General features: G+C 39.6%; 4 protein-coding genes and 1 pseudogene across 9 annotated transcripts; 4 read left to right on the top strand and 1 right to left on the bottom strand.

Moving 5' to 3' along the window:
- Positions 1-11,929: 11,929 nt before the first annotated feature.
- LOC145121055 (F-box/FBD/LRR-repeat protein At1g13570-like) lies at positions 11,930-95,485 on the top strand. 6 transcript variants are annotated; one of them, XM_079056834.1, is made up of 6 exons: positions 92,507-92,732; positions 92,835-92,894; positions 93,388-93,460; positions 93,566-94,411; positions 94,761-94,916; positions 95,050-95,485. In XM_079056834.1, the coding sequence occupies exons 3-6, from the start codon at positions 93,449-93,451 to the stop codon at positions 95,332-95,334; spliced, it is 1,299 nt and encodes a 432-aa protein (XP_078912960.1). In that variant the 5' UTR covers positions 92,507-92,732; positions 92,835-92,894; positions 93,388-93,448; the 3' UTR covers positions 95,335-95,485. The 6 variants fall into 6 exon arrangements, with proteins under 6 accessions (XP_078912964.1, XP_078912962.1, XP_078912963.1 ...); XM_079056838.1 differs by lacking the exons at positions 92,507-92,732; positions 92,835-92,894 and adding an exon at positions 11,930-12,014 and having other exon boundaries at positions 93,569-94,411; XM_079056836.1 differs by lacking the exons at positions 92,507-92,732; positions 92,835-92,894 and adding an exon at positions 11,960-12,014.
- On the top strand, positions 90,440-91,467 carry LOC145122508 (secreted RxLR effector protein 161-like). The gene is made up of 3 exons (XM_079058103.1): positions 90,440-90,847; positions 91,302-91,364; positions 91,441-91,467. Exons 1-3 carry the CDS (start codon positions 90,440-90,442, stop codon positions 91,465-91,467), a joined length of 498 nt encoding a protein of 165 aa, XP_078914229.1.
- A 957-nt stretch (positions 95,486-96,442) lies between the features above and the next one.
- On the top strand, positions 96,443-97,990 carry RPS9 (ribosomal protein S9). Its single transcript, XM_079056475.1, has 2 exons — positions 96,443-96,913; positions 97,444-97,990. The coding sequence occupies exons 1-2, from the start codon at positions 96,563-96,565 to the stop codon at positions 97,729-97,731; spliced, it is 639 nt and encodes a 212-aa protein (XP_078912601.1). The 5' UTR covers positions 96,443-96,562; the 3' UTR covers positions 97,732-97,990.
- A 5,310-nt stretch (positions 97,991-103,300) lies between these two features.
- LOC145120966 (putative E3 ubiquitin-protein ligase ARI2) lies at positions 103,301-106,754 on the top strand. Its single transcript, XM_079056751.1, has 6 exons — positions 103,301-103,772; positions 104,318-104,350; positions 104,438-104,717; positions 104,796-105,276; positions 105,364-105,912; positions 106,427-106,754. The coding sequence occupies exons 1-6, from the start codon at positions 103,635-103,637 to the stop codon at positions 106,530-106,532; spliced, it is 1,587 nt and encodes a 528-aa protein (XP_078912877.1). The 5' UTR covers positions 103,301-103,634; the 3' UTR covers positions 106,533-106,754.
- A 13,955-nt stretch (positions 106,755-120,709) lies between these two features.
- Positions 120,710-122,439, bottom strand: LOC145120547 (protein JINGUBANG pseudogene; annotated as a pseudogene).
- Positions 122,440-144,179: the final 21,740 nt, after the last annotated feature.

Consider the following 144,179-nt stretch of genomic DNA (forward strand, 5'->3'; position numbering starts at 1 on the left):
CCACTGTGAGTGACTTATCACTTCCCAATCAATCAGTTATTCCATTCGTACTTGAGGCATAAAACCCTAATACTAATACTGCCAAAACACTGAAACTGCCCAAAACACTGAACTGCCTGAAATAGCATGCTGCTACATGGCTGCTTTCCAAAATCTACTGAGACCTCCTAGGTCTCCAACCGATCGGGTCCATGCGTTGAATCCTGACGTCACCAAATCCAAGGCTAAAAGTGATTTCTACCTGACCAATGGTAGCCTTATATCACAAACGACCTTAAGCAGTCCATTGCTTCCTTGATCGCATAACTGTAGTGGCGCTCCTACGGTCTTATCACTGGCTCAACCCGATCTAATCCATATGGGTAATTCCAAAATCCAATCTGTGGATTTCCATATCCTCACCGCTACACCCGAACTGGTGGGTATTACTGTTCCTTCTGTGTCCTAACAACGCGCTCATGCTATCTATCAACCTAGTGAATGTTGCGGCTACACCCACAGACTTAGATCACTCTAACAATATCTGCTAACCTTGTGAATGCTACGGCTACCCCCGTAGTCTTACAACACTTTCCATGCTATCTGACTGCTAGTGAATGCTACGGCTACCCCCGTAGTCTTACAATACTTTACATACCGGGTCTAACACGCACTCGACCTAACACTCAACTGAACTTGAATTCTAATTGTACATCTAACCTGGTTCCCTAAACCTGTTATCCGATGCCAAGGAAAAGCGTGAACCCAAAAGTTGGAACGTTTTCTAAACTCCAGACTCACCCAATCCTCAACCTAGACGGCCACCCGACCGCCTTCCATCCTGACAAGGATGCGAAACTCATCCTAGTTTCACACCTATTACTGCTCCTAAGTACCTGCTCAATTCTCCCCCACTTAGATTCGACTAAGTCTTCATGGCACGTAAGAATTTAAGGATTCCCAATCCTTCTTGCTTTCTAGTAATCCACTGATAACAACCTGTGCTTACCAATGCTAGCGATCACTTACCGGTTAAACCCTAAGATCGCCCATCCTCTGAAATCTAGAAGAGTACTCTTGAAATCTGGTCCAGCCTGACACCTCAATCCATCTCTCATGCTAACAACTGGAGACCTTAATCTTCACCCTGGCTGACGAATCCTCGTTCCCACTTCAAATCTCGTAGCTCCACTAAACTCTAACCAAACACAGCCCATGTGTAAGTACAATTCTCTTGAACATCCACTAACCAACCGCTTGTGCATCTAACACTCGTAACTAAAACTACCATCTTCATGCCACCAGTCCTTTCCTAGCATCGGTAGTGCCTTGAACTCCAAAGTTCTTTCATAGACAATTGCGACCATACCTCAACAATGATAGAACCACTGAAATATGAATTCACTGGAGAACTATCGCTCTAACCCTAACCTAATATCCTCTAATTAACACTCCTGCGCAGGTCTCGACAAAGATCCGGAATGATAACGGTACATGCGGAACCCACTTTGCAAGATACGTCCCTCTGTAGGTTCATCAAGGACTTTCCGGCATGCAGAATGGCATATATCATCCTTGATAACCCAGAAAATAGCAGAGAACCGACCCGATATCTGACTGATCCAAACTCACTTATAATTCCAAAGCGATACAGATTCCCGACATCCACCTAGTAGCAGTAGAAGATGATATACCTGCAACAACTGGAGGGATCTTGATCACCTTCTCCAAAGATACTTCGATCAACCTGAGATCATGGTGCAAAACTCCCTTTCGATCCCGATGACAGGAACTAACAATAGGATCCTCCTTCCTGAAGGACTCTAAGGATTCACAAGCTTTGGGCTTCCGATGAGCGCCTAACTGATCCGCGACAATTCTATACTATGAACCGAGAGAACACTGAACACCCCGAACCAGCAAAAGGGAAACGATCTTACACTAGCCACTAGTAATTCACACTATGCAATTGGCATATGATGATATTTGATGATCTAACCTAACAGGAGCAAAGAAATAAACCAGGGATAAACTTACTCATCCTGCTACAGTATCCCAAACCACGGCACAATTCCCACAACAATGTGCAGATAAGACTGAAAATAAGCAAGGTTACATACCTGCCACATCGCCTGCTAGAGTTCTGACTTCTACTGTCTGACACTGCAGGACCTGACTCCTTCTGCTGACATGACCAATACCGCTACACTTGTAGCAGCCTAAACCCCTGGAATGTCAAACTCCCTTGTGTACTTTCCCGCACGTGTTGCACTGACTCCGGCCCTGCTGGCCTTTCACCCGATGATCAGAAGTCATGGGTCTCTCCCCGGGACCCTCTACTGTATGCACCTGACACGACCCTTTCTTCTCAAAGTGCTCCAAATCGATATCGCATCCTCGGACTTTGTGTGACATCCCCATTTTCACGGCCTGAAAAGACCAATTCTGTTTATGCTTTATAAAAATCAGAGTACCCTTTTTAATAAAAACGTTGTGGAATTTGTTCCCAGAAAAACATGATAAATACGTTATCAAAGCATTTCCGAAGAAATGTATTTTATTCATTTTAAAACATTGGGATGTCATCTTCAATACAGAAACATAAGCATAAACAAAACTTACATTCATTATCACTAGTGATCTACACCTCTTTAATCTCTCAGTGTAATGTAGCTTCATATCGACACCTGTGATACAAATAAACTGAGTGGGTCAGGTTGGGAAACCTGGTGAGTACATAGGGTTTTCAACCCACAATAATATAATTATTATGTTTAATCATCAAACAATCAACCCAATTACCCATCCCCATTATCTTCTTTACTCTTAAGGATCTACCCTAAGAATCAAATATTTCTCGTTCATTCATTCCTAAGGATCATCCTAAGGAATCGGCATGAAGTCCATCATCACCGGGGTTTAGGCACTAAGTCTGCATAGTCGCCAGGATTTATACAACAGGCACTAAGTCCGCATAGTCGCCAGGGTTTTAGGCACTAAGTCTGCATAGTCGCCAGGGTTTATACAACAGACACTAAGTCCACATAGTCGCCAGGGTTTTGGCACCAACTCTGCATGATCGCCAAGGTTTAGGCACCAAGTCTGCATGATCGCCAGGGTTTAGAGTACACCGGGTGAACACATCGTTCACAACACCTACAGGTTGTGAGCCTGCTAGTGTTCCACTGGACTGTCTAGAATAGTCTGTGGTTGTCATCCATACTCTGCTAGATGACGTGGACATCATTTGGGAAAAAGGCTTCTCACATCGTCCACCTCTCACCCTTACCTCATGGTCTATATCACCTCTCAACTCATCATCCAACTCATATTTCATCTACCCATGTTTTACCCAACATATTATGTAGATATAAATACATATACAGTTTAAATCATATAAAACTTGTATAAAATCATTCATCCAGCATAGATAGCAAGTATACAGATAAAATGCACACATAGCACGTAATTTATATAAAATACTTCATATCTATGTGTAAGATGAAAGTAACTATGCACTCACTTGATTAGGTGGTGACTCGGTACTCAGACAGCACTTCGTTATCTCAAAACAATTTTCTCTTGACAAAACCTAGTATCAATACCACTAGGGTTTAGTCTAACGTTAACCGCGACTAATTAATAGTCTAGCTATTATTACTATTATATAAGCGTTAAGCAACACTATTATATAACTCATAATAATAGCCCAAATAATTATTTTAAGGTCCTAATAATGTTACTATAATTAATTAGAAGCTATATTAAAAATAGCGTAGGCGTAGCTCACTTACAGCGGGTTTTCTCGAAAACCGAGCTCCACCGGAGCAGAGTTTCTGAGCTGAAAGGCTCTTTTCTCGGGACTTCGGGAGCCTTGGGGCTTCCTTCGGGTTCTAGGGGGTTTACCTAGACTTTAGGGAGGGTTTGGGCCTTTAAAAAGAGAAAGTAGAGAGAGAAGAGTTTGGATGGTGTGAAGAATGAGGGAACCCGGCACCTCTATTTATAGGCTGAAATCCTACTCTACTCGTCGAGTAGGTCCTCCTACTCATCGAGTCCATGCCACATGTCACCTTCTGGTGGCTTGCCTTGGGGAGAAAGCCTTGGCCCATATTCAGCCACGTCACCCCTTTTGCAGCAGCACCCTGCCTACTTCTAAACCCCGTAACTTTTGGATACGAGCTCTGTTTTCGATGTTCTTTTTTTCCACGCGTAGGTAAAAACAATAACTACAACTTTCATTTAGACTCCATCGGCTAATTCTTGACCGATCTTAAATTTAATAGTAGGAGGAGATTAGACCGTTAAATGACCACGAAAACTTCGTAACTCCTTCATACGGACTCTGTTTTTGTCTGTCTTTTTACCATTGAGTTCCTATTAATGAGATATTCAACTCTCATTTAGGTCACGTAAGCCAAAAACCGCTCGAACTGAAATTCGAGTTTCGGGTCGTGCACTGCTATGCCAAATCTTAGAAAATTCATAACTTCCTCATACGGAGTCAGATTTGGGCGTTCTTTTATATGGATGTTCTCGGTTTAACATATTCTACGACTTTAATTTAGATTACTAAGGCCAAAAAGTCTACTATCGTAAATTCACTATTTCCGCTTCCCGGTGCCGTGCCGGTTCCGTCGCGAAACTTCGACGGGTCATAACTTCTTCGTTATAACTCGGATTTCGGCGTTCTTTATATGTACGGAACCCTTGAGACATATTCTAAAACTTGGTTAAGATTATTTGTTCTAAATAATCTTTTGTCGAAAAGTCGTTTTCGACCCCCTATTATCTCTAAATTGACTATCCCAGATCTATGGGCGTTACAATTTGGGAGTCGTATCCTCCAGGGTCTGACACCCTGTCACACTCACGAGCTCACTTTCCAATGGCTGAGCTGCAACAGATGGAACATACTCTGCCCCCAAACCGGGTCACAAACTCCTCCCTGAAGCTTCTCAGATTCTCCAAGACTCTCACCAATTCGAGTATGGATCCTATACTTTCAGTAGTACGGGCCCGATACTACCTCTCACACCTATCCACACTTTCCTCAACAATCCTCCCGAATCCTCCAAGTCACTTCCTCAAACTGATGCACCCAAGTCTCACTAAACCTCCCTACTAACCCACTGAAACATATCCTAGGCTTTCCTAGGTTCCCAAACCAACCCAATCCTCAGCTTACTGAAAGATTCCCAGTAATGTCAACTAGCTACCTCATTAATATAGCCACATGCAACAGAGATTAGATAATCCTTCGAGTAAAAGACCCATCCCTAGAACGGTTGGACTCAAACAAGAGTTGCGCAATAGGGTCAAGTCCATCACCCTGAGATTATCCGACCTGTGTCCCATGTGACTTAGTATATTCACTTAGTAGCTAACTCACATCACTAAGAGTCCTACAAATCACAAAGCAAACAACATTCAGACAATGGAGAATCTAACCATCATACTCCAATCAAACCATTTTATCCTCTAATCAGGAATTTGTACTAGCATGTAATTTGAAGGCTCATACAATCAAGCATAACCTAAACAGGCTATCCTATCACCGACTGATCAGTACTAGCATTCAGATCAACAAGCACATATAGTAGGCATATAAGGCATTCTTCCTAGATCCTTAGCCCTAATCTAGCACGCAGTTCTCATAATCATATCATATCATAACATAACATGTATGGGTATCTTGGGGAAAACTTATTTGAGCTCGGCTGATTGCACGCATCACACTCCTTGTTCTTTATCAAAACTCTTTATTTTAATTTTTAGAAAATTAATTTTCTTGTAAAAATATTTCAAACCCCAGATTTGAGTCCAGACACACCCTAGAGTGTGTCCGAATCCCTCAAACAAGGGCTCTGATACCAACTTGTAACATCCCAAAATTCAAGACCAAAAATTTCATTTTTAATTAAGTTATTATAAAACCAACAATATAAAAACTTCCATAATAACGTCACATGACAAGACCAAAGTGTCAATAATCAAAACATGTTATCATAAAATAATATCAGAGTGTAATCCCAAATATCTCATGTGCGGAAAACATAGTGTGATGCGCTACGATCGAGCCGGCTCCTTTCCTTTGAAAACGAAGTACCTGAAACCAAAACTGTAAACCATAAGCACAAAGCTTAGTGAGTTCCCCATCATACCACATACCATACATAACACATACTGTATAACATATTCGGGTACTAGCTACCCCTTCGGTCTCTTTCAACCGGTAACTTGCCTAGCATATCAGGGTGCTGGCCTACCCCTTCGGTCCTATCGACTGGTAACTTGCCTAGCATACCAGGTTGCTGGCCTACCCCTTCGGCCCTATCGACCGGTACCTCTCCTAGCATATCAGGGTGCTGGCCTACTCCTTTGGTCCTTTCGACCGGTGTCGGGGACTATTTCACCCCCTACTCTACCACATAGCATCCTATTGCATAAACATATAAATCATATACTGCCTAGCTTGTCTGGGTGTTGGCATACCCCTTCGGCCCTATCGACCGGTACTGGGGTCTATCCTACCCCTCCTATCACATATCACATAACATCATAGCATACTATCACATAAAACATAACATACCAAATAATTATCACAAAGACAATTATCTAACAACCATCTCCTACTAGTAGGTCGGCATTGTGGTCGTAGACCCACTTCTACCGGAAGGTAACTCACCTCGCACTGCTGAAGTCCAGCTGACGAAAACCCGGACTGCTGGATGACAGATTCCCGAACTGTCAACATCAATACAATACCCAATTAATAATTGGGTTCCAACATATTTCCATGAGTCCATACTTAGGGTAAAAGACTGCTCTACCCCTAACTTAGCTTGATTCAAGCTCAAGGCCCAATCCAAAGGCCCAAAGGTCAAACTATGAATCAAAGCCCAACATATGGCCTAATTTTCCAAATTGGGCCCAAACCTTTACATGGTCTTATTCTAAGGCCCGACTATTTATTCCAGTCCAAAAATTTTCCATTTCTAATGGCCCAATATCTCATAATCATAAAGGCCCATCTATGGCCCAATTTTCCAAATTGGGCCCAAACCCTCACATGTGCCTTACCCTAAAGCCCATCCATAAATTGTTAGTCCATATGATTGTTCTTGGATGGCCCATTAATAGTCGAATCACCAAATCCCAACAGAAAGGCCCAACTTAAGGCCCAAGTGAAATTAGGGTTTTCACATAAAATGAAGATTAGGGTTAAGTGTTTCTCACTTAACCCATTAAGGACTTAATCCATTAAGTCCATCAATCTATTGGGTCAATCATGTAGTATGGCCGGGCTTAATACATAATCCTAATCCAGTCATCCAAAATGCGAGTCCCGATAGTCCAAAACCCATATATCCAATATTAGGGTTTTCTAAACCCTAATTTGGGTTTCCAACCCAATCATAGCCCAATAGGCCCAAAACTAAGTCCTTAGATCAATTAGGGCTTCATTAGGCCCACTAGGGTCTCATAAGGCCCATTAGGGTTTCATAAGTCGGGCACCACCCACTACCACCTCGGGTAGTGGTGGTCAACGGCGGCTCACGGTGGTGGTTACGAGTTTCTTTTATTATTCTAGCATCGGTTACAATATTACAAAGCAAAAACCCAAATAACTCACACACACACACACACACACACTGTAATGCCCCGACTCTCAGGTATTAGTTTTACAACTTTATTTTTCATATTGAAAGGTCTACTCGATGAGTTGGATGCCCTGACTCGTCGAGTAGGAACGTTTTGGCCACGTGTTTAAGTGACCAACTCGACGAGTCGGAGGACACGACTCGACGAGTAGGAGCTGAAGGATGAAACCCTAATTTCTGGGGTTCTGCACCCTATTTAAAGGATCCTTTGCCCCCTTAGCCTCCCCTTACAGCCCCTTGTGAGTCCAAAAACCCTAATTCGTGTGTGTACTCCATTCTTGTGTGATTTTCAAGCTTGGAAGGTGATTTGCAAGAAGAAGACTTGAAGTATAAGAGGAGTGGTGCAAGAGGAGCTAGTGGATCTGACCCTTCTGCTTATTGGCATCAGTTTGAAGGTAACAAGTCGTTACCTTGACCTTCCCTCTTTCTAGATCTCTTTATGTTTAAGATTAGGGCTTTCCTAGCATGTATATTAGCCATTTTTTAGTATGGGCTAGGATCTGAAGTTGCAACTTCAGATCTGAGCTTATCTTGGTCTCTATAGCTATAAAGTCTCCAGCTTTGGCAAGTATGAACCTCCCTTTTTGAGTTTAACCCCATTATAAGCTTGGATTTGATATTCTAAGCCTTTAGAGCCTTGCATGCACGTAAAGTTTGCAACTTTACGTGATTAACATGCCTTGGGGAGCTTAATCTACACTATGGAGCTTTGGGGTGGCTTAAAAGAATCTGAATGAAGAAAGGACCGAAGGGACTCGACGAGTTGCAGGGCCAACTCGGCAAGTCCAATGAAGTTTGTCGTGCAAGGATTTATGCATGGACTCGGCGAGTCAGCTAGGGTTTTCCCGACATTTGGACATGCATGAACTCGACGAGTTGCAGAAAAACTCAACGAGTCAAGTGGGGATTTCACGACTTCTCGAGTTCTGGAAGGACTCGACGAGCCAATGAACTGCACTCGACGTGTCGGGTCAGCATGGACTGTTGACCTTGACCTTTGACCTTGACTTTGACCAAGGATTGACTAGTTAACTTCTGGGATATTTTGGTAATTTGGAAATTTATGGAAATGGTCTTATGGTAAATATAGGTGGTGGAGTTCGTGTCGGTGGTTCGAGAGTTTGAGCTTATCACTTCAGCGTGACAGTTATGAGGTGAGTTATCCTCACTAAATCAACAGGGTCTAAGGCACCAATGTTGGCCCTTATCGGATTTGTATCTGGGTTATTGCATGATATGCTTATTGATTTACATCCTGGTAGTTAGGATGGTGATATGCTTAGTGACCTGGTTAGGTCGGTATCCTGGTATATAGGATGATGTTATGTTAGTGACTGGTTAGGTCTGTATCCTGGTTATAGGATGTTGCTATGATTGATGATTTTTTAGATCAGTTGACTCTTATATATGCTAGCATATGATATTATGTGCACATGTTTGTTTGATTGGGGGTTGGGTTGAGGCGGTCCTGCTTTGTGCTGAAGGCCAACATACCCAAGGCGGTCCGGATAGACTACAGACCCAGGAGGGTATGTAAGTCAGACCGAAGGCCCGGCGAGCGGTCCGGATAGGCTGTAGGCCCTGCGAGGCGGTCCAGACATGCCGAAGGCTCGGAGAGCGGTCTAGATAGGCTGAAGGCATGCAAGGCGGTCCAGTCAGGCTGAAGGCTCATTATGCATGCTATTTGCTTATATGTTTATATGATATGGTTATATCTATATGGTGTTGGTATTTTTGGGGTAACTCACTAAGCCTTCGAGCTTACATTTATCGATTATTGTTTCAGGTACTTTGGATGATCGCGGGAAGGCGAAGGCGTGACCGTACACTTCCTCGATTTATGATTATGATTTCTGGGAACTCTGATATGATACTACTTTGAAAACGAATTGTAATAACTTAATGATTTTAAATGTTTTAAACAGTTCAAATTTAGCATGATTTTTATGGATGTTACACACACTAATACAAACACACACACAACCACCCTAGTGGTGGCCGACGGTGGTACATGGCGGCAGCCACCACCTCACGGTGGTGGTCGTGGCTGTTCTTCGAGAATTCCGGCCAAACAACACCCCCAACACGACTTTACTGCAATAGACACACACATACGGTTTCTGTTGCAAAACGAGCCCAACCACCCACCTGGTGGCGCACGGCGGCGATGGTGACACGAGGAGGCGGGCATCAGCGTCATCGGTGGCACAGCCGCATGGCGGCGACGGAAATGAGCGGAACAGTCACTGGAGTGCACGATGAGCGAGCAACGACATCACGAAGGGAAACGAAAAGGGGAGATGGTGGTGCGAAACCCACCGAGTACAGCAGCAACAGCCACGCCTCACAGTTTTCCGACGACCCACGCAAAGATCTTGCTGTTCACGACGTCACTGGCGGCAGGGGATCGTGGCGTTCCGATGGCAAAAATTGAATCCTGTCATCCTTCATGGCGGTTGGCGGCGGTCCCGGAGATAGGCAATGGCTCACAGCGAAAGGTGGTCGAAGTAGCTCCGACGACCGTCGTGAAGCTTCTATGGACGGCAGCAGAAGGCAGAATAATAAGAAGAAGACACTGAGGGACGATGGCAGCAGCATATAATGACGGTAAGGTTGCGTTTTACGACCGGCGGCGGTCCTGCGGTCGCTGGCGGCCTTTCACTGATCGGAAAAATAGGGTGGTGGCGGTGTCGGTGAGGGAGGCATAAGGGTGGAGGGTGACGGTTGTACATCTATTTAGGGTTAGGGTTTGTATGGGTTTTATACCCGAGCCCTACAAACTTATTGCCATAATGGAAAAAATGGCCCCTCCCTCCAGAAATCATTTCGAAATAAATCCCATATTTACCCTTTAAACCCCACCTTCTAAAATCCTTTACAAATTAAGTTCAGAATTTACTCTTTAGTCCTCAGCATTCTAATTTCATTTCAATTTAGGTCCAAAGATCGAACTTCAGCCATGTTAACATTTTTAGTCCCTCCTCATCTCATTCTTTTCAACATAAGCTCCAATAATTACCACGGAGCCCCTGTCTTCATAAATATTTACAACCTGAATCCGGATTTTACACTTTTAACCCCCAATCTCTAAAATTGTGACAATTAGCTCCTTGAGACCAACACATTGCTATATAATTATTGATTTTAGGGCTACTATTCGTTCATAATTTATTTATTTATTTATTTAAGAAATGAGGTGTTACATTACAATTGAAGTTGGTGAAGACAACCTAGAAGTGGTCGTGAAGTTGCATTTAAGTCTCTTTCGGCTAGTTTGGCTACTATGAGGCTGTCTTCTGTTGTTGATTTGTGGAGGTGGAAAGTGGAGGCTTCGGGTATTTTTTTTCAATGAATTCTTTCAGGTGTCTTTTGGCTGATAAGATGTTGGTGGGTTCGAGCTTGAATGCTTTCAAATGGATTAGTTAGATCCGTTTAAAGTCTAATTGTTTTGTTTGGAGAATGTTCTTAAATCGGGTTCATGTGGCGAGTAATCTTTCTTATAAAGGAATAGCTTTACCTTCCTCTCTTTGCCCTTTTTGTAATATGCATGAAGAAAAGGTTGATCACGTCTTTTTTAAATGTCATTTTTCTGGTTGCATTTGGAGTTGGTTTGGTGGTTGGACAAGTTTTCTTTTGGTGCCCCCAAAAAATAGAGATGAACTTTTCTAAGTCTTTAGTTGGTTCGGATGTTGGAAAGGAGAGGAGTAAACTTCACATTGCCTTGGTTTACTCGGCTATTTAGAAAGCTCAAAACGTTTTAGTTTTCAACAAGAGAAAGTGTTCTTTTTTGAAGACGGCGGATGATATCCAACTTGCGACTTTTAATTGGATTAAGTTTCGTTCTAAATTTATTTCTCTATGTTGGTTTAAGTGGTATATTTCCCTTTTGCATGCTTGTAATTTGTAACTTTTGCAAGCGTCTTGTTGGTCGCCGTTCAAAAAAAATGTTGTCAAACTTAAAAGGGGTGTTATGTAAATTTTCATTTCTAAAAGCAAACTTCTATTTATTTATTATTTTTTTATTTTGATTCAGTTTGATTTTTGTGTACAATCCTAAAATTGACGTCAAAGTTATACCACTTACCACCACACCAGCCCAATGCCCAACTGATACGTCGTAGTCATGCTTAACATTAAGACATCTGGCCAAGTAAGTAGCGTAGGCTCCAAAGTATGTAGTCATGCTTAACATTAAGACACCGGGCCAAGTAAGTAGCGTAGGCTCCAAAGTATAAAGGTTACAGGTTGCAGGCCAATCTTCCAAATTCAATCCCAAATACCATTTCCTTTCTCACTGTTATCTCTAGAATCCACCTTTCTGCAACAAGTTATCACACCGATCACCGACGAAGAAGATTCTGAACTTTTACACATGTAATCTCCATGACTCTCCTTTCCTCTGCTTCATTTAATTATCTGAATTGTCAAAATTTGCTAAATGTTAGCCGCTAAAATTATGGTGTATGTGTTTGTTACCATTTAGTATCACCATCGGATTTAGTATTTAGAAATGTATGTCTGAATTGATAGGGTTTCTTTGAAATTTGATGGAAAGCTCCAAACTACAGTCAATAATTTGAACGCTGATAGCGTGAAATTAGGGACAAAATGTATCGACTTTTTATTTGAATGGTGTTAGGTTTTTTGACATAAAAATATAGGCGCGTATTATAGGGTAATTGTTAAATTACTGATTACTCTAGGTCATAAGGTTTTTGTACAAAACCCTTAAAATTGGTTTTTTTATCGTAATTTGAATGCTTGATGTTAGGTTTTCCTTTGTTGTTGCATGATAACGAATTTGTCACAAAACCAAAGAAATAATAATGAATTGTTCAAATAATGCAAAGGGAAATGTGTTTATTAATTTTAAGATACCTAGAAAGATCCTACAAAATCGTTTTATATAGAGGGAGCTACATTTGATAGATCACCAAAGTTCTGAAAATTAAAATTAACATCAAATTCATCTAATTAACATCCTAAATGAAGAGAAGAAAAACATAAATCAAAGAAACGAACGTTCTGCCATTAAAACGAAGAAATAAAATAAAGAAGTAAGCCAAAATTACAGAAATGATCGTTGCATGTAAGACAAAATTAAAGATATGATCCATATGTAACAAAATTACAGAATGATCCATCTCGCCACAAAGCACAGACTTAAAACCCTCTCATTGATTTGATAGAAAATCAGCAAGTTTGATCAATAACTCTAGCCATGGTTTAAATTGATAGGAAGTAACATTTTATAACAAAACTACCCTACAAAGTACAAACCAGTAGTTGACAAGAACCAAAATGCCTGAATGCAACAAAAGATTTTACATCAAATAAATGTCGAAAATGCCCCTCAACGTTTGGAGAATTGTAGGGCTTTTCGTGCTTTATGGAGACCAACTTTCTTCATTTCAACTCTTCTTGCATCTCTGGTAAGCAGACCTTCCTTCCTCAGAGGCTTTCTGTGGTCCTCACTCACTTTCAGGAGTGCCCGGGCAATGCCCACAGAGATTGCTTGTGCCTGCCCGAATAGACCACCTCCATGTGCCTTCACAAACACATCATAACTTGTCTCGTATCCCAATGTTGTTAAACGCACTTTGATGTATTGAAGCCATAGAGGATTCCCTTGAAGATATTCATGTATAATGTTGGAAGAAGGGTAAAATGGTCAGTTATTGTATGTACTTTACAATCTTTGTGATGCAAAAAGAACGACTGGCCTAATACAGAAAGTAAGAGATTTTTACGTCCTAACTTTATACAAATTTGTCCTCTGTAGTTATTTTCTCAATTGTCTTTTAAACATCATTTATCCAAAAAAAAATTACTAGGAAAGGGAAAAGAAATAACTATGTCAAAAGTTTTCTGGTGAGAAAACATGCAATAATTTATGAGTTCATTATGATTATTACAATCTTAAGCAATTATTTATTGGTGATTTTAGTGTCACCATGTCATTTTATGTAACTGGATAAGCATGTGAGCTAAGGGGCTTCTTAATTTGTTTTCTAATATGTGTACGGGTTGGTGCGGAGTGCACGCATGTATAAGATCAAATTAGTAGCCGGTTCGACAACTAGTCGGGGGTTCGGGGGCAGCGCCCCTGGGTCCGGGGTTTCCAAAGGGTCAGCGCCCCTTTGGCGGGGTCTAGGGGCAGCGCCCCTAGCAGGGTCCAAGGGGCAGAGACCCTGGTTGGGGTCCCGCTGCCAGGTCAGCGAGCGGGGTCGAGGGGCAGCGCCCCCGTGGGGTTTGGGGCAGCGCCAATGGAATATGAGTTTCTTGCGTTAGCAGCTGCTGGTAAAGAAGCAGAGTGGCTAAGGAATTTAGTCTATGAGATTCCTTTGTGGTCTAAACCGATAGCACCTATTTCTATCCTTTGTGATAGTGCAGCCGCTTTGGCTAAGGCATATAGCCAGGTTTATAATGGAAAGTCTAGACACCTAGGTGTTAGACATAGTATGGTTAGAGAACTAATCATGAATGGTGTTATTTCGGTTGAGTTTGTGAAATCGCAACAAAATTTGGCAGATCACTTGACTAAAGGTCTGACAGGAGACTTAGTGCACAAGTCTGTAATCGGGATGAGATTAAAGTCCATTTAATTTTGTAATGATGAGACACCCAATTCCCTCCTAATATATTGTTAGGTGTTAAATTCAATGTGGAAAGCTCATACTTATAGATTGGAACACATGAAGTATTCATCCCAGGTATGTGTTCGGTTCTGCATGTTAGCCAGGTTGAAGTTTAACTTCTTAATAATTCCTTTTATAAATGTATGTGGAGATACATGGAAAGGAGTTACCTACGTGATTGTGAAGTGTAGCCGCATTTCAAGAGGTCGTGGACACCTCTCCGAATTTTACATATGGGTACATAGTGGGATATTCCTATTCTTGAGGGTGATTATGGTAAAACTAACGAAACTCGTTAGTTTTGGTAACCCTAAATCCTCATTAAAATCCGGATTACCCTGAATTTCTTCCAAAGGAATCCATAGAGGCCCAACCCTAATGAAACCCTAATATCGTTTATTATATAAAGGACTCTTCTTTTCAGAAGATAGGGACGACCTCAAGCTCTCGTTTTTCATCATACTTTCACAGAATCCTCTAGCATATTGGCTTACGATTTATGTGCCTAGAATCGTAAGTGTCCACTTGGATTATCCTAGGCTGAATTTCTTGTAACCCAGGAATAGGGTAGAAATATCAGTTCGGGAAGTGATATCACGATCCAAGTTGGTATCCAGATCTCCACCACAAACCCTAAATTTCCCTACAATCGAACTGATATTTACTGTTCCTGGAGATGGGTGACTCAATCCGTGAGATGACCACTAAGTTTGCAAGGTTGGAGAAGTTCGAAGGTGTCAACTTCAGACGCTGGAAGAAGAAGATGCACTTCATGTTGACTACTCTGAAAGCAGCATACATGATGACTACTCCAAGACCAGCGGGAGCCAGAGGAAGGTACTGTTGAGACTATTGAAGAGATAAAAAGGAGACAAAGGTGGGACAACGATGACTACATCTGCAAAGGTCACATTCTGAACGGTATGTCTGATGCTTTATTTGATATCCATAGTGAAGCCTTGTGTGCCAAGGATTTGTGGGACACCCTTGAGTTGAAGTATATCACTGAGGATGCTTCTAGTAAGAAGTTTCTGGTCAGTGACTTTAACAATTATAAGATGGACGACTCAAGGTCTGTTACTGAATAATTCAATGAACTCCTTGGCATATACGGTCATTTTAAGCTGCACCGTATGAATATGGATGAGTCTATTGCTGTGTCAACCATCATTGACAAACTGCCTCCATCCTGGAAAGACTTCAAACACAACTTGAAACATCAAAAGGAGGAACTGTCTTTGTTTCAACTTGCTAGTCACATTCGTATTGAAGAATCTCTTCGTGCGAAGGAAAGAGACAAATCTGAAAAACCCAAAGGAAAAGTTGAACTTGGACAACCCTCGGTTCATATGGTTGAAAACAAACCAAGGAACCAGAACCAAAAAGGACATAGCAAAGGTAAGCAGGAACATGTCCCAAGCAACTCCAACAAAAAGAGAAAGGATCTGGTTTGTTGGAGGTGCAATCAGGTTGGGCATTGCAAGCGTGATTGTCGTGTGAATTTGGGCAACAATGGTGTTGGAAACAGTGGAGCCAATAGGAAAGTGAACGGGTCTTCGGCCCAAGTTAAAGGAGGTCAGTTTTTGACTAACTTTGACAATTCTAATCAGAATTATGTTTATTATGTTTCATTTATCCCTGAATCATTCTATGTGCAGGATGATGATGTTGCTTGGTGGATCGACTCCGGAGCAACGAACCATGTATGTAAGGATAAACGGATGTTTGAATCATTAACTCCGCTTGAAGATGGGTCGGTGCTGAAAATGGGAGATGATTCTTTTATTCCTATTTGTGGTTTAGGTTTCGTGTGTCTTGAATTTACTTCTGGAAAGACAATTAAGTTATTTGATGTTTTGTTTGTTCCCAAGATTCGCAAGAATCTTGTTAGTTCTAGTTGTTTGAATTCTGCTGGTTTTAAACAAGTTATTGAGCCGGATAAGTTTGTTTTGTCTAAGGGTGGAATGTTTATTGGCTTTGGATATTTAAATAATAGAATGTTTCGTTTAAATCTTGTTGACAAATCATTACTTGTTCAAAATTCTGAATTTGTATCTTCTGCTTCTAATGTTGATAAATCTATGCTTTGGCATGTAAGATTACGTCATGTCAACTTTAGAAGGATGCATGAGATGTCAAAAGATGGATTAATTCCAGCCTTTGATATGACATCTGATAAATGTAAAACATGCATGCTTACAAAAGTGACAAAACAACCCTTTCCTAGTGTCACTAGAAATTCAGCTGTTTTGGAACTTGTACACAGTGACCTGTGTGATTTTCACTCCACTCCTTCTTTGGGAAATAAAAAGTATGTAGTCACTTTTATTGATGACTGCACTCAGTTTTGCTATGTGTATTTGTTACATTCCAAGGATGAAGCCTTAGATAAATTCAAAATATACAAAACCGAGGTGGAATTGCAATTGGGCATTCTGGTTAAATGTCTCAGCACTGATAGGGGAGGTGAATATATGGATCCCATATACTTCCAATCAGTGGGTATCATTCATGAGACCACGGAACCTTACACGCCCCAACAGAATGGTATTGCTGAACGCAAAAATCGAGTTTTAAAGGAAATGGTAAACTCGATGTTGTCTTACACGGGATTGAGTGAAGGATTCTGGGGAGAGGCCATGTTAACGGCCTGCTATTTATTAAATAGGGTTCCAAATAAAAGGAACAAAACAGTCCCATATGAACTTTGGTTCAAGAAAAAGCCGAATCTAAGTTATTTTCGGGTTTCGGGATGTCGGGCAGTTGTAAAACTCACCGAGCCCAAAAAGAAGAATTTGGTAGAACGTGGAATTGATTGTATATTCATTGAATATGTTGAACATTCCAAGGCATATAGGTTTTATGTAATAGAACCTAATGATTCGGTTTCGGTTAACACTGTTATCGAATCACGAGATGCAATTTTTGATGAGATGCGGTTTTCATCGATTCAAAGGCCTAAGGATCTGACTTTTGGTGCTCATAAAGAGCAAAATTCAGAAAGTCAAGATGGTGGTAATGTGTAAGAACCACAAGAGCTTCGTAGAACAAAAGAGGCCATATTGCGAAAAATTTTGGATCCGACTTCCACCTGTATTTGGTGGAAGGTTCAAGGGATGAAATTAATCTTGAATATTCTTATGGCTATAGTATTGAAGATGATCCTAAGACTTATTAAGAGGCCATGGAGTCTCGTGATAGTGCCTTTTGGAAGGAAGCAATTGACGATGAAATGTCATCAATTCTTAAGAACAACACATGGGTGTTGTCTGATTTGCCTCCAGGTTCTAAACCACTTGGTTGCAAATGGATTTTCAAAAATAAAATGAATGTTAATGGGACTATTGACAAGTTCAAAGACCGGTTAGTCATTCAAGGTTTTAGACAAAAACCCAGTATTGACTATTTTGATACGTATGCTCCGGTTGCACTTATTGCTACTATTAGATTGTTGATTGCTTTGGCAAGTATCCATGTCACACCCCCAAACCAGAATGGCGGAAACGTTCGGGGGCGGAGGATGTGACATCCCAATTTTCAAGTCCAAAAATTTCTTTTTAATTAACTGACTCATAAAATCATTCATAAGAAAATACGGTGAAAACACATCATCTCATGAAACAATGTATCATGTCTGAAACCCAAGTCATAAAATAATAACATATCAGAGTACAATCCCAGAAAACTCCATGCGGAAATCATGTGTGTGTGATGCGATGCTACGCCGCCGGCTCCTTCCCCTTAGTAGAAGAGGTACCTGAAACCAAAACTGAAACCGTAAGCATGAAGCTTACTGAGTTCCCCCATCATACCACATACCATACAATATCATCGGTATCTTTCAACCGGTAATCATCGTCGGTATCTTTCAACCGGTAATCATCGTCGGTATCTTTCAACCGGTAATCATCATGCCATACAATATCATCGGTATCTTTCAACCGGTAATCATCGTCGGTATCTTTCAACCGGTAATCATCATCGGTATCTTTCAACCGGTAGCTGTCATCGGTATCTTTCAACCGGTAACTGGGGACTATTCCACCCCTACCACTAGCATACAACAACAAGATATAAGCATACGGTCAGGCATATCCGGGTACTGGCCTACCCTTCGGTCCTAAGGACCGCTGTCAGGGAAACTAATCCCTATTATACACGTAACATATCATACAGATAAAACTCATGACCAAAGCACGTAACCAGACCAAGATAATTATCACAAAGACAATCATCTTCTAAATACTCCTCTTTGGTGGGCCGGCATTGTGGCCTTAGACCCACCCCTACTGGAAGGTAACTCACCTCGTACGAGAAACTACTGATAAGCTGTGCGGGAAACCTCCGTCCGCTGCTGCTCCGGAAATCCTCCGGCTACAATCCCCACAAACACTCAGTTAGAAACTGATATCTACTCTTAGGGTAAAATGACCGTTTTACCCCCAACCAAGTCCAAGTCAAAGTCAACTTCCAATTGACCCGACTCGCCGAGTTGGGCCGTCAACTCGTCGAGTCCCTTCCTTTTACTCGTCCTTATCCACGACTCGACTCGTCGAGTTTGGCAACGACTCGACGAGTTCCCCTTCCTTACGAACATCAATGAACCTTCATCCGACTCGCCGAGTCGGATGAACACTCGTCGAGTTCACCTTCAACTGATGAACAAGTCCTGACCTTGACTCGCCGAGTCATATGAACAACTCGTCAAGTTCATCTTCAAACTTAAGAAGATTGCCTTGGACTCGCCGAGTCTGTTCTAGCACTCGTCGAGTCCCATGAACTCCAGGTCTAAAATTAAGTCCAGTGCGTTAGGTTACTCTTTCTGTCCTGTTACAACCCTTCTAACGCCCAACAGAGTCCTTTTTACCCTTAACAGAAATGGGACTTAAAGCCTTGGACTCGTTGAGTCCCAAGAACGGACTCGCCGAGTCGATAGCGTCCACACCCAAAATCCTCGATTTCTGATGTACAACACTTGACCAAAAGATAGATCTAAGCTCCTTTAATCGTTCTAGCACGTAAAGTTACAAACTTTACGTGCATGCATGGGTCTTTGAGCTCAAAAAGACATAAAATAAGCTCTAGTGTTGCATGGGGCCTTCCTTGGGTGCAAAAGCAACCCAAATCTTCCTTGTGACCCCTCCCAAGACTTAGATCCGAAGTCTTGACCCCCCAACCATGTTTGCAATCATGGTTGGTTTCCAAAATGGCTTATAAAAGCCTTAAATCTCCCCAAAAGGGATCTATCAAATGAAAGAGCAAGGTACAGACTTTATACCTCTCAAAGGCTACAAATGATGAACCAAACTCGGATCCTTCAGCCTCCTCTTGATCCTTCTATGCTCTTCCTTCTTCCTTGAGGTCAAAACCCACAAAAATCACTCAAAAGCCTTAGATCTTGCACCAAAACACTTAGGGTTTGCTATGGAGGGTTTCTGGGAGCATAAAGGGGCGATGGAGGCTGTATAAGGTTGTTTAAATAGGGTGCAAACCCTCAGATTAGGGTTTTGTCCATACAAAGCCTACTCGTCGAGTCCGGTACCCGACTCGACGAGTCCATCACTTAAATCCCGCGTCTCATCCCACTTCTACTCGGCGAGTTGGTCCTTCAACTCGCCGAGTCCAAGGTCAAAAATGCAAAATACTTAAATAAGATACATACCAGGAACCAGGTGCTACAAATCTCCCCCACTTATTTTAGACTTCGTCCTCGAAGTCTGATGCTCGATCCTGGAATAGCTCTGGGTAATGCTTCATCATCTCATCCACCGGCTCCCAGGTCCATTCCGAGCCCTTCCGGTGCTGCCACTGCACCTTTACGAGCTCCACCCTCTTGTTTCTCAGATCCATCCACTTCCGGTCGAGAATCGCTACAGGCCGCTCAATGTAATTCAGGCTGTCATCGACCTGAATGTCCTCTAATGGTACCACTGCCAAGTCGTCCACCAAACATTTCCGTAGCTGGGAGACGTGAAAAGTGCTATGAATCTGACTGAGTTCGGCTGGCAGATCCAACCTATATGCCACCTTGCCCACCCGGGCTATAACCCTGAAGGGTCCAATATACCTGGGACCCAACTTGCCCCGTTTCCTAAATCGGATGACGCCCTTCCATGGCGACACCTTTAGGAGAACCATATCCCCGACCTGAAACTCAAGGTCCGATCGGCGCTTGTCGGCATAACTTTTCTGCCGACTCTGAGCAGTCTGAAGTCTGCTCCGAACATGCTGAATCCTCTCTGTCGTCTTGAGCACCACTTCGGTGCTCCCCATGACCCTTTGGCCAACCTCACCCCAACATATCGGGGTTCTGCACTTTCTCCTGTATAACATCTCGAAGGGAGGACGGTCAATACTCGCATGATAGCTATTATTATACGAGAACTCTGCCAACGGGAGGTAGGTATCCCAGCTACCTCCGAAGTGTAAAACACATGCCCGCAGCATATCCTCTAATGTCTGGATGGTCCGCTCGCTCTGACCATCCGTCTGCGGGTGAAAGGCGGTGCTAAAATGCAGACGAGTACCCAGCTCGTCATGAAACTTCTTCCAAAACCTGGAAGTGAACCGCACATCCCTGTCCGGAATCACCGATACTGGCACCCCGTGCCGCGCCACTACTTCCCTGATATAGATATCAGCCGACCTTTCGGCCGAAATACTTTCCTGAATCGGGATAAAATGGGCGTTCTTGGTCAATCGATCGACGATGACCCAAATCGAATCCACTCCCCGCGCGGTCCTGGGAAGTTTTGTGATAAAATCCATCGTAATGTCTTCCCATTTCCACAGCGGGATATCCAACGGCTGCATCTTGCCGTGTGGCCTCTGGTGCTCGGCCTTGACCTTCCTACAGGTCAAGCACCGCTCCACATACCATGCTACGTCCCGCTTCATGCAGGGCCACCAATAATCGGGACGAACATCTCTATACATCTTCGTCGCTCCGGGATGGATAGAAAATCTAGATTTGTGTGCCTCCTCCATCAGGATCTGGCGCACACCTCCATGATAAGGGACGCACACCCTATGGTGAAGAGTCAATAACCCTCGGCTATCATAGTCGAAGGAGGAAACCTGCCCCACAATCCGCTCGCTCTTCCGATGTTCCTCCTTCATGGCCTCCTGTTGGGCCTCCCGAATCTGCTCCAATATCGGAGTCACCACTGTCATCCTCAGACAGATATCCCTGATCGGCGCTGCCTTGCGGCTAAGCGTTTCGGCCACCACATTGGCCTTCCCCGGGTGGTAAAGGATCTCGCAATCGTAATCCTTCACCACGTCCAACCACCGACGCTGCCTCATGTTTAGATTCGGCTGATCCATGAGGTACCTCAAACTCTTATGGTCCATGTAGATGGTACAACGAACACCATAGAGGTAATGACGCCAAATCTTGAGGGTGAACACCACAGCCCCCCAGCTCCAAATCATGTGTCGGGTAGTTCGCCTCATGAGGCTTCAGCTGCCTCGAAGCGTAAGCAATGACATGCCCCATTTGCATCAATACTGCGCCCAAACCTGAGATAGACGCATCACAGTATACAACAAAATCCTCCATGCCCTCTAGCAGGGCTAAGATTGGCGCCTCGCACAATCTCTGTCTCAGTGTCTCGAATGCAGCCTGCTGCTCAGGCCCCCAGCGAAAGACCACGGCTTTCCTCGTCAGCCTGGTCAGGGGCACGGCTATCTTGGAGAAGTCCTGAATGAATCTCCGATAGTAGCCTGCCAATCCCAGAAAGCTCCGAATCTCAGATGGGGACCTCGGAACCTCCCAACTCATCACGTCCTCCACCTTGGCCGGATCTACCGAAATCTCGTTCTGGTTGACAAGGTGCCCAAGAAACTGCACCTCGCGCAACCAGAACTCACACTTGGAGAACTTAGCATACAAGCTCTCCCTCCTCAAAGTCTCCAAAACCTCTCGCAGATGCTCCTCATGCTGCTCTCGCGTCTTGGAGTAAACCAAGATGTCATCGATAAACACTATCACAGACCGGTCTAACATCAGTCTACACACGCGGTTCATCAGGTCCATGAACGCGGCAGGAGCATTGGTGAGCCTGAAAGGCATCACCACAAACTCATAGTGGCCATAGCGCGTCTGGAACGCAGTCTTCCGTACATCCTCCTCTCTGACCCTCATCTGATGATACCCTGATTGCAAATCAATCTTGGAGAACCAAGATGCTCCCTGTAGCTGGTCAAAGAGGTCATCAATCCTCGGGAGTGGGTAACGGTTCTTCACCGTTACCTTATTCAGCTCCTGATAATCTATACACATCCGATGCGACCCGTCCTTCTTCTTCACAAACAGAATCGGGGCTCCCCAGGTAGAACTACTCGGTCTAATGAATCCCTTGTCTAACAGCTCCTGCAGCTGTGTTGACAACTCCTGCATCTCAGGATGATCCAACCGATATGGTGCCTTGGCTATCGGAGCCGCACCAGGGACTAGGTCGATCCTGAACTCCACCTGTCGCTCCGGAGGTATCCCAGGCAACTCCTCGGGGAATACGTCCGCAAACTCTCGTACCACAGGCACATCGCCCACCGTCGCCCTACCTGCCTGCCGGGTATCCATAACATAGGCGACATAACTTGCGCAACCCTGCTGGAGGTAGCGCCTAGCTCTCGCTGCCGAACATAAAGTTGGTCCTTGTTGTGGCCTCTCGCCCTGAATCACTAGCTCTCCCCCACTTGGGGTCCTGATCCGCACCAACTGTTGCGCACAGTCAATCACTGCGCCATTGGAGCTTAGCCAATCCATACCGATAATAACCTTGTTCCCCCGCAAAGGTATGGGAACCAGATCTACCAGATAACGTTCCTCGAACAGCCTCAAAACACAATCCCGGTAGACCTCTGACGCTGGTACCGACCGGTCGTCCGCAATCTCGACCTCTAGAGGGCAATCCAACATGCCTGAAGACTCCGGAAACTTCTTGCTAAGCGTAAGAGAGACAAACGATCGGGTAGCACCCGCATCAAACAATACCTGAACTGGAATACCGTTCACATGGAACGATCCTAACCAGAGCGCATACATAACATATCAACATCACAGTAGCATATCATAAAAGCATAAACAAGAAGTCATACCCGTCACCACATTGGGTGCAGTGCGTGCCTCCTCGGCTGTCAGCTGAAACGCTCGGCTCCGAACCACTGGAGCCTCCAACTTGGCCTTCCGGCCATCCACAACTCGTGCTGTCGCTGGAGTCGACGCCACTGCCGCTGTCAATCTAGGGCAATTGGCCTTTTTATGGCCCTTCTGATTGCAATGAAAGAAAATCAGGTCTGATATCTGAATCGCAGGAGCAGGGGCAGTACAATCTCTGCCAAAATGCTCAACCTTGCCGCACTTAGAGCAGCCTGAACCCGGCCCAGTGCGACAAGCTCCCTCGTGTGACCGACCGCATTTCCCACAGCGGTCCCGCCCTGACTGGCCTTTCGGCCTACCATCGGATCCCTTGGGCTTCTTCCCCGAAGCCCCCGTCGTCAGCCCCTCCGCTGCCTTCCTCTTCCGGATATGCTCCAGATCAATCTCCCTCTCCCTAGCCCTGGCAATCATGGAATCCAGGGTAGGGCAAGCTGAGAAACTGACATGCTCTCGGATGTCAGCTCGTAACATATCATGATAGCGGGTCCTCCTCATGTCCTTATCACCCGCATACTGTGGCACCAGCAATGCCCTCTCCCAAAACTTGGCGGTGATCTCCGCCACAGTCTCCGTAGTCTGTCTCATGTCCAAGAAATCCCTGGCCAGCTGCTGAAGCTCCACAGCTGGCGCAAACTCCGCCCTGAATCTGGTCACAAAGTCTGACCAGGTCATAGCCTCAACAGCCGAGGCTCCCAATGAGTCACCAACAGACTCCCACCAATCTCTAGCTTTGTCTCTCAAACACACTGCTTCATATCTCACCTTCGACCCCTCGGGGCAGAAGCTGGTCAGCTGCGCAGACTCGATGTTTGTGATCCATCTCCTGGCAGCGATGGGGTCTTTCACCCCGTGATAATCCGGCGCACCACTCCCACGGAAGTCCTTAAAGGACAATGTACGTGTACTCGTCTGGCTAGACGCCATATCACTCCTGAATGCCCGGAGGCGATCATCCATCAGCTCAACAATCCCTTCCTTGATCGACCAGAAAATGACCGGGGTCGACTCAAGAATGCCTCTCGTGATCTCAGACGCGATGAACTCGCGCAGCCCGTCATCAACCTGCTCGGATCCTGCACCCGAGCCTGATCCTGATCCTGATCCGGAACCTCCTGCTCCATGTCGCGTGGTCACCATGTTGGAAATACACGCATAAATGTTAGGATCATACATACTCTCGAGAGGTCTAACACACTCTCCAAGGTTCCCGGTTCTGTCTCAACCTTCCTTGATTCGAGTACGGATCCTCTGCTTCCAGTAGTACGGGCCCATAATACCTTCCACATCTATCCGTGCTTTCCTCAAGGATTGCTTCGACTTCACCAAGTCCCTTTCACCGATACCCTTTCCACTGACCTCATCCTAGGTTTTCATAGGGCACTCTCCGACCTACCCTCCGCCATCAGCTGCACTAGGAGTCCCCACCACTTCCCCCTAACTAACTTGCGGATATTGTTACATATCCGTTCCTTAGCTAGTTGAAGATGGCCAGAACCCCCATATCACAAAGCAAGCAGCATTCGTGCATTGGGTAACCAAATCAGGCATAACCTACACAGGCCATCCTACTACTGACTAAACAGTCCTAACATACAGCTCATACAACAGGCATATAAGGCATCCTCCTAGATCCTTAGCCCTAACTAGCATGCAATTCTCAGAATCATATATCAGGCACACAAGGCATCCTCCTAGATCTTTAGTCCTATTCTAGCATGCAGTTTTCTGAATCAAAACCATATAGTATAACATATCAAGTATGGGTATCTTGGGGAAAACTTACTTGAGCACGGCCGGTCGCATGCATCACACACTTCGTCTTTCTTAAAATCCTTCCATTTAGATTTTAGAAAACCATTTTTCCTTGTAAAAACCTTTTAGCCCCTCAGTTTGAGTCCAGACACCCCCAAGGGTGTGTCCGAATCCCTCAAACCAGGGCTCTGATACCAACTTGTAACATCCCAATTTTCAAGTCCAAAAATTTCTTTTTAATTAACTGACTCATAAAATCATTCATAAGAAAATACTGTGAAAACACATCATCTCATGAAACAATGTATCATGTCTGAAGCCCAAGTCATAAAATAATAACATATCAGAGTACAATCCTAGAAAACTCCATGCGGAAATCATGTGTGTGTGATGCGATGCTACGCCGCCGGCTCCTTCCCCTTAGACGAAGAGGTACCTGAAACCAAAACAGAAACCGTAAGCACGAAGCTTAGTGAGTTCCCCCATCATACCACATACCATACAATATCATCAGTATCTTTCAACCGGTAATCATCGTCGGTATCTTTCAACCGGTAATCATTGTCGGTATCTTTCAACCGGTAATCATCATGCCATACAATATCATCGGTATCTTTCAACCGGTAATCATCGTCGGTATCTTTCAACCGGTAATCATCATCGGTATCTTTCAACTGGTAGCTGTCATCGGTATCTTTCAACCGGTAACTGGGGACTATTCCACCCTCTACCACTAGCATACAACAACAAGATATAAGCATACAGTCAGGCATATCTGGGTACTGACCTACCCTTCGGTCCTAAGGACCGCTGTCAGGGAAACTAATCCCTATTATACACGTAACATATCATACAGATAAAACTCATGACCAAAGCACGTAACCAGACCAAGATAATTATCACAAAGACAATCATCTTCTAAATACTCCTCTTTGGTGGGCCGGCATTGTGGCCTTAGACCCACCCCTACTGGAAGGTAACTCACCTCGTACGAGAAACTGCTGATAAGCTGTGCAGGAAACCTCCGTCCGCTGTTGCTCCGTAAATCCTCCGGCTACAATCCCCACAAACACTCAGTTAGAAACTGATATCTACTCTTAGGGTAAAATGACCGTTTTACCCCCAACCAAGTCCAAGTCAAAGTCAACTTCCAGTTGACCCAACTCGCCGAGTTGGGCCGTCAACTCGTCGAGTCCCTTCCTTTTACTCGTCCTTATCCACGACTCGACTCGTCGAGTTTGACAACGACTCGACGAGTTCCCCTTCCTTACGAACATCAATGAACCTTCATCCGACTCGCCGAGTCGGATGAACACTCGTCGAGTTCACCTTCAACTGATGAACAAGTCCTGACCTTGACTCGCCGAGTCATATGAACAACTCGTCGAGTTCATCTTCAAACTTAAGAAGATTGCCTTGGACTCGCCGAGTCTGTTCTAGCACTCGTCGAGTCCCATGAAATCCAGGTCTAAAATTAAGTCCAGTGCATTAGGTTACTCTTTATGTCCTGTTACAACCCTTCTAACGCCCAACTGAGTCCTTTTTACCCTTAACAGAAATGGGACTTAAAGCCTTGGACTCATCGAGTCCCAAGAACGGACTCGCCGAGTCGATAGCGTCCACACCCAAAATCCTCGATTTCTGATGTACAACACTTGACCAAAAGATAGATCTAAGCTCCTTTAATCGTTCTAGCACGTAAAGTTACAAACTTTACGTGCATGCATGGGTCTTTGAGCTCAAAAAGACATAAAATAAGCTCTAGTGTTGCATGGGGCCTTCCTTGGGTGCAAAAGCAACCCAAATCTGCCTTGTGACCCCTCCCAAGACTTAGATCCGAAGTCTTGACTTGGGAACGTGAGGACCAAATGAAGCAAAAATACCCAGATCTATTCCACGACCTTTGAAGTCCCACTCAAAATGCAAAATTTCGGGACGAAATTCCTTCTAACGGGGGGATAATGTGACAACCGTCAAAGTCAAGTCAAAGTCAAACAAGTCAAACCGGTCGAATTTAATTAGTGCTTGTATGTTAAAAGTTATTCTATGTATAAAAATGTGCATTTGTATGTCAAAAATTCAAGTGTCTCGAAGAATCTATGTGTTAACAATGTAAAAACCCTAAAAAAGAGTTAAACGCATCAAAACACGACTAAGGACCCTTTCGGGGACTTAAAACAATCATAAACGAAGCATAACGAGGTTTACGAACCTTGCATTACGAGATTATACGATAATAATGGCTAAGATTAAATCTCTCCCAAATCTCTCCAAGTATGTGAAATCTCTCCCAAATCTCTCCAAGTATGTGAAATCTCACCCAAATCTCTCCAAGTATGTGAAATCTCTCCCAAATCTCTCTATGTATGTGAAATCTCTCCAAGCATGTGAAATCTCTCCCAAATCTCTCCAAGTATGTGAAATCTCTCCCAAATCTCTCCAAGTATGTGAAATCTCTCCCAAATCTCTCCAAGTATGTGAAATCTCTCCCAAATCTCTCTAAGTATGTGAAATCTCTCCAAGCATGTGGAATCTCTCCCAAATCTCTCTAGGTATGTGAAATCTCTCCAAGTATGTGAAATATCTCCCAAATCTCTCCAAGTATGTGAAATCTCTCCCAAATCTCTCTAAGTATGTGAAATCTCTCCAAGTATGTGAAATCTCTCCTAAATCTCTCCAAGTATGTGAAATCTCTCCCAAATCTCTCCAAGTATGTCAAATCTCTCCAAGTATGTGAAATCTCTCCCAAATCTCTCCAAGTATGTGAAATCTCTCACAAATCTCTCTCAAAATCTTTTTATAGTCATCTCGGCCCGTAACTTGACCAAAAACCGCTCGAATCGGTGAGTTATATCGAAAAACAGCTAATTAGGGCCGAAACCCCTCTTAGGAGCCGAACCTCTTAGGAGCCGAAAGTGTCAGAACCGAAAGTGTCAGAACCGAAATTGTCAGAAGGCCTTCTCGGACCGAAGCCAGCAGCGAGGACCGAACCTCGGCCCCCATCCGAGAAGCCTCGCACCTTCGGCTTCCCCCCTTCGGACCTTCGGTCTCCTCTCGGTTCCTTCTTTCCCTTCTCTCGGTTCTTACCTCCTTAGAGCCGAACCTCGCAGGTTCGGTCCCTAATGCCGGTTTTTGACTACTTTCGCCTCCTAAGCCCGTTTTTGACGTTTTTGACGGGATTTTTTCACCAAATTCATATTTTTACCATTTTTAACCCCCAAAACTTATATTTTATTTATATTTCAAGGATTTTTAATTAAAAATCATTATTTTATTATAAGAGGAGTATTCTACCCCACAAGTGGGTCAAGTGTGCCCACTTGCCTCCATGTGTCATCCTCTCATTTGCCACCTTATCCACATCACACAAACCAAGGCACACATGACTTCAAACTCTCAAGTTGCTCCAGCAACCTTCTATATAAAGAAATCCCTCGAGGATTTCTTGATTTACTTGCTCATTTCAAACATACACACACTTCTCATACCACCTCAAGAAAGCTTATTTTTCTCTACTTCCCACCACCTTGTGCAAATGTTCTTGAGTTGCTACTGCACTTTTTGGTAAGTATTCCATCTAAACTCAAGTGTTATTCCATAATTTCATAACACTCTTGGATCATTGACTCATATCTTAACATGAAAAAATTGTTCTTAGGATCATCCAAGTCTTCCCGTGTTCATCAAGTGCTCTTGACTTGATATTCCTTAACTTCAACCTTCCACTCTTCAAGTCATCACTCAAGGTGAGTTCATACCCCTACATTTTCTAGTTTTCTTCAGTTTTCAGGGGGGGGGGGGGATACAAGTTAAAACACCAAAACATATTCAAAACTTAACTCGACAGCTTACAACAGAAAAGTTGTGACCTGTTCACGGACTGTTTTACCCAACTTAAACTTAATATTTTTTAAAACTGTATAATATGCAAGTAGTTCAGGTTTATACCTTTAAAATGACTACTTGCACATCTCCATAAGATTTTTCTACAATTTATGGTGATTTTTACAAAAATGCATATCACTGCAGCAGCAAAATCAGACCAGGTTGTGAAAATGAACATTTTCACACTAGTTTGAGACCACCAAAAATTATGGGAAAATTTATGAACACAGTAGACACTTTTTCCAAATACTCAGAGTTTGCGTATTCAGTTTCCGACTTACGATGATTTTTCTATAATTACTCAAAAACAGTGACAGTTTTCGACTTACGAGTTTGGCAACGACTCGACGAGTTCCCCTTCCTTACGAACATCAATGAACCTTCATCCGACTCGCCGAGTCGGATGAACACTCGTCGAGTTCACCTTCAACTGATGAACAAGTCCTGACCTTGACTCGCCGAGTCATATGAACAACTCGTCGAGTTCATCTTCAAACTTAAGAAGATTGCCTTGGACTCGCCGAGTCTGTTCTAGCACTCGTCGAGTCCCATGAAATCCAGGTCTAAAATTAAGTCCAGTGCATTAGGTTACTCTTTCTGTCCTGTTACAACCCTTCTAACGCCCAACTGAGTCCTTTTTACCCTTAACAGAAATGGGACTTAAAGCCTTGGACTCATCGAGTCCCAAGAACGGACTCGCCGAGTCGATAGCGTCCACACCCAAAATCCTCGATTTCTGATGTACAACACTTGACCAAAAGATAGATCTAAGCTCCTTTAATCGTTCTAGCACGTAAAGTTACAAACTTTACGTGCATGCATGGGTCTTTGAGCTCAAAAAGACATAAAATAAGCTCTAGTGTTGCATGGGGCCTTCCTTGGGTGCAAAAGCAACCCAAATCTGCCTTGTGACCCCTCCCAAGACTTAGATCCGAAGTCTTGACCCCCCAACCATGTTTGCAATCATGGTTGGTTACCAAAATGGCTTATAAAAGCCCTAAATCTCCCCAAAAGGGATCTATCAAATGAAAGAGCAAGGTACAAACTTTATACCTCTCAAAGGCTGCAAATGATGAACCAAACTCGGATCCTTCAGCCTCCTCTTGATCCTTCTATGCTCTTCCTTCTTCCTTGAGGTCAAAACCCACAAAAATCACTCAAAAGCCTTAGATCTTGCACCAAAACACTTAGGGTTTGCTATGGAGGGTTTCTGGGAGCATAAAGGGGCGATGGAGGCTGTATAAGGTTGTTTAAATAGCGTGCAAACCCTCAGATTAGGGTTTTGTCCATACAGAGCCTACTAGTCGAGTCCGGTACCCGACTCGATGAGTCCATCACTTAAATCCTGCGTCTCATCCCGCTTCTACTCGGCGAGTTAGTCCTTCAACTCGCCGAGTCCAAGGTCAAAAATGCAAAATACTTAAATAAGATACATACCAGGAACCAGGTGCTACAGAGGACGTAATGTATAGTATCATAACAATGCACAATAGTAAACAAGCAACAACATCATCCATTGTATTAATAGTATAATTTAATACAAGTGTGTTCTTAATATATTTATAAGACACCAAAAGTATATATATCAAAATAAAAGACGAGTCTTGAATATGCTCCGTCTTCTCAAAACCTGGTCATCGGTACCTGTCTACTGGTGACCTGAGAATACAAGTTATTTTGAAAGCGTAGATCAGCATTTAAGCTGGTGAGTTCATAAGTATTTTAGTGTCAAATGTTTGTATAATTTTGATGAAAGTGTTTGTAAATGTTTAATGTAAATGTTTGTAAATGTTTGTATACTTCCTAGAGAATCCTATATTTTCTACTAAAGTAGTCTTCTACCGAGACCCGACTGTTCTGTATGTTTGTTCTTTTGTAAAAGTGAGTGTTTTTCCCAAGAATGACTATTATTACCAGAAAATAGTTTACATTACCGTTTATGTGAGAAGATCACAATATGAATGTAAAGGGGAAAATGACGATGTACAGTAGTATTGTATATAGTAACTACAAATGTACTAACTACCTTAAACCAATTGTTTAATTAAGTTAAAATGTGATGAGATTGTAACCATACTTGATTGACTAGTAAAACACGACGATCAAAGACGTCGAAATGGTATGACATTCGTCACCCGTAGACCTGCAGGTCCCACTGTAGCTAGCAGCAAGGTGTAGGATGGTCAATCCCGTATAGATCTATACACAAATTCACGCTCTCCCTCCAGGAGACTCTGGTTATAAAACGTGACACAGCAGTACATTGTCGTGCCATGAAGTAGTGGCTCACATTAATGTTATAGTGTTCTTGTATTTGTATAGTATGTTCTCTCTGTTCTAGTGTATAGTATGTTCTTTTTGTTTCTCGTTATAGTATCTTCTTTCTGTTTCTCGTTATAGTATGTTTGAACTGACTCATGTATGAACTGAATCTTGTAAGTTTCACTGTTCTAGAAATAATAAGTAGTAATCCTCTAAACTATACCTATTATAGTTTACTAGTATTGTTGTTTGAATGACTAATCATGTTTGTACACCTTTGCTACCCAAAGGTATTGAACTGAATGAATAACTTTTATATCTATACACATATACATAATATATAACTAAGATTTAAACGACACCGGGGCAAACAACCGATACCCTGTGACAACCGTCAAAGTCAAGTCAAAGTCAAACAAGTCAAACCGGTCGAATTTAATTAGTGCTTGTATGTTAAAAGTTATTCTATGTATAAAAATGTGCATTTGTATGTCAAAAATTCAAGTGTCTCGAAGAATCTATATGTTAACAATGTAAAAACCCTAAAAAGAGAGTTAAACGCATCAAAACACGACTAAGGACCCTTTCGGGGACTTAAAACAATCATAAACGAAGCATAACGAGGTTCACGAACCTTGCATTACGAGATTATACAATAATAATGGCTAAGATTAAATCTCTCCCAAATCTCTCCAAGTATGTGAAATCTCTCCCAAATCTCTCCAAGTATGTGAAATCTCTCCCAAATCTCTCCAAGTATGTGAAATCTCTCCCAAATCTCTCTAAGTATGTGAAATCTCTCCAAGCATGTGAAATATTTCCCAAATCTCTCCAAGTATGTGAAATCTCTCCCAAATCTCTCCAAGTATGTGAAATCTCTCCCAAATCTCTCTAAGTATGTGAAATCTCTCCAAGCATGTGGAATCTCTTCCAAATCTCTCTAAGTATGTGAAATCTCTCCAAGTATGTGAAATCTCTCCTAAATCTCTCCAAGTATATGAAATCTCTCCCAAATCTCACTAAGTATGTGAAATCTCTCCAAGTCTGTGAAATCTCTCCCAAATCTCTCCAAGTATGTGAAATCTCTCCAAGTATGTGAAATCTCTCCCAACTCTCTCCAAGTATGTCAAATCTCTCCAAGTATGTGAAATCTCTCCCAAATCTCTCCAAGTATGTGAAATCTCTCCCAAATCTCTCTCAAAATCTTTTTATAGTCATTCCGACCCGTAACTTGACCAAAAACCGCTCGAATCGGTGAGTTATATCGAAAAACAGCTAATTAGGGCCGAAACCCCTCTTAGGAGCCGAACCTCTTAGGAGCCGAAAGTGTCAGAACCGAAAGTGTCAGAACCGAAATTGTCAGAAGGCCTTCTCGGACCGAAGCCAGCAGCGAGGACCGAACCTCGGCCCCCATCCGAGAAGCCTCGCACCTTCGGCTTCCCCCCTTCGGACCTTCGGTCTCCTCTCGGTTCCTTCTTTCCCTTCTCTCGGTTCTTACCTCCTTAGAGCCGAACCTCGCAGGTTCGGTCCCTAATGCCGGTTTTTGACTACTTTCGCCTCCTAAGCCCGTTTTTGACGTTTTTGACGGGATTTTTTCACCAAATTCATATTTTTACCATTTTTAACCCCCAAAACTCATATTTTATTTATATTTCAAGGATTTTTAATTAAAAATCATTATTTTATTATAAGAGGAGTATTCTACCCCACAAGTGGGTCAAGTGTGCCCACTTGCCTCCATGTGTTATCCTCTCATTTGCCACCTTATCCACATCACACAAACCAAGGCACACATGACTTCAAACTCTCAAGTTGCTCCAGTAACCTTCTATATAAAGAAATCCCTGGAGGATTTCTTGATTTACTTGCTCATTTCAAACATACACACACTTCTCATACCACCTCAAGAAAGCTTATTTTTCTCTACTTCCCACCACCTTGTCCAATGTTCTTGAGTTGCTACTGCACTTTTTGGTAAGTATTCCATCTAAACTCAAGTGTTATTCCATAATTTCATAACACTCCTGGATCATTGACTCATATCTTAACACAAAAAAATCGTTCTTAGGATCATCCAAGTCTTCCCGTGTTCATCAAGTGCTCTTGACTTGATATTCCTTAACTTCAACCTTCCACTCTTCAAGTCATCACTCAAGGTGAGTTCATACCCCTACATTTTCTAGTTTTCTTCAGTTTTCAGGGGGGGATACAAGTTAAAACACCAAAACATATTCAAAACTTAACTCGACAGCTTACAACAGAAAAGTTGTGACCTGTTCACGGACTGTTTTACCCAACTTAAACTTAATATTTTTCAAAACTGTATAATATGCAAGTAGTTCAGGTTTATACCTTTAAAATGACTACTTGCACATCTCCATACGATTTTTCTACAATTTATGGTGATTTTTACAAAACTTCCTATCACTGCAGCAGCAAAATCAGACCAGGTTGTGAAAATGAACATTTTCACACTAGTTTGAGACCACCAAAAATTATGGGAAAATTTATGAACACAGTAGACACTTTTTCCAAATACTCAGAGTTTGCGTATTCAGTTTTTGACTTACGATGATTTTTCTATAATTACTCAAAAACAGTGACAGTTAAGGGTAAAACTGTCAGATACATATTTAAGAGTTATTCACACCTTGTAACATGTTGAGCAAGGTGTGTAAGATTTACACTTAGTATTTCCAATGTCCTTTATTTGAAATACATATACATGCGTAACAAGGTTTCATACCATCACACGACACTTTTGATAAACTATAATAGGTATAGTTTTGAACACTTCATTTAACAAAGAAAACAATAACATTATCGATTTACAAAACAAACTTTCACTGCACACTACGTGAACTCGTTAATGAATATTTGTGAGACATTCTCCTTCGGGGTACTCCAAGTACCACAGAAAATTCCTTTAGTTATAATCGGAATCTCTTGGAGTGAGAACGTGATAGTTGTGTATAGATCTATACTGGGTCCGACAAACCCGCACCTGAGCTGCTTGCAACAGCTAGACCGGCAGGTCTGTGGTGACAAGTGTCATAACTTTCCGACGCCTGAAGAACGTCGCATTCAAGGCCATCTAGTCTTTAGTATGATTATAACATCTCGCATGGAATATTAACACAGTATACAGTTCACGGAAATTCTAAGGCTTTATACCAAGGGGTTTTATTTAAATATAAAACACACACATAAGTATGACGATTTACTTACACATACTAAGCCTTGTTTCATTTCAGTTTACAACAAATCTTTTAGAAAATATTGGATTTTCTGGAAACAACCTCGTAAGAAACGTTAAGGAAACAACATTCATTTTTATAAAATACTTATGAACTCACCAGCTTTGTGCTGATACTCTCTTTTCAAAACAACTTGTATTCTCAGGTAATCAGTAATACATGCAATCGCAAGATTTCTGAAGTCAAGACGCTAAGGCGTAGATTCTTTTGCTACATTTTATCATCATATGTAATTTAAATTGGGAACATGTATTTTTGGAACATGTATTTTGGAAGCAATGTAATTTTTTAAATTATATCTATGATGGTTGTATTTTACTTTCTTCACTATGGTTATGATACTGAGCATGACGTCATCCGCCCCCGAACGTTTCCGCCGTTCTGGTTTTGGGGTGTGACAGATTGGTATCAGAGCTTTGTTTATAGTGAACTAAGTATATCAAACCGCATAAGATATATAAACTATAAACACAACGGGACAAATTCTCTGACATAGCTTTTCAAAGGTACTTTTAAAAATAAAATTTTTTATTTTTATAAAAAGTACACATACAACCGCACTCATCAATTCAGTATCATAAAAGTATCAAGACAAGTTGGACACCATGGTCCAGCTTCGGGGTATGTAGTCAGATCTTGGATGAATATAGCCTGATCAACTATATTTAGCCAAGGTAGGACCAATGTATGCCGAAGAAGGATCATGGTGAGCAACAAGTCTGCAACTTACCAAAGATTTCAAGAATCAAACTTAAAAATACTATAAGAGTATTTTAACACAAAAAGCTGTAATCACAACTTCGACAACTAACTTCTTGTTCCCAAAGTTTCTCGCGACATTCCTCCTTATCCCTATTCTCGCACAGGTACGATGGCAGGATTTCATTTGTCGGGTGATCCCTACTTTCCCAACCAAGGGAATGCCGGTTGGATTGAGGAAGACCCAGAGGAAGAACCCGAAGAAGAACCCATGGAGGATGAGGAACCCGTGGAAGAGGAAGAATCTGTAGACAGTGAAGAGGAAGAAGACTCAGATGGAACCGACTCCGAACCCGAAGTTTACAATCCACACCCTGCCCCTATTCCTCCGCAACACTTCCAGGGCCCGACGCCCCAATGGGCTAAAACTATACATCGATGGAGCCGAGAGCAAGGTCCACGACCTCCCTATGGCATGCAACGAGGTTTCTACGATCTCAGCAGAGGAGGGTCAGCCGACCGAGCCCTCCCTGTCATAGTTCACCGTGTCACACGCCACGAAGAGCAAACAAGAGTTAACACCCGACACCTCATGGAAGTTGGTGCCACCAGCCAAGTCAACTCCATTCGCATTCGCCGTTTGGACGATGAAAACGATCGAACTCGGGACCGCACCGAGCTTCTTCGACGGGAAATGGCCGCGACCCGAGCCGAAGTGCAAGAACTCCGAGAACACCGAGCCACTTTTGACGGACGCCTGGCAGAAGCAGAGCGTCAAGCGGTGGAATCCAGGGCTGAAATGAGGAACTTCATGTCTACACTTCGTGATCCTCAGAGCTTCAACCACCGCAAGTAGTGTTTGCACTGCTCGCTTTAGTTTAACCTAGTTTGCGGATAAATATTGCTATCATTTTCTAGTATTTTATGTCCGATCTCGCGATTTAAGTGTTTTCACTTCCGGGATCAGTAGGCGGTCAAAATTTTCCGTACATTGATGTAGCATAGACCCCTGGTAGGATCAAATTTTCCCAAGTATTGTATACTAAGTTATATCAATGATATTGACACGCTAATTGTTTTATTGGGAACACTACATCAAATTCATAACATGAACTATTTTCAGATAAAAATTTATTGGTGACCAACCTATGATCGCCCGAGGTATAAATCAAAGTTATATGTAATTGAGACCATGTCGACCTAGAAATGGTGGTTCCGCCTTGGATCCTGTTCCTTGTTTGGTTGTGGGCCCATGGCAGAACCATTAGATTCGAAAGTTTATTTAATCTTAATTACATGTAAATATTATACATCAAGTGATTGTTGGTTGGACCCGGTATGGATACTATCACAGACATTTCATGAGAATCAATACTATCGAAATTCATAAAGTCTATATTTCATTGTTTATAGACTTCTAGTATGAATGAATTCTTACAACATTTTTACAAGTCGGAATCATGATGCATATAAAGAATTACTAATGTTTAGTTTAACACTCGACTTGTATCAAAGACTTATTGTCTTTTCATTCTTGATTATGGCAGAAAATGCCACCTCATAGAAATCCTAGACGCGGCGAAGCAGCTGGGACTGCACCACCCCCACCACCACCTCCTCAGTTCGACCCAGCCATGTTCCAGGCTGCGGTAGCGGCCGCAGTGGCAGCCGTGATAGCCCAAATCAACCCCAGTAATTCAGGAGGTGCAGGCAGTGGTGCCTCGAATTCTAATAACGGGGACGGCCAGGGATGCTCGAGAGAGTGTACCTACAAAGACTTTACTAACGACAAGCCCAAAACCTTCAACGGAAGTGGAGGTGTCATAGCGTTGCTACAATGGTTCGAGAAAACCGAGACCATTTTCGAAATATGTGCATGACCTGAAGCAAGCAAGGTCAAATTTGCTTCATGCACATTCTCCGAAAGAGCCCTCACCTGGTGGAAGGGTCACGTCAAGGTACTAACGCTCCCGGTGGCTAATGCGATAACATGGGAAGATCTGAAAACCATGTTAATGAAGGAGTACTACCCCAGGGGTGAGATACAGAAGCTGGAAGAAGAATTTTGGGGTCTTAAAATGACAGGCTCTGACATCCTGTCGTACACCTCAAGGTTCAGCGATCTAGCCATGCTGTGTCCCGGGATGGTTCCTACTGAAAGCAAGAAGGTGGAAAGATATGTATGGGGATTATCTCAACAACTCCAAGGACATGTATTGGCCTCAAAGCCAACTACCTTCGACAGTGCCAAGGAACTGGCACAGCAACTCATCGACCATAACGCCAACCATGGCACTGTAACGACCACCTCCGAGCAAGCAAAAGGTGGAAACAACAAAAGAAAATTTTGGAATAAGAAAAAGGGCCAGCCTACTCAAGACCCTGCCAAGAAACAACAAGTGGTTGCAGTGCACGCCGCCACAACCACTGCCAACCCCACTCCGATAAGGCAATACGCCGGGAACCTGCCCAAGTACAACAAATGCAGCTACTACCACAACGGTGCATGTCGTGAAATGGATTGCACCAACTGTAACAAAAAGGGGCACACCGCCCGATTTTGTAGAACTCCAGCCCAACCGAACGCACAAGCTGCCAACGTCGGAGCAAGCCGAACCTGCTATGGATGTGGAGAAGCAGGACACCTCAAACGTAACTGCCCGAAGGCAAGAAACCCCAACCCCGGCGAAGTGGGCAGAGTTCTGGCGATAGGTCATGAGGAAGCCGTCGCAGACCCAACTGTGGTTACCGGTACGTTTCCCCTCAACAATACCTATGCATGCATTCTTTTTGATAGTGGCGCGGAGAAAAGCTTCGTGAGCCACCAATTTAAACGCTTGCTTAATCAAACACCACAAACACTAAAAGACACATTCACCGTAGAAATGGCTAATGGAAAAACAGAGAACACTAACGATACTTACACCGGGTGTACCCTCACCTTAAACAATCACTCTTTCCAAATCGACCTTATGCCGGTCACCATAAAAAGTTTTGACATTATCATTGGCATGGATTGGTTATGCCCTCACCATGCGAAAATCCTATGTCACGAAAAGGCCGTTCGCCTTAACCTGCCAAGTGGCGAAGCTCTCGTCGTTTATGGCAACAAACCTAGCTCAAACTTTCAGATCATCTCTTGTATCAAGGCTTAAAAGTATCTCCGCAAGGAGTACCACGCCTTCCTAGCCCACGTCGTAGATAAGGGTCAAGGAATGAAAGACATCAAGGACATTCCGGAGGTCTGCAATTTCCCCGATGTATTCCCGGAAGACCTTCCAGGAGTGCCCCCTCCTCGACAAGTCGAATTCCGAATCGACTTAATTCCCGGAGCTACCCCGTAGCCAAATCGCCATACCGTCTAGCTCCAGCCGAGATGCAGGAACTGTCCAGTCAACTGAACGAACTACTGAGCAAAGGCTTCATTAGACCAAGCTTCTCGCCTTGGGGAGCACCGGTTTTGTTCGTTAAGAAGAAGGACGGATCGTTCCGTATGTGCATTGACTACCGCGAATTAAACAAACTCACCATCAAAAACTGATACCCTTTGCCTCGAATCGATGACCTCTTCGACCAACTACAAGGAGCGAGTTTCTTCTCGAAGATTGACCTTAGATTTGGATACCATCAACTACGAGTTCAAGAGGAGGATATTCCCAAGACAGCGTTCAGAACGCGCTATGGTCACTACGAATTTATAGTGATGCATTTCGGCTTAACAAATGCACCCGCAGCGTTTATGGACCTGATGAATCGGGTGTGTCGACCTTACTTAGACAAGTTCGTAATTGTTTTCATCGATGATATACTAGTCTACTCCGGAAGTAAGGAAGAACACAGCCAGCATTTACGTCGAGTCCTGGAGACGCTGAGGGCAGAGAAATTGTACGCTAAGTTTTCAAACTGTGAGTTATGGATCCGAGAGGTGAATTTCCTCGGGCATGTAGTTAGAAAGGAAGGAATCCATGTGGACCCTTCAAAGATCAAGGCGATTGAAAGTTGGGCAGCACCAAGAACACCCACGGAGATCCGACAATTTTTAGGGCTCGCCGGTTACTATCGGAGATTCATTCAAAACTTCTCCAAAATCGCAAAACCACTCACCACCCTGACACAAAAAGGGGTGACATTCGTCTGGGGAGATAAGCAAGAGGCTGCATTCCAAACACTAAAACGAACTCTATGTAGTGCTCCGATCTTGTCCCTACCAGATGGAACTGAAGACTTTATGGTTTACTGCGATGCATCAAACCAAGGTCTAGGGTGTGTGTTAATGCAACGAGGAAAAGTCATTGCCTACGCCTCAAGACAACTGAAGACGCATGAGGTAAACTACACGACGCACGACCTTGAATTAGGAGCAGTGGTTTTCGCCCTAAAAATCTGGAGGCATTACCTTTACGGCACCAAGTGCACCATCTTCACCGATCACAAAAGTCTCCAGCATATCCTCAATCAGAAGGAACTCAACATGATACAAAGGCGATGGGTGGAATTACTAAACGATTACGAAATCGAAATTCGTTATCACCCCGGAAAGGCCATTGTGGTTGCAGACGCTTTAAGCAGAAAGGAGTACTCGGGCCGCCGAGTAAAGGCATTAACCATGACCATCCACTCACACCTGTCCGCACAAATCAAGGAAGCTCAGGAGGAAGCCTTGAAGCCAGAGAATGTGACAAGTGAAGCATTGAGAGGAATGGATAAAAATCTTGAAGTCAGGGATGACGGAGTTCGTTGTCTCATGAACCGGATCTGGACACCAAAATTTGGTGGATTCAGGGACGTTGTCATGAACGAAGCTCATAAAACTCGCTACTCCGTGCATCCCGGCTCAGGCAAGATGTACTTAGACCTCAAGAAGATGTATTGATGGCCGAACATGAAAGCTGAAATAGCTACCTTTGTGGGCAAGTGCCTGACTTGCGCCAAAGTTAAGGTAGAATATCAAAAGCCCTCGGGACTACTCCAACAACCAGAGATACCCGAGTGGAAGTGGGAGCGGATTACGATGGATTTCATTACCAAGTTACCTAAGACCGCGGGTGGACTTGACACCATTTGGGTAATCGTCGACAGATTGACCAAATCCGCACACTTCCTACCAATAAGGGAAACAGACAAAATGGAGAAGCTGACAAGGATCTACATTAGAGAAATAGTGCGCCTTCATGGAGTACCAATATCCATTATCTCCGACAGAGATAGTAGGTTCACTTCACGATTCTGGCAATCACTACAGAAAGCTATGGGAACTAGGCTGGACATGAGTACAGCCTACCACCCACAGACTGACGGTCAGAGTGAAAGAACCATTCAGACGTTAGAGGACATGCTAAGGGCTTGTGTGATAGACTTTGGTAAAGCTTGGGATACTCATTTACCTCTTATTGAGTTTTCCTACAATAATAGTTATCACACTAGCATCAAAGTTGCTCCGTTCGAAGCCCTCTACGGCCGTAAGTGCAGATCACCCTTGTGTTGGGCCGAGGTGGGCGATACGCAACTAGCAAAAGGGCAAGTCCCTAACAGCGCACTCACTGGCCCGGAGATCATAAGGGAAACAACCGAGAAGATCGTCCAAATTCGAGAACGAATGAAGGCTTCCCAAGACCGACAAAAGAGCTACGCGGATAAGAGACGAAAACCTTTGGAGTTCCAAGTTGGAGATCGAGTACTTCTGAAGGTATCACCTTGGAAGGGATTAATACGTTTTGGGAAACGTGGTAAATTAAATCCAAGGTATATCGGGCCATTCGAAATCCTCGCCAGGATTGGCCCCGTGGCATACAAGCTACGATTACCACAGGAACTCAAGCACGTTCATCCTACATTCCAAGTGTCAAACCTGAAGAAATATTTGTCTGATGAGACCCTTGTTATTCCTTTGGAAGAAATTGAGATCAATGAGAACCTCCACTTCGTAGAGGAACCTGTTGAAATCATTGACCGAGAGGTCAAATCGACAAAACAGAGCCGCATTCCCATCGTAAAGGTCCGGTGGAACGCCAAGCGAGGACCTGAGTTTACTTGGGAACGTGAGGACCAAATGAAGCAAAAATACCCAGATCTATTCCCCGACCCTTGAAGTCCCACTCAAAATGCAAAATTTCGGGACGAAATTCCTTCTAACGGGGGGATAATGTGACAACCGTCAAAGTCAAGTCAAAGTCAAACAAGTCAAACCGGTCGAATTTAATTAGTGCTTGTATGTTAAAAGTTATTCTATGTATAAAAATGTGCATTTGTATGTCAAAAATTCAAGTGTCTCGAAGAATCTCTGTGTTAACAATGTAAAAACCCTAAAAAAAGAGTTAAACGCATCAAAACACGACTAAGGACCCTTTCGGGGACTTAAAACAATCATAAACGAAGCATAACGAGGTTTACGAACCTTGCATTACGAGATTATACGATAATAATGGCTAAGATTAAATTTCTCCCAAATCTCTCCAAGTATGTGAAATCTCTCCCAAATCTCTCCAAGTATGTGAAATCTCACCCAAATCTCTCCAAGTATGTGAAATCTCTCCCAAATCTCTCTATGTATGTGAAATCTCTCCAAGCATGTGAAATCTCTCCCAAATCTCTCCAAGTATGTGAAATCTCTCCCAAATCTCTCCAAGTATGTGAAATCTCTCCCAAATCTCTCCAAGTATGTGAAATCTCTCCCAAATCTCTCTAAGTATGTGAAATCTCTCCAAGCATGTGGAATCTCTCCCAAATCTCTCTAGGTATGTGAAATCTCTCCAAGTATGTGAAATATCTCCCAAATCTCTCCAAGTATGTGAAATCTCTCCCAAATCTCTCTAAGTATGTGAAATCTCTCCAAGTATGTGAAATCTCCTAAATCTCTCCAAGTATGTGAAATCTCTCCCAAATCTCTCCAAGTATGTCAAATCTCTCCAAGTATGTGAAATCTCTCCCAAATCTCTCCAAGTATGTGAAATCTCTCACAAATCTCTCTCAAAATCTTTTTATAGTCATCCCGGCCCGTAACTTGACCAAAAACCGCTCGAATCGGTGAGTTATATCGAAAAACAGCTAATTAGGGCCGAAACCCCTCTTAGGAGCCGAACCTCTTAGGAGCCGAAAGTGTCAGAACCGAAAGTGTCAGAACCGAAATTGTCAGAAGGCCTTCTCGGACCGAAGCCAGCAGCGAGGACCGAACCTCGGCCCCCATCCGAGAAGCCTCGCACCTTCGGCTTCCCCCCTTCGGACCTTCGGTCTCCTCTCGGTTCCTTCTTTCCCTTCTCTCGGTTCTTACCTCCTTAGAGCCGAACCTCGCAGGTTCGGTCCCTAATGCCGGTTTTTGACTACTTTCGCCTCCTAAGCCCGTTTTTGACGTTTTTGACGGGATTTTTTCACCAAATTCATATTTTTACCATTTTTAACCCCCAAAACTCATATTTTATTTATATTTCAAGGATTTTTAATTAAAAATCATTATTTTATTATAAGAGGAGTATTCTACCCCACAAGTGGGTCAAGTGTGCCCACTTGCCTCCATGTGTCATCCTCTCATTTGCCACCTTATCCACATCACACAAACCAAGGCACACATGACTTCAAACTCTCAAGTTGCTCCAGCAACCTTCTATATAAAGAAATCCCTGGAGGATTTCTTGATTTACTTGCTCATTTCAAACATACACACACTTCTCATACCACCTCAAGAAAGCTTATTTTTCTCTACTTCCCACCACCTTGTGCAAATGTTCTTGAGTTGCTACTGCACTTTTTGGTAAGTATTCCATCTAAACTCAAGTGTTATTCCATAATTTCATAACACTCTTGGATCATTGACTCATATCTTAACACGAAAAAATTGTTCTTAGGATCATCCAAGTCTTCCCATGTTCATCAAGTGCTCTTGACTTGATATTCCTTAACTTCAACCTTCCACTCTTCAAGTCATCACTCAAGGTGAGTTCATACCCCTACATTTTCTAGTTTTCTTCAGTTTTCAGGGGGGGGGGGGGGGGGGATACAAGTTAAAACACCAAAACATATTCAAAACTTAACTCGACAGCTTACAACAGAAAAGTTGTGACCTGTTCACGGACTGTTTTACCCAACTTAAACTTAATATTTTTTAAAACTGTATAATATGCAAGTAGTTCAGGTTTATACCTTTAAAATGACTACTTGCACATCTCCATAAGATTTTTCTACAATTTATGGTGATTTTTACAAAAATGTCTATCACTGCAGCAGCAAAATCAGACCAGGTTGTGAAAATGAACATTTTCACACTAGTTTGAGACCACCAAAAATTATGGGAAAATTTATGAACACAGTAGACACTTTTTCCAAATACTCAGAGTTTGCGTATTCAGTTTTCGACTTACGATGATTTTTCTATAATTACTCAAAAACAGTGACAGTTTTCGACTTACGAGTTTGGCAACGACGCGACGAGTTCCCCTTCCTTACGAACATCAATGAACCTTCATCCGACTCGCCGAGTCGGATGAACACTCGTCGAGTTCACCTTCAACTGATGAACAAGTCCTGACCTTGACTCGCCGAGTCATATGAACAACTCGTCGAGTTCATCTTCAAACTTAAGAAGATTGCCTTGGACTCGCCGAGTCTGTTCTAGCACTCGTCGAGTCCCATGAAATCCAGGTCTAAAATTAAGTCCAGTGCATTAGGTTACTCTTTCTGTCCTGTTACAACCCTTCTAACGCCCAACTGAGTCCTTTTTACCCTTAACAGAAATGGGACTTAAAGCCTTGGACTCATCGAGTCCCAAGAACGGACTCGCCGAGTCGATAGCGTCCACACCCAAAATCCTCGATTTCTGATGTACAACACTTGACCAAAAGATAGATCTAAGCTCCTTTAATCGTTCTAGCACGTAAAGTTACAAACTTTACGTGCATGCATGGGTCTTTGAGCTCAAAAAGACATAAAATAAGCTCTAGTGTTGCATGGGGCCTTCCTTGGGTGCAAAAGCAACCCAAATCTGCCTTGTGACCCCTCCCAAGACTTAGATCCGAAGTCTTGACCCCCCAACCATGTTTGCAATCATGGTTGGTTACCAAAATGGCTTATAAAAGCCCTAAATCTCCCCAAAAGGGATCTATCAAATGAAAGAGCAAGGTACAAACTTTATACCTCTCAAAGGCTGCAAATGATGAACCAAACTCGGATCCTTCAGCCTCCTCTTGATCCTTCTATGCTCTTCCTTCTTCCTTGAGGTCAAAACCCACAAAAATCACTCAAAAGCCTTAGATCTTGCACCAAAACACTTAGGGTTTGCTATGGAGGGTTTCTGGGAGCATAAAGGGGCGATGGAAGCTGTATAAGGTTGTTTAAATAGGGTGCAAACCCTCAGATTAGGGTTTTGTCCATACAGAGCCTACTAGTCGAGTCCGGTACCCGACTCGATGAGTCCATCACTTAAATCCCGCGTCTCATCCCGCTTCTACTCGGCGAGTTAGTCCTTCAACTCACCGAGTCCAAGGTCAAAAATGCAAAATACTTAAATAAGATACATACCAGGAACCAGGTGCTACAGAGGACGTAATGTATAGTATCATAACAATGCACAATAGTAAACAAGCAACAACATCATCCATTGTATTAATAGTATAATTTAATACAAGTGTGTTCTTAATATATTTATAAGACACCAAAAGTATATATATCAAAATAAAAGACGAGTCTTGAATATGCTCCGTCTTCTCAAAACCTGGTCATCGGTACCTGTCTACTGGTGACCTGAGAATACAAGTTATTTTGAAAGCGTAGATCAGCATTTAAGCTGGTGAGTTCATAAGTATTTTAGTGTCAAATGTTTGTATAATTTTGATGAAAGTGTTTGTAAATGTTTAATGTAAATGTTTGTAAATGTTTGTATACTTCCTAGAGAATCCTATATTTTCTACTAAAGTAGTCTTCTACCGAGACCCGACTGTTCTGTATGTTTGTTCTTTTGTAAAAGTGAGTGTTTTTCCCAAGAATGACTATTATTACCAGAAAATAGTTTACATTACCGTTTATGTGAGAAGATCACAATATGAATGTAAAGGGGAAAATGACGATGTACAGTAGTATTGTATATAGTAACTACAAATGTACTAACTACCTTAAACCAATTGTTTAATTAAGTTAAAATGTGATGAGATTGTAACCATACTTGATTGACTAGTAAAACACGACGATCAAAGACGTCGAAATGGTATGACATTCGTCACCCGTAGACCTGCAGGTCCCACTGTAGCTAGCAGCAAGGTGTAGGATGGTCAATCCCGTATAGATCTATACACAAATTCACGCTCTCCCTCCAGGAGACTCTGGTTATAAAACGTGACACAGCAGTACATTGTCGTGCCATGAAGTAGTGGCTCACATTAATGTTATAGTGTTCTTGTATTTGTATAGTATGTTCTCTCTGTTCTAGTGTATAGTATGTTCTTTTTGTTTCTCGTTATAGTATCTTCTTTCTGTTTCTCGTTATAGTATGTTTGAACTGACTCATGTATGAACTGAATCTTGTAAGTTTCACTGTTCTAGAAATAATAAGTAGTAATCCTCTAAACTATACCTATTATAGTTTACTAGTATTGTTGTTTGAATGACTGATCATGTTTGTACACCTTTGCTACCCAAAGGTATTGAACTGAATGAATAACTTTTATATCTATACACATATACATAATATATAACTAAGATTTAAACGACACCGGGGCAAACAACCGATACCCTGTGACAACCGTCAAAGTCAAGTCAAAGTCAAACAAGTCAAACCGGTCGAATTTAATTAGTGCTTGTATGTTAAAAGTTATTCTATGTATAAAAATGTGCATTTGTATGTCAAAAATTCAAGTGTCTCGAAGAATCTATGTGTTAACAATGTAAAAACCCTAAAAAGAGAGTTAAACGCATCAAAACACGACTAAGGACCCTTTCGGGGACTTAAAACAATCATAAACGAAGCATAACGAGGTTCACGAACCTTGCATTACGAGATTATACAATAATAATGGCTAAGATTAAATCTCTCCCAAATCTCTCCAAGTATGTGAAATCTCTCCCAAATCTCTCCAAGTATGTGAAATCTCTCCCAAATCTCTCCAAGTATGTGAAATCTCTCCCAAATCTCTCTAAGTATGTGAAATCTCTCCAAGCATGTGAAATCTTTCCCAAATCTCTCCAAGTATGTGAAATCTCTCCCAAATCTCTCCAAGTATGTGAAATCTCTCCCAAATCTCTCTAAGTATGTGAAATCTCTCCAAGCATGTGGAATCTCTCCCAAATCTCTCTAAGTATGTGAAATCTCTCCAAGTATGTGAAATCTCTCCTAAATCTCTCCAAGTATATGAAATCTCTCCCAAATCTCACTAAGTATGTGAAATCTCTCCAAGTCTGTGAAATCTCTCCCAAATCTCTCCAAGTATGTGAAATCTCTCCAAGTATGTGAAATCTCTCCCAACTCTCTCCAAGTATGTCAAATCTCTCCAAGTATGTGAAATCTCTCCCAAATCTCTCCAAGTATGTGAAATCTCTCCCAAATCTCTCTCAAAATCTTTTTATAGTCATTCCGACCCGTAACTTGACCAAAAACCGCTCGAATCGGTGAGTTATATCGAAAAACAGCTAATTAGGGCCGAAACCCCTCTTAGGAGCCGAACCTCTTAGGAGCCGAAAGTGTCAGAACCGAAAGTGTCAGAACCGAAATTGTCAGAAGGCCTTCTCGGACCGAAGCCAGCAGCGAGGACCGAACCTCGGCCCCCATCCGAGAAGCCTCGCACCTTCGGCTTCCCCCCTTCGGACCTTCGGTCTCCTCTCGGTTCCTTCTTTCCCTTCTCTCGGTTCTTACCTCCTTAGAGCCGAACCTCGCAGGTTCGGTCCCTAATGCCGGTTTTTGACTACTTTCGCCTCCTAAGCCCGTTTTTGACGTTTTTGACGGGATTTTTTCACCAAATTCATATTTTTACCATTTTTAACCCCCAAAACTCATATTTTATTTATATTTCAAGGATTTTTAATTAAAAATCATTATTTTATTATAAGAGGAGTATTCTACCCCACAAGTGGGTCAAGTGTGCCCACTTGCCTCCATGTGTCATCCTCTCATTTGCCACCTTATCCACATCACACAAACCAAGGCACACATGACTTCAAACTCTCAAGTTGCTCCAGCAACCTTCTATATAAAGAAATCCCTGGAGGATTTCTTGATTTACTTGCTCATTTCAAACATACACACACTTCTCATACCACCTCAAGAAAGCTTATTTTTCTCTACTTCCCACCACCTTGTCCAATGTTCTTGAGTTGCTACTGCACTTTTTGGTAAGTATTCCATCTAAACTCAAGTGTTATTCCATAATTTCATAACACTCCTGGATCATTGACTCATATCTTAACACAAAAAAATCGTTCTTAGGATCATCCAAGTCTTCCCGTGTTCATCAAGTGCTCTTGACTTGATATTCCTTAACTTCAACCTTCCACTCTTCAAGTCATCACTCAAGGTGAGTTTATACCCCTACATTTTCTAGTTTTCTTCAGTTTTCAGGGGGGGATACAAGTTAAAACACCAAAACATATTCAAAACTTAACTCGACAGCTTACAACAGAAAAGTTGTGACCTGTTCACAGACTGTTTTACCCAACTTAAACTTAATATTTTTCAAAACTGTATAATATGCAAGTAGTTCAGGTTTATACCTTTAAAATGACTACTTGCACATCTCCATACGATTTTTCTACAATTTATGGTGATTTTTACAAAACTTCCTATCACTGCAGCAGCAAAATCAGACCAGGTTGTGAAAATGAACATTTTCACACTAGTTTAAGACCACCAAAAATTATGGGAAAATTTATGAACACAGTAGACACTTTTTCCAAATACTCAGAGTTTGCGTATTCAGTTTTCGACTTACGATGATTTTTCTATAATTACTCAAAAACAGTGACAGTTAAGGGTAAAACTGTCAGATACATATTTAAGAGTTATTCACACCTTGTAACATGTTGAGCAAGGTGTGTAAGATTTACACTTAGTATTTCCAATGTCCTTTATTTGAAATACATATACATGCGTAACAAGGTTTCATACCATCACACGACACTTTTGATAAACTATAATAGGTATAGTTTTGAACACTTCATTTAACAAAGAAAACAATAACATTATCGATTTACAAAACAAACTTTCACTGCACACTACGTGAACTCGTTAATGAATATTTGTGAGACATTCTCCTTCGGGGTACTCCAAGTACCACAGAAAATTCCTTTAGTTATAATCGGAATCTCTTGGAGTGAGAACGTGATAGTTGTGTATAGATCTATACTGGGTCCGACAAACCCGCACCTGAGCTGCTTGCAACAGCTAGACCGGCAGGTCTGTGGTGACAAGTGTCATAACTTTCCGACGCCTGAAGAACGTCGCATTCAAGGCCATCTAGTCTTTAGTATGATTATAACATCTCGCATGGAATATTAACACAGTATACAGTTCACGGAAATTCTAAGGCTTTATACCAAGGGGTTTTATTTAAATATAAAACACACACATAAGTATGACGATTTACTTACACATACTAAGCCTTGTTTCATTTCAGTTTACAACAAATCTTTTAGAAAATATTGGATTTTCTGGAAACAACCTCGTAAGAAACGTTAAGGAAACAACATTCATTTTTATAAAATACTTATGAACTCACCAGCTTTGTGCTGATACTCTCTTTTCAAAACAACTTGTATTCTCAGGTAATCAGTAATACATGTAATCGCAAGATTTCTGAAGTCAAGACGCTAAGGCGTAGATTCTTTTGCTACATTTTATCATCATATGTAATTTAAATTGGGAACATGTATTTTTGGAACATGTATTTTGGAAGCAATGTAATTTTTTAAATTATATCTATGATGGTTGTATTTTACTTTCTTCACTATGGTTATGATACTGAGCATGACGTCATCCGCCCCCGAACGTTTCCGCCGTTCTGGTTTTGGGGTGTGACAGATTGGTATCAGAGCTTTGTTTATAGTGAACTAAGTATATCAAACCGCATAAGATATATAAACTATAAACACAACGAGACAAATTCTCTGACATAGCTTTTCAAAGGTACTTTTAAAAATAAAATTTTTTATTTTTATAAAAAGTACACATACAACCGCACTCATCAATTCAGTATCATAAAAGTATCAAGACAAGTTGGACACCATGGTCCAGCTTCGGGGTATGTAGTCAGATCTTGGATGAATATAGCCTGATCAACTATATTTAGCCAAGGTAGGACCAATGTATGCCGAAGAAGGATCATGGTGAGCAACAAGTCTGCAACTTACCAAAGATTTCAAGAATCAAACTTAAAAATACTATAAGAGTATTTTAACACAAAAAGCTGTAATCACAACTTCGACAACTAACTTCTTGTTCCCAAAGTTTCTCGCGACATTCCTCCTTATCCCTATTCTCGCACAGGTACGATGGCAGGATTTCATTTGTCGGGTGATCCCTACTTTCCCAACCAAGGGAATGCCGGTTGGATTGAGGAAGACCCAGAGGAAGAACCCGAAGAAGAACCCATGGAGGATGAGGAACCCGTGGAAGAGGAAGAATCTGTAGACAGTGAAGAGGAAGAAGACTCAGATGGAACCGACTCCGAACCCGAAGTTTGCAATCCACACCCTGCCCCTATTCCTCCGCAACACTTCCAGGGCCCGACGCCCCAATGGGCTAAAACTATACATCGATGGAGCCGAGAGCAAGGTCCACGACCTCCCTATGGCATGCAACGAGGTTTCTACGATCTCAGCAGAGGAGGGTCAGCCGACCGAGCCCTCCCTGTCATAGTTCACCGTGTCACACGCCACGAAGAGCAAACAAGATTTAACACCCGACACCTCATGGAAGTTGGTGCCACCAGCCAAGTCAACTCCGTTCGTATTCGCCGTTTGGACGATGAAAACGATCGAACTCGGGACCGCACCGAGCTTCTTCGACGGGAAATGGCCGCGACCCGAGCCGAAGTGCAAGAACTCCGAGAACACCGAGCCACTTTTGACGGACGCCTGGCAGAAGCAGAGCATCAAGCGGTGGAATCCAGGGCTGAAATGAGGAACTTCATGTCTACACTTCGTGATCCTCAGAGCTTCAACCACCGCAAGTAGTGTTTGCACTGCTCGCTTTAGTTTAACCTAGTTTGCGGATAAATATTGCTATCATTTTCTAGTATTTTATGTCCGATCTCGCGATTTAAGTGTTTTCACTTCCGGGATCAGTAGGCGGTCAAAATTTTCCGTACATTGATGTAGCATAGACCCCTGGTAGGATCAAATTTTCCCAAGTATTGTATACTAAGTTATATCAATGATATTGACACGCTAATTGTTTTATTGGGAACACTACATCAAATTCATAACATGAACTATTTTCAGATAAAAATTTATTGGTGACCAACCTATGATCGCCCGAGGTATAAATCAAAGTTATATGTAATTGAGACCATGTCGACCTAGAAATGGTGGTTCCGCCTTGGATCCTGTTCCTTGTTTGGTTGTGGGCCCAGGGCAGAACCATTAGATTCGAAAGTTTATTTAATCTTAATTACATGTAAATATTATACATCAAGTGATTGTTGGTTGGACCCGGTATGGATACTATCACAGACATTTCATGAGAATCAATACTATCGAAATTCATAAAGTCTATATTTCATTGTTTATAGACTTCTAGTATGAATGAATTCTTACAACATTTTTACAAGTCGGAATCATGATGCATATAAAGAACTACTAATGTTTAGTTTAACACTCGACTTGTATCAAAGACTTATTGTCTTTTCATTCTTGATTATGGCAGAAAATGCCACCTCATAGAAATCCTAGACGCGGCGAAGCAGCTGGGACTGCACCACCCCCACCACCACCTCCTCAGTTCGACCCAGCCATGTTCCAGGCTGCGGTAGCGGCCGCAGTGGCAGCCGTGATAGCCCAAATCAACCCCAGTAATTCAGGAGGTGCAGGCAGTGGTGCCTCGAATTCTAATAACGGGGACGGCCAGGGATGCTCGAGAGAGTGTACCTACAAAGACTTTACTAACGACAAGCCCAAAACCTTCAACGGAAGTGGAGGTGTCATAGCGTTGCTACAATGGTTCGAGAAAACCGAGACCATTTTCGAAATATGTGCATGACCTGAAGCAAGCAAGGTCAAATTTGCTTCATGCACATTCTCCGAAAGAGCCCTCACCTGGTGGAAGGGTCACGTCAAGGCACTAACGCTCCCGGTGGCTAATGCGATAACATGGGAAGATCTGAAAACCATGTTAATGAAGGAGTACTACCCCAGGGGTGAGATACAGAAGCTGGAAGAAGAATTTTGGGGTCTTAAAATGACAGGCTCTGACATCCTGTCGTACACCTCAAGGTTCAGCGATCTAGCCATGCTGTGTCCCAGGATGGTTCCTACTGAAAGCAAGAAGGTGGAAAGATATGTATGGGGATTATCTCAACAACTCCAAGGACATGTATTGGCCTCAAAGCCAACTACCTTCGACAGTGCCAAGGAACTGGCACAGCAACTCATCGACCATAACGCCAACCATGGCACTGTAACGACCACCTCCGAGCAAGCAAAAGGTGGAAACAACAAAAGAAAATTTTGGAATAAGAAAAAGGGCCAGCCTACTCAAGACCCTGCCAAGAAACAACAAGTGGTTGCAGTGCACGCCGCCACAACCACTGCCAACCCCACTCCGATAAGGCAATACGCCGGGAACCTGCCCAAGTACAACAAATGCAGCTACTACCACAACGGTGCATGTCGTGAAATGGATTGCACCAACTGTAACAAAAAGGGGCACACCGCCCGATTTTGTAGAACTCCAGCCCAACCGAACGCACAAGCTGCCAACGTCGGAGCAAGCCGAACCTGCTATGGATGTGGAGAAGCAGGACACCTCAAACGTAACTGCCCGAAGGCAAGAAACCCCAACCCCGGCGAAGTGGGCAGAGTTCTGGCGATAGGTCATGAGGAAGCCGTCGCAGACCCAACTGTGGTTACCTGTACGTTTCCCCTCAACAATACCTATGCATGCATTCTTTTTGATAGTGGCGCGGAGAAAAGCTTCGTGAGCCACCAATTTAAACGCTTGCTTAATCAAACACCACAAACACTAAAAGACACATTCACCGTAGAAATGGCTAATGGAAAAACAGAGAACACTAACGATACTTACACCGGGTGTACCCTCACCTTAAACAATCACTCTTTCCAAATCGACCTTATGTCGGTCACCATAAAAAGTTTTGACATTATCATTGGCATGGATTGGTTATGCCCTCACCATGCGAAAATCCCATGTCACGAAAAGGCCGTTCGCCTTAACCTGCCAAGTGGCGAAGCTCTCGTCGTTTATGGCAACAAACCTAGCTCAAACTTTCAGATCATCTCTTGTATCAAGGCTTAAAAGTATCTCCGCAAGGAGTACCACGCCTTCCTAGCCCACGTCGTAGATAAGGGTCAAGGAATGAAAGACATCAAGGACATTCCGGAGGTCTGCAATTTCCCCGATGTATTCCCGGAAGACCTTCCAGGAGTGCCCCCTCCTCGACAAGTCGAATTCCGAATCGACTTAATTCCCGGAGCTACCCCGTAGCCAAATCGCCATACCGTCTAGCTCCAGCCGAGATGCAGGAACTGTCCAGTCAACTGAACGAACTACTGAGCAAAGGCTTCATTAGACCAAGCTTCTCGCCTTGGGGAGCACCGGTTTTGTTCGTTAAGAAGAAGGACGGATCGTTCCGTATGTGCATTGACTACCGCGAATTAAACAAACTCACCATCAAAAACTGATACCCTTTGCCTCGAATCGATGACCTCTTCGACCAACTACAAGGAGCGAGTTTCTTCTCGAAGATTGACCTTAGATTTGGATACCATCAACTACGAGTTCAAGAGGAGGATATTCCCAAGACAGCGTTCAGAACGCGCTATGGTCACTACGAATTTATAGTGATGCATTTCGGCTTAACAAATGCACCCGCAGCGTTTATGGACCTGATGAATCGGGTGTGTCGACCTTACTTAGACAAGTTCGTAATTGTTTTCATCGATGATATACTAGTCTACTCCGGAAGTAAGGAAGAACACAGCCAGCATTTACGTCGAGTCCTGGAGACGCTGAGGGCAGAGAAATTGTACGCTAAGTTTTCAAACTGTGAGTTATGGATCCGAGAGGTGAATTTCCTCGGGCATGTAGTTAGAAAGGAAGGAATCCATGTGGACCCTTCAAAGATCAAGGCGATTGAAAGTTGGGCAGCACCAAGAACACCCACGGAGATCTGACAATTTTTAGGGCTCGCCGGTTACTATCGGAGATTCATTCAAAACTTCTCCAAAATCGCAAAACCACTCACCACCCTGACACAAAAAGGGGTGACATTCGTCTGGGGAGATAAGCAAGAGGCTGCATTCCAAACACTAAAACGAACTCTATGTAGTGCTCCGATCTTGTCCCTACCAGATGGAACCGAAGACTTTATGGTTTACTGCGATGCATCAAACCAAGGTCTAGGGTGTGTGTTAATGCAACGAGGAAAAGTCATTGCCTACGCCTCAAGACAACTGAAGATGCATGAGGTAAACTACACGACGCACGACCTTGAATTAGGAGCAGTGGTTTTCGCCCTAAAAATCTGGAGGCATTACCTTTACGGCACCAAGTGCACCATCTTCACCGATCACAAAAGTCTCCAGCATATCCTCAATCAGAAGGAACTCAACATGATACAAAGGCGATGGGTGGAATTACTAAACGATTACGAATTCGAAATTCGTTATCACCCCGGAAAGGCCATTGTGGTTGCAGACGCTTTAAGCAGAAAGAAGTACTCGGGCCGCCGAGTAAAGGCATTAACCATGACCATCCACTCACACCTGTCCGCACAAATCAAGGAAGCTCAGGAGGAAGCCTTGAAGCCAGAGAACGTGACAAGTGAAGCATTGAGAGGAATGGATAAAAATCTTGAAGTCAGGGATGACGGAGTTCGTTGTCTCATGAACCGGATCTGGACACCAAAATTTGGTGGATTCAGGGACGTTGTCATGAACGAAGCTCATAAAACTCGCTACTCCGTGCATCCCGGCTCAGACAAGATGTACTTAGACCTCAAGAAGATGTATTGATGGCCGAACATGAAAGCTGAAATAGCTACCTTTGTGGGCAAGTGCCTGACTTGCGCCAAAGTTAAGGTAGAATATCAAAAGCCCTCGGGACTACTCCAACAACCAGAGATACCCGAGTGGAAGTGGGAGCGGATTACGATGGATTTCATTACCAAGTTACCTAAGACCGCGGGTGGACTTGACACCATTTGGGTAATCGTCGACAGATTGACCAAATCCGCACACTTCCTACCAATAAGGGAAACAGACAAAATGGAGAAGCTGACAAGGATCTACATTAGAGAAATAGTGCGCCTTCATGGAGTACCAATATCCATTATCTCCGACAGAGATAGTAGGTTCACTTCACGATTCTGGCAATCACTACAGAAAGCTATGGGAACTAGGCTGGACATGAGTACAGCCTACCACCCACAGACTGACGGTCAGAGTGAAAGAACCATTCAGACGTTAGAGGACATGCTAAGGGCTTGTGTGATAGACTTTGGTAAAGCTTGGGATACTCATTTACCTCTTATTGAGTTTTCCTACAATAATAGTTATCACACTAGCATCAAAGTTGCTCCGTTCGAAGCCCTCTACGGCCGTAAGTGCAGATCACCCTTGTGTTGGGCCGAGGTGGGCGATACGCAACTAGCAAAAGGGCAAGTCCCTAACAGCGCACTCACTGGCCCGGAGATCATAAGGGAAACAACCGAGAAGATCGTCCAAATTCGAGAACGAATGAAGGCTTCCCAAGACCGACAAAAGAGCTACGCGGATAAGAGACGAAAACCTTTGGAGTTCCAAGTTGGAGATCGAGTACTTCTGAAGGTATCACCTTGGAAGGGATTAATACGTTTTGGGAAACGTGGTAAATTAAATCCAAGGTATATCGGGCCATTCGAAATCCTCGCCAGGATTGGCCCCGTGGCATACAAGCTACGATTACCACAGGAACTCAAGCACGTTCATCCTACATTCCAAGTGTCAAACCTGAAGAAATATTTGTCTGATGAGACCCTTGTTATTCCTTTGGAAGAAATTGAGATCAATGAGAACCTCCACTTCGTAGAGGAACCTGTTGAAATCATTGACCGAGAGGTCAAATCGACAAAACAGAGCCGCATTCCCATCGTAAAGGTCCGGTGGAACGCCAAGCGAGGACCTGAGTTTACTTGGGAACGTGAGGACCAAATGAAGCAAAAATACCCAGATCTATTCCCCGACCCTTGAAGTCCCACTCAAAATGCAAAATTTCGGGACGAAATTCCTTCTAACGGGGGGATAATGTGACAACCGTCAAAGTCAAGTCAAAGTCAAACAAGTCAAACCGGTCGAATTTAATTAGTGCTTGTATGTTAAAAGTTATTCTATGTATAAAAATGTGCATTTGTATGTCAAAAATTCAAGTGTCTCGAAGAATCTATGTGTTAACAATGTAAAAACCCTAAAAAAAGAGTTAAACGCATCAAAACACGACTAAGGACCCTTTCGGGGACTTAAAACAATCATAAACGAAGCATAACGAGGTTTACGAACCTTGCATTACGAGATTATACGATAATAATGGCTAAGATTAAATTTCTCCCAAATCTCTCCAAGTATGTGAAATCTCTCCCAAATCTCTCCAAGTATGTGAAATCTCACCCAAATCTCTCCAAGTATGTGAAATCTCTCCCAAATCTCTCTATGTATGTGAAATCTCTCCAAGCATGTGAAATCTCTCCCAAATCTCTCCAAGTATGTGAAATCTCTCCCAAATCTCTCCAAGTATGTGAAATCTCTCCCAAATCTCTCCAAGTATGTGAAATCTCTCCCAAATCTCTCTAAGTATGTGAAATCTCTCCAAGCATGTGGAATCTCTCCCAAATCTCTCTAGGTATGTGAAATCTCTCCAAGTATGTGAAATATCTCCCAAATCTCTCCAAGTATGTGAAATCTCTCCCAAATCTCTCTAAGTATGTGAAATCTCTCCAAGTATGTGAAATCTCTCCTAAATCTCTCCAAGTATGTGAAATCTCTCCCAAATCTCTCCAAGTATGTCAAATCTCTCCAAGTATGTGAAATCTCTCCCAAATCTCTCCAAGTATGTGAAATCTCTCACAAATCTCTCTCAAAATCTTTTTATAGTCATCCCGGCCCGTAACTTGACCAAAAACCGCTCGAATCGGTGAGTTATATCGAAAAACAGCTAATTAGGGCCGAAACCCCTCTTAGGAGTCGAACCTCTTAGGAGCCGAAAGTGTCAGAACCGAAAGTGTCAGAACCGAAATTGTCAGAAGGCCTTCTCGGACCGAAGCCAGCAGCGAGGACCGAACCTCGGCCCCCATCCGAGAAGCCTCGCACCTTCGGCTTCCCCCCTTCGGACCTTCGGTCTCCTCTCGGTTCCTTCTTTCCCTTCTCTCGGTTCTTACCTCCTTAGAGCCGAACCTCGCAGGTTCGGTCCCTAATGCCGGTTTTTGACTACTTTCGCCTCCTAAGCCCGTTTTTGACGTTTTTGACGGGATTTTTTCACCAAATTCATATTTTTACCATTTTTAACCCCCAAAACTCATATTTTATTTATATTTCAAGGATTTTTAATTAAAAATCATTATTTTATTATAAGAGGAGTATTCTACCCCACAAGTGGGTCAAGTGTGCCCACTTGCCTCCATGTGTCATCCTCTCATTTGCCACCTTATCCACATCACACAAACCAAGGCACACATGACTTCAAACTCTCAAGTTGCTCCAGCAACCTTCTATATAAAGAAATCCCTGGAGGATTTCTTGATTTACTTGCTCATTTCAAACATACACACACTTCTCATACCACCTCAAGAAAGCTTATTTTTCTCTACTTCCCACCACCTTGTGCAAATGTTCTTGAGTTGCTACTGCACTTTTTGGTAAGTATTCCATCTAAACTCAAGTGTTATTCCATAATTTCATAACACTCTTGGATCATTGACTCATATCTTAACACGAAAAAATTGTTCTTAGGATCATCCAAGTCTTCCCGTGTTCATCAAGTGCTCTTGACTTGATATTCCTTAACTTCAACCTTCCACTCTTCAAGTCATCACTCAAGGTGAGTTCATACCCCTACATTTTCTAGTTTTCTTCAGTTTTCAGGGGGGGGGATACAAGTTAAAACACCAAAACATATTCAAAACTTAACTCGACAGCTTACAACAGAAAAGTTGTGACCTGTTCACGGACTGTTTTACCCAACTTAAACTTAATATTTTTTAAAACTGTATAATATGCAAGTAGTTCAGGTTTATACCTTTAAAATGACTACTTGCACATCTCCATAAGATTTTTCTACAATTTATGGTGATTTTTACAAAAATGCCTATCACTGCAGCAGCAAAATCAGACCAGGTTGTGAAAATGAACATTTTCACACTAGTTTGAGACCACCAAAAATTATGGGAAAATTTATGAACACAGTAGACACTTTTTCCAAATACTCAGAGTTTGCGTATTCAGTTTTCGACTTACGATGATTTTTCTATAATTACTCAAAAACAGTGACAGTTAAGGGTAAAACTGTCAGATACATATTTAAGAGTTATTCACACCTTGTAACATGTTGAGCAAGGTGTGTAAGATTTACACTTAGTATTTCCAATGTCCTTTATATGAAATACATATACATGCGTATCAAGGTTTCATACCATCACACGACGCTTTTGATAAACTATAACGGGTATAGTTTTGAACACTTCATTTAATAAAGAAAACAATAACATTATCGATTTACAAAACAAACTTTCACTGCACACTACGTGAACTCGTTAATGAATATTTGTGAGACATTCTCCTTCGGGGTACTCCAAGTACCACAGAAAAGTCCTTTAGTTATAATCAGAATCTCCTCGAGTGAGAACGTGATAGTTGTGTATAGATCTATACTGGGTCCAACAAACCCGCACCTGAGCTGCTTGCAACAGCTAGACCGGCAGGTCTGTGGTGACAAGTGTCATAACTTTCCGACGCCTGAAGAACGTCGCATTCAAGGCCATCTAGTCTTTAGTATGATTATAACATCTCGCATGGAATATTAACACATCATACAGTTCACGGAAATTCTAAGGCTTTATACCAAGGGGTTTTATTTAAATATAAAACACACACATAAGTATAACGATTTACTTACACATACTAAGCCTTGTTTCATTTCAGTTTACAACAAATCTTTTAGAAAATATTGGATTTTCTGGAAACAACCTCGTAACAAACGTTAAGGAAACAACATTCATTTTTATAAAATACTTATGAACTCACCAGCTTTGTGCTGATACTCTCTTTTCAAAACAACTTGTATTCTTAGGTAATCAGTAATACATGTAATCGCAAGATTTCTGAAGTCAAGACGCTAAGGCGTAGATTCTTTTGCTACATTTTATCATCATATGTAATTTAAATTGGGAACATGTATTTTGGAAGCAATGTAATCTTTTTAAATTATATCTATGATGGTTGTATTTTACGTTCTTCACTATGGTTATGATACTGAGCATGACGTCATCCGCCCCCGAACGTTTCCGCCGTTCTGGTTTGAGGGTGTGACATACCCTAAGTCCACAACCAAACAAGGAACAAGAAATAAAGCGAGTTATCAGTCCTAAGCCCTTTAAACCTTATTTATATAACTATATCTATGTAGACATGAGTTTGACAATATATAAGTTTAAAAGAGTTTGATAAAGAATTTAGCATATAAAAGAGTTTTAACCATTTGAACGGTTATAGATGACTTGATGTCAGTTTATAAAATGTTTTGAAATAGTTTTTTTGATAACACAGTTTTGAAGAATAAGAAATCCACTTGTTTGATAGTTATTAATCACATGTGATTGATACAATAACTATAATGTTTTCTACTTGTATTCCCCCCCCCCCCCCTCCATAAAAGCATTTAAAATCATTTAAAAGATAAGTTAGGGGTATGAACTCACCTGTAGTGAGTGATTCGAATGTAAGATCGATATAGGATGGTAAGTGTCAAGTGAAGTCCCGAGCACAAACAGATCCTAATAAGCATATAATGACACATATATGTATATAATTAGTGTATATAACAACTAATCATGTATTGGAAACATCCCTAGGAACTAGGAATCACTCACAATGGAGTGTATCAATCACATATGATTGGCTTAAGGGAGTTCACGGCCACACTTTAAGTGTTTACGGCCAAAGGTGTTTACGGCCCATGATGTTCACGGCCAATGATGTTCACGGCCAAGGGAGATCATGAGAAGGGTTTATGGCTATGCAAGGGTTTACGTCCGTAAACTCTTGATGTTCTTGCTAAAATGGTTGTTTCTTGTATGCTAAACATGAGCTTCTAATGAATATCAAGTATATGGACAGGATACTTACGATTTGGAAGCTAAAAGGGGTGTTCACGGCCCAAAGAACTAGTGTGTGTTCTTGGTGTTCTTGGTGTTCTTGATGATTTGAAGATCTAACCCAAAAGAGATGAATTCACGGATGAAATAATAGGGTTTTACTAGATTAAGAAGGATATCAACTTATAAATGGAAGAATCACTTACAAATATGACGAGAAATGGAAGTGTTCTTGATGATACTTGAGAGAGAAATGAGTGTTCTTGAGTTGAAGATGTGAGAAGTGAAGAAAAATGAAGGAAAATCATACTTAAGGAGTAGAGTTCACGGCTAGACAAGAGTTTACGGCCGTAAGCTCTAGTTTACGGCCGTAGACTCCAAGTGATGGAGTTTTCTGGCTTGAATGTTGCACAATGAACTCTAGTAGATACTTCCTAACACTTAAACCTTGAATGTACTTGTAACACCCATAAATTTTAAGCCAATTTTAAAACTTTTCAAAGACATTTAAAACCAATAGTTACTACAAATTTGTTTCCAAAATAGTCTATATCAAAGTTTTCCCATAAACCATAACAAAATATGAGGAGCTGTACGATCACGCCTTTGCCTTGTCGCGATCCCCTGATGTACCTGAAACAATAAACTGAAATTGTAAGCCCGAAAGCTTAGTGAGTTTCCCTAAAATACCCATACTCACAGCAATACACATAGAGTCTTAAACAACATACTATGGGTCCAGTCAACCATCGGGTTGGAATACCCCAGGCCCACAACCAACAGGTTGGAATGCCAACATACTATGAGTCCAATCATCCTCGGGGTGGAATACTGTTAGGCGTGTCAAACCCAACAAATAAAGGGGTACGATATACTCCAAAAGAATCCCACTATATTGCACTAAAAGCTAGTACAAGGCAAGCAGGGTCGATCCACAGAGACACGGGATAATTAGTCTATACCTCTTTGCGCAAGGTACTATGGTCACCAACAACAAAGAGGGGGGTTTAGAATGAAATAATTAAAACAAACAATTAAAAACACAAGTAATCAACTAAAAGAGTGAATTAAATTCAGAAATGGTAAGGACTCCAACCTCATGTATGACAACTTAGCAATGTGATTCGAAGATAACATGATATTTGCTCAATTCTATCTAAGTTGGTACTTGAAAGTGTTAACAAGCTCTAACACTTCCCATTCACCACATTAATTAACCAAAACAAGCTCTTTGATTAACCCTAACCTTACTAACCTAATCTAAACACGCTCTTAGAATTAGATTGAAAGATTGCATTAAACTTTATGTGAATGCTCCCAACAACACCCAATACTCCTCACAAGCTCGGGAGCGTAAGAGTGTGTGAATAAGATTTACACTAAATTCATTCAATGGAAATCAGTTTAGTGCTTGTTACTTGTTCAATTTCACAAAACAATTACGGATTTTGTAAAAGAGATAACTTGAATGACCTAACCCTAATTCAAATGGCCAATAAGAATCACAATTAGAATCAAACATTCGATTAAAGCTAAATCAAATTCACTAGATAGAAATTAAGAACAAACATCAGGTCATATGATTGAAGTCACTAAACTAGGGTTCTAGCCACACATGGCTAGAACAAGATTAACAAGTTTAAAAGATGAAATTAAGTGCTAAAGTGCTTACAAAGAAGAAATTAAAATGTTTTCCAATGATTAACGGACAAACCCTTGCTAAAACCCTTGAATTCTCCTCTCCAAAAGTGCTCTGGTATGTTCTGTGTGTGTAAAAAATGACCCAATTCCCGTGATATGAAAAATAGGAAAAACTGTCAAAAGGCAGTTTTTGGGTCGAACACGGTGTTGGGTTTTGAGCATTCTAACACTTCCTAAGTGTACATGCAACCCTATTAAACATTGGATCTATGTTTGTCTAAGATACATGCAAAATATTATTTCCCAAGGTTTATAACCTATCTAGCATGGCATGGGGTACTTTTAACCATAAAAGAACTAGATGAATTACATACCTTTTGTTGATTGTTGATTCCTTGGAGTTTGAGAGCCAAGCACTAATAATGTGAATGCCTCAAATGGAAATCACAAATCACCACAAACTTGGAAAATGTATGAGAGAGTATACTAACTCTTGATTTTGGCCACCACTATTACACACACACTAGGGGAGTATTTCATGCAACATGAGCTTGTTTATATAGTGTGCATGGTTAGGGTGAAACCCTAATAACCCATGTCTTTTCCTTTCCAAGGATCCATGGGTTAAAAGCTCCATGGATCATCCATGGACTTCCACATAAGCTTATCCCATTAACAAATGAGTATTAGCCCACACCATATAAATATAATAGCCCATGATTTAATTAGTCTTCCTTTTAATCACTAAATTAATTCATAATTAATTCAAGATTAAAACTAATTAAATAACATGACTTTATATTAATATATTATAACTTATAATATATTAATAAATCGTAAGTATACAATTCTCATAAAATAATCCATAAACAGTTTGGGTGAAGTGCAACCCAAATGGACCATGTCGGGTCGGGTCAAGTATATACCAAATAAGTTATGGACTTAGACACCTTATCCAACAGTCTCCCACTTGGATAAGTCTAATAACTGTATTTGCGTATGTTACTTCAGGAACCAACCAGCAATCGTAGCTCTCGAAAACTCTGTTGAACTATGAAGCGCCATTTTAGATAAGTGATCATATAATCCTCTGTTCTCATGATATCAGCCGGACAAATACATGGAACAACGTCGTACTTATTGTCCAGCAGTTTGTTTCCCGATTTCCGATTTGTTTGACAAAGAACTAAATTGAACACATCAATTAGGTTCTGACCGGGCCCGGTACATAGGTCAAAACAAAATCATCGAGGGGCCCAGATATCGCTTCTAATCCTCCAAGGACTAGAAGGAACAGATAAACTTCGACTCATATACTTGTTTCTACTACTTGTTGAATTATACACAAAGGCACGTTTTATAACATCAAGTTACTGATGCGTTTACGTGCAATCAATGCACAACCAACTCATAGGTAACAACTCATATCTCTATGTTTGAAGACTTATATGATATTACCGTCTCACGATCACTCGAGATAAATTCCATGAAGTGATACAAGTGAGCGTGGGTTAATTCCAATACTCATAACTTATGAGTACTCATGAATGTTGTAGCAACCATTGCTATGTCTAAACACGTTTAGCCATCTACAAACTCGATTCATGACAGTCTTAATTCATACCTACTTCCAACATATGAACGACTGTGGAGTGTTTAAATAACTTAGTCATTCGGAAAGAATAACCTAGCTATCCTGGAAGTCAAAACATGCAAAGTGAAACACAATAATAATCGAATCCAATATGGTCTCAGAACCTTTTTGAATATAAATAAAACCACCTTTTATTTATCACCATATTGATTACACATTATTCATTGTATAATGTTTCAAATAATCAACTTAATACTTGAACAAAAACAACAGTCGTCCCATGCTCCTAGCATGTACACTTTGTTTTTCTAAACAATAGTTATGCCATACTCCAAGTATGCACACTATGTTTGTCTATGATCTTTACTTTGTGAAATAGATCAATTGAACATGATTCCAATGATGCTCATTTCACAATCCCAAATCCTTATTGTAAATGTAAGAATTCCTAATTCCTACCATTTACCAAAAAACAAACTGTTAGATTTTAAACTTATATGCACTGATCCTCTCGTAATGATTATGCACAAGGTCACCAAAACCTTGTCATCAGTCATTACAGAGGATTCCAAAGGAGATCAACTCTATGGAAACGAACTCTCATATTCAAAGTACATTGCTTTGAACATCCTTCTTGCATAAAAGTTTCTAACTTTCTCATAGATTCTTAATATCCAACTCCCAATATGGAAAATTTCCATATTCCTATTTTGATTATCATATCTGAACAAGAGCTACCTCTTTTCAGAATATATCCATATGGTCCTTCCAAAATTTAACACCATACTTCCAACTGTCCCTGAGCAACCAATCTTTGGTGAGCCTTAGATAGTCCTCGACAATTGCTTAATCATTTTAGTCTTATCCAATTCTAGACTTTTCCCTTCTTAATGCTCTGAGCATTTGGAAAATTTAGAAAGGATGAATATTATAGCACATGTGACCGATCCTATACCCGAAGCATATGGGACACGATTCACGATGTCTCACATAAAGACCTGATACTGGATCAGTCTTTTGCTACAATATTTTTTTATTTTCCATGTTTTCAAAAATCGACTATGAAGAGGGATGTTGTAATCATAATCGAATTTGAGAACGCAATATATATAGAATTTCCTTATGTTGAACCATTCCAACATAAAATTCATATATATATCCTTGACTAAAGATGATTAAAACTCAATCTAAGCTTTTAGAATTGAAATGAAGTATAATTTCATCTCCCTTAATTATAGCAAAACAACTTTTTCAACCCTTACAACTTTACGAATTGAACCTTTTGTTTTTCTATAATTAACATTGCTAACTTGCAACACTAAACATAATAATCATGCTCCCACTAACATGATGATTATCAGCATAACACTTATGCTCCCACTAGCTCTGACATATTTCCAGAAATCAGCTGGACTTCTGAAATTTAGATTCGTACACCCTTTCTTAGATAGCTCACATGTGTGTCTAAACAATTTCCAGAACTATGAAAAGGGATGCCGTAATCATAGTCTTAATTGTTTAGACCTTTTCCATTTCTCACAAGTCCATGTTAGTGTGCCGGTTAACCACACACGCTCCACTAACGACTTTGAGAATGCAAACATCACAATTGCTATCTACTTAAAATCTTCTTAGTGAAAGCATTTCCTCACCATCATTTTCATGAATCGGAGAGAAACCTTATGACACTTAGATTTTATGGTGTATGAGTTCCTATCCATGTGAATTTGTCAAAACCATAATCACAAGACAAGGTTAGTAACAAATTCAGCCTTACATGGATTGAACTTGTTCAATCTTAATTTCTTGTCATCTGGTAGCACAAGGCCCACCAATGCTTCCAAGCTGTTATGCACACAGTTTAGAACTAACAGAACTCATATGCATAGTCAACTTAATAGGAACAGACACAGAAACAAGAATTATGTCAACTTAATAGGTTTCAAACCTTAAGTCGTGTGCTAGTGATAAAACTCAGGTTTTACTCCTGATTAAATCTTGAAATCCTTTCAGGATCTTTAAGACTCCTACTGTCCTCTTGACATATAAGTTTCCCTAGTCAAGAACCATTCCTTGACAAAACAAATATTCAAGGGATAGTGCAGATTCTTATTAAGATAAACACTTCACACAATTGGTCTTAGTTGGTCTTTGTCTTATCCAAGACATCACAACTTACCAATTTCAAATGTACAGGAGTAGAAAACATTTTACACTACATTTGATAAGTGTTTTAAACCTTACTTTATGTCACTCAATGTTACAATCTTGGAGTATGACTCTAAGAGTTGTTTTGGAACGAAGTATGATCCATTTTCTTGATTTTAACCATTCCAACAATTCATGACCCCTCATCTTAGTCATAACAATGCACTAAGATGTCCTTAGAGTATGAATTTGTGACATGGTTTCATAATCATTAAGATGATCATAAAAACATGTATGATCCATCTTCTTGATTTTAACCATTCCAACAATTCATGACCCCTCATCTTAGTCATAACAATGCACTAAGATGTCCTTAGAGTATGAATTTGTGATATGGTTTCATAATCATTAAGATGATCATAAAAACATGATACTAAAGTACTCTCCCATCTTTTCAGATTCGAGAAACTTTTATCTTTCTGCCAAATTTGATTCATCTCATCCGTTCTGCCATACACTGAAACTTTTCCAATGTTACAGAATTATACTTAACCTTATAAGTATAACCATATTTACTAATCTTTAGTAAATCATGACGAATTGATCTTTGTGGTGGACCTTGACCAGCACACACCCAGTGTACCTAATTCCTTAGTCCTTCAATTGACTCACATATGCATGTGATCAATGAATTAGTCTCAATTTTTACAAAGATGAAAATTCTCATCCATCATACAATACAACTTGTATGATTCCAAGTTTCTGTCTAACTGAAGCTTGGGTGATGAGAACCTTTCCTCATTTGGTAAATTCAGACACTACCACATATGAGAGAATCAAACTCATATTTCCAATATTGCTAGAAACATACAAACATCAATTTTCCATAAATGCCATTGTAAGGGGATATAATATAAAATAAACTAAACAAAACTTTTATTTCTTTAAAATGCGGAAAAATATTCCTTACAATGCATCTTCAAATGAAAACTATGATATTACATATTTCCTAGCAATCTATCATAACTTTTAAGTAGTAGCTCAAAAATCTGATCCTCGAACCATGCGATAGAAATCCATCTTCGTGATCAGATTCAGCACACTCTTATTTTAACCTTCCTTTTGCTCGATCCCGCTAAACATCAAGATGCAACCTAGTCACATCATGTAATAAGAATCAACAATTAGGAACTTTAACAAAGTTAGATAGTGGACTTACCTGAAGCCGAGTCAAACATTTTGTCTCTACTTGCTTTCAAATATTTCAGGTATTCAGGGCAGTTTCGCTTCCAATGTCCCTTCTCATGACAATAAAAACATATAGACTCTTTGGGAATGGTACACGAGACAATCACAGACTTAGCCTTTCCCTTTACCTTTTGGTCAACCGGGTTGACCAAGGCCGATCCCCTTCCATTGGGACGAGAAAGCTTTTCTGGACTTCCAATGTTACCATTGTCCATGTCCATGGAAGTTTGAGAATTAGATTTTCCATCAATATTTGCTTGACCATTGCGCCAAATCATTGCTGATTCAGCAGCAACAAGCAAATAAGAAAGATCTATTAGGGTTATGTCGGGATCTGTCATATGGTAGTCTTTAATAAACTCACTATATGACTCAGGAAGTGACTGAAGAACCCAGTCAACAGCGAACTTCCTTGAAATAACAGCACTCAACATTCTCAACCTGTCTATGTGTGACTTCATTCCTAAGACATGAGTGCACACAGGTCTTCCATCTTTATGTTTCATTTCTAGTAGAGCTTGAGTGATCTTGAACCTTTCAAGTCTTCGGGCTTGTGGGTCAGGGAGAATAAATGGAGGAGGTGGGGGGAGTGAAGCATGATGTTGAGGGACATCATCTTCAGGAGGAAAGCTTGTTTCAAGCAATTTGGGAAGATCATAGTTGTCTGAACCAGAGATCTACAATGGGAGCAAATCAAGTTAGTTGATTCAAGTCCTTAATATAACACCCAATATGAAATATTAAGGCTAGGACCCAACACAATATTTTATAACTTGGAAGAGGGATGCCGTAATCCAAGCTATAAAATATTTGAAGGTAGGTGAATGACGATTCACCAATTTCCACCATGAAAAACGAAATAATTTATTAGGTTTTAATTGGATTTGAAACTCCTAGATCTTTTGAGATTCATTGAACTTTTCAATGGCATGTTTCAATCTCGATTGTGCCCTTTAGGTTTTGTGACTGGGATGCCGAGGATCACAAAACAAGGTGTGAATAACCATGCAAACTTACTTGGTACCCTTAATATTATCACCTAATCGATGTGCCGGTTAACCACACACGCTCCACCGATCTATGATAAACATTAAGTCACCCTTCGTGATCCTTACTAGTCCAAGTTAGTGTGCCGGTTAACCACACACGCTCCACCAACGACTTGGTAAGGTACAAAGTGTGAATTTCATGGGTTAGCACCATATTCACATTTTCTTAAAGTAACTAAGATTGGGAATTTATAAAAGGTTTAGTTACTTTATAATATTCATTATACTTTTAATGAGAATTTAAAGTCATTGTCCTACCCGTTCGGCTAACGACCCTCCACCGATCAAGGAAGCGGTGGGTGAGAATGGACACCCATTAAGTTGCCATTTTATAGGCAACAACCTTATACCCCCCTTATAGACCGGCTTCGTGAATGAGGCCTACTAACGGTAAAACGACTTGATCTTATACATATATATAATAATTAACCATTAATGTTATAAATAGTATAAGGGTTGAATTTTAACTTTTAAAACTCTAAGGGTTTGGAATTAAAGTTTATTAAAGTGTGTGAAACTTTACAAATTCCAAAACTTGAGGGCAAGTTTTGTAACTATCCAAAACTTTTCATTTCATAATTTATGAATTAAAGGTTTATAAAAATGAAGACTCTTCATTTTATGTAACTTATGTGTTTTAAGTGTGTGTTTAAAAGAAGTGACCTTTGGATATCCATAACTTGAGGACAAATTATGGACTCCATTAAAACACATAAATGATCAAGAATTAATCCTAAACAATTCAGCAAATAATTCCTATCATCTTCTAAATTCATAAGAACATGAACATGATCATCAAAGTTTCAAGAATTATATGAACACATACAAAGCATGAAATTTTGATATAAGCTATTGTAAATGGATTAGAACTACCATTACACCAACTAAAACAAGTTTTAAAACACCAAAACAGTTTAGGGTAATGTTTCTAGTCCATTTCCAGCAGCAAAAGTCGAAAATCTGCATTCTGAGGCTCCTACTCGCCGAGTGCACGAACCTACTCGGCGAGTAGGATGAATTTACACATGAACTCGGCGAGTCCCCCCATGGACTCGGCGAGTTCATCAGTCAGACAGCAAAAAATCGACCTTTTATCACTATTTTGCATCAAGTATCAAACAAACAAGCCTAGGCTCTGATACCACTGTTGGGTTTTGAGCATTCTAACACTTCCTAAGTGTACATGCAACCCTATTAAACCTTGGATCTATGTTTGTCTAAGATACATGCAAAATATTATTTTCCAAGGTTTATAACCTATCTAGCATGGCATGGGGTACTTTTAACCATAAAAGAACTAGATGAATTACATACCTTTTGTTGATTGTTGATTCCTTGGAGTTTGAGAGCCAAGCACCAATAATGTAAATGCCTCAAATGGAAATCACAAATCACCACAAACTTGGAAAATGTATGAGAGAGTATACTAACTCTTGATTTTGGCCACCACTATTACACACACACTAGGGGAGTATTTCATGCAACATGAGCTTGTTTATATAGTGTGCATGGTTAGGGTGAAACCCTAATAACCCATGTCTTTTCCTTTCCAAGGATCCATGGGTTAAAAGCTCCATGGATCATCCATGGACTTCCATATAAGCTTAGCCCATTAACAAATGAGTATTAGCCCACACCATATAAATATAATAGCCCATGATTTAATTAGTCTTCCTTTTAATCACTAAATTAATTCATAATTAATTCAAGATTAAAACTAATTAAATAACATGACTTTATATTAATATATTATAACTTATAATATATTAATAAATCGTAAGTATACAATTCTCATAAAATAATCCATAAACAGTTTGGGTGAAGTGCAACCCAAATGGACCATGTCGGGTCGGGTCAAGTATATACCAAATAAGTTATGGACTTAGACACCTTATCCAACACACGGCCCGTGTTAAAATAGGCTAAACTGACACGGGTCGTGTTCAGCAGTCAACACGGCCCGTGTTGATTTGCACTAAACTGACACGAGTCGTGTTCAGCATGGTTAACAGCTTCTTCTTGGTCAAACACGCCCCGTGCTCACTTTTCAGTGTAAATCCAACACGCCCCGTGTACCCCTCTGACTCCGAATCCAAACTTGATTTTTCCAACTTTTTCGTTCTTCGCCCGATCATCCCGAAATCTTCACCAATGCTTCCTGGCACCTCCCAAAGCGCATTCCAAGCTTCGGTTTACCTGAAAAAGACATGAAAGTGTGCAAATAAGGTTGTTCTAGAGACTAACATGAATATGATGAAATGCAAGAAAAAGGAAGAACAATTATGCTAAATAGATGCATGAAATGGGACTAAAAGGTGTGCAAAAAGGTGCACAAATTTCACCTAACAAATCTCCCCAAGCTTAGACCTTTCTTGTCCTCAAGAAAGAACAAGAACCAGACAAACAGGACGATTTCTAGATGGCAAAAGAAACATAGAACAAATGAGGACAAAAAGATCCTAAAAGCTAAGAATGAATGCATGCAATGAAAACCATGAAAAAGAAACATATGTACAAAAGATACTTAAGGAACAAAAATGAACCAAAGAAAAATTTAAGAACACAAGTAATCTTTTTATTTATTTATATAAATATGGACATATACGATCAGACTTTACGTCAATGGGGCTCCAATCATTAATACCTAGGCGACCATCCTTCTACCTTCCACATACCACAGACTCCCAAAGTGAGGAAGACCACGAAACGGTGTAATCCAATAATCCAACTATAGTTTTATTTAAACTTCATACCTTAGTTAGCTTTTGCGAGCGAAAATAACACAATTCGGGATCTCATGTCCTTAAGACTAGATGGTCAAGAATCAGAATCGACGCATCCTTAAGAACCCGTCACGGCGAATCAACTTTCGCTGAAACAGTGAGCCCACCTGAAGGGGCCCAGCTCCTATGCTTTCACTTTTTTGAGAGCCGCAAGTATCATATCACACAGTTCTTCATTCGCCAGATTTGACTTTGAGATGGCTTTTGATTTTGATTGAACTTGGATTTGTATCTTCATTTTGAGCTTTGAATTCTTCAATCAACTTTTGAATTTCTGAAAGTTTCTTCGATTAAGTACTTGAAATTCTGATTTGGGTACTGAATATGACAGTTGTACCCTTTCTTCCTTCTTGATTGTGTGAATCTGATACTTAAGCGCTCTGTTACCGCGAGGGTAATGCGTGTCAACAAATAGGTCCGTGTTTTGTGGGTCCAGAGTTGCCGATAAAGATTCTTTTTAAACATTCAGAAGCAAATCATCCTAAAGTTGTTATTACCGCCCACAAAAACGTTTCGGTATGCCATTTTTTTATTATCTAAGGCTGGGGTCTCGAATTACGGTGTTTAGGTCCCCTAGTTATGACAGCTGATTCTACACTTCCGGTAACTATCCGGTTGCTTCGGTATTTTTTCATTTTGATTTTTCGTTTTCCCACTTCATGGAGCACTTGTATGTAAAGATTGTCTCATCTCGTATTAAATCTTTTTTTTTAAATGAAATGCATGAAAATGAAAATGCATGGAGATGTTTTATTTTTTGTTTTTTTTAAAGAAACTAGGAAGAAAAAAAATGGAAACTAAGAACATAAACGAAAAAATCTTTTTTTTTTAATTTTTGATTTTTTTTTTGGAAATTTAATGCATGGAGGTGATCCTAATGTACAACTCTACCCCTCCCCAAGCTTGAATATAAGCATCGTCCCCGATGCTTGGAGAGGGCGGAACAACCTATCTAATCATTGGAAGGTGGTGGGGGATGGTAGTCGGGTTGGGAATGGGTCAAAAATAGTCACAAATGCACACTAATTGGATTTTTAAGCAAAATATGAACGATTAAAGATATGGAAAGAATTTACCAAATCGTTCTTGGAGCCTAGCAATTATGGTGAGAACCTTCTCTTCATCTTCCCCAAGCTATCCGTGAAATATTTTTGGAGCCCGAGATTCATTTTCTAGGCATAAAAACAAGTTTAAAACCATTTGGGACATTAAAATTTTGAAATTTACCAAAGACTAAAAAGTTTTAAAAGAAAGGACAAAAATACCCCCGGGTTGCCTCCCGGTTAGCCGCCCTTTTTTAAAGTCGTTGGCTCGACATTACCCATGAGTATGCATCGATCTAAGTATGTGGGGCTCTCCAACTTAGTGAACTTTTCGCCACCTCCTTCAATGGAACACTTATCTTGTACTTGACTTTCTTTTTGCGTGGGAACCATATTGGACTTAGACCCTTAATGACAACAATCGTCCAGCCGAACCCTTTCTTGTACTTGTCCAGTAAGGTGGTCAAATCTTCCTTCTTCGATAAGGTGGTCGATTTGATGACCGGTTGGGTGTCTTCCTTCTCGGGGTACATATCCTTTGAAGGGTCCAACAAATTTAACGTTTTCAGCTCTTGTGGTTGGTCTACCAGTGAAAGGAGTTTCTCATTGGTAGTGGGTGGCTCAGCCTCTTTTTTGTCAACCTCCAACACCTCCATGTCAGCATTCTTAATTTCTACTTCTTCCTGGTCAGCCTTCTCCACTTCTATTTCTTCCTCCTCTTCCCCGTCTTCAAATTGCAATCTTGGGTCATCAAAAATTTTCCCATCGTTCAAGGTGATGGCAGAAATAGTATGCCTTGGGTCCTCTTCGGTCTGCGATGGTAATTTTCCTTGAGTTTCCAATATACTCACAGATTGAGTAAGTTGTGCAATTTGCTGCTCTAAGCTTTTGAGGCTAGCTTTGGTTGTTTCTTGGAAGATTTGGGTAGTAGTGGCAAAGCTTTTCACAATGTCTTCCAAGGACATGCTCGAAGTTTCAGTTTGTTGGGGAGGTGGGGGATATGGTTGTTGGAACTGTGGAGTTGGTTGGTATTGGTCATATCCCCAAGCTTGGTAATGGTTGTTTCCCCAAACTTGGTTATTGTCCCCACATTGATGTTGAGGTTGATCATAACTCCATTGGTTTGGCCAGTCGTAGCTTCCCGTTTCTTTCACTTCTTCCCATTCTCCTTGTAAATATGGACACATATCGGTATGATGTCCATTTTGAGTACACAAATCACAAGGAATAGGTGTAGGTTGTGCACTTTGGTCATTTCCAATCATCATAACTAACTGAGCTAGCTCAGAAAGTTGGTCTTCAATGTAAGGAGTATTCATTTCTGAGCGACACTTTTTGTTTTTTTTTCTATTTTTTTTGTTTTTTTTATAGAGATGTACCTGCTCACAAAAATCTAGGCATAAACAATTAATAACACCGTGTCCCCGGCAACGGAGCCAATTTGTTAGGCGTGTCAAACCCAACAAATAAAGGGGTACGATATACTCCAAAAGAATCCCACTATATTGCACTAAAAGGTAGTACAAGGCAAGCAGGGTCGATAATCATATAATGCCCCGGTCTCTTGGCTATCGCACTATAATGCCTAGGTCTCTTGGCTATCGCACAAAGCAGATAAGCCTCAACCGCCAAACAAACATGTGCACATATAACAGATAATCATATAATAGTCTATAGACAACAACTGATCTAACGGATCATTCCACATAGCACATAATACTATCCTACCCTCTAGGATACCAATCTAACAGATTATACTAATCATAACATAACCAGATAACAATCCAAAGGGCCGGCCTTGGTGCCTTAGACCCTTGAGTATAATGAGGATAACCCACCTCGCAAATGTCGACTCGAAAGATAAGATCAACTCTCGGATCACTGCCAAAAACCCCACCACCTATAATCGCCATACAAACATGTTCATAAGTTCCCAAAATGCCCCCAAGAGTCCAAAAGTCAACCCATGGTCAACGTCAAGTTTTCCCATTGTAACTCGACAAGTTCACACGCACCCAACGGTTGGGAAAAACCCTAGCCGATTCGCCGAGTCACTCTACTGACTCTCCGGGTCTACGACAATCTTCATCGGACTCGCCGAGTTATTCATCCAACCCGTCGAGTTTAGGACCATCTTCATATGACTCGCCGAGTCGACCATGCGACTCGCCGAGTCCCTTCAATCCTTCATCCATACAGGTGCGCTCTAGGCCATGCAAAGGCTCCATATTGCAGATCTAAGCTCCTAGGGCATGTTTATCACGTAAAGTTGCAAACTTTACGTGCATGCAAGATGATAATGACCCAAAACAAGCTAAAGGAGTGGCTTAAGGTAAGGGATCTAGTGAAAGGAGAGTCAAGGTAACAACTTGTTACCTCCAAAACGATGACAAGATAGAGAAGAATCCGGATCTACAACAACCCTTTGCTCCAAACTTCTTGAACCCCAATCTCTTTACTCCAAGAATCTTCTTCCAAGCTAAGAAGCACACAAAAATAGAGGGCAAGCACAATTTAGGGTTTCTGAACTCGAGGGAGGCGGTAAGAGAGGCTAAGGGGGGATAAGTGATCCTTAAATAGGGTGCAAAACCCCAGAAATTAGGGTTTCATCCTCCAGCTCCTACTCGTCGAGTCCCTTCTTGGACTCAGCGAGTAGGTCAATTAAACACGTGGACCAACCCGCTGCTACTCGACGAGTCAGGGCAACCAACTCGTCGAGTAGACCTTGAAATCAAGAATATTCTTATATAAATCAATACTTGAGAATCGGGGCGTTACAATTCTCCCCCACTTGAACTAGACTTCGTCCTCGAAGTCTGCTGAGGTAAACAACATTGGGTAATGCTCCCGCATCTCAGCCTCCGGCTCCCACGTCCACTCGGATCCCCTCCGATGCTCCCACTGCACCTTCACCAAAGGTATCTCCTTGTTCCGCATAACTTGCATCTTCCTTTCCATTATGGCCACAGTCCTCTCCACGTAATTCAGGCGCTCATCAACCTGGATATCATCCAATGACACCACTGCCTCCTGATCCATGATGCACTTTCACAACTGCGAAACGTGGAAAGTGCTATGTACCCTACTAAGCTCCTCAGGTAGCTCTAGCATGTATGCCACCTTGCCGATCCTGGCAATGATCCTGAATGGTCCAATGTAACGGGGTCCCAATTTCCCCCTCTTCCTGAAGCGGATCACACCCTTCCAGGGTGAGACCTTCAGGAGTTCCATATCACCCACCTGAAACTCTAACTCGGATCGGCGTCTGTCGGCGTAACTCTTCTGCCGACTTTGGGCGGTCTGCAATCGTTGCCTGATCTGTAGGATCTTTTCGTTAGTTTGCAAAACTACCTCCTTCCGCCCCATCACCCTGTGTCCGACCTCACCCCAACAAACTGGGGTGTGACATCTCCGCCCATACAACAGCTCGAAATGCGGGGCGCCGATGATGGAATGATAGCTGTTATTGTAGGTGAACTCCGCAAGGGGTAGGTGGGAATCCCAGCTCCCACCGAAGTCAATGACACATGCTCTCAACATATCCTCGAGGGTCTGGATGGTCCGCTCGCTCTGACTATCGGTCTGCGGATGAAATGTTGTACTAAAATCCAACCGTGTGCCCAGTTCCTCGTGGAACTTCTGCCAGAAACGGGAGGTAAATCTAACATCTCGGTCGGAAACAATGGAGACCGGAACCCCATGGCGAGCGACGACCTCGCGAACATACAAGTCGGCCAACTTTTTGGTCGAAGAACTCTCCCGTATAGCCAAGAAATGGGCACTCTTGGTCAATCGATCTACGATGACCCATATGGCATCAAACCCTTTCGTCGTCCTCGACAGCTTGGTAATGAAGTCCATCGTGATCTGCTCCCATTTCCACATGGGAATCTCTAGAGGCTGCAGCATACCATGCGGCCTCTGATGCTCGGCCTTGACCATCCTACAGGTCAAGCACCTCTCGACATACCAAGCGATTTCTCGCTTCATACATGGCCACCAGTAACTCAGACTCAGGTCTCGGTACATCTTGGTGGCCCCCTGGTGAATAGAGAAGTGAGACTTCTGAGCCTCCTCCATGACTATCTGTCTGGACCCCACCATACATCGGAACCCAAACCCGACCGCATCAGGTCAATAATCCCCGACTATCCTGCACAAATCGGGCGTTCTCGCCCTTGATCCTTTCCAACTTCCAGTTCTCTGGTCGCATTCCCTCCACCTGGGCATCTCTGATCAAACTCACAAGTGGGGAATCCACCGCTATCCTCATACATATCGCTAGGATGGAAGACCCAGCTGACTTGCGGCTCAAAGCGTCCGCAACCACATTCGCTTTACCAGGGTGGTAAAGGATCTCACAATCGTAGTCCTTGACTACATCCAGCCACCTGCACTGCCTCATGTTCAGGTTCGGCTGATCCATGATGTGTCTCAAGCTCTTGTGATCCGTGTATATGGTACAACGGACCCCATATAGGTAATGTCTCCATATCTTGAGAGCGAACACCACCGCTCCCAGCTCTAAATCATGATTAGGATATCTCTTCTCGTGCGGCTTCAGCTGCCGCGAGGCATAAGCTATCACTCGACCTCTCTGCATGAGGACTGCCCCCAAACCTGTGATGGATGCATCACAGAATACCACAAAATCCTCAACTCCCTCCGGGAGTGTCAAGACTGGAGCCTCGCATAAGCGCTGACGGAGGGTCTCAAACGCCCTCTGCTGCTCAGGGCCCCAACGAAAATCCACCCCCTTCCTCGTCAGACGAGTGAGGGGTACCGCAATCTTGGAGAAATCTCGAATAAATCTCCGGTAGTACCCGGATAAACCCATAAAACTCCTGATATCCGAGGGAGATCTCGGCACCTCCCACTGCATGATTGCCTCGATCTTGGCCGGGTCGACCAAAATCCCCTCCTTATTAACGAGATGTTCTAGGAACTGGACCTCTCGCAACCAAAACTCGAACTTCGAGAACTTAGCATATAGTCGTTCTCGTCTCAGAACTTCCAACAACTCCCTAAGGTGATCCTCGTGCTGCTCTCGGGTCTTGGAATATACCAAGATATCATCAATAAACACGATGATCGAGCAATCAAGCATCAGTCTGCAGACCCGGTTCATCAGGTCCATAAATACTGTCGGCGCGTTGGTGAGCCCAAACGGCATCACCACAAACTCGTAATGACCATAACGAGTTCGAAACGCGGTCTTCTCCACGTCCTCCTCTCTGACCCGGACCTGATGATATCCCGACCTCAAATCAATCTTGGAGAACCAAGATGCACCCTGCAACTGATCAAAGAGGTCATTTATCCTCGGGAGAGGATAACGGTTCTTCACCGTCAACTTGTTCAACTCCCTATAATCAATGCACATCCGGTGCGAACCGTCGTTCTTCCTGACGAAGAGGATCGGTGCTCCCCATGGAGAACTGCTAGATCGAATGTACTGCTTGCCCAACAGTTCCTGCAGCTGTGACAACAGCTCCTGCATCTCTGGCGGTGCCAACCGGTATGGCGCCTTGGCGATAGGGGCTGCACCAGGCACCAGGTCGATTCGGAACTCGACCTGTCTCTCCGGAGGTATCCCAGGCAACTCCTCCGGAAACACGTCTGTAAACTCCCTGACTACAGGAACCTCGGAAATTGAAATTTGGTCCCTGGATCGCATATCCACCACATACGCCAGAAAACCCGCACACCCGTGCTGAATATACTGTCGAGCCCTGGCAGCTAAACAGAACCCTGATCCCACTCTGGTGCCCTCCCCATATATAATCAGTTCTCCCCCACTTGGGGTTCAAACTACCACTCATTGGCCCTCGCAATCTATCTTGGCACCAAATCGACTAAGCCAGTCCATCCCCACAATCATGCATACTTCCCTCATGGGAATTGGAATCAAATCTATCGGAAAGGACACTCCGAAGATTTCCATCTCGCATCCTCGGTAGACCGAAGAAGCAGAAACCCCGTGTTCATTGGCGATAGAGACTCGCAACGGACACTCTAGCTCGCCTACTCGCGCACTGAACTCCCTACTAAATGTCTGAGATACGAAGGACCGACTCGCCCCTGAGTCAAATAGAACCAAAGTGGGCAATGAATTCACTAAAAACGTACCTAAACACAGGTACCACAGATAAGCATAACACAGATATAATAAATGAGGAAAAGGATAGAAACATACCAGCAACCACATCCGGTGCTGCCTTGGCCTCCTCGGACGTAAGCTGAAATGCACGCCCCTGAGCCTTCGGAGGCTCTACCTTAAATGGCCTCCCATCTGCAATCCTCAAAGTGGTCGGCGTCGGAGTCTGCGCCGTCTTGGCGGTTAATAAAGGACATTGGGCCTTCATATGCCCACCTGCTCACAATGATAACAAATCCTGACTCCGGAAGCCGGAGTCTGCTGTCTACAATCCCTGGCCAAATGGCCATGCTTGCCACATCGGTGGCACCCACTCCCTGATCGACACGTCCCTGAATAAGCCTTTCCGCACTTTCCACAGGTGCGACCTGGCTGTCCCCCAATTATGGTATCGGTGGTCTTGGACCGCTTCGGCGCCGGCTGTGACTGTGACGGGGCCTGCCGTTGCTCCTTCAACTGCAGCTCGATCTCCAACTCACGCCGCCTCGCGGCCTCCTGTAACTCCATAAGAGTACCACATCGCTGGGTAGACACATACTGTCGGATATCGGTCTTGAGCATGCTCAGATAACGAGTCATCTGCGCCTGCTCGGAAGCAAACTCTGGGCAGAACATCGCCCTCTCGGGTGAACATACGGGTGATCTCCATCACCGATTCCCCATCCTGTCTCAAACTCAAAAACTCCTGAGCCAATCGTTCCCGCTAGACCTGTGGAACGTAACGAGCGCGAAACATATCCCTGAACTGCTCCCAAGTAACAGCAGCTCTCTGATCATCGGTGTACGACCCAGTCGTCAATCTCCACCAGTCGTTGGCCCCAGACCTCAACAGGTTCAGGGCACACTTGACCTTCTGGTCAGTAGGGCATGAGCAAGTGAAGAAGCACCCCTCCACATCAGAAACCCACCTCATGGCCTTGATGGGGTCCTCAGTCCCATCAAAAGTAGGGGGCTTCGTGTTATCGAAGTCCCTGTACTGGAAGCCCTGTCTGGCTCCTACTCCTCCTCCTGCAGCTGTTACAGTTGATGCAGCTGCAGCGGCAGCCGTCTCTGCAAGGGCTGTGTATCTGTCGTCAAAGTACTCCATCATAGCGGGCTTAATAGTCCCAAACAACTCCGGAATCTGACCCCGGACAATCTCGACCACCTCCCCACGGATGATCTCCCTGACCCGATCCTCTGCCAACACTGGCTCTCCCTGGCCGATAATCTCAGGCGTCGTTTGGGGCCTCCTGATCACCTTGTCCTGATCCCGATCCAGATCCAGTCACGAAACGCCTTGTAACCACCATACTGAAAATACAACAGGATGATATCAGACAATCCGCAAAATAACCGGGAACCAACTCCCTACTAAACCCTAGGGGTTGTGACTTTCTTGCTACGCGTATGGGTCCTGTTCTTTCAGTAGTACGGGCCCATACTACCTTCCACACCTACCCATATTTGTCTCAAGTATCACCACAACACCCTAACACTATACATGCACATGGCAGTCGCTCAACCTCACCCCTAGAGGAAGGCTAACTGTCTCATAACTGACCTACCGGTCTCACACAACCACCCGGCCATGAAACTTCCACCAACCTTGTAGCACTAATGTACGCTAGCCATACATAACGCTGGACCTTATAGACTTTCGAATATCTAATCCTACCTTAAGCCCTAATCAATAAGAACAGAACATAAGGCCAAATCAAACATTCTCAGGCTATAAGATCTTAATTATATACAACTGTGATGCATACACAAGCAACTACAGTAATGATGTCAATCTCATATAAGGAAAACCCTAGGCTAACAGGCATCATGTAATCAGGAAATTCTATCATGCAATTACTGAAGATCCTTAGCCTAGTACTAGCATGTTGTGCTAACATATCACATAATCAAATAACTTGTATGGTATTTCGGGATTCACTTACTGGCTACGGCTGATCGTACACTCTGCATCCTCCTTACTTATTTTGAAAACCATTTAGAAATTATTTTGAAACTCCTTCCTTGATTTGAGACTGGATTCACACGAGTGTTCCTCCAATTCACTCAAACCAAGGCTCTGATACCAACTTGTAACACCCATAAATTTTAAGCCAATTTTAAAACTTTTCAAAGACATTTAAAACCAATAGTTACTACAAATTTGTTTCCAAAATAGTCTATATCAGAGTTTTCCCAGAAACCATAACAAAATATGAGGAGCTGTACGATCACGCCTTTGCCTTGGCGCGATCCCCTGATGTACCTGAAACAATAAACTGAAACTGTAAGCCCGAAAGCTTAGCGAGTTTCCCCAAAATACCCATACTCACAGCAATACACATAGAGTCTTAAACAACATACTATGGGTCAAGTCAACCATCGGGTTGGAATACCCCAGGCCCACAACCAACAGGTTGGAATGCCAACATACTATGAGTCCAATCATCCTAGGGATGGAATACTCACGGCCTACAACCAATAGGTTGGAATGCCCAGGTCTCTTGGCTATCGCACAAAGTAGATAAGCCTCAACCGTCAAACAAACATATGCACATATAACAGATAATCATATAATAGTCTATAGACAACAACTGATCTAACGGATCATTCCACATAGCACATAATACTATCCTACCCTCTAGGATACCAATCTAACAGATTATACTAATCATAACATAACCAGATAACAATCCAAAGGGCCGGCCTTGGTGCCTTAGACCCTTGAGTATAATGAGGATAACCCACCTCGCAAATGTCGACTCGAAAGATAAGATCAACTCTCGGATCACTGCCAAAAACCCCACCACCTATAATCGCCATACAAACATGTTCATAAGTTCCCAAAATGCCCCCAAGAGTCCAAAAGTCAACCCATGGTCAACGTCAAAGTCAAAGTCAAAGTCAACTGCCAAGGCCAACAGTCCATGTTGACCTGAACTCGTCGAGTGCAACCAGACACTCGCCGAGTTCCTTGCATAACCCACCCACTCGCCGAGTCACTAGAGTGACTCGTCGAGTTCTTAAGGCTTGCGGTCGAAACTCCCCGACCACTCGTCGAGTTTTCCCATTGTAACTCGACAAGTTCACATGCACCCAACGGTTGGGAAAAACCCTATCCGATTCGCCGAGTCACTCTATTGACTCGCCGAGTCTATGAAAATCTTCATCGGACTCGCTGAGTTATTCATCCAACCCGTCGAGTTTAGGACCATCTTTATATGACTCGCCGAGTCGACCATGCGTCTCGCTAAGTCCCTTCAATCCTTCATCCATACATGTGCTCTCTAGGCCATGCAAAGGCTCCATATTGCAGATCTAAGCTCCTAGGGCATGTTTATCACGTAAAGTTGCAAACTTTACGTGCATGCAAGATGATAATGACCCAAAACAAGCTAAAGGAGTGGCTTAATGTAAGGGAAAGGTCATAGCTGTTGGATTAATGTCTAAGTCCATAACTATATTTGGTATGTACTTGACCCGACCCGACATGGTCCATTTGGGTTGCACTTCATCGACACAATTTATATGGATAGTCTTTTGAGAATAGTATATTTATGATTTATATTAATATATTATAAGTTCTAATATATTAATATATAATCATATTATTTAATTAGTATTGATCAAGAATTAATTTATAATTAATTAAGTGATCAAAAGGAACTAGTTAAATATGGACTCTTAGATATATGTGTGTAGTGGGCCAAGTTCATTTAGGTTGGGCTAAGTCTTCATGGATAGTCCATGGAGCTTTAACCCATGGATCCTAGGAAATGAAAGGTCATGGGTATTAGGGTTTAACCCTAATCCTCCACACTATATAAAGGGTCATATGGTTCATGAAATTAGGCTAGTGGCTAGTGTGGATACACTAAAGAGGGCAATAACCGATTTCATAAGTGTAAGCCAAGTATCCATATTCTCTAAAGTCTTCCAAGGTGTTTTGGTGATTTGTGATTCCACTTGAGGCTTCCACACTATTGGGGCTAAGCTCTTAAAGTTTGAAGACATCAAGCTACATCAAAAGGTAGATCATCTATCTAGAACTTTATAGTATAGGTGCTTCATAATATGCTAGTTAGGATTAAAGCCTTGGAAAGTTCTTATTTGCATGTATGATAGAGAAAACAAAGATCCAAGGTTTATAGGGTTGCATGTACACCATAGGAGTGTTAGAATGCTCAAAAACCCAAAAATAGCTTGACAAGGATTGAAACTTTATGACAATGAGGGGCTAAAGGAGTCCAGATCTGAGGTTGCAACCTCAGATCTGGACCCAAATCGAAGAACCACCACAAAACGCCAAAAAGTGTTGGATTAGTGTCTAAGTCCATAACTATAATTGGTATGTACTTGACCCGACTCGGCATGGTCCATTTGGGTTGCATGGCATCAGAACATTTGGATAGACCGTTTATGAGGAAAAGACATTTTGTGACATATTAATATATTATAAGTTCTAATATATTAATATGAAATCATGTTATTTAATTAGTATTGATCAAGAATTAATTTGGACTTAATTTAGTGATCAAAAAGAGACTAATTAAATATATGGGGATTGATTGTGTAAATCATTCATTCTTATATATGTGGGCTTATGATTCAAGATTCCTTTATGTTGGGTTTAACCCATGTGGTGATCCATGGATACTCCATGGAGGTTAAAACCCATGGAGCATAAGGAATGGGTAAAGTCATGAGTTACATGGTGTAACCCTAATAGCCACACTATATAAGAACCCCTTTAGTTCAAGAAATTGGCACTAGTGATACATATGTAAGAGGGATAGCCAATTTGAACATGTATGTCTTCTTCTCATGGTTATTCCAAGAGTTCATGATGTTGTGTGAACCATTTGAGGTGTCACACTTGGGGCACTAGGCTCTCAAGCTTCATGGAGTCAAGCAACAACAACAAGGTATGTATTCTATCTATTTTAGTTTCTAGTATCAATGTTTTGATATGCTAGTTAGGATAATACCTTGGATAATCATATTTGCATGTATAATAGAGAAAACATAGATCCAAGGTATTTAGGGTTGCATGTACACTTAGGAGTGTTAGAATGCTCAAAACCCAACAGTGGTATCAGAGCCTAGGCTTGTTTTCAATTATACTTTATGCAAATTACTGAAAAATGCTGAAAAAGTCGAATTTCGGGCATTTTGGGCACTGGACTCGCCGAGTCCACTGATGAACTCGCCGAGTCCATGAAGAAAATCATCCTACTCGGCGAGTAGGTTGATACACTCGACGAGTAGGAGCCCCAGACAGCATATTTTCGAGTTTTTTGGCTAGAAATGGACTAGAAACATTACCCTAAGATGTTTTTGAACTTATAAACTTGTTTTTGATGTGGTAATGTTCATACTAATCCAATTTCAAAGATAATTGTCAATAGATTCATGTTTTGTATTAGTTTAGTGATTAGGCTAATTACATGAAAAAGTTTGATTTGAATTATCTTGTTCTTATGAGTTGCTTAGATTAATAGAAAAGTTAATTGATTATGTGTTTTCAATCCATTTTAATCTAAGATTTGATTCTAAAATGTGTTTTTGTAACTTGTCCTCAAGTTATATGAAAAGTCACATTTAAGTTTCATAAAACTCATAAAAGTTGGCAATGGTTACAAAAATGAAGAGTCTTGTCCTCAAGTTATGGAGGTTCAAGAGTCACTTCATTAAGTAATAAAATGTGTAACCTTAATTAATTCCATAAGTTACAAAATAAAGAAAAGTTACATTCTTTTATTAGTTTAAAGTCTTCCATAACTTGTCCTCAAGTTATGGAACTTGAAGAGTTTTTTAATTAAAACTAATTTAAACACATAAGTTATGGAATTAATTAGTTTTGAATAGTTTCAAAACTTGCCCTCAAGTTTTGGAATTTGAAAAGTTTCACTTATGAATACTTTAATTCCAAGTTAGCCCTTAGAATTTTAAAAGTTAAAATTCAACCCTTATACTATTATTATAATTTTAATTATATATATATGTATAAGAAAAGTCAATCTTACCGTTAGTAGGCCTCATTCACGAAGCCGGTCTATAAGGGGGGTATAAGGTTACTGCCTATAAAATGGCAGTTTAATGGGTGTCCACTCTCACCCACCGCTTCCTTGACTGGTGGAGGGTCGTTAGCCAAACGGGTAGGACAAGGACTATAATTCTCCCTTCATTAAAAGTATTAATGATAAATACTAAGTAACTAAACGCTTATAAATTCCCAATATTAGTTACTTAGGAAAAATGTGAAATTGGTGTTATCCCATAAAATTACACTTTGTACCTTACCAAGTCGTTAGTGGAGCGTGTGTGGTTAACCGGCACACTAACATGGACTAGTAAGAGTGGCAAAGGGTAACTTGACTTTATTATAGATCGGTGGAGCGTGTGTGGTTAACCGGCACATCGATTAGGTAATATTGTTGAGGGTACCAAGTCAATTTGTATGGTTATTCACACCTTGTTTGTGATCCTCGGCATCCCAGTCACAAACTTGAGAGGGCACAATCGAGATTCAAACATGCCATTGAAAGTTCAATGTATCTCAAAAGATCTAGGAGTTTCAAATCCAATTAAAACTTAATTATATTTCGTTTTTCTATGGTGGAAATTGGTAAATCGTCATTTACCTACCTTTAACTATTTTATAACTTGGATTACGGCATCCCTCTTCCAGTTATAAATAGGTTATTGGGTCCTAGCCTTAATATTTCATATTGGGTGTTATATTAAGGACTTTAAATCAACTAACTTGAATATCTCCCAAAAGATGTCTAAGTTCAGACATCTATGATCTTCCCAAATCTCTTGAAACAAACTTTCCTAAATGAAGATGATGTCCCATGGAAATCATACCTCTTTCACCTCCTCCAATTATTCTCCCTAACCCACAAGTTCCTGAAAAGTTTAAGGTCACTCAAGCCCTATTGGCAAGCAAAGGTCTATGTGTGATCACATCTTGGAGATGTAGTCACATATTGACAAGCCGGGAGAGTTGGGTGTCAAAGTCTAGAGGAAGCTGATGATCAATCACTTTCTAAGTCACATAGTGAGTTCCTTTGGGACTCCTATGAAACAGACTATGACAAGACCCTTAATGATCTTATCTATTTGCTAAGATCAACTTCCTAAAACTTTATGGACATTGACAATGATGACGTTGGATATCCAGTAAAGCTCTCTCTTCCCAATGGAAAGGGATCGCCCATAGTCAACTCGGCTGACCAAATGGTAAAGAGAGAGGCTAAGTCTGAGATAGTCCTATTATCAAGGGTCCATTGCCAAAGAAAGGGGCATTAGTTGCGAAGCTGCCAAATTTACCTAAGGATGTTAAAGTCAATAAGTTTGACTCTACTTCAGGTAAAGTCCACTATCTAACTCTACTAAGTTTCTATTCTGAGATTCTTGATACATGATGTGACTGGGTCACATGTTGATGTTTTAAGAATCAAAGAAAAAAGTGAAGAAACTTAAAGAAAGATTATGTTGAATCTGATCGCGTAGATGGATTTCTATCGCATAGTTTGAAGATCGGATTCTTAAGCTACATCTTAGGAGTTATGATATATTGCATAGGATTAGATAACAACAAAGTTTTCATGTGCTTTTGCATTGTAAGGATAGTTTTTCCGCAAAGTTTTTTAAAATAAAAGGAAAAATGATGATTTTATTTATTTATTTTAAAATATCCTTACAATGGCATTTGAGGAAAAAATTGTTGCTTATAAGATTCCATTAAGAGCAAGAGTGGAAATATGAATTTGATTCTTTCATTTGTGGTAGTGTCTAAATTTACCAAATAAGGAAATATTCTCATCACCCAAGTTTCAATTGGACCGAAACTTGGAATCATGCAATTTGTAGAGCATGATGAATGAGAACCTTCAAGCATTGGAAAAATTAAGACTAACTACTTGTTCACATGGATGTGTGAGTCAAGTAACGGACTAAGGGATCGAGTACACATTCTTGTGCACTGATTAAGTCCACCACAAAAGATCGATAAGACTATTCGTCATGATTTACTAAAGTTTAGTAAATATGGTTATACTTACAGGCTTAAGTATAATTCTGAAGCATTGGAAAAAATTTCAGTGTATGGCGGAACGAATGAGAAGAATCAAATTAGGCAGAAGGATAAAAGTTTCTCAAATCTGAAAAGATGGTAGAGTACTTGAGTATCATGTTATATAATCATCTTAATGATTAAGAGACCTTATCACAATTCATCCTCTAAGTGCATTCTGGTAGCTAAGAAGAGGAGTTATGAATTGTTGAAGTGGTTAAATCAAGAAGATGAGTCATATTTCATTCCAAAACAATTCTTAGAGTCATACTCCAAGATTGTAACTTGAGTGACATGTCTTAAAGAAGGTTTAAAAACACTTGTCAAATGTAAGAGTAGAAGGTTTCTACTCTTGTACATTTGAAATTGGTAAGTTGTGATGTTTTTGGATAAAACAAAGACCAACTAAGGCCAATTGTGTGAAGTGTTTGTCTTGATTAGAATCCACACTATCTCTTGAATATTTGACAAGAGAGTCTTATATGTCAAGAGGACAGTGGGAGTCTTAAAAGGTCTTGAAAGTCTCAAGAACTAATCAAGAGTAAAACCTAAAGTTCTTCACTAGCACACGACTTGAGGTTTATAACCTATCGTGTTGACTATTTCTGTGTCCATTCCAATTATAGTTGGCTTTTCATATGAGTTCTTAGAGTTCTCAATTGGTTGCACAGCTACTTGGAAGCAATGGCAGGCCCTTGAGCTGCCAAATGGCAAGAATTTAAGATTGCACAAGTTTAATCCATATAAGTGTGGATTTGTCAGTAACCTTGTCTTGTGATTATGGTTTTGACAAAATTCATATGGATAGGAACTCATACACCATAAAATCTAAGTGTCATAAGGTTTCTCTCCGATTCATGAAAATGATGGTGAGGAAACACTTTCACTAAGTAGATTTTAGCTAGATAGCAATTGTGATATTTGCATTCTCAAAGTCGTTAGTGGAGCGTGTGTGGTTAACCAGCACACTAACATGGACTTGTGAGAAGTGGTAAAGGTCTAAACAATCGAGACTATGATTACGGCATCCCTTTTCATAGTTCTTAAAATTGTTTAGACACACCTGTGAGCTATCTAAGATAAGGTGTATGATATTGATAAAGTTTTATCAAAGCAATCTAGTATCAGAAATCTGAACTTTGGTAAGAAAGTCAATAAAGTATTGATTTCTAGAAGTCCAGCTGATTTCTGATTACATGTCAAAGCTAGTGGGAGCATAAGTGTTATGCTAATAATCATCATGTTAGTGGGAGCATGATAATTATGATAAAGGTTGCAAGTTAGCAATGTTAATTAAAGAAAACAAAAGTTTCAATTCGTGAGGCTGCAGGGGTTGAAAAAGTTGTTTTGCTATAATTAAGGGAGAGAAAATTATACTTCATTTCAATTCTAAAAGCTTAGATTGAGGTTTTAAGTCGTATTTAGTCAATGATATATATATGAATTTCATGTTGGAATGACTCAACATAAGGAAATTCTATATATGGGTCCATTATATGGGTCCTTTTCATAATCTGAATTATGAGAACTTGGCAAATAGAAATGGAAATGTTATAGCAAAAGACTGGTTTAGTCTTTATGTGAGACATCATGACTCGAGTCCCATATGCTTCGGATATAGGATCGATTACATGTGCTATATTTATCCTTTCTAAAATTTTCCAAATGCATGGGGCATTAAGAAGGGAAAAGGTCTAGAACTGGATATGACTAAAAGGATTAAGCAATTGTCGAGGACAATCTAAGGTTTACCAAAGATTGGTTGCTCAAGGACAGTTGGAAGTATAGTGATAATTCTGGAAGGACCATATTGACATAATCTGTAAGGAGGCAACTCTTGTTCAGAAGTGATAGTCAAAATGGAATATGGAAATGTTTCAAAGTTGGAAATTATCCAATCTGTGTAAGATTAGGAAACTTAATGCAAGAAGGATATTTCCAAGGAGCTGATCTCCTTTGGAATGCTCTGTAATGGTTGTTGTCAAGTCTTTCTGACTCTGTGCATAATCATTACAGGAGGATCAATGCATATAAGTTTAGAATCTAACAGATTTCAGTAAATGGCATGAATTTGGAATTCTTGCATTTGCAGTAAGGATTTGGGACTGTGAAAGAGGATCATTGGAGTTATGTTCAATTGATCTAATTCACAAAGTGAAGATCATAGACAAACATAGTATGCATACTTGGTGTATGGCATGACTAGTGTTTAGAAAACATAGTGTACATGCTTGGAGCATGGGACAACTATTGTTTTAAATTCAAGAATAAAGTTGATAGCTGAAACAGTATACAATGAATAATGTGTAATCATATGGTGATAAATAAAAGGTGTTTTATTTATGTTCATAGGTTTTGATACCATATTAGATTCTATTATTATTGTGTTTCATTTTGCATGTTTTGACTTCCAGAATAACTAGGTCGTTCTTCCGGATTGACTAAGTTATTCAAACTATCCACAGTCGGTCATATGTTGGAAGTAGATATGAATCAAGACTGTCATGGGTTGGCTTGTAGAGGTCTAAGATGTTGGACAAGGGGCTACAACACTCATGAGTGCTCATAAGTTCTGAGTATTGGATTCAACCCGCGCTCATTGGAATCACTTCATGGATTTTATCGCGAGTGATCATGAGACGATAATATCTTATATTCTTCAAACCTAGAGATATGAGTTGTTACTATGAGTTGGTTGTACATTGATTGCACGAAAACGCATTCGGTAACTCGGTGTTATAAAACGTGCCTTTGTGTATGATTCAACAAGTAGTAGAACAAGCCATATGAGTCGAAGTTTATCCATTCCTTTTACCTTCGGGATAAAAGCGATATCTGTGGGCCCTCGATGATTTGGTGATGACAAATGTAAGTGCTCGGCCGGGCCTGGACTGATTTGATTTGTTCAATTAGTCAATCGTCATAAATCGGAAATCGGGAAACAACAAATGGACAGAGAGAATGATTATAATCCATGTCTCAGTCCATATGATATCTAGAATGGAGGAATATATGATCCCTTATCTAATGGACAAGTCATTGACAAAGGTCAGAGTTCATCTACAAGGTCAGAGTTCGACAGCGGCTTTTGAGAGCTACGATTGCCAGTTGGTTCCTGAAGTCATACGCAATAATAGTTTTAGACTTATCCAAGTGGGAGACTGTTGGATTAGTGTCTAAGTCCATAACTATAATTGGTATGTACTTGACCCGACTCGGCATGGTCCATTTGGGTTGCATGGCATCAGAACATTTGGATAGACCGTTTATGAGGAAAAGACATTTTGTGACATATTAATATATTATAAGTTCTAATATATTAATATGAAATCATGTTATTTAATTAGTATTGATCAAGAATTAATTTGGACTTAATTTAGTGATCAAAAAGAGACTAATTAAATATATGGGGATTGATTGTGTAAATCATTCATTCTTATATATGTGAGCTTATGATCCAAGATTCCTTTATGTTGGGTTTAACCCATGTGGTGATCCATGGATACTCCATGGAGGTTAAAACCCATGGAGCATAAGGAATGGGTAAAGTCATGAGTTACATGGTGTAACCCTAATAGCCACACTATATAAGAACCCCTTTAGTTCAAGAAATTGGCACTAGTGATACATATGTAAGAGGGCTAGCCAATTTGAACATGTATGTCTTCTTCTCATGGTTATTCCAAGAGTTCATGATGTTGTGTGAACCATTTGAGGTGTCACACTTGGGGCACTAGGCTCACAAGCTTCATGGAGTCAAGCAACAACAACAAGGTATGTATTCTATCTATTTTAGTATCCTAGTATCAATGTTTTGATATGCTAGTTAGGATAATACCTTGGATAATCATATTTGCATGTATAATAGAGAAAACATAGATCCAAGGTATTTAGGGTTGCATGTACACTTAGGAGTGTTAGAATGCTCAAAACCCAACAAAAAGGGCTCTAAACCCATAAATGAAGAGATCTAGCCAAAGGAGAGTCAAGGTAACAACTTGTTACCTCCAAAACGATGCCAAGATAGAGAAGAATTCAGATCTACAACAACCCTTTGCTCCAAGCTTCTTGAACCCAAGCTCTTTACTCCAAGAATCTTCTTCCAAGCTAAGAAGCACACAAAAATAGAGGGCAAGCACAATTTAGGGTTTTTGAACTCGAGGGAGGCATTAAGAGAGGCTAAGGGGGGATAAGTGATCCTTAAATAGGGTGCAAAACCCCGAAAATTAGGGTTTCATCCTTCAGCTCCTACTCTTCGAGTTCCTTCTTGGACTCGGCGAGTAGGTCACTTAAACACGTGGACCAACCCGCTGCTACTCGATGAGTCAGGGCAACCAACTCGTCGAGTAGACCTTGAAATCAAATATTCTTATATAAATCAATACCTGAGAATCGGGACGTTACAGTACTAAGCTTAGAACACTCAAACAGACCCTTAACAATGCTAAAAGATAGTAGAAACAAGTCTGACTTCTGATTGAATTGAATGGCTTTACAAGATAGAAATTTCGGGTTGTCACAATCCACAATCTGGTTATTCACCAAATGGATGTGAAAACAACCTTTTTAAATGGTGATCTTGACGAGGAAGTTTACATGAAACAGCCTGAAGGTTTTATTATGCCCGGTAAAGAGCATATGGTTTGTCAAATCTTTGTATGGGCTGAAACAAGCGTCTAAACAATGGCATCAGAAATTTGATGAAGTTATTTTGTCCTCTGGTTTCAAGACAAACCAATGTGACAAATGTGTTTATAGTAGATTTGATGATGCTACTAAAGTTGGGGTGATCATTTGCTTATATGTAGATGACATGTTGATTTTTGGTACCGACCAAAATCAAGTAGATGAAACAAAGAAATTGTTATCATCTAAGTTTTCCATGAAAGATTTGGGAGAGGCTGATGTAATTCTTGGAATAAGAATTAAAAGGATGAACAAAGGTTTGGTGATGACTCAAAGTCATTATATTGAGAAAATTCTCAAGCGGTTTAATTTTACTGATTGTTCCCCTGTGAGTACTCCTATGGACCCAAGTGTGAAACTAATGCCAAATAATGGTGTTCCCATTTCACAATTGGAATACTCTAAGGCTATTGGTAGTTTGATGTATGCCATGACAAGTACCAGACCTGATATTGCTTTTGCTGTGGGTAAGTTGAGCAGGTACATTAGTAATCCTAGTGCTCAACATTGGCAAGCAGTGAATAGAGTGTTTAAGTATCTCAAAGGAACCATGAATTATGGTTTGAGTTACTTGGGGAGTCCTTCGGTTTTAGAAGGTCCTTCAGATGTAAATTGGATAACCAACATGGAGGACCATTCCTCAACTTCTGGTTGGGTATTCTTGCTTGGGGGAGGTGCCATTTCTTGGGCTTCCAAGAAGTAATCTTGCATTACAAACTCGACAATGGAATCTGAGTTTGTTGCGTTAGCAGCTGCTGGTAAAGAAGCAGAGTGGCTAAGGAATTTAGTCTATGAGATTCCTTTGTGGTCTAAACCGATAGCACCTATTTCTATCCTTTGTGATAGTGCAGCCGCTTTGGCTAAGGCATATAGCCAGATTTATAATGGCAAGTCTAGACACCTAGGTGTTAGACATAATATGATTAGAGAACTAATCATGAATGATGTTATTTCGGTTGAGTTTGTGAAAATCGCAACAAAATTTGGCAGATCACTTGACTAAAGGTTTGACAAGAGACTTAGTGCACAAGTCTGTAATCGGGATGTGATTAAAGTCCATTTAATTCTGTAATGATGAGACACCCAATTCCCTCTTAATATAATGTTAGGAGTTGAATTCAATGTGGAAAGCTCATACTTATAGATTGGAACACATGAAGTATTCATCCCAGGTATGTGTTCGGTTTTGCATGTTAGCCAGGTTGAAGTTTAACTTCTTAATAATTCCTTTGATAAATGTATGTGCAGATACATGGCAATGAGTTACCTATGTGATTGTGAAGTGTAGCCGCATTTCAAGAGGTTGTGGACACCTCTCCAAATTTTACTTATGGGTACATAGTGTGATGATTATGGTAAAACTAACGAAACTCGTTAGCTTTGGTAACCCTAAATCCTCATTAAAATCCGGATTACCCTGACTTGCTTCCAAAGGAATCCATAGCGGCCCAACCCTAATGAAACCCTAATATCGTTTATTATATAAACGACTCTTCTTTTCAGAAGATAGGGACGGCCTCAAGCTCTCGTTTTTCATCATACTTTCACAGAATCCTCTAGCATATTGTCATGCGATTTCTGTGCCTAGAATCGTAAGTGTCCACTTGGATTATCCTAGGCTGAATTTCCTGTAACCCAGGCATAGGGTAGAAATATCAGTTCGGAAAGTGATATCACGATCCAAGTTGGTATCCAGATCTCCACCACAAACCCTAAATTTCCCTACACTATTCACACGGGTTTTGGGGAATTTAAACTGTTGATCTTGAATACTGTCTTTGTTACAACAAATAAACTAAGAGGAGTTTCATAATACATCTTGATATCATCAACAACTTACTCCTATAAATGAATATCACAACTTTTGATTTCACATTTGGCTATGTCAAATACTTGAAGTAATTCTTAGTGTGACAAAAATTGAAAGAATCTTGAAAATTTTAAAATACCATTAGTTTGGTTGCAATGCAGAATTGACGATGCAAAATCAGTAAAACATTAAGAAGAATGTTGCAAGTTTCATGATCTCAAACAAAAAAGATTCTTTGGTTAACAGTTTGACAGCAATAGGTGTTGATGTAATTTCTGTATCATTTATGCGTTTGATAGCTCTTCTTGGTTACTAGATTAGATAAACTAAAAAATTGAAGTTTTACAGCAAGAAACAATATAATATCAAAGCAAAAGGGATTTTTGAACAAATGTAGATAAGACGCAGGAAGCATAACAAGGGGATAATATGGAAGGTGGAGTATGTGTAGGGACAGGAGGGGCATATTTGGATCACAAATAGCAAATATAACTTGAGAAAATTTAGTATAGGCCTGCTAGTTTCAAATTTGGGCTGTAGCCCTCCGATTTCTCCATAGTCCATATAGTTCAATTTCCAAAATCCAAACCAAACGAATGTGAAATCGATCGTATCTTCCGCCCTCATCGTCGCTCGCTGCCTCGCTGGAGTCTGGACGCGTGCGGCCTGCTGGTCTCGCCAAATCGCCATTCATCGGAAATCAGCTGTCACCGGAAGTCACTCAAATCAGGTATGTAAGGTCATTCTTTCTTCTCTTCCGGTTCTCTTTTACGCTGTAGTCCTGTAGTTGAGTTGTTGTGATTTGGGAATCAATAATTAATTCAACAATCAGGTATTTTCATACACTACCAAGACCCCCAAAAACTTGAAATTTACGCCATTTCTCCTGTAGGTATGCTCCTGTTCTCTCAAGTCTCAATTTCTGGGATTAGGAATTAGGACTGCCAAAATCAAAATGCTCCTGACTTGTTGACTTGTTGTGATTTGGGAATCAATAATCAATTCAATGTTAATTGTTTATTGTTAGTTTGTTACTTTGTTGCAGATTTTAGATTAGGACATTAGGTATTGTTTTCACTTTTGATTTTAATTTTCAGTTTTTAGACACTGTTATTTGTTATTTGTTTTTACACTGTTATTTTGATTTCAATGAGTTATTATGTTATTGCAGATTTTTGTTATTTGTTATTGCTTTTACACACTGTTGAAATGAATCAATCGTTCCTTTTTCTATGTGTTTTTGGTGTTTATTTGTTGAAAACAATTTTGTTTTTTTATGTAAGAACATCAAAGTTTGATGTTCAAGCATTCGTCTAGATAAACCCGAGAACATCAGAGAAAACTTATTCTCATCATCTCCTTGTTTTCTTTTCATCTTTTTGTAGGAAAATGGCTGAAACTAAGTAATGATGATTCAACAATACACTTCAATATTCACACCTCTTGATGAGTAGTATGGTAAGTTATTTCTCCACAAAACATTCATCTTCTCATTTTTATGCATGTGATTGTGCTCCTTTTGCAACTTATAGTATCATGATAACTCTTGTAAATCTTTTTCAGAAGCCAAGAGAGCAACCAAAGGTTCCTTGCCAAATGGAAGCAGAGGTTGATAGAATCAGCAACTTACCAGGACACATCATAGACAAAATCTTGTCTCTTTTAACCCTCCGTGATGCAGTAAGAACAAGCATATTATCAAGCAAATGGAGATACAAATGGGTAAATCTCACAAGTCTTGTATTCGATAATCAATCTGTTCTAGTCTCATCTCAAGATCCAACAATTATAAAAAACAAAATGGTTAAAATTGTGGATCATGTTTTATTACTTCACAATGGGTTAATCCACAAATTCAAGCTTTCACATCGAGACCTTCAAGGTGTTTGTGACATTGATAGATGGATTCTGTTTCTTTCACGAGGTTCAGTCAAAGAATTTATACTTGAGATTTGGAAAGGTCAACGTTACAAGCTACCATCTTCTCTATACTTGTGTGACAAGTTATCTCATTTAGAGCTTTTTAACTGTTTGTTAAAACCTCCATTGGGGTTTAATGGGTTTAAGATCTTGACTAGTCTTGATCTTCAACACATTACAATGGATCAAGATGTTTTTGAGGATTTGATACATTGGTGTCCGTTGCTTGAGAGGTTGACTTTGATGAACTTTGAAGGATTTGCAAATCTTAAAATTCATGCTCCTAAACTTACGTTTTTTGACATTGGAGGTGTTTTTGAAGATGTTGTGTTTGAGAACACTTTTCATCTTTCTACTGTTTCTATTGGGTTGTATGTCAATATTGGCAATGATCATGAGTTGACTCTAGGCACTACGAGCAAGTTGACCAAGTTTTTTGCTTCGTTGCCAAGTATTCAAAGACTCGAAGTTCAAAGTTTCTTTTTAAAGGTAAAAAACCATCAAGGCCATGTTTGTCTATATTTGTTACACAGGATAAGACACAACACAACAGGTTGTACTATATTTTTACAGGGACTGATTTCAACGAGACAAAAATTGTACTTTTTTGTCTCACCCAAAAAGCGTGAGACCCAGTCTCACCTTTTTGGAAAAGTTGCAAATTTTTTTCTTGTGGGATAAAAAATTGCAACTTTTGTCTCATTGACATTAGTTTCAGACTTTCGGTCTAATGCATGACAAACGCAGTACAGCCTGTTTTGTATGTCTTGTATAACAAATGGGACCTTATTACAATACTAATTGGGGTATTTTCGTCTATTTGGTTGCATGTTTATAGTTTTTGGCAGTTGATATGGTGCCAAGGAGGTTGCCTACTCCATGTATGGAACTGAATTACCTTTCATTACGTATAAATTTCAATGACATGGACGAGTGTCTTGCAGCCCTTTGCATTCTAAGGAGTTCACCCAACCTTCTAGAACTCGAGATGTTGGTGAGTTTCTTTCAATCCAGTGCATGTCAAACACAGTATAAGTATAAGTCTGTTATATGTTGTCATGTGAGTTCAGTGTATGTCAAACACAGTACAAGTGATTTATGTGTAAGAAATTTTTATTATGGTGTAGGCACGACCGGATGAACAGGCTGCTCCAAGGGCAGTTGCAAAGAACTTAGTGGAAGAAGACTTCCAGAATTGTTTTTTTAGCCAATTGCGGTTTGTGAAAATTGCTGGGATTTTGGGGGTGGCTCGAGAGCTGAATTTTATTAACTTTTTGCTTGCGAATACGCCTGTACTTGAAAGAATGACTGTGAAGCCTGCTTCTCAAGAATGTGGTTGGGACCTCCTCAAAGAATTGCTAAGGTTTAGGCGATCTTCTGTGCATGCTGAAATCATTTACCTCGATCCATGATCCATGATTCACTTTAAAGTTTAAATCATCAGTGTTTTCATGCTTTTTAGTTTTAATGCTTGACCAACACTTGTGTTTTTTTTTTAAGTATGTTAACCCGAAAGAATCTGTTAACTTTGCTACAAAGACTTATTTTGTGCCACGTTTCTTATATTCCTTCCACCGTTTTATTAGGTTTGTTAACATATGCATGGTGAAGTACATTTGTAGGCGATTCAGTTAACTTTTTTTCATTGGTTTAAAAAATGAGCATATTTCAAAATATGCAAGTCTTAAATTAAGATTTGCATAATTGGACCTAACGACCTATGTTGCAATATAGTTATAGTCTCATGATGTAGTTTTGTTGTAGCTATTTTTGATTTATTGTCTAGGTCTTTATTAGTTTTTTTTTTTTTTTTTTTTTTTTTAAATGAAAATTTGTTGGTTTAAAATAAAGTAACTAAATTAAGAAAATTGTAAAGTTAGGTTATAATTTAATAATTTATCCAAGTATAATGTAATGAGAGTAAGCTACGGTTTTGGTCCATGTGGTATACATATTTCTATTGGTTTGGTTATATTTTGGAAATTTGACACCGGTGATACTTATAGTTAGCAAATCCATCATAGTAGGCCCTTTAAGCTTACCCTGTTATATTTTGGAAATTTGACACCGAGGGAAGGACCTGTTATATTTTGGAAATTTGACACCGAGGGAAGGACCAAATATAATGGATTTATCTAGAACTGTAAATGAACCGAACGTTAAATATGTTCAATTGTTTTTATATTATATTATTATATTATATGTTCGATTGTGTTTGTTTATCTTCGTTCGTTTATATTCGTTTAACATGTTCACGAATATAAACAAATAAACATGAACAATATAATTAGTTAAACGAACGGAAAAAAAAAAAAAAAAACTTGTTCTGTTAGTTCCTTTATTTTTTATTCGGTTAATTTAAAGAAACGAACATGACGAAGCCATTGTTTGTATTGGTTTACATCAACCCAAGATTTAACTACAATAACAGTAATGTCAAAATTTTAAAATTAGAACGAAATGTGTAGAAATGTTTATATACCATAGTAACAAAAACTGTAACGAAATGTGCCTGCCCGGTAACGAAGAAGGGGCATTCTGGACAAACACAACTACGTTATCCTGTAGTACGCTATCCACCCTCATAAACTCTTCAACCAAATCTTCATCCCCAAATCCAGAAGGACCAAGAGAACGAAAATGGCGATGTCCATCTCTTCGCTCACCTCATCCTTCTCTTCTTTGTCTTTCTCCTCACAAGTTTCTCAAAAACCCTACTCCATCTCTCTCGCTCCCTCCTCAAAGTCACTTCGCTTATCTCAATTTTCCACAAACAAACCCCAATCTCTTACCGTACTTGCCACTGTCGCCGCTGAGCCTCTCACCGGAGATTTGGAGACTACGAACATCGAGAAGTACGTCAAATCGAGACTCCCCGGTGGCTTCGCTGCCCAGACGCTGATTGGCACCGGTCGCCGGAAATGTGCCATTGCGCGGGTTGTCATTCAGGAAGGAACTGGAAAATTCATAATCAATTACCGTGATGCACAGGTAGCTCCATATTATCCACTTAGTTATACTTCCTGCGTCTTATCTACATTTGTTAGAAAAACCCTTATGCTGTGATTTGGTTTCCTACTGTAACACTTGGATTTTTTAGTTTATCTAGCATCCAAGTAGAGCTATCAAACGCAGAATTGATACAGAATCCAAAATTTTCGATAAAATTTTGCAATTACCTCAAAACCTATAACAAATACTTCAAGTGGTATGATATTGCTGTCAAATTGTTACCCAAATAATCTTTTTTTGTATGAGATCATGAAACTTGCAACATTCTTCTTAAGGTTTTACTCATTTAGCATCATCATTTCATCATTGCAACAAATTTAAAGGTATTTTAAATTAGACCAGATTCTTTCAGTTCTTGTCTCACTGAAGAATCACTTCAAGTATTTGACATAACCAAATGTGACATCAAAGTAGGAGTAAGTTGTTGATGATAACAAAGACTGTGCAGTTTAAATTCCCAAAACCAGTGGGAATCATTGCTTAAGATTGGGCATTCAATTATTATACAGGAATATCTTCAAGGGAATCCTTTGTGGCTTCAATACATCAAAGTGCCTTTAGCAACATTGGGATACGAGACGAGTTATGATGTGTTTGTGAAGGCACATGGAGGTGGTCTATCCGGGCAGGCACAAGCAATCTCTCTGGGCATTGCCCGGGCACTCCTGAAAGTGAGTGAGGACCACAGAAAGCCTCTGAGGAAGGAAGGTCTGCTTACTAGAGATGCAAGAAGAGTTGAAAGGAAGAAAGCTGGTCTCCATAAAGCACGAAAAGCCCCACAATTCTCCAAACGTTGAGGGGCGTTTTCGACATTTATTTCATGTAAAATCTTTTGTTGCATTCAAGCATTTTGGTTCTTGTCAAATACTGGTTTGTACTTTGTAGGGTAGTTTTGTTATAAAATGTTACTTCCTATCAATTTAAAACCATGGCTAGAGTTATTGATCAAACTTGCTGATTTTCTATCAAATCAATGTGAGGGTTTTAAGCATGTGCTTTGTGGCGAGATGGATCATTTCTGTAATTTTGTCTTGAATGCAAGGACCATTTCTGTAATTTTGGCTTACTTCTTTATTTTATTTCTTTGGTTTTAATGGCAGAACGTTCGTTTCTTTGATTTATGTTTTTCCTATCTTCATTTAGGAGGTTAATTAGATGAATTTGATGTCAATTTTAATTTTCAGAAATTTGGCTACCTATCAAATGTAGCTCCCTCTATATAAAACTATTTTGTAAGATCTTTCTAGGCATCTTAAAATTAATAAACACATTCCCCTTTGGATTATTTGAACAATTCATTATTATTTCTTTGGTTTTGTGACAAATTTTCAACTATTGGATTTTATTTCGAGAAGCATGTCAAACTCAACTTCGGATACCATGAAGTTTTGGAAATTATAATAGTAATCGCCAAACACTTTCGATGAAATGAGTATTAAAAAACAAAAATTGAGTTTTAATATAAAATTGAAAACATAAACCGGAAATATCATTTCCTTTTTTAGAACCTTATCTTGTCAATTGGCATTAAATTACAAGTTTTATCTAATTCGTACATCCACATCGTTAATTATTCAATCACACTATATTGCAATTGGTCAAAAACTAAGAAACTGTAGAAAAAGTATTAAGTCGACGTTTGTAGTGTGTACAAAGTTTCAAAACTCTTTTCTAATTGAATTGAAGGCATTCTCCTTCGACCTTCACGTGGAACAATACTTTCTATTGAGTTTATTAAGAAGTAAGCACATCTTATTTCTATAACCAATAACCACAGCTCCATAAATGTGAAACTCTCGTCCAAGAATCATTGATTATCCATCTATTATTTATTCTTATTTTCATAAGTGGCTAGTTTGGCATGAAATATCAATCCACTTGCCACTTACTTAAGGAAAGAGAATAACAACCACTTATTATACAATGCTTGAGTTCAACCGTGAAAAGATTTTTATAGTACATCAGTGTCTCGAGTGGGCTCGAGCAAAGTGAACATATCAATTTTGGTAAAATGGTTTATACTCAAGTTTGTTTTCTCTTTTCTTACACTTTATTTTCTACATTATTGCTTGCCTTTTTGTTTGAGAAAATTAATTGTATACTACTTTGTTTTTACAAACCGAAAAAGTGTCATTTAGAGCCTTCTTCCACCCCAAAAGTCTTCTAACAAGTGTTTATCTGATTGTAACAACCATAATTTGAAATAACATTTAAACGTGTCTTTAAAGATTAAACACATATTTGATTAAAAACAAAAATCCCAATTCATCATAAGCTTTTAAAACAGTTTTTTGTTTAAAGGAATACAAGGTAATAACACAATTAAGATAAGAGACAATTATTTTTCAAAATAAGTGTAAGTTATCTCAAGCCCAAAACATATGGTCTTTATTGTGTATATGTGTGTGTGTGACTATCTCCTCTTCTCAACCCGCTCTAGTGCACTTGAGTACATGCAAAAATAGTATGTTAGGTCGAGTTCTAATCCTACAAAATTACACATGAGTTAGAATCTCAAAAAATAATATATAGACCAACACCCATTTGTATATTATAAAATAAATTGTTGTTCATCTCAAAACTCTTTTAAACTCTTTAGGAATAACGTTTCCTAAAATAAAAATACATTGACATAAAACTTGCATTCAAAAGTTAACATTGTATATAATGATGCAATGCATGAGATTCTCTTGCCGAATCCCAAGCCTTATATGTACTCTTCTCTATTTCCTTCATCTCTTAAAGGACTAATTAGTTATCCTCTCTCCAAAGTTTAATGGTTAAGTAAGAACGTATCTAAGTTAGAACCTAGCATCCTTATACACTTTATAGCTCAAAACTTGTTGTATCATGTGAACCATCATGCACCATACAAGGGTTAGCAATAGAAACAAGTGGGGGGGTTAGCAATAGAAACAGGGGCGGAGCTTCAACATTTGATTTGGGGGGAGGGGGGGTGGGCATAGCCAAAATTTTATATTTTTCGACATAATATGTATAAAATTAAAGTATAGGGGCTATTTCTAACAAAAAAAAATCAAGGGGGGGGGGGTATCTATGAAAACGTCAACAAAAATGGAAAGTTGATATTCCAACGTCAACAAAGCATTGTCCTTGTAACATGCCTTTTCTCGTTAGTTTTTTCCTTTATTCCTTTAACCTAGAAAAAAAAAACACAATATTTTATATTTTTATCATTTTTAACATTATATTTATGACTATATATTTTGTCAACAATCAATACAAAATATTTTGACACATATTATTTAATAAGAGGCATTTTACTAATGTAACTTTCATTAAAGTATTTTACAATTACATGATAAATCAAAATGTTGTATTTTCCAAAAAAAATATAGTATTTTCTGAAAAGTTTATATTCAAGGAGAGTTATACTTTAGTTAAGCACATAAGAATTTATTTTGTTGCAAACATGATATACAATTAGCTTTTCTTTTATTATAGAACAAATTATTATTGTTTTAGTCTAGCAAAAACAAAATAAATGGTGTTCTCTGTTTGATAGTTGTTGATTGTATCTGATACACTAAAAACATATTAGATGTTATATGACTATATCAAATGCTTCTAATTATGATATCAAACTGCTTGAATCTGACGAAGTCAAATCCAACTTTTTATCAGAATCACTAAAAGACATATTAAAAATCCTCTAATTATATATTATTTGTATATATGTTCTAGCTAGATTGATGCGGACCACAAAATAAAATAAAATTTCAATATAAGCTAGGACTTGGTCCAAGTAGGGGCACATTACAATTTAGACTCTTATGTTTTACTCATATACTAATATGTGAACCATAAATAGACACTGAAATTCCAAAGCAAACATAGGTAAGTAGTCTATAAATAAACAATTATTGTTGTATGTTTGGCTCAATTTCTTAACGATATGAATTAGTTAGGTCAATAGGTCTTCACCATTTGTTTCTTTTTATTGGGCACCTAAAGAGAGCGAAAGCCCAAATATTCTAAAAATGTTTACAAAATATTTTGTTTTTAAAAATGGGTTAATATTTAATATCATTAACTAGGAATCCAATTTTTATTTTATTATTTTTTCTAGGCCAGTTAAACTTTCTTAAGAGGTTTAAACACTTAAATATTAATTTTATTTGATTATTATGAATTTGTTTGATTTATTTTTATCAAAAAAATAAAAAAAATAAATGACATATAAAAAAAATGATAAATCGAATTATGGGAGCAGTTTATATAAAACCCTCCTTAAAGCTCACATGAGAACGTTAATCACAATGTAATAACAATATTTTAAACGTGTCATGATTTGAACCATTGATTTCTTATACAAATTTTTTCCCCTTAACTATTAGCTCCCATCACAAAACATATATATGAGATAACTATAAAACTTGATTACTCTTCAACGATGTTATCTAGAACTCCTTAACATAATAATATAACCGGTATTAGCAATAAAAATAAAATAAAGAATAATGAAAAACTTGATTATTATTAGTGAAATCGAGTTTTCAAAATCCGTAATTTACTACGAATTTCAAAATACTTTTAACCTTCAAAACTCAACCGAGACTAAAAGAAGGCAAAATACCAATTTTGCGGCAAATTTGATGAAATAAAATCAAACTTTGACCAAAAAAAAAAAATTGAGATTTATTCAAGAATGTTGGTCCAATCATCGTGAATATATGTTGCCAAAATGATAAAGTAAGTAACATGCAACTTGTTAGAATTTTGTCATCATATGGTGAAGACTAAGTTTTATTAACGACGCGATGGGGAACGAATCCATAAAAAAGTACTAAACCAGACACAAACCAATACATAGTCACACTAAAGAAAAATCAAAGGCTTTCGTCAAGCAAAAGCTATCTCAACAAGGAATCACTTCCAAAAAATGTTCAAGTATATATGTTTGTTATAATGATAAGTCTGGATACCTTTTTGGGTTAATGACACAAAATGGTTTTATAAATAATTTTTATTTTTATTTTACTTTGTTAAATTATTTACTTTTTATTGTATTTAATTGGTACACACACAAGATCAATGGATAACTACCGAAGGATAGAACTAAAGATTTATTTATTATTTTTTATTGTTATTTTTTTTTATCAAAATACAAATTTTAAGCCAATTTTCACATGTACAATTTTTAAACCATTAACTTTTTTTTTCTTCGAAAACTCTCAATTTTTTTTTTTTTTTGAAAATAACATCTTATATTTGATTTTTTTTAGAAATTTAATTTTAGTTTTCATGTTTCTATAGATAAACATTTTTAATCGTACAAGTGATATGATCCATAATAATCTTGTTATTTTCTTTGAAACTCAATTTTATTTCTTTTTTAACCAGTTTTTTTATTTGTACTTATAATTTTCATGTTCTTATTATTGGTATTTATAATAGTCTTAATGGTTTTTAGCATTAAATTCTAAATGAAACATTTCATTTGTTCGAAACAAAGAGAAAAACTATTATATATAATATTTGTTGGAAAAATACATACCAAAATATATTTCAAGGATGATCGGAGATTGTAGCAGGTATATACAACAATCTAAATTGACTTGATATCTTTTAGATTGTTTTAAGAACCAAAGAGAAAGACAACTTCAAACATCAATCTATGTTTGGAATCTAATCTAATCGTTCATGTTATCTATGTTGGAAACATTAGACTAGACATTTGTTTTCAACTGCTAGACAGCTACTGTCTTTAAGCATCATGCAATTTTGCCAACGATAATTGGAAACAACATTTAAAAAAAAACAAATGTTTCATGATGGTTTTTCGAGAAAATAAGTTGAGGTTTTTTCCGTTTTTTTTTTCATTTTTTTTTCTAAAATAGAAGATTAATGGTAAATCTGTTAAAATGACCAAATTTAAAAAATGTAAGATGTTTTCTTAGTGGAAAAATAAATTAAGATTTAATGCGAAAAACCTAATATATATGACTTTTTATGATATTAACCCAAATAATATATATATATATATATATATATATATATATATATATAGTTAAATAAAAAACATTATATTAATAAAAAACATTATATTTAATGCCAAACCCCCCACATTAAACACAACACCTTGAAAAAACTAAAATATATTATAGACATTTTATAGAAGTAAATTTTAAGAGAACAAGGTTAAACATTTTATAAAAAGAAAGGAATTTAATTGACATAGTATTAATAAAATATTTTTTCTTGGACTCTAAATGAATATAAAATAGTTTTTTAATTTTCTTATTTAACACTATTTTTTTTATAAGGAAATAAGAAAACCAGTTGGGTTAGAAATCAAACAAACCATCCGATTTATTTGATCATTTGATGTGGTGACTCTCTCTAGTCTCTACTTATTACGCGATCACAACTTTCACAACTCACAACTTCGACGTCTCCACTCTCCAATGGGGGTCTACCACACTCATCTAAACCTATAAAAGAAGTGCCGAAATTCATCCCCACTTCCCCAAATCTTCTTCCACCTCCTACACCTTTTCCTAATCACTACACACATTGCCTCTTTTGTTTCTCAAACAATCCAATCGCAAGATGTAAAACAGAAGCAACAGCTTCCCTTAAATCTCTCTGGCTTCTTGCTTCCATACCAAGCTCTCTCCCCTCCCCTTCTGCACGAAAATTGACTTGGTCGTTGTAAAAAACTATATTTTACATAGACATGGATCCGTACGATAGCGATTACTGCGATGATGGCGACTATTGCGATGAGGACGATTACTGTGACTTTGATGACCATGATGATTGTGATCGTCGTGCAGATGTTGCTTTAACGAGCCGCACTGGTTCGTCTTGTAAGGTAATCAAGCAGCTAATGTTTCTCTTATGTTTATTATAATATTTGTGAAGATTCTTTTCATTCAATGGAAATTAAAAACGAAAACAAAGGTTTTATTTCAGCGTTCTTTTCTAATCCCCTGTTTTTGTGAAACCTAAGAATCAAAGTTTAGGGTTTGTCGTTTGTACCCTTTAACGTTTTGTGATTCTGGTTGGAATTGCTTCATTAAACCTATGAAATTTTGATTCTTTTTGAAAAAATGTAACGAAGATCATTCATACGTTTTGCAATCTGTGTACATAGATCAACTTTCTCCCAAGAAAAGCAGTCAACTTTTGAATAATCGTGTTCTATCTAATACTTCTAAAGTTTAAAAATTGAGCCAAAAAAGTTTAGTTTGTGAACTCCATCATATTTCCATAAACATATTGATTAGCTTAAGTTTAAGGCAGTTATCAATCTCTAAAACCACAAAAAGTTTGATCATTTTCAATATGAAGAAGTTGATCATAGTATCTGTTCTATTATAAATTTAAATGTAGTTCTTCTTTTTGACCAACATGTAGGTTATCACAAAAGAGTGTGTATCGACTGCACAGGTAAGGCATGTTATCTATGTCATTTTAAAATTGGCTACACATGGTGGTTTTTAGTAATTTTGTGATTCTGTTGTTTACATTGTGTAGAGGGAAGATCTACAAAGAGTAATGGACTTGTTATCTTTAAGGGAACATCAAGCAAGGACTCTACTTATACATCATAGATGGGATGTTGATAAAGTCTTTCAAGTGCTTGTAGAAAATGGAAAAGATAGGCTTTATACTGAAGCATGTGTAATGGTACCCAATGATTCCAATGTTTCTTCAAAGCATCGATCTTCCATTGTACTTTGTGAAATATGCTTGGAGGAAGTCCCCTTCTATAAAATGACTACAATGGATTGTGGCCATTATTTTTGCAACACTTGTAAGTACAAATTTTCTTTCCCAAAAGAATTTAATAGGGACAAAACTTAAGTAATGTACTTTACATTTTCTTTTTAAGGTTGGACAGAGCATTTTGTTGTGAAGATAAACGAGGGGCAAAGTAGGCGAATTAGTTGCATGGCTTCTAGATGCAGTGTGGTTTGTGATGAGGATAAAATCAGAAATTATGTGAGCAAAAAGGATCCTAATTTGGCTGAAAAGTTTGAAAGATACCTTTTGGAGTCATATATTGAAGATAACAAAAGGGTAAAATGGTGTCCGAGTGTCCCACATTGTGGAAATGCCATTCGTGTTGAAGATGATGAGTATTGTGAGGTTGAATGTGCTTGTGGTGTTCAGTTTTGTTTTAGTTGTTCTTCAGAAGCACATTCTCCATGTTCATGTCAAATGTGGGAACTTTGGTCAAAAAAATGTCAAGATGAGTCAGAGACATGTAATTGGATCACAGTTAATACAAAAACTTGTCCAAAATGTCATAAACCAGTTGAAAAAAATGGTGGATGCAACCTTGTTCGATGTATATGTGGTCAACCATTTTGGTTAGAATCTTTTCCTTTTTTTTTCTTTTTAACATTAAAACCCTAAATAAAAAAAGTAACAAGAGAAGCTTGATTTTGATTTTGTAGTTGGTTATGTGGTGGAGCAACGGGTATACAACACACATGGGATAGTATAGCTAACCACACATGTGGAAGGTTCAATGAAGAACAAATAGCAAACACAAAACGTGCAAAAATAGAAATCGTGCGTTATTCTCATTATCATAGTCGATTCAAAGCACATACGGATTCCTTAAAGGCTGAAATCATTATGAAGGAAAAGTTAGAGAGGAAAATAGTGAAAATGGAAGCCAGGGAATTGGAAATAAAGGATTATGATTGGGTGAGAAATGGGGCTAAAAGGCTGTTTAGATCAAGGCGGATTCTTTCTTATTCGTATCCGTTTGCGTTTTACATGTTTAGTGACATGTTTCTTAGCGATGAAATGACAAATTTGGAAAAGAATATTAAACAGAACTTGTTTGAAGATCAGCAGCAGCAACTTGAAGGGCATGTTGAGAAATTATCACATTTTTTGGAACAAGAGTTTGAGGAGTTTTCCGAGGACAAAGTTATGGATTCGAGAATGCGGATTATTGCGCTTTCCAAGGTTACTGATGCCCTTTGCAAGAATTTGTGAGTACATCTGTCTACTATCTACTGTCTACTGATGTGAATCAGATAAAAATTACAATTTTTGTCCCCCCTCCCCCTAAAAAAAAGGTAGAATAAGGTGGAGCATGGACTCACTCTCGATCTCTCGCGTGCGCAAAAGACATAAATGCCCATGTCGTCCTCATCATCGAAATAGCCATAGAAAGATTGTCTGGTTTTGTCCAGTCCTGTCATCTTGTAACAAATGCAGCGTCCCGCTGCATTTGTTAATAAAGACCCGAGTGGACAGGACAAAACCAGACAAGTTTTCTACGGCTATTTCGATGAGGAGGATGACAGGGGCATTTACGTCTTTTGCGTACACAAGAGATCGAGAGTGAGTCCATGCTCCACCTTGTTCTACCTTTTTTTTTTTGGGGGGGGGGGGGGGACAAAAATTGTAATTTTTGTCTCATTGTCATGTGTTAGTCCGGTGCGTGTCAAACACAGTATAACCTGATCTGTCATGTTTTGACTTTTGGTTTGTTGACTTTAGGTATGACTGCATTGACAATGAGATACTGCTTCATCTGAGAACAACGATCAACATAGCGCCTTATAGATCGATGGGTGCAGATAAGGCTGTGGAGCTTGATAAATGACTTGATATTACTTCATCCAAACTTTTTGTTCATAACTACTTGGAAGCTAATTTTAGGAGAATAAGGTTATATTTTTTACAAGTTATATTCTTTATCGCTCATATGATCATGACTGCATACAGTTATTTAAGATGTTATATGGTTTTGAATCTGGTTTTGCTTCAATTATATAAGATGAATGAAGATAGGGTATATCAATTTATATCGTAAGCTTTTATATGACGATTTATATTTGGGTCCCCTGCAATATCTGTTTGTGGTTATGACATGCATAGAGGAATAAAATGAACTTTATAATTTATATATATATCCCTTTCCTATCAGAATATATATTTCAATAAAAAAAACATGTAGAGGTTAGAATCTTTCATTCTATTTATCTACAACAATTATAGAAATTATACACGGTTTTTTGTATGCATTTATAGTGGTTTAAACAATGTTCGTAGAAGAATATAGAATTAAAAAATATATATATAATCTTCTTCATGCTTTTATAGTATGAAGAAAATACAAAACTTCTTTGTTCGTTGAAGTATGAAAAAGTTGAGGTGGTTGAACATCTTATAAGTGCGAAAATATGAAACTTTTTTTTTACACCTTTAGATATGAGAAATTAGATTTTTTTTTTTTGGCACTTTTAGCACTTATTCGACAAAACTAAAACTAGCTAGCAGTGGAAAACCGGTAGCTGATAGTTGGAAGCTGAAGTTTTTATTTTTATATTCGTGTTCGATAAAAATAATTGGAAGCTTTTAAAACATGCAAAACTATATAAAATATGATTTATCTAAACATGCCATTGATTTAAAAAAAATAATTAAGTACATTCATAAATTTATGTATAACTTTTTTGTTAAAATATACTTGAAGTCTTCAAGTAAAATTTGAATTTGGAGTTTTATATTTTAAAAAGAAGTCAAAAATTATAAAAAGAAACTTAAACTCTTTTAAGCATGAATAAGTTTAAACTTCTAAGGTATTTAAATGTGAACAAAGATACAAATATATAATATATATCGTATATTAGAAAAAAAAATCATAAACACGATGATTCCATAAAAAGAGTTCTTAAAGTTATATTTTACAATTGTTATTTAGGAAGAGAAGTTACATGACTTTAAAAAAATAATTGTAAAAACAATGAAGTAATTTTGTTTTTTCATCGTACTAAAATATTTCAACAATTCAGATGTTCAACAACTATAAATTACTAACAAAATTTCCAGTGTAAAACTTGTTAACGCTGTTGAAAAATAAATTGTAATGTTTTAGAGATGAGAAATTAAATATCCTTCTACATTTTATTCTTATTTATCCTCCAACCATCCAACCATATTAAATGATGACAAGTGGAATAAATTAATAATAAATTCATTAAATATGTTATTAAATATGACACATGTCAACATTTGATATGGTAGGAGGATGGGTAGGAATAAAATTTAGGAGAATATTTAATTTCTCGATAGAGATTTCACTCTGTATCAAACCTAGAGCAAGAGAAATAATTGATTTTAAGAGCCAAGCTATTTAATGTGATCTAGTTACTTATATTCTAAACTCATCAACTTTCTCGGTTTCACATTTAAATCGTCATGTGTTCATCACATACCAAATGCCTATAATTTTATTCGAATTGACCATTGTTCTAAAAGACACGTTATGGCATGTCTATGTTGTCCCGGAACCTGCATAGCGGCGATGTTAGGTGTAACAATGCAAAGGCGTTATGGAACAAGTTTTTTCAAGGCACGTTTTTTTTCTTCATATCGAACATGCTACAATTAAGTTTTTGTTAACTTTTTTGTTATTAGGGGCTGATATAACTCTTCTAAAAATTTGATATATTTTATATAAATCTATAATTATGTGATTTTTTATACATACAAAATTGACGTCTCAAGTTTTTTTTGGAAACGACAAATAATTTAAATATCTCATCTGCCTGGGATTTAACTCGGACCTCCTAGTTAGTTGTTAGATTAGAAACCTCCTTATTAGCCAAATGGGCTAGCCCCAACTTGACGTCTTAAGTCACCATTTGAAAAACACTATGACTCGCCATGGCTCATAAAATTTGGGTTTGACCTTGCCGCCACGCAACGCCACACCTCACACCATTTAGAACGTTGATGATGCCCATTTTCCATATCGGAAAAACAACGTATCCTCTATTTGTAACCTCGAAGGATCTTATATACCTATGAGCAATGCATATTGTGATATTTTTGTCAAAGATATTGATAAACCAGCCGAACCAACTTGTTCATATCTTAAGCCTATCTACCTATTGGAAAATGGGGATATACGAGGCAAACTTTGACATTCTTTTCGAATCCATCATCTCAATGCTTTACATGATGATGTATATCATATGATCAAATCTTGCAACTAAACAAAGGACAAAACTCATGAAAATCAAAATTGTAACACCATGATTTTTCACCAAAAAACCTTCTTTTATTTTTAACTAATTTGTATCAGAAAACATTAACGGAAGACTTATTTTTAAATTGTATGAAAACATCATCAATGTTACTTTATTTTCAAAACAAGTCAGTCAATATCCAAAGTTGTAAAAACTAACCCATAACAAATGTCAAAACCAAAGGTAAATGAAACATCCCAAGAAGTCTCAAACTGATATCATCACTACTAATCAAAGGTCTACAACTACCCATAAGATCATCATACCATCAATAATCAAGCTACCAGTACCAATGCAAAGCTACATCAACAGTCAAGAAACAAGTGTCCACAGCAACACAGTGAATCAATCTTAAGCACATAAACATGGAAACAAAGATTACATATACATCATGTGAAGTCATGCAATCACATCAATCCATGCAACATATATCGATAGGTATTAATATATACGTGTATATATTAATCCATACATTCTTTCATCGCAGTAATTATTAATTTGTTTGCTTCACTTTAATTACTATTAATGTCCCTCGGTAACTAGGGTCTAATACATCACTGAAATCCCCAAAGAAAGACCATGTTTGCTACTAACGTGACATGGCGACCCAGTGCACTAAATGGGGTGCGAATCTCACCCGTAGCACTGTCCCTGGTTCGACGCCTTCACTACTCTGACTTTGCATGTACAAAACAATGAATTGTCATTCAAGGGTGGTACCATGGTACTTTAAACACTTTCCCCTACCCAAACGTGATGTTTGATCCGACGTCTCCAAGTAGCCAACATCACTCCGGGTCCCGTACACCAAGTGCACCGGAACCATGCCTCGAAATGGTCAACTAGAAAACCATTCGATGTTTACTTTGGATTAAGCTCTTTTCCTCCAAAAATATCCTTCCACCGTGATATCTTGTAAGGGCACGTACCTTGGTTAGGTTACTACCCTTTTTAACCTCGTTATCTGTATTCCCCGTTTAATTAATTAATTAGATAATTAATTAGTCCTCTCTCATGTAATCGTGCAAGTGAATTATTATTATGATTAATTCATGGCACACTACATATTTCAAACACACACCTATCAATACAAGTATACATAACAATATGTGATAACATATAATGAGATACACCTTTTAATCAATCAACATCTAGCATGCATATCCTAGTTTCATTCAAAGGTGACAAAATAGAAAATATAGCATGCATATGTATATGATCAAGAATCATTTTCTTGCACTTTAACCCCATAAAGTTAACATTATTCATGACAAAAGAAACTTAACAACCATACTTAACTGTGAACTAACCTCGGTAGCAAAATAGGAAAATTTAGGTCGTTACCAAAATTTACAGTTGATCAAGTAGTACGAGTTCCTCTTTCCAAGACAAATGAGATAGGGTCTGAAACACACTCCATATATAAAACCCAATTGAAGGGTATGAAGAAACTAGGGGTTATTAGATATGATTTTGAGGGTGTCTATATGTGTATGGATTCACTCCATCCTGATGACCATGTGTAATGACTGCAACTTCGGGCTAGACAATTAAAATAGAATATGCGAAAAAACGATATTTTGATAGAAGGTTAATTAGGATAGTTAACCTTAACCAAATTTATAGTATATGTGATAATGATTTTGTACATATAAAGAACGCTGAAATCCGACTTCATTAAGCAGTTATGCTTCTTCGAAGTTTCGCGATTAAACCGGCACGACTGTGCACGTCATAAAAAGTGAATTTTAGCCAAGTTGCTTTTTAACCTAAGTAATCTAAAAAAAAATTCATAGTAATCGTAAAACCGAGAACGTGCATATAGATAACGTTCAAATATGATATCGTGAGAGGAAGTTATGACTTTTCAAAGTTTCAGCACAACGGTGTGCAACACTGGTATCGAAATTTAGAAGGGTTGATTGTTAGCCGAAACAATATAAACAATAATCGAAGATGTCATTAATAGGATTTCGTCGATATAAAGACAGTCGAGAAAGGACATCACACGAAAGAGTTATGAATTATTAACGGATTTAACAGTCTAAGTCTGTTAAAAATATAACTTAAAAATAATTTCAAAATTAGCCGACGGAGTCTAAATGATAGTTGTAGATCTCGTCGATAGCTACATGTAGATATAAAATATGTCGAAAACGAAGCTCGTATAAAGAAGATATGAGTTTTTAAAGAAAATAGAATTTTTCGCGCGGAACCGCGCACACAAACAACAAGCGCGACATGCCTCTGACCTTCCACGAGCTGCCAACACATGTCACCACTCGACAGATGCTACATCACCTCTTCCGACATTGTGCACGACACATAGAGGACATGGTGCATGGTGCGCATCCTTCCCGGGTCTATAAATTAGTTCGCTTCCGGCCTCATTTTCTCACAACTCAAACCCATATTTCTCTGGTCTTCTTTCACACTTTGAGTCCGAATTTTTCTGGACTTCCAAACTTTTTAGCAAGGCTTTGCGCTAGCCAGGAGCCTGATGAAAAGAAGTATTTAGGTTGAGATTCTGTCTGCGCAATTTCCCTATTTTCGCAAAAATCTTTGTAAGTTAAGCAACACTTATTTTATTTCAAGTGTAACGTATGTTTATGTTCATAATTGTTGTTATGAATCTACAAATAAGATTTATAGGTTATTCATAGTCATTATACTGATTGATCTACTTGACGGGATGATGTCTAGGCTGGATTTAGTGAGGTGTTCAAAGTGGGATTTCCAAACAATATACTCTGTATACCAAACATACCCTACCTCCGATATGATCCCACTTGGTTGTTCCTTACCTAATAGTTCTTGATGTAGACATTAGGATTAGTAAGGAATCTATATTATCACTAGTCACTAGGAATATAAAACTAAAACTTAGTGATATTCGTACCCAGGTAAAATCAAAGGAAAAATGCTAAGTGTTGAAGCGAATCGCTGCCCAAGTTTCCAGTCATCCACTTTAACAGTAGAATGCATAGTTACTTTCATCTTACACATATATATGAAGTACTAAGGCAATTAAATGTTATATATGCCTATTATTTGTGATTAAGACCCTCTGTTTTAGATGAAACTATATGTGCTGATTTTATTTAACCATATATGTATTTTATTCTTATAGAATAATCGATAGTAAAAGGGTTATAGGAAGTAAAATATGATGAGGGATTGTGACCAACATGGTATTATTGTACTACTAAGGATTAGTCATCTAGTAGGGTATAGAGGACGACCATAAAGTATTATAGACATTCATTACTGATCTGAGAGTATGGATTAGATATAGACATTCATTACTGATTCGATAGTATGAATTAACTATAAACATTTAGTGTTGATCCGAGAGTATGGATTAGATATATTAATTCATTATTGATCCGATAGTATGGATTAGGTATGGTCAGACATTACTAATCCGAGAGTATGGAATATGTATAGACAATCTTTACTGATCCTTTGGTTAAACATAATAAAGTCATTATATAGGATAATTATGTGAGAATAACAAGAATGGGTAACTGGATTATTTGATCGCTGTGAAATTATATAAGTATAAAAAATTAATTATAATATTGTGGGTTGAAAAACCTATGTACTCATCAGGTTTCCCAACCAGAACCACTCAGTTTCTTTGTATCATAGGTAGTAGTACGAAGGTATTTGATGTTTGGATCTGATGAGAGATTAAAGGAAATGTCGGCCATTAGATGTTGTAAGGCCAATATTAATCATGTTTATGCTTATGTTTCTTGTATCAGTTATGACATCCCAAGTTTTAATATAAATCAATGAAAAACATTTCTTCGGAAATACTTTTATAGGACAAATTCCACAATATAAAGAATACTCTGTTTTAAAATAAGCATAAATAAAGTGGACTTTTCTGACTATGAAAATTAGGGATGTTACACCATGATGAAAGAGAGTGACAAAAAATGCAACTACAACCTCTAAAGTTTGAGGAAAAGAGATTTAGACCCATTCGGGTGTGGGTAATGTAACTTAGATGATCTGGGAGTTCGATTTGTTTTTTGGAGTCAAGGGGTATATCGGTAAAGTGTCAGTTTGGGCTTTTATGGAAATTAGATTTTTGTTCGGGAAGTTTTAAGGCAAGTATGAGGTGATAGAAGTGTAGAGCATCTTGTTACCTCTTCGTGGATATAAGGATCGTCAGAAACAGACTTATAACAAAGAAGTTATGGCCTTTGGAAATTTGGTGATTTTAGGGTTTAACCGGGTACGCGGGGTGTACACAAGTGTACGCATGGCGTACTAGTGAGAAGGCCAGTACGAGGGGCGTACATTGGCATACACTGGGCGTACTAAGGAAAATGATCGTGCATGCCTTATGGAGTACGCTGGGCATACCCGAAGTACACAGGACGCACCCCAGTCAGACCCAAACCCTAATTTAGGGTCTTGAACCCTATTTAAGTTCCTTAACTCACCACCAAACCCTATTATCTTCAGCCTTCATCCCTCCAAACCCTAGAAACGTCACTATAGCCCCCATTTGAGTGGTTTTTGAGCTTTTGGTGGTATTTCATGCTTTTTTGGTGTTCGTAGAAGAAGAATGGCCTTCTTGGAGAAGTGTGGGATTACTTGAAGCTTTTAGATCCAGGCTTGTTGCATCTTGATCTACATTTTGGAGGTATAAAGTTTCTATCTTGATGACTCTAGGTGTTAAATCTACTTTAAGCAGTATTTTGGGTTCATTTTAGTCCTTAGAGTCATCCTTGTGAGTATGAGCTACTCCAAGAGCTTAGAATGTTGGATCTTGGCCTTTGGGAGGTCCCTTGTTCATAAAAATGTCATCTTGATCAATTATTTTGGACCATGCATGAGTTTAGAAGTTTATTATGGATGTTATTAGGGATGTTCCCATTAAGCCTTGCAAAGGAGTAAAGTTGCCAACTTTACGTGTTAAGATATCTCATTTAGGGTCATATTTGAGTTTGGAAGTCATTGGCTTAACCATTAAAGAGCTTAATATGGATTTTGGTCCCCGATGAGTACGTTGGGCGTACGTAGGAAGTATGCTCAGCGTAATGGGCGATTCGTGCATCAATAACTTGTACTCTGTGCTTCGAGGGTGAATACGTGGGGCGAACTCCCTAATTTTTCATTTTGGGCTTTTTGAGGTTTAGGCCTTGTTGGGCCATTGAACTTTTGACTTTGAGCTATGGATAGACCTAGGGTTTTCTTGGAAGTAGGTCCAATCGGGTTATTGGTCCATAACGGGCTTTTGTTGCTTTTAATTAGGGCTTTGGGTTGCTATTTTGGGCTTTTGTGCATTTGGGCTGGACCTTGGTGATGGAACAAGTAAGAAAAATGTAAAATGGTATTTTACCCTTTAGGAAGTTGGTTTAAGGATTGGGCCTTAGATTTTGGGTTATCGGGTTAATTCATGATTAAGATTGTATTTTTGTTAGTTAGCGCGAGATTATCCGGTTCAGCGGTCCGAGCAATTATTTGGTTATCAGCGGATTGATGTGAGTTTCCTCATTGTGTTTAGTGGGTCGAAGGCACCAATGTTGGCACATGGTTTATATGTTAGGATGCTAGATGTCTCCGTGACTCTTGCATGTGTTATGTGATAGTATGATTACCGGGCACGAACCGATGCCAGGTGGGGCCTGATGAGTATATTGTATGTTAGTTATCAGTATGTGTCTTATGCTTATCGAGCAAGGCCCGATGCCGGGTGGGGCTCGATGGCTGTATGGTATTCTATTTTCTTCATGATTGTTGCATGTTTTCATATGATTATATGTTTATATGCTTAGATGTATATCGGGTGGGGGTCGATGCCAGGCGATGCCTAATAACTAACACATCTGTATACCGAGCGGGGCTCGATGCCGGGTGAGGTCCAATGAAGGACGGGGGCACAGTATGTGATTATTATGTATGGTATGTTGTATTTTGGGGAACTTACTAATCTTTGTGCTTATGGTTTTTATGGTTATGGTTTCAGGTACTTCGGTTCGAAGAGGAAGGGTTCGACTTGATCACAACTCATCCACCCATGTTTTCGCATTATGATGATTTTGGGATTGTACTCTGATAACTGTTTTCTAATAAAGTTCTTTTGAATATTTAGAAAAAGAATATTGAATGTTGACTTAATGATAATTAATATTTTGGTCGAATTAAAAATGAAATTTTTACCTCATAATTTTGGGATGTTACATGGAAGTTGGCTGAGGATGTTTACATGAGTCAAACAGAGGGTTTTGTGGATGCAAAGTATCCGAATATAGTGTGTAATCATGATAACTAAATCTATGGATTGAAACAAGCTTCTCGCAGATGGAATCTTTGCTTTGACGAGAAGGTCAAAGAGTTTGGCTTCTCTAGAAGTGAAGATGAATCTTGTGTATATGTCAAAGCTAGTGTGAGTATAATAGCCTTCCTGGCATTATATGTTGATGACATACTTCTTATAAGAAACTACATTCCAACCTTTCAAGATGTTATGTCTTGGCTTGGAAACTGTTTCGTTATGAAGGATCTGGAGACGCTGCTTGTATTCCGTGGATAAGGATTTTGAGAGACAGGAGTAAAAGACTAATTTGACTTAGTCAAAGTACATACTTGGAAAAGGTACTAAAGCATTTTAGTATGGAGAATTCCAAGAAAGAAGAATTGCCTATACAAAGTAATACCAAACTGAGTAAGACTTAGAGCTCGAGTACTGATGCAGAGATAGCAGAAATTAGTAGAGTTTCATATGCTTATGCTATTAGATCTACCATGTATGCTATGACATGTACTTGCCCTGATGTGGCTTTTGCTTTGAGCATGGTCAGTTGTTATTAGGGAAATCCTGGTAGAGCTCACTGGATAGTACTTAACAATATTCTCAAGTATCCGTGAAGAACTAAGGACTGGGTCCTTGTGCTTGGTGGCAGTGATACGCTGAGAGTAACTGGGTATAGTGACACTAGCTTTCAAATAGACAGAGACAACTTTCGTTCTCAATCTGGTTGGGTGTTTACCCTAAATGGATGAGCGGTAACCTGGAAAAGTTCCAAACAAGAGACGGTGGGTGATTCTACATGTGAATTAGAGTACATAGTGACAAGAGAAGTATCAAAGGTGACTATTTGGTTGAAGAACTTCATCGGAGACCTTGGAGTTGTTCCATCCATCAAGGAGCCAATGGAGATTTTATGTGATAATGAAGGGGTGGTTGCCTTAACAAAGGAACCAAGAGATCATGGCAGATCAAGTGTAACAACGTAAATTTTCAAACAATTTTTCATTTTTAAAACATAATTCATTCATAACAAAACCCATTGTATCACGTAATATCTCAATGAACAACCCCAGAATCTCAAGTACATAAATCTTCATCAGTGTGTACAGACTATGTCGACGCCTTCCCGCGATCCTCGCTAGTACCTAAAACACATAACACAACAACTGTAAGCATAAATGCTTAGTGAGTTCCCCAAATACCACATACAACACATACGCCTTTCCAGGCCATATCTCTGTGGGATCTTCCGATCCAAATGTCTCAGGGGACTTCCGTCCCGAATCCCGGTAGACCTTCCGGTCCTACCCGTATCGACCTTCCGGTCCGTAACCTCTTGACCTTCCGGTCCATATCATCTTGACCTTCCGGTCCTTATCATACATAACATACATAACACATACATATCACATAACAACATACAGCTCATACATCTCATAGCATATAAGACCTTCCGGTCACACATAGGTACCCTTCCAGGTACAGTATAGTGAGAAGACTCACCTCAATGAAGTCGGATAAACTCTCGAGCTCAACGTCCCGACTTAGCCACCTCCTATTATACAAATAACATTCGCGATCAATATTCTCTCATAGCCCCATTTCTAAAGATTGGGTAGAAGGCCATTCTACCCCTCCCTGAACTCCCTTGAATCAGACTTGACCAAAACCCTAAGGTCAACGGAAGTCAACGGTCAAACTTTGACCCGACTCGTCGAGTGCACATGGGCGACTCGGCGAGTCCATGCGGGTCCTCTAAATCCTTCCAGCCTCTCTTGGCACGTCGAGTCATCCCTCCACTCGACGGGTTCCTCCTGTCACGAATCGCGGGGCAACCCCGACTCGACTCGTCGAGTCCACTTATGACTCGGTGAGTTGCTTCCATGCTCACACTCAAATGACCTTCTGAGGTCAGTTCTGCTTCTCCAATCTATAGATCTGACCTTCCCAAGCATGATAATCACGAAAAGGTTCGAACTTTAGGCCCATGCATCACACTATCACCTTTATATGCCAAAATAACCCTTAAAATGATAACCTAAGCCCCAAACTCATAAAGGACTACATAAAGCTGGAGAATAGGGACTCTCTGGACCTCTCAAGGTCCAGATCTGATGATATTGACACAAGGGGACAACACATACACTAGATCTCTTACCAAAAAGAAGAGAAAAAGCCCTAGATTCATGAAATATATTACTCAATGAAAATGGACATGAATCCTTACCTCCCACAGCAGCTCTGCACCAAATGATGGAAGATTTGAGTCCCACAAGACTGCCTAGCTCGAAATCCTCCTTTCCCTTTGCTAAAACACACCAAATAATGATGAATTAGCCTTCCTCTTGCACCACAAACGATCTCTCTGCTCTCTAGGGTTTCTCAGGGGTGAAGTGGCCGCAAATGGAGGCCATAAAGGCCTTTAAATAGGGCACAGACCCCGAGAATTAGGGTTTTAATCCATAGCGCGGACTCGTCGAGTCCACCCTTTCCGACTCGTCGAGTCCGTTCATTAATCCAGTCAGCACATGCGATCCTACTCGACGAGTCTACGCCTCAACTCGTCGAGTCCCTCCCTTTTACTCAAAAGAATAAATGATCAAACATAATACCTAAAAATCCGGATGTTACATCAAGACATATCGATAGAAAATACCATTTCATCAGACAGAGAGTAGAAGAAGGTCACCGCATCGTGAAGAGGGTATCATCAGAAGAGAATCCTGCATATCCCCTTACAAAGGGTCTGAGTAGGGTCAAGCATGTTCAACATGCTAGGAGCATCGGTCTGAAAGATGATATTAGTTTTAGTAGTTAGATAGTTATTTTATGAAACTTGTAACAAAGTAAATGTAATTGAATTTTGGTGATTAAATAGTGGAGATTTATTTATGAGTTGGATTACTACCTTCTGCCTATTGTTTATTTTGTGTTTCATTTTTACATGTTTTACTTCCCGAATTATTGGATTATTCAAACATCCACAGTCGATCATACTTTTGGAAGTAAGTAGTGAATCGAGACTGGCATGAACTGGATTGTAGATTGTCTAAAAAGTTTTAGACATGGCAATGGTATTGCTGCAATATTCATGAGTACTTTGCAATAGAGATTTAAGTATTTGATTAACCCACACTCAAAGAATTACTTCATGGAATTTATCACGAGTAATTCTGAGACGATAATATCTTATAATCTTTAAACAGGGATATATGAGTTGTAGTTTACAAATTGGTTGTGCATTGATGATACGAAAATGCATCAGTAACTTGATGTTATAAAACATATCGTTGTACATGATTTGATGAGTAAATGGTGCAATCATATAAGTCAAAGTTTTTTTTGTTCCTTTTTCCTTAACGGGAAATGCGATATCTTTAGGCTCCTCGGTGATTAGGTGTTGACTTATAGTGTCGGGCCCGGCCAGGACTTGATTGATGTGTTCGATTTGATGTTCTATGCCATTACAAATCAGAAATCGGGAAACAAAGTATTGGACAATGAGATTGATTATGTTTCATGTCTCATGTATGTATGATATCTTGCAGAACAGAGGATTATATGATCACTTATCTGAGGACATGTTACTGATTGGGTCAAAGTTCGACAACGGGTTTTGGTAGCTACAACTTGCTAATTAATTTGGAAGTTGTACTGGCAGTTATAGTTATTAGAGTTATCCAAGTGGGAGACTATTAGATTAGGTGTCTAAGCCCATAACTATAATTGATATAAACTTAAATTGATAGTAGCACAATCCTTTTGGGTTGACCTCAAAGTTAGCGATTGGACAATATTATTTTGGAGAGAGCGAGAATGATTTATTATTTGATTAATAAATTAAAATATATAATTTGTTAATATATTATTAGAATAATATATTAATTAGAAATTATGATATTTGATTAATAATTAATCAGAAATTAATTAGAATTAATTTTGGGATTGATTGGATTAATCTATAGTGTAGGGGCTGTTTGGAAAATTAATGATAGTTGAGGAAAAGGCTCTAGAACCTCCTTGTAAGAGGGAGAATAATATATTAATTAGAAATTATGATATTTGATTAATAATTAATCAAAAATTAATTAGCATTAATTTTGGGATTAACTGGATTAATCTATAGTGCAGGGGGTGTTTGGAAAATTATTGATAGTTGAGGAAAAGGCTCTAGAACCTCCTTGTAAGAGGTTAGACGAATACTTCGAGGAAGGACATAGAATTTTCGTCCAAAGGCTCTTGGATGGAGGCTTGTGGGCTGCTTGGTCACCAAGCAAAGAGATTAGAGTTTCCTCCCTTAAACCCTAGCTTTGGCTCTAAGCTACCTCACCTATATAAGGAGCATTAGCCTTCACAATTTCGGCACTCCTAACCTTAAAAGACTTTTGGCTGAAATTCTCCTCCTCCCTCTCCATAATCCTTAGTTGCCTTGGGTGTGAACCATCAGAGGCCCGACGCTTGTGGTGCTAACTACCAAAGTTTTGAAAAAGAAGGATTCAAGATTGTTTACAATAACAATCTTAGTTTTCTTGTCTTATGAATTAGTTTGTTCGTAGGAAAGTTTTGTATGCTAGTATTCATAGTATGTTGCTAATATGTGAAAGACATAAAGCAAACTAGGTTACATGTGCCATAACCAATTGAATTGTTTTGATTGTTTTTCCGCTTATGGCATTGTAGTTGTAACCTAGATTCCCCATCAGTTTAGTGGTTGGTGGTGATGGGTGGTGGGTGGTGGGTCGTAGGTGGTGGTGATGGGTGGTTGGTGGTGGTAGGAGGTGTTGGTTGGATGATGAGTGATGTTGGTTGGTAAGTTTTTTTAATTATTTTTTATTATTTTTTATTTATATAAATATATTTATTCACATCTAGTTTTTGATTTAATTACAAAAGTGTCACCTTGCAAATTAAAGAAAGATTTTTGTTCTCAAATGTTCTCACAATAAAAAATGTTCTCATTTGAACGCTCATATATATATATATATATATATATATATATATATATATATATATATATATATATATATATATATATATATATATATATATATATATATATATGACGTGGTTCACCGCAACTCCAAAAAGTTTGACGCTTGATATTGTCGTCAAGTCACGTTTTTAGTTATTTAGAACCTTGGATGAATAACATGATGATTATGATTAAATATGAGTTGAATGGAGTGTAGATGATTAAAAAGAATAAAGTTGAATGAATGAAATGGTAATTATGATTAAATAGGTGTTTAATAGGCTGTATGTATTATTGAATGTAATTGATTTTCAAGTATTTAGGATTAAATATGATTAAATAGCTCCCGTTATCTATGAATTGATTTTCTAGTGCGACAACTTGTTTCCGACGTATCGTGTTACATTACAAGTTAGCAAGGCATGGCGTTATATAGTTGAGCTAGTTTTCTATTATTGTTCACATGATAATAATATATATTGTATATAAATACAAGTCCTAGCTATACGTTTAATTTAATTCATGAGAAATAGAATACATTCACTATTGCTAAAGCTTTCTGCTCTCTAATTTGTAATTCTTTTCACCAGCAAAGAATCCAAAATCCTCCATTAATCATTTTGTATCTTCCTTGCATATAACCCCAGGGTATTCTCTTACGTTGAAATTCATGTATGGAGATTAACCACTTAAGCACTTAACACAACCGAACCCCATGAACACAAAAAATACGACACTCAATACTTTGCCGATGGTATATGATCCAATGAAACGTCTCCATTCATGAGAGCCAATGTTTGCATGTCTGGTGCCAGCTCTGACACACTCCAAACTTTGACGGATTTATCCAAACTGCCACTATAAACCTTCCATCTCCCCTTACCGCTGTCTGACTCCGCCTCCCGCACCACCGCCAGACACTTCACCGGTCCAGAATGGCCAGTCAGCACCGACAAGCATGTATGGATAATCCCCTCGCTCCTCCATACACATATCATTTTATCAGCTGATCCACTGAACACCAGATTACCAGCAGCCGAAAGACACAGAACCGCTAACTTGTGTCCATTGAGGACGCCACCATGAGCCAACTCGTTTCCTCCTTCCCAGAAGTTTACTATTCCGTCCGATGTCCCGCAGTACACAAACGAGCCTGTACTAGACGCTGTCAATGCTGTCACAGCACTATCTTGATTAAATAGAGTTTTCACGAAGATATGCTTCATCGATCTTCCTTTCCCTTCACGTTTCCAGACCTTCACGGACCCATCTGCAGATCCCGTGAACACATACCCTTCTACGGTGGAGATAACAGAGTTCACTGCATCGTCATGCGCCTTCACGGTCTGTAAACATCTTGAGTTTGACGTTTTCCATACTTTAAATGTCCTATCCCATGACCCTGAATAAAGCAGCCCTGCTTCTTCATTCATGCTAAGACACGAAATGGCATCACAGTGTTTGACCCAAACTGCAGTGTGCCATGGGTTTACTGAACTTTTAAGGATCGCAAAGAACGAGGGGTAGGTGCCCACACGATTGTAAAGGGTTGGCTTCCTACGGCTTGGTTTCCATACACGAACTTTTCCATCTTGATGTCCGGTGAAAATCTTTCCATTGGATATGATAATCGCCTTCACCAATCCACTGTTGGATTTAAAAGCTGCAAACTCGTTCATGTTCTTCCATACACGGACATTCTTGCTGTCTGAACCTGTGTACAGAAGATCATCACAGGCTGCGAGTGAATAAATATGGCCTTCTTCACGTACCAAGGAGCCAACAAGACCATTTTTATGACAATTTGGATCGTCAATATTAGAGCTTGACCATGCAGATGGAAGGAAAGGAGTACCCTGGTTCCAGGGTGACTTCATCATTGGTGAGCCCTCAATGCTTGTTCGCTGGGCATCATAGCCGGAAAAGTCGCTCCGCCGGCTGTTGAGTTCTTCATCCGTGTCTGAAAATGAGAACGAGAGGTTTGGATCCGAAAGCGTCCTTTGTTTAGGTAACCCTCCCGTACCTCCATTTCCATAACTTGTTTTCTGTTCTTTCATTATCTGTGAATTATGACTATGATTTCTTTTAACGATTTATGAAGATTCAGGTTTTTGAATTCTAACAATGGAATTCGAAACGATGAACAAAACTGAACAAATGCAATAGGAAAGATGGAACCGGTGGCCAGGAAAGAGATGGAATGTTTTTTTTGGCATGTATACGTACGTACACTTGCTTCTTACAATGGATGGGAATATGATGACATGTGATAATTTTAGGAGCTAAAACATTATCCAACGTTTGGTGAATAGAGAATTCCGGGGCTCCTTGAATTTGAGAAAAGAATCTAATGAAATAGAAATTGTTAGATACAACTTATATACATTTGTATCAAGGGTTAATGAAAATATTGTCCATTGAACTTTTTGAAATCTGTTTAAAAAGTATTTTTTTTCTTACGTTATGGGCATAGTATGTCATCACTACATTTGAAGCACATATGACACTCATATCAGAGTTGATGTGGTGGTAATTGAATATGTGGTTGCCCATGTGTACTCATAAGATAATCCCTGCACGATCTTGGTATCGAAGGTGTTTGATGGAATAGGCTTTGCGGCATGGAAGAGATCAATGACTCTCTCTTCATTTCATGTAAGAACAAAATCGGTTTTTATTAATGGTTCCATGGAAAAGCCTACTATGATTCTAATCTGTTACAAAATTGGAACAGAGAAACACTATTGTTATTAATTAGTTGGTTACTGAATTCAATGCTTATAGACATTGTCGAGAGTATCTTGTGTCTATCAACAACCAAAGAAATCTTGTCTAAAAAAAATCAAAGGTATGAACAAGCTAAAGGTGTTGAATATTGATCCAAATCTGCATCAACGGTGACTTGGAATTAGTCAGCTAAGTGACCTGGTAATCAGGAAGTATTAGGCGAGTCTTTCGGGATAAAAATGCTACTGCTATTAGTGGGATAGTGCTCCTTAGTTTTCTCTTTTACTGTTATGTTTTTAGTTTAAATAAGTCTTGTGTTTTCCTTGTTTTGTATGTGTCTTTTGAGATCAATAAAAGCAGTAGTTTCCCAACTCTTTCTCTCTTAACTCCAACATTGTGGTATCAGAGCAACAGGCGGTTCTGTGATGGCAAACTCGGGAAACAGTATGAGTTCGGCACAACCATTGATTCCAGTATTCAAGGGAGATGGATACCAGTATTGGAACATACGATTCAAGACACTACTCAAATCACAAGACTTGTGGGAGTTTATAGAAAATGGGTGTACCACTGAAGATGATGAAGCACTAATGAAAGAAAACAAGAGAAAGGATGCCAAGGCACTGGCCATTATCCAGCAAGCAGTTCATGATACGATGTTCTCAAGAATCGCAGCAGCAAGCACCGCACAAGAGGCATGGGAGGTGTTACGTGAAGAATTTCATGGCGACTCAAAGGTTGCTGTTGTAAGGCGCCAGTCTCTCAGGAGAGAATTTGAAAACCTAGCAATGAAAGATGACGAAGCTGTTGCTGATTTGATGTCTAGAAGTATGGACACTGTGAGTCAACTGAGAGCATATAGTGAAGAGATAAGTGATCAAACCATTGTCGAGAAGGTGTTGCGGAGTCTACCATAGAATTTTGATCATGTAGTAGCATCAATAGAAGAGTCAAAGGATCTCTCAATTCTCTCCGTTAATCAATTGATGGGGTCCTTGCAGTCTCATGAGGCAAGGATTAAACGTTCACCAACAAAAATAGAAGAAAAGGCTTTGCAGGCACAAGATACATCATCCTATGGTGGACGTGGATCAAGAAATTTCCAAGCACAAGACACAACATCATTTGGTGGTCGTGGATCAGGAAGCTTTCGAGGCAGATCTCGTGGTCGAGGAGGCTTCGGTAGAGGTCGAGGAAGAAATAGTGTGCACTGCAAACATTGCAATCGTTTTAGTCACGTGAAAGATGACTGTTGGTTCAAGGATCAACATGTTAGTTATAATGCTGAAGAGAACTTGGGTAAAACTGAGGAAGAAGAGAAGTTGTTCATGGTGCGTATGGCGGAGGATGATCATAACGAATGGACACACATGGCTCTCATGATGTGTGCTGGAGATGTGAATAAAGCAAACAACATTTGGTTCATTGACAATGGATGTTCGAATCATATGACCGGGCAAAGAGATGTCTTCTCTACACTTGACAACACACAGAAGATGGTAGTTCAAGTTGGTGATGGAAAGAAATTATATGGAGAAGGACAGGGCACTGTGAAAATTCAATTGACAACTGGGAAGACACGTCTTGTGCATGAAGTTTTCTATATACCTTCTTTAGGGTATAGTCTTCTAAGTGTTGGGCAACTAATATCAACCGGGCATTCCGTTCTTTTCCAAGATGAAATGTGTGTTATTAGCAAAAATCTTCAGGAGATTGTTAAGGTTCCAATGACAAAGAACAAAATGTTTCCTTTAGATATTTCAGCAATTGGAAACTTTGCACTGGTTGCAAAAGAAAAGAGTAAATCATGGTCGTGGCATCTTCGATATGGGCATCTAAATCAACAAGGTCTGAAGCTCCTTCATACAAACAACATGGTTCATGGGCTACCAGAAATAACACAAATGGATCTGTGTGAAGGTTGTGTTTATGGTAAGCAACATCGAAAATCGTTCCCAACAGTTGGTGCTTGGAGAGCCTCTAATCTACTTGAGTTGGTTCATGCAGACGTCTGTGGACCCATGCCGACAACATCATTTGGAGGTAGTAAGTACTTTCTACTACTAACAGATGATTATACACGAATGTCATGGGTGTTTTTTCTGAAGAGTAAAGGAGGAGTATTTGCTAATTTTAAAACATTCAAGGCTAAAGTAGAGAATCAAAGTGGGTTCCATATAAAGACTCTTAGAACCGACAATGGAGGTGAATTTGTTCTTGAAGAATTCAATCGATTTTGCGATGAACATGGTATACATAGAGAACTCACTACACCATACACCCCGGAGCAAAACGGTGTATCGGAACGAAAGAATAGGACAGTGGTTGAAATGGCCCTCAGTATGCTGAAAGAAAAAGGTTTACCTGATGAGTTCTGGGCAGAGGCGATTGCTACAGCGGTGTATCTACGGAACATATCACCAACAAAAGCGGTATTGAATCAAACGCCATTTGAAGCATGGATCGGTATTACGCCTTCGGTAAGCCATTTACGTGTTTTTGATCTGTTGCATATTCCCTGATTCCATCTCATTCAAGAAAAAAATTGGATGCAAAGTCTATTAAGTGCATATTTGTTGGGTATTCTACCCATGCTAAAGGCTATCGGTTGTATAACCCACAAAATGGAAGAATCATGACTAGAAGGGATGTGTTGTTTGATGAGAATGAACAATGGAAATGGACCAAAGAAGAAACAGAAAAAGATAATGTGTCGCCTCTCAATCTTTAACCAGAAGACGGTCTGGTACCCAATGAGTTGTTAAGCTCTTCGGAAAACAACAACACGCCACCATCCTCTCCACCGGCAAGCCATGCATCAAATACTACTTCCTCAAGCTCCAGTTCACCTTCAAAGGGACAATCGCCGAAAAGCACTCCACCTGCGAAATTAAGGTCCCTAGCCGATATTTATGCATCCTGCCAATTTGCTCTCTTTTGTGCAGATCCCGAAACTTATAAGGAGGCATCAACTAAAGAAGAATGGAAGAAAGCAATGGCTGAGGAAATGGCGTCTATAACAAAAAATCAAACATGGCAACTTGTGGAATTACCATAAGGAAAGCATGCCTTAGGACTCAAATGGGTGTTCAAGACAAAGTATGGAGCTGATGGAAAAGTTGATAAGTACAAGGCAAGAATCGTCGCTAAAGGATATGCACAAGAATTTGGTGTTGATTTTGAAGAAACCTTCGCACCGGTAGCTCGTTTTGAAACAGTGCGAATGCTTTTATCTTTGGCAGCTCAACAACAATGGGTTGTCTATCAATTTGATGTGAAATCGGCTTTCCTCAATGGTGAGCTAATGGAGGAAGTATATGTCGAGCAACCGGAAGGATTTACTGTGGTTGGAAATGAAAACAAGGTGTACCGTTTAAAGAAAGCTCTTTATGGCCTAAAGCAGGCACCCCGGGCCTGGTATAGCAAGATTGATGATTATTTTAAAGGAAATGGGTTCAGTAGAAGTGAAAATGAGCCAACTCTCTATATAAAGAAATCCGGTATATGTGATATCATTATTGTTTGCATGTATGTAGATGACATTATCTACATGAGTTCCTCCAATATAATGATTGATGAGTTCAAGTCACAAATGATGAGTATGTTTGAAATGAGTGATATGGGGGTGCTACGTTATTTTCTGGGTCTGGAAGTCATTCAAAATGCTGATGGAATATTTGTGAATCAAGCCAAGTATGCAAAAGACCTTATTACTAGAATGGGTATGATAGGTTGCACTCCCACTGCAACACCAATGAATTCCAGTGAAAAATTTGTTATGGAAGATGGTGAAGAGAGAGTAGATGCTACACGATATAGGAGCTTAGTAGGAGGTATGATCTACCTAACACACACATGCCCTGATATTGCCTACTCTGTTGGAGTTGTATCCAGATTCATGCATCATCCCTCGAAGATACACTTTGGAGCAGCAAAACGGATTCTGAGATATGTAGCTGGTACTCTTAAATATGGAATATGGTATGCTCAAGCAACACAAGTCAAGTTGTGTGGTTTTACAGATAGCGACTGGGATGGATGTAGTGATGACAGGAAAAGTGTTTCAGCTAATGTGTTCACCATAGGCACAGGTGCAGTAACTTGGAGCTTAAAGAAACAAGAAAGCACAGCATTATGAAGCACCGAGGCAGAATACATAGCTGCAACTGCTGTAACATGTCAAGGTGTATGGTTAAGAAGAGTGCTTGAAGAACTTCAACAAAAGCAACACAGGGCAACCGACATTTACTGTGACAACAAGTCTGCAATTTTCTTGACTAAAAATCCAGCACTTCACAGTCGCACAAAGCAAATTGACACTCGTTTTAATTACATCCGTGAGCTGGTAAGCAAAGGAGAAATCATTGTCAAGTATTGTAGTACTAATGTGCAGTTAGCTGACATTCTCACAAAGGCACTACCAGTTGGAAAATTCAGCTACTTTAGAGATCTGCTTGGAGTATGCACATTTGAATCAAGGGGGCGTGTTGAATATTGATCCAAATCTGCATCAACGGTGACTTGGAATTAGTCAGCTAAGTGACCTGGTAATCAGGAAGTATTAGGCGAGTCTTTCGGGATAAAAGTTCTACTGCTATTAGTGGGATAGTGCTCCTTAGTTTTCTCTTTTACTGTTATGTTTTTACTTTAAATAAGTCTTGTGTTTTCCTTGTTTTGTATGTGTCTTTTGAGATCAATAAAAGCAGTAGTTTCCCAACTCTTTCTCTCTTAACTCCAACAAAAGGAGCATTGATTTATCAAATTCAGAAACAATCGTTTTCCATTAATCAAGGATTGGAAAATTTCCCCACTTACACCAAAATAAAGAAACTATGTGATGGATTAAGAATGATTCAAGAAATACCTAACTGTCCATGTCTTATCTTCCTTTTAACGTGTTCTGCACCTAAGACGACAGTAACATTTCGTTCTTTGACATCGTCCCTTTCATTCACCTAAAGACATTGAAGATACATAAAAAGGATGTTAACGATATGTTTGTTCATCCATCTGGGAAGTTGGTGTTGACAGCGGGGAGAGATTCGTGTTTAGCTATGGTGAATTTGGTAAGAGGAAGGAGGAGTTTCTGTTGTTGCTTGGGGAAAGAAGCTTCCTTTTAATATTTTGAAATTTGATTGTAATGGTGACAAGTTCTTTATGGAATGGATGAGAAAATATACATGCATGAAGCAGAGGATGCAACCTCCTTTCTTGAATTGGAATCCAAGAAAAAAGTTATTGGCACGTGGCTTATGACATGGAAAGGATAACTTATTTACCCCTTCAAAATCTCCACATGGATCTTTTAAACCCCACAAATTGCACCTTAGACCATCTCCAACCCATCTCCATTTCCCCCCCCCCCCCCATAAATGGAGTAAAAAAATAGAGTAAATAGTGTTCCATCTCCAACCCTACTCTATTTTATACCCCATTTTTTACACCAAAAAGTATATTCCTTGAATATTCCATTTTTATAACTTATATATATTGTCAAATACACCCCTCTACTAATTAAACTCTATATTTATGATTAATTAATATAAATTAATATATAACATGATATTATAAATATTAAATATTGCATTTAAATTATAATTAGTAGATAAAATAAACTAAAAATGTATAAAATAAAAATGAAAGGGACTAAAATTGGCAACCAAACTTTACCTCCATTTTTGGAGATATGAATAGTATTCCCCCATATATGGGGGAATACTATTCATATCTCCAAAAATGGAGGTGAAAATGGGGTAGGGTTGGAGAAGAATGGGGGATGAAATGGGGGAAGAAATGAAGTTTGGGGGTGGGTTGGAGATGCCCTAATACCGCTAGAGCCAGAAAATAACTTCGAGGAGTTTTTTTTTAGGGAAAATGACTTACGAGCCCAACGAAGTTTTCTTGAACAGACAAAACATGATTGAGGTTTTTTAAACGGTTTGAAAACTTAGTTGAGCTTGTAAGTCATTTTCTCGGAGTTTTTAAACCAATTTAAGATAGTATGATGGGCAACAGTGACATTAACTATGGTGTTCCTTGGCTCTAACTAGTATCATGTGATTCAAACTTATCGATGCATTTCTCGTTCTGAGTGTGTTTTCCTTGGTCGAGAAACTATTTTGAAGAACTTTTTAGGGTTTTCCACTATTAAATAAAGAGCCCATTTCCAATGAATATTTTCATCGGAAATCTGTCAATAAATGGTTTTTTCAACAAATTTTCTTAGGAACTACGAATAGAATTTTTCGTCAAAAATTTACCGACATACGTAGATCACCAGTGGACTTATTATCAATAGATTACCAAAGAACCTGGTTCGGCTAAATTTGACCATTTCCAACAAAGTCATTTAGACCGCCTTTGACCATTTCCATTGTGTGTAATCTAGGTTGACCAATATTGATTTTTCCTACGGATTTTTGAAGGACTTTTTTCAGTTTTTAGTGTCGGATTTCAACCAATTTAGCCACTAAACTGACTTTTTTTAACAATAATTTTTTTTTAAAAAATCCAAAATTTTCTACTCAAAATACAGAAAAAAACTCAATACATTAAACATATAATAATATTTATTGTCAACCACAAAACTAATAGAAAATACAATAATAGTTGTCTAATAGATTATAAATGCCAATACAATTACAAATGTTTAACTAAGTGTTTAAAAGCATAAAACTAAGAATTATTTGGTGGATTACCGGATGAGTTGAATTATCTCATAAAGGTCATAAAGTGTTCTTTAATTTGAGTAAGACGCTTATCTAGTTGAGCTTGTCATTGGTGCATTTGCAAATTTTGTTGAGTTTGTCTTCATTCTATCTCATTTTCCATACCAAGTTGAGTTATTTGGATGGTTGTTCCAAGCTTTGAACTTGTTCTCGCAACTTGGTACGTAAAAAATGGTTAGGTAAATATAAATAGTTAGTAAATCTACCTCACTTTTAAACCATGGGCCAAATGGCATAAAAACCCTTGAGTTTCTCTAAAATGTTCGGTTTAACCCCTGGCCACAATTTAGGTCTAGAGAAACCGGGTAGTTGTCTAATTTATGTCGTAATTTCCCTATTACCTTATAAACATGTTTGTAACCGGTGATTCTCACTTAATTAGGTGGCCACGTGCCGGTAACCACAATGAGTGGGAAGACGGATCAACCGCTTCCCCCCATTTACCTCGTATCACCCTCTGTTACTCTCAATACATGCTAAATTAATTGTGAACCCTAATTTACTCACACCCAAAATTACTCAAAATTACTCTCAAATTGAAACGGAGGCGATGTCACTAAACACCAAAAATCAGTTGGAATTCTCAACGAAGGCGATGGATTTCTCAGACGATGTCTTCAAAGATGTCTTTGGTGGCTTGTACGAGCCATTTGCAGGCCTGAATGAGATGGATTTCGAGTTGTACGGTATCTACATGGATCATGAACCTCAAAACGAATTTCTTTCTCCTCTGAACAAATGTAAGGATTCTTTTCTGAATGTACTTCTTAGTGATGATAATCTACATAATTCTAGCATAGCTGATGAGGTTAGAGCATAAGTTTATCATGCTGGTGACTGGAAAAGTGATGAAGAGGTTGTCGAATAAAGAGAGAAGGTGAAGAAGAAGCACAAAATTCATGATCCAAATACAAGATGGGATCTTATGGAACCCAAGTTAGGTGACATGTTTGAGTCTATGGCACAACTAAAGGTTTGTATGAAAAACTATGAAGTGACAAATGGATATGGGATGTATTATGAGAAATGTGACAACACAAGGTTAGTAGTGAGATGTGGAAAGAGGGGTCAGGATAAGGAGAAGGAGAATCAATATCCTTTTAGACTGTATGTAGGGTGGATGTACAATGATAAAACAGTCAAGTAAAAAGTTTGGTACAGACTCATGTATGTGGTATAAAGTTCAAATTTGGAGCCATGGTTACGCCTGAATGGATAGGTAGGCATTACATTACTAAGATTTCCAACAAACCCAAGTTCAAACTTAGGGAGATGATAGTTGATATCAAGCAGACATACAAGTGTGTAATGTCCATTGGTCAAGTTCGTAGGGCTAGAGCATGGTCCAAAGAATTACTTAAAGTCAAACTGACAGATCAATACACTAGGATCTGGGATTATGCAAATGAGCTGATAAAATCCAATCCAGGTTCATCATGCTTTGTTGGTGTTTCTAGGCCTTCTAACAATCTAGATGATAAGAACTACTTCCATAGATTCTACATGGGGTTCAAGGCATTGACTGAAGGATGGAAAAGAGGGTGTAGAAAAGTCATTTGGTTGGATGGATGTTTTCTCAAGGGTCACATAAAGGGTGAATTGTGGACAACAATTGGAAGAGATGCCAATAACCAGGTGTACCCAATAGCTTGGGTTGTTGTGGATGTTGAAAATAAAGATAATTAGACATGGTTTATTGAGCTTCTTAGGGATGATCTGGACACTGGCAGGGGCAATGGCTTGGTGATCATATTAGATCAGCACAAAGTAAGAACCCTATTCTATTGTTTATGTCCTATAATATTGTGCTTATGCTTATGATTTTGTAACTTGTTATTATAGGGTTTAGTTGAAGCTGTTAGGGATGTAGTGCCTAATGTTGAGCACAGGTAGTGTGCTAGGCACATTTATGCCAACTTTGGGAAAGCTTTTACTGGATTAGAGTTCAAGAAGCTGTTTTGGGGTACATCAATGAGCTGTGTTGAATCTGATTTTATGAGGTACATGGAAAGGATAAAGGGGTTGAGTCCATCTGCATACGAGTACTTGATGTCAAAACAACCCAAAACTTAGTGTAGGGCTTATTTTGGTATAGGTTATGCATGTGAAGCTGTTGAAAACGGATTGTCTGAGTGTTTCAACTTGATTATAGTGGATGCTAGAAAAAAAATCCTTAATCACCATGCTTGAAGAAATCAGGATCTAGGCAATGGACAAGTGTGCATACTATTGGATTTAGTGTCTAAGCCCATAACTATAACCGGTATGTACTTGACCCGAGAGTAGCATGGTCCATATGGGTTGCATGGCACCGGAACAATTTGAAAGGATGGACTTTTGAGAAGAGGATATTCATGATTTATTAATATATTATAAGTTCTAATATATCAATATGAAATCATATTATTTAATTAGTATTGATCAAGAATTAATTTGGAATTAATTTTGTGATCAAAATAGACTAATTAAATATAAGGGGTTGATTTGGTAAAATCATTCATTCTTATGGTGTGGGCCAATGATCCATGATTCCTTAGGTTGGGCTAAACCCATATGACAACCCATGGATGATCCATGGAGGTTTAGACCCATGGAGCCTAAGGAATATGGAAGATCACGCACATTAGGGTTTACATGGTGTAACCCTAGTTTTTCCACACTATATAAGAAACCCATTAGCTCCTAAAATTGGCACCCTAGTGTTCTTGGAAGAGCAATAGTCGATTTTATAAGTGCAAGTATTCTCTCTCAATGTTCTCCATTGTTGGTGGTGTTGTGTGATTCCATTTGAGGTGCAACACTTTGGGGCACTAAGTTCTTAAAGGCTAAACTCAAGAAAACTACAAGCTACAACCAAGAGGTAACTCTATAACTTCCTTATATGTTGATTATATCATATTGTATGCTAGTTGTAGGCTTAATGCTTTGGAAACAACATTGCATGTATAATTAGAGAAAACATAGATCTAAAGAATTTAGGGTTGTATATGCACCATAGGATGTTGTAGTATACTAAAACCCATCAGTGGTATTAGAGCTTATGATTGTTTTCTATTATCTTTGATGCAAAATGTGTTATTTTTCAAAGCTGAAATGTTGTCTGAATGGCCTACTCGATGAGTCCATGCTTGGACTCGACGAGTAGGATGAGTTTTGCCTTGGACTCGTCGAGTCCAGTATGGGGTTTGACAAGTTGGTTGTCCAGTCAACATTTTTTCGTGTTTTTTGGCTTGTTTTGGATTAGAATCATTACCACAAAATGTTTTAGTTCATAAAATTTGATTTTGTTGATATGGTAATGATGATTCTCATCCAAATAATAGATAATTGTCAAAGTTTCAAGACTTGTATTAGTTTATATGATTAGGCTAATTTCTTGAAATTTGTTTGATTTGAATTATCTTGACTTATGAGTTTAATCTAGATCATAGACAAATTATTTGATTTTGTTAGTTAGAATATTTGATCTAAATGTTTTGATGAAATACATACCTTGTCCTCAAGTTATGGAAAGTGAAAAGTCTCATTTTTTAAATGTCATCTTAAATGGTTTTAAGTCTTCCATAACTTGTCCTCAAGTTATGGAACTTGAAAGGTCTTTCATAAATGTTTTTTATAAACTCCATAACTTGTCCTCAAGTTGTGGAATTCAAGAGTCCTTTTCATAAAACCTTTATTAAACTCGTAAGTTATGAAAATCCAAGAGTTTTGACTAGTTTCAAAACTTGCCCTCAAGTTTTGGAATTTGTAAAGTTTCACTTTTGAATACTTTAGTTCCAAACCCTAGAGTTTTAAAAGTTAAAATTCTACCCTTATACTTTATATTATTATAAGTTTAATAGTTATATATGTATAAGACAAGTCAGTCTTACCATTAGTAGGCCTCATTCACGAAGCCGGTCTATAAGGGGGTATAAGGTTACTGCCTATAAAATGGCAGTTTAATGGGTGTCCACTCTCACCCACCGCTTCCTTGACTGGTGGAGGGCCGTTAGCCGAACGGGTTTGACATGACATTAATTTTCATTAAAAGTATAATGATAACTATAAAGTAACTAAACTTTTATTAAATTCCCAATCTTAGTTACTTTAGGAAAAATGTGAATTTGGTGCTAACCCATGAAATTGCACTTTGCACCTTGTTAAGTCGTTAGTGGAGCGTGCATGGTTAACCGACACACTAATCTGGGACTGACAGTGCGTGGCAAAGGGTAGCTTGATGTAAATCCTAGATCAATGGAGCGTGTAACACTCCAAATCAGGTATGACCTTGTAAGCCCTTGAAGTATTTCTAATATATCATAAGAGACCCTTAATTACGCTGGGCATACTTATGAGTACGCTTAGCGTACTTGGCAAGGAGGATCGCGGAGGGGCAGCACGTACGCTGGGCGTACGTGTCGGATGTTCAAACCCTAAAATCCGGACTTGAGCCCTATATAAACACCCTTAACTCTTTTGAGCCTCACCCTTAACAACCTCCTTCACCTTCAAACGCCTCTGAAAACCCTAATATCATTTGTGAGTGCATTTTGAGCTTTAAGAGTGCATTTGTGGTTCTTTTAGTGTTAATGCAAGAAGAAGAAGTTGTCAAGGAAGCTTGGAGTGCCATTTGGCTTCAAGAACCTGCATATTTTCAACCTTGAGGAGCTTCTGGAGCACGGGAGGTTACAGAAAGTTAGGAGAGCAGTTTCGGATTCTTCGGACGGAGGTGAGTCTTCTCACCATACCCATGGGTCTAAGGCACCAAGGCCGGCCCATTTTATGATATGTGATACACTAGCTGTAGTAGAGTTATGTGGTATGATAGTTAGCTTTATGCTAATTTGTATGCTAGTGACTATGTGATATTTACATGAAAGACCATGGGGGGAGCCCATGGCACTTGGATGTAAGACCATGTGGGGGAGCCCATGGCTGTCCGGCAGGGAAAGACCATGGGGGAGCCCGTGACACTTAGGTGTAAGACCATGTGGGGGAGCCCATGGCATCCTCATGAAGGGATATGTTGTAGAGATAGCTTTACATCTAATATGATATGTTATGTGGTAGAGATAGCTTTTTAGCTAATGTTATGTGGTAGAGATAGCTTATTAGCTAATATGATATGTGTTATAAGGATTGTGTGTGGGGTATGCTCTAGGGAACTCACTAAGCATTGGCTTACAGTTTGTGGATTTGTTTCAGGTACATATGAGCCCAAGGGCAAGGGCAAGGCTTGATGGGACTGCGTGCACTCTCTCACCGATGTTTTATGGGACACTCTGATGTTTTTGAATAAAGTTGTAATGAATGTGGATTTGAAAACAATCTGTTTTGGGATTTCATGGTTATTGGAAATATGTTTGACTAATTAAAAATGAAAAATTTCTTTTGAAAATTTGGGTCGTTACAAGTTGGTATCAAAGCCTTGGTTTGAGGGATTCGGGCACACCCTCGGGTGTGTCAGGACTCAAACTAAGGAAATGGTATAATTGTTTTAAAAAGTAACATAAAAGGGTTTTAAAAGAAATGAAAAGATGAGAGTGCAACGCGCGTGATCAGCCAATCCAAGTAAGTAGTTTCCCAATGTGTTCGCCATGTTATATTGAAATTTGAGCTTGATGATCGTATGGAATTTGCTATGTGTATACTTTTAAAGTTGTATACGGTTAGGAGCTTATAGCCTCAGAATGATTGATTTGTCCTTATTTCTTGTTCCTTTTATGGTTGTGGTCCTAGGGCAGAATCATTTATTCGAAAGTCTACTTGATCCTTTTCTGTATATAATTTGCATGCATAAAGGCAACCTGTCATGATTGGATTGATTGGTACGAGTAGAGTAAATCTTAGGACAACCTGAGATTGATGTATGCGGTAGTTGTGGAATATGGTTCAGTTTCGGAACGAATTGGAGTTATCAGGTAGAGCATTGGGGAAAGGTACAGGTAGGTGTGGAAGGTAGTATTGGGCCCGTACTACTGAAAGCACAGGACCTGTACCCGGACCAATGTTAGATCTGACGACTTCAAGGAGGACCGGTGTGGGAAGGTCCCTTATATGGAAATCCTGATCGTTATGATTTATTCATTTTCAGTTCAGCATGGTGGTGACACGATTTGGAGCAGGGGGATCAGGATCGGGATCTGGATCTGGGGCAGGGTCAGGCGACACTGCCGATGGAATTGATGAGAGGCTGCACGAGCTTATTGCAGCCGAGGTTACCAGGGGCATCCTTGACGCTACCCTAGTCTTTTTAGGATGGTCAAGGAGGGCATGATGGAGATCATGGAGGAGAGACTCAGGGCATTCAGGGATGAGATTACTGCGGGTCAGGTTGGGGCTCAAACTCCCTCATTCTGGGAGTTCAAGGCGTGTGGGGCGCCAGAGTTTTTCTGTGCTAGGGACCCCATTGTTAGCCGATGCTGGGTGGCGGATATCGATAACGCCCAGCGCACGAGTTCTTGCCCGGATGCGGAAAAGGTGGGATTTGCTTCTTGTATGCTGAGGGAAAGGGCCCAGGATTGGTGGGGCGAGGTTACGAGTCAGGTGGGAGTAGCCGGTGTGGCTGAGATGACCTGTGTCGAGTTTGTTCGACGATTTGATTTGGATTTTGCACCAGCCATTGAGGTGCAACGACTCGTGAGAGAGTTTCATGACCTTCGGCAGACTACCGAGACTGTGGCGGAGATCACCGCCAAGTTTCGGGAACGAGCTTTGTTGATTCCGCAGTATGCTACCGACGAGAACATGAGGAAGACGAGGTATCATTCCATGCTGAGGGATGATATGAGGGAGTTTGTGAGCTTCACAGGGTGCAAGACCCTGAACGAGATGGTGGAGAAGGCCTGTGAGTGGGATATGGAGTTAGACTTCTGCACCAAGCGGAAGCCTGAGCAGGTACAAACAACAGTGGGTCAGGCTAAAAAGCCTAAGACCTTAGATTTATCTAGTAGAGGCTAGCAGTGTCGGGGCCGGTGCAGTAAGCCACACAGTGGAGCTTGTCAGGTAACAGGCTCGGGATGCTACGCATGTGGCTAACAAGGCCACTTGAGCAGGGATTGCCCCAAGAAGGGCTTGATTTGTTTTCACTGCAACCAGACCGGCCATAAGCGGGCCAATTTTCCGAGGTTTCATGCAGGGGGAGGAGCAGCGGCGGCGCCCGCACCCGCAACGATGAGGATTACCGATGGTCGCCCTGTCAAGGCGGAAGCTCCAGCGGTAAAGAGCCCTGCATTTCAGCTGACTACCGAGGAGGCTCGGGCAGCTCCGGACGTCGTGGCTGGTACGTATCTATTATTCTCTGTTCTTATTATTTGTATGACATATGTGTACTTTATGCTTGTATAGGGACCTTCTTGGTTAATGGTATGTCTGCTCATGCCTTGTTTGGTTCAGGTGCTACCCGATCGTTCATGTCACTTGCGCTTAGCAAGAAGTTCTGGGACGCGCCTGGAACTTTGGATTCCCCGCTCGAGGTAGAGATTGCAGACGACCACACTGTGAGTGCTGCGAGGGTGTATCAGGATTGCATCATCAATGTGTTGGGCGAGAGGTTTCGCGTGGATCCCCATACCGTTGTGAGGGCTGAAGGTGATTGTAGGGATGGACTGGTTGGGGGCCAATGGGGCCATGATTGATTGCGAGCGCCAGCTAGCTAGGGTTCGAACCCCAAGTGGGGGATAACTGGTTATCCATGGCGAGAGAGCCTCGGAGGGGCCAACTCTCTGTTCGGCTGCAAGGGCCAGGAGGTTTCTGCAGCAAGGATGTATGGGATTTCTGGCTTATATCTCGGATACGAGGGTGGAGACCACGACAGATGTGGACATCGTGTCGGTTGTACAGGACTTTCGGGATGTTTTCCCCGAAGAGTTACCAGGAGTGCCTGTTGGAACCTGAAAGTGAACCTCTAGCAATCCTAAGTCTGAATTCCGAAGTACTTGTGTTCCGAAACTAAAATGGTCCGGAGTCAATTGTGAAGAGTGGTCTGGAATCTGTCCGGACCAGGAGAGAAGAAGATGAGAAGCTGAAGGCATTCCGGAATGATCCTCATGTCCGGAATGGATGCTGATCCGGAGTCAATGTATTTTGTCTTTATGCATTTATTAAGTTTGTCTTTGTATTGATGTGACTTTTCATAGGACTTAGTCTTTTGTAATATTAGACAATCAGAATGTCAGAAACATTTCTATTGTCCGGTCCTATGTAAGTTTTCTAGTTCATTCGTTGTAACCTTCACTCCTATTTATAGGAGCTTTCAATGCAAAGTCAATACGGATCATTCACTCAACTTTTGGCATTTACTAATTTTCAAACTTCTTTCAAACATTCTTCTTGTTCTTCATTTATTAGCTTTACCTTGATCATTTGTTCTCATTCTTCATTTAATGACTTGATCATTTGTTGAATATATTAACTAAGACTTGACTGGTCTTTCCAGTCTTGACTAGAACGTTTATTAGCAAGCAGACATTGATCTTAAGCATTCACTCAAGGTTTGAGTTCTCAAACCTTGTCCCTGCGCATCAGATCTATTTTGTTCTCTCAATTGGTATCAGAGCTTGAGTGGTTGTCCTTTGAATCCATAAGAGCAGATTATAGTTGGCTTGAAATTACCTTGGTATTTCAACCATTTCTGTGATAAGGATAAAAGTTCTTCTATATACCACTTTAGCTTGAAGATATCTTAACTTCAATGGCTGCTTCTAATCCTCAACAAACGATTTCAATGCAAATCGTAAATAGTGTGGGTGGCCCTACACGTGCCCCATTACTAGTTGTGGAAGAATATGATCACTGTAAAGTTAGAATGGAAAGATTTTTACTGGCCAAAGATAAAGGTGAAGAAGTCTGGAGATCCGTCAAAGAAGGTCCTCATGTTCCTATGCGAATAGTTGTGAGAGATGTTGCTGCTCAGCTTATGGGTCAAGATGATAATCGTCCAGCTCCTCTAAATGCAGATGATATTGAGAAGCTGCATGCTGATCAAGTTGCTTTCTCAGAAATGGTGTTTGGTGTTCCTCCCTCACTCTTCGAGCACATCAAGTGGTGCAAATCAGCCAAAGAGATTTGGGACACTCTTCAGGACCTGATTGAAGGTTCGGAAAATATGAAAGACAAGTGTCTCACCTCAGTTGTCAACGACTTTGATACCTTCACTACCACTCCTGCAGAATCAGTGGCCTCAGCCTCCAACCGTTACCGAATCGTGGTCAACTTCATGACTGCTCATGGGATTGTCCGAACTCCTTTGGAGTACAATCTCAAATTCATAAACAGTCTCGGCAAAGGATGGGGAAATGTGAAATCTTTTCTCCAAAGCAATGATTCCTTGAAAAAGTTAAAGCTTTATCAACTTTTTGATGAACTTCAAGGACATGAGTCTAATGTTGCTCAAACCATAAGGGAACTCTCCGGAGGCCCTCTTGCCCTTGTCAGTTCTTTCGAACCAACCATTCCGAACTTGTCTGCTTCGGATCCCTTCAAACCCATTGTTCCATCTGTTCAATCATCCGCACCCATCTTACCCACACAAATCTATCATGTTGATGATTCCGAAGCCATGGACTCTGAACTCCGTTTCCAACAGGAGTTTGCTCTACTCTCAATGAAATACAAACGTCCTTTCAATCCCTCTTACAAACCATACCAAAACCGATTCCATGCTCCTCACCACAACAATCCCCAACCATACTCAGCTCCGGAACCTAAACCAACTTCGGAAAATCCTCCCGCATACAAACCGAACCTCTCTAAGCCAAACTCTACTCCGGAACCTTCTCAGAGTTCCAACTCAGACAAACCAAAAATTGTGTGTCATAAGTGTGGACATGCAAATCATTTTGCTAAAGATTGCTTGGCTGATGCTCCGCGGAAACCAAAAATCAAGGACTCTGCTTACTATGTCCGAAAAGCCAAGAGATGGCTGAAAGCGAAAAAGCCTTTGTAACAACGGTTTCAAGAGATGTTGAAGGATATTGGTCATCCGGGGATGATGATGACATGGTAAATGGAAGGAATATGTGTCTAACGGCAAGACAAACTATTGAATGTGATGAAGGGTATTGGTCTTCTGGGTCAGAAGATGAAGATGATGTTGCTGAACCTCACTATTGCTACATGGCCACCAACGATCCACCAGGTCGAAACATCGTTCAGCAGGTAAAATCTATGATCTCTGATAATAATTTTGACTTGTCTCTCTGTGAACCTTATCTAACCCAGATTCAAACAGATATGAACACCATCTATAAAGCCTATGAGTTTGCCATAGACGCGAGTGAGAAGGAGTGTGGGTTATATTGTCTTAGGTTACGTTTCGAGGATACAAATTTGAAAATCGAGTCTTTAGAGCGTGAACTTGTAATGTCAAACGATGAATGTATCATTTTAAAAGACAAATGTGAAATCACCTATTCCGAACGAAAAGTTTTGATTTCTGATAACAAACATCTTAATGCTAAGATAGATGCGCTGCATAATTCCATAGACATGCTTGAAGCGGACATTCGGATGACTCATAATTTTCGTCATCCATGGTCTAAAGCACCTGGTCTCGGAAGCGAGTTTCCGAAACCAATTGCTAGTCCCTTGAAGGAATTGCAAAATTTGACATTCATGGGAGAGGTTCTGAACATCAAACATTCGGACACCCCTGTTTCTCCCTTGTCACCACTTCCTGAGACCACATACCATTTTGAGTCCCTAATTCCTGAGTTCAAACCAATTGTTGTCAAGTGTCCTGATTCCACGCCACTTCCGCCTCTGATAAACCTGGACCTGAATTGGACCACAAAATTTCATCACAATCTTTCAAACTGCGTAGATTATGTTCCTAGGAGTAATCATACGAACAACTGTGTAGTTGAAGAAATCATTCCGGTGACAACTGAAACTGATACCTCTGAGTTTGTATGGGCATCCTTAGATGATAAAGTTGAAAAATCAAGCAGTGTCTCCTCTGATTCTTGCAAATCGGATTCCTTAGTCGTCTCAAAAATGAAATTGGTTCCCATTACTCCTGAGTTTAGTAATCCATCCGTAGGATAAACTTCAAAATCCTCGTCTCACCCTAAGAGAAAACCAATGTTGAATAGCAAGGATATTGTAGATCCCAAAGTAGAAGCTCGAAATGCACATAAAAAGGAAGTAAGACTAGACAAAATTCCAGGTTCATTGAAAACTCCAAACTGAGTGTATCCCGGAATTCTCATGCATCAACCCATAGTCAAAACTCCTTTGCTCCCACTAAGATCCTAGAAAGACCTTCTGAATCTCTCAGTCGTGTAGAACCCAAGAAAGTAGTCAGTTCTACTCAGCCTAAATCTCGTGTGAATGCCATGACCGTCCAAAACACTACTCCTCGGACTGTTTCATCTGTTTTTATTGCTAAATCTGATGGCACAATTTTTAAACCCAATTTTTCAAAAACCAATGTGTCATCAAGCAAATCCACAAATGCAAAGAAAACAAATCTTTCAAAATCTTCAAAGAAAAATCTTGTGTGGAAAGTCAAATCTCTTATTAATGAAACAACAATTCCGGAGGTTACAACTGTTTCCAACACTCCAGAAGTCGAAGGTCTGAAGAAGACTGTTCGGAACCCCCAAGTCATTGAATATGACTACTGGATAGATGAAAATACATTAGCCTTCTGTCTGTTTCCAAAAAATTCAAAAAATACCACCCAGAAACACAAAGTTGTTCCTAAGTCACAATCAAAGTCCAAAGCCCATGCCTACGTCCCAAGGTCTAATTCGAAGCCTAAAAACTCCATTACGCACTAATTTTACAGGCACTTTGTGCTTCGGAGCAAGAAACAATATGGTATATTGATAGTGCTTGCTCCATGCACATGACGGGACAGAAAGACTTTCTGTGAGATCTAAAGCTTTCTCCAAACGCTGCTTACATGACATATGGCAACAACTCCAACTCTCAAATTCGTGGTTATGGAATTCTTACCAATGGAAACTTCTCTATCTCAAATGTGGCTTATGTAGCTGATCTGAAACATAATTTGATAAGTGTTTCTCAGCTCACTGATTCAAATCGACGTGTGGAAATTTGCAAAAAGTACAGCTATGTAATGACTGAAGACCGGAAAGAGTGCTTAATCAAGTTGCTTCGCAACAAGAACATGTACCCGCTCGACATCAACATGATTATTGGCAAACCGCAACTCTGCCTTCTCACAAAAGTTGTTCCTAACGTCAGTTGATTATGGCACCGAAGGCTCGCTTATCTAAACTTTTGGTACATGAATGATCTAATATCCGGCGAAATGGTGAGAGGTTTACCTCTTCTCAAATTCGAAAATGATCATTTGTGTGCTGCTTGTGAGTGTGGTAAGCAATCGAAGAAGGGTCATCCTGTTATCATAGAAAAATCCATTTCGGAACCATTGGAGCTTCTACACATTGATCTTTGTGGACCATCCACTGTAGAAAGTCTTCATCATAAGAAATACATTCTTGTGATTGTTGATGATTTTACAAGGTTCACTTGGGTCTTCTTCCTAAGCCTGAAATCCAAAACAGCCTCAGAGCTCATCAATTCTATCAAAGGAATAGAAGTTCTTATCAAACTCCCAGTTAGGATAATCCGAAGTGATAATGGATCGGAATTCACTAATTCCACCATTGAGAAATTTCTCACTGAGAAAGGAATCGACCACAACTTCTCTGCACCTTATACTCCACAACAAAACGGTGTAGTCGAAAGACGCAATAGAACTCTCGTTGAAGCTGCTTGATCCATGCTGAACTTTGCAAATCTACCACACTACCTTTGGGCTGAAGCTGTATCTACTGCCTGTTTCACTCAAAATAGGAGTATCATCAATCGACTCCTCAACATGACACCGTACGAAGCAATGAATGGTCGGAAGCCAACAATCTCATTTTTGCATGTTTTCGGATGCAGATGCTTCATCAAGAACAACCGTGATCAGCTTACCTAGTTCCTGTTGGATTAATGTCTAAGTCCATAACTATATTTGGTATGTACTTGACCCGACCTGGCATGGTCCATTTGGGTTGCACTTCACCGGCACAATTTATATGGATAGTCTTTTGAGAATAGTATATTTATAATTTATATTAATATATTATAAGTTCTAATATATTAATATGGAATCATATTAGTTAATTAGTATTGATCAAGAATTAATTTAGAATTAATTAAGTGATCAAAAAGAACTAATTAAATATGGACTCTTATATATATGGAATGGGCCAAGTTCATTTAGGTTGGGCTAAGCTTTCATGGATGGTCCATGGAGCTTTTAACCCATGGATACTATGTAAATGAAAGGTCATGGGTATTAGGGTTTACATGGATGTAACCCAAATCCTCCATAATATATAAAGGGGTCCTTGGCTCACAAAATTGGCACAAGTGTGTGAAAATAAGAGTGGGCCGATTTTAGTGTGCATACATATTCTCTCAAGTTCTTCCAAGGTGTTTTGGTGATTGTGATTCCATTTGAGGCTTCCACACTATTGGGGCTAAGCTCTTAAAGCTTGAAGACATAAAGCTACATCAAAAGGTATGTCATCTAACTAGAACTTTGTAGTATAGGTGCTTCATAATATGCTAGTTAGGATGAAACCTTGGAATAGTTAATATTTGCATGTATAATAGAGAAAACATAGATCCAAGGTTTATATGGTTGCATGTACACCATAGGAGTGTTAGAATGCTCAAAACCCAACAGCGGTATCAGAGCCATGGGTTGTTTTCTGTTATATTGATGCAAATGTTTTATTTTCAAGTTGGAAAAAAAAGGAAAAAAATATGACGTTTGTCAAATTTTAAGATAATTACTTGTTTTGTGAAAAACGAATTATTTGTAAAATTTGAATCATTTGTTATATGAGTTGAATTATGTCAAATTTAGTAAAAGATAAAATGATATGATTATTTTATTAGTTTTAAAAGTTTGATCTAAATGTTTAAGGAGTTATATATTTTGTCATAAAATTTTGGAGCTCAAAAGTTTTTTTTTTAAGTTGTGATCTTAAGGGTTTTTGAAACTTCCATAAGTTATGGATATGAAAGTTTTTTTTTTAAAAAAAAAAATTGATCCAAAGTTTTTATGGAGTTACAAAATTTGGTGTTAATGTTTTAAAAAATTCCATAACTTGTTCTTAAATTATGGAACATGGAAAGTTTCATCATAAAACACCATTAATTCCATAAGTTATGGAATCCAAAGGTTTTCAAGAATTACAAAACTTGCCCTCAAGTTTTGGAATTTGAGAAAAGTTTTTTATGAAAAAAAGAATTGAATTCTAAAACTCTTGGGTTCATAACTTAAACAATTAATTAAATGGTTTTAATTTTGAATTTAATAATTGCAATTATGATGTTTTATTGAATAATTCAAATTAACTCTTATGGACTTTATTAATAGTTAATTAATGCGTTTAATTAAAAGAGTATTATTAATCCATAAATATATGGTTTAAATTTAATTAAATTAAAAGTCTAGTTTAATTAATAGATTAAACCACCAAGTATTTTAAATGTCTAAAAT

Source organism: Lactuca virosa, chromosome 6 (assembly GCF_052849685.1).
Source record: "Lactuca virosa cultivar CGN04683 chromosome 6, Lactuca_virosa_CGN04683_v6, whole genome shotgun sequence".
In the NCBI taxonomy this organism is placed as follows: Eukaryota; Viridiplantae; Streptophyta; class Magnoliopsida; order Asterales; family Asteraceae; genus Lactuca; species Lactuca virosa.

Coding starts and splice junctions, on each gene's coding strand:
- LOC145121055 (XM_079056836.1), top strand. Junction 94,412..94,760: donor TTCAAAGTTTCTTTTTAAAG/GTAAAAAACCAT, acceptor GCATGTTTATAG/TTTTTGGCAGTTGATATGGT. Junction 94,917..95,049: donor TTCTAGAACTCGAGATGTTG/GTGAGTTTCTTT, acceptor ATTATGGTGTAG/GCACGACCGGATGAACAGGC.
- LOC145122508 (XM_079058103.1), top strand. CDS start 90,440: ATGAACAAAGGTTTGGTGATGACTCAAAGTCATTATATTGAGAAAATT. Junction 90,848..91,301: donor ATTCCTCAACTTCTGGTTGG/GTATTCTTGCTT, acceptor ATATAATGTTAG/GAGTTGAATTCAATGTGGAA. Junction 91,365..91,440: donor ACATGAAGTATTCATCCCAG/GTATGTGTTCGG, acceptor ATGTATGTGCAG/ATACATGGCAATGAGTTACC.
- LOC145120966 (XM_079056751.1), top strand. CDS start 103,635: ATGGATCCGTACGATAGCGATTACTGCGATGATGGCGACTATTGCGAT. Junction 105,277..105,363: donor ATATGTGGTCAACCATTTTG/GTTAGAATCTTT, acceptor TTGATTTTGTAG/TTGGTTATGTGGTGGAGCAA. Junction 105,913..106,426: donor GATGCCCTTTGCAAGAATTT/GTGAGTACATCT, acceptor TGTTGACTTTAG/GTATGACTGCATTGACAATG.
- RPS9 (XM_079056475.1), top strand. CDS start 96,563: ATGGCGATGTCCATCTCTTCGCTCACCTCATCCTTCTCTTCTTTGTCT. Junction 96,914..97,443: donor TCAATTACCGTGATGCACAG/GTAGCTCCATAT, acceptor ATTATTATACAG/GAATATCTTCAAGGGAATCC.